This window comes from Zootoca vivipara, unplaced genomic scaffold (assembly GCF_963506605.1).
Source record: "Zootoca vivipara unplaced genomic scaffold, rZooViv1.1 SCAFFOLD_39, whole genome shotgun sequence".
In the NCBI taxonomy this organism is placed as follows: Eukaryota; Metazoa; Chordata; class Lepidosauria; order Squamata; family Lacertidae; genus Zootoca; species Zootoca vivipara.
The window spans coordinates 1-116,008 of NW_026801996.1; the positions used below are offsets into that span (position 1 = coordinate 1).

The 116,008-nt window shown below is 46.6% G+C and overlaps 1 protein-coding gene and 1 long non-coding RNA gene across 2 annotated transcripts; one reads left to right on the plus strand and one right to left on the minus strand.

Moving 5' to 3' along the window:
* Positions 1 to 6: 6 nt before the first annotated feature.
* LOC118077906 (LIM/homeobox protein LMX-1.2-like) lies at positions 7 to 104,990 on the minus strand. The gene is made up of 9 exons (XM_035101631.2): positions 104,948 to 104,990; positions 94,722 to 94,808; positions 87,998 to 88,184; positions 20,194 to 20,426; positions 17,411 to 17,568; positions 15,884 to 15,961; positions 7,464 to 7,590; positions 4,167 to 4,325; positions 7 to 2,027 (listed from the first exon to the last, which is right to left on the minus strand). The coding sequence occupies exons 2-9, from the start codon at positions 94,777 to 94,779 to the stop codon at positions 1,873 to 1,875; spliced, it is 1,155 nt and encodes a 384-aa protein (XP_034957522.2). The 5' UTR covers positions 94,780 to 94,808; positions 104,948 to 104,990; the 3' UTR covers positions 7 to 1,872.
* LOC132591561 (uncharacterized) lies at positions 30,585 to 36,912 on the plus strand. Its single transcript, XR_009557044.1, has 3 exons — positions 30,585 to 30,640; positions 34,121 to 34,221; positions 36,684 to 36,912. It is a non-coding gene; the product is annotated as an uncharacterized LOC132591561 (long non-coding RNA).
* Positions 104,991 to 116,008: the final 11,018 nt, after the last annotated feature.

Here is a 116,008-nt window from a genome sequence, read left to right on the forward strand (position 1 = left end):
CATCGAGCTGTTTATAAAGCAGCATTGATGTTGGTGGCCAGTCTAGAAGAGAGGTCTGGTTTTGTACTGGACATTTCTATACAAGATCATTTGCCTCCTGGCACATTCCAGATATTTGCTTTGCCCAGGCACATCTCAGATCATCAGCAACAAAAGGGACTTCACTCCATATAATGATTTTGTAACTTGTAATGGATCATCATGAATCACAGAGGAGATACACTGGGCATTTTCAAATATCTGAAGGACTGCCACATGGAAGAGAGTGCAATCTTGTTTTCTCCTGCTCTGGATTCAAGGTACAAGAAAGGAGACTTATACTAAACATTAGGAAGAACTTTCTGACAGTCAGAGCTGTTCAACAGTGGGACAGTCTCCCTGACTTTCCTTCCTTGGAGGTTTTTAAGCAGGACAAGAGGATCCAAATTGTTTGCTGCTATGGTGATGGAAGGAACTGTTCTGAGGTCTGCTGTGCTGCCTTGCAGGGGCGTCTTATCCATAGAGGCTAGTGGTGCGGGGCATCAGGGTGCCAAGTTCTGGAGGGTGCCAGGGAAGAGGCGGAGGCTGGACGTGGTGCCTCCCGGCATCAGCTTGCCACCCTCACCCGCCTCTGCCATGCCATGTCAAAGCAGCGTCGCGCCTGGAGCCTCCGTCTGCCATGGCGACCGCGGCACGAAGTGGCCAGCTGAGCCAGGAGGCACCACGTCCAGCCTCTGCCTCTTCCCCGCCGGAGGAGCCGCCCTCCAGCCCCTGCCTGCCTCCTCCAACCCCGCCGGCAGTGCCTTCCTCCCTAAAAATCTCTGGGAAATGGGGGTGGGGGTGCCGGAGGGAGCTTTGCACCACGGCGCCAGATATGCTTAAGATGGCCCTGCTGCCTTGGCTAATGAAACCATCCTGCAGGGACTATATTGTGTGAAATCTCCAGCAAGCATCAAGTGGCTGATTGAAAGTATTGGGGGCAAAGCTTAAAGAGAAGATGGAGGTGTTCAAGAGCAAGGGAGTCAAAGGATGAACAGAGAGCAAAACTGCCTTCCATCTACAGCAAGGATGGGGAACTAGTGGCTCTCTGGCAATTGCTGGATTCTGGCTGCCATCATTTGATCATTGGGCCATGCTGGTTAGAGCTGATGAGAATTGCCACTTAGCAGCCTCTGAAGGGCCACAGATTCCCCCCCCCCTGCTAGACCCTCTCTTTGAGATGCTTGGAACACTTTGAATCTAAGAGCATGTCTTCACTATAATCATATCTAGTTTAACACTCATTTCTCCTCTCTGGAGGGGGGTTTAAGTAGCTCTAGTGGGGAGCTCTCAGGACCTTCTGCAAACTACATTTCCCATAATTCTTTAGAGTGGCATAATAGTTAAAGTATAAAACTAACCTAATGTTTCTAAAGCACCTCTCAGACCCCCCATGTTCCTGAAAAGTAAGCTCTTAGTTGTGCTAAGGCTGCAGAGTATTAACAAGGAACAACAAGCTGGATGAAAAGCAGCCCCGTGGCCCTGAAAACCTTGTCCCCAGCATGAGCCAGGTCTCCGTCTCTGCTGGTGATGCATCAAATTAGCCTTAATGCCCTACACAGTTTAAGCACAAAAACACACTGCTAGAAATACAAGCTACACAATGTGAAATTGTCCATCTCTAGGACACTGGGTGAAGGGCAAGGGGAGAGGCAGTGCAGCAAAGTCCTCTGAGACTCAACTTCAGCACCTAAGGCTTCGCCTTCCAATGGCCGGCAGCCTTGCATGCCTCCTTCACTTTGCAGCGTCCAAAGAGTCCTTCCGAATGCAACGGGCTTGCTCCTCTGTGCCGTTCCACCCTTCTAAGCCCAGAGTGGCATAGATCAGGTGGAAGAGCCAGGAAGGTCCCCACGGTCAGGAGGTGAAATAGGAGCTTTGCATGGAGTAGAGCCGGTCAATGGGGTTGCCCACTCGGGTCTGCAGGAGGTTGGCTTCAGCCGCTGACAGCAGGCAGTCACCCAAATGGCCAATGGTGTCACTGTCCATGTCATGGAAGACGCCTTCTGAATCTAGGGTGCGGAAAGAGAAGGAAAGTTACTTACGAGCAGAATTCTCTGTGGAATGCCACGACTTTTTAAAGTGGCATGATACTGTTTTACATTTCTGGTGCAGATGTGGCCTTCGGAAGCAAGGAAGATGAGGAACAGCAACAGGCACAGCCAGGGCCATTTCTGTCTTCAGTCTTCCATTTTGAGGGCCACTGTAAAAATAATTATTTAACTTTCACAGGTCACATACACCCTGTGTCATGAACATCCTGTGGGATAACCAGCCTCATATAACCAACATGTTTAATGCATGAAAGGGTTAAGACTATAGAGTAAGCTGTCCTGACAGGCTTAGCTCACCTTAGGAGGAACTAAGTGTCAAGCCTTTGTTCCCTTCCATCTACTTAAGAAGCTCAATGTGCGACTCCTCGCACATTAATGCATGAGTCTGAGCTGGTTGCTGCAGCTCAGACCGCATGGCTCTTACAAGCCTCTCTTGAGTTCCTATACCCAATAATTTAGGAACTTTCACCACTGTAACTAAACTAAGTTTTACTGCCTGTGCAACTTTTTTTGAATGCTGTATGGAAAAGAACATGAATATGACCTTTGGAGAGTTTGTAAGTAAACCATTTTTTGCTTACCAAATGTGTGGTTTTTATCTATGCTAGGGGAAGAAGGAAGCTTTGGAACTTCTAAGGGCATACTGTATTTTAAAGGTCTAACAGTCTATATTTCCATGCTTTACTTTGCTGCATATTTTGTGATTTTGAATTTCTGCTGAGGTTCTCTCATCAAAGAGTACTTGCCCCAGACTTAGATCCTGGCATCCAGGGAATTCTCCTTTTATGCCTATTCTCTCCTTTCCACCAACATCCTGGTTACACCTGGCTTGAGAGCAGCACATGTGAAAAGGATCTAGGAGTCTTGGTAGACCACAAACTTGACATGAGTCAGCAGTGTGATGCAGCAGCTAAAAAAGCCAATGCAATTCTGGGCTGCATCAATAGGAGTATAGCATCTAGATCAAGGGAAGTAATAGTACCACTGTATTCTGCTCTGGTCAGACCTCACCTGGAGTACTGTGTCCAGTTCTGGGCACCACAGTTCAAGAAGGATACAGACAAGCTGGAATGTGTCCAGAGGAGGGCAACCAAAATGGTCAAAGGCCTGGAAACAATGCCTTATGAGGAACGGCTTAGGGAGCTGGGCATGTTTAGCCTGGAGAAGAGAAGGCTAAGGGGTGATATGATAGCCATGTTCAAATATATAAAAGGATGTCATATAGAGGAAGGAGAAATGTTGTTTTCTGCTGCTCCAGAGAAGCGGACACGGAGCAATGGATTCAAGCTACAAGAAAGAAGATTCCACCTGTAAGGGGGTGGGCTTACAGGGAACAGCCACCCCAGTGAGCGGAGCGGGGCCGGGCTCAGGCAGCATCCAAGTGCACTGCCTGCAGCCTGTGATACCAGCAAGGGAGGAGGGGCCAGCAGAGAGTTCTAGCGGGGAAACAGCAAAGGGGTGTTGTTTCAAATTCACCCTGGAACTGAGGTGATCAGCAGCTCGCAAACGCAGGGGTTCAGAGATTTGGGGTCCTCAAACTACTCCGCTGGGGGAGGAGCCGAAAAGCACTATTGGGAGAATCTGAGGATACTGAGCAGACATGTTTTCATGAAACTCTTGCACTGTAAATAATATTCACAATAAAAGTATTAAAGACAAGATGGTTTGGAGTATCGTTGCTCGAGGGTAGCCAGCAACCTCCCTGACACCACCTACACATTAGGAAGAACTTCCTGACAGTAAGAGCTGTTCGACAGTGGAACTTGCTGCCAGGGAGTGTGGTGGAGTCTCCTTCTTTGGAGGGCTTTAAGCGGAGGCTTGACAGCCATCTGTCTGGAATGCTTTGATGGTGTTTCCTGCTTGGCAGGAGGTTGGACTGGATGGCCCTTGTGGTCTCTTCCAACTCTATGAGTCTATGACCTGGTTGTGCCTTTCCTTTCTGACTCTGGAACATGCATGGAGGGAGATTTTTACCTCTGCTATGCACCCACTGGCAGAAAAAACTGTGCAGGAGCATTATGTCTCTGTAGGAAGAGTGTGACATAGGGGTAAGGCACACAGCACATGCTCATAGCAGATTCCTCTGGAGAAGCTCACCATAGGGGTGGAGATGGTCTCCTGGCAGCTGGGGTGGGGTGAGTCCTTGCCGGTACAAGTCTGTGCTGTAGCTGTTCTGATCCAGGGGAAGCAGCTGCTGTTGGGCAATCCTGGAGTATGGCACCATCAGACCCTCGATTCCGTGCACACTGGCACCATCTATTGAAGCAAAGAAGGGGGGAAGGCCTAGCAATAAACACTTTGGACTTAGTAATAACACTCTGTGTGTGTTTAAGTAACAACTAAGTTACTGAAACTACTCTGTCCTCTCAAAAGTTGTTTTATTCTTTGAAATACTTGGCTCTCACATCCTCTCTGAAACAGCACTTAAAACAGCCAAGCCTTGGGAAAAGACAGACATTGGGGAATGCAGGTTTGTTGCTATGATCAATAATTGCTATTCCAGACATAACTTTGTTGTGAATAGACAACTTGGAAGGCCATGTATAGCCATCTCCTGATAACCAGTATTTCATTTTAATTTATTTTAAAGCAAGTTTCTGTCCCTCACAGCTGCAGAGTGTGAGCAGAGACTGCTGATTCCCCAGAAGTCAAATGCAGCTTTTGACAGGACTCTGTCTGCCTGTCTACCCTTTACTTTCACTCCAGGGAATCTTGGGGATTGCGGGTCTCTCTAACATTGGGGTTAGAGAGGGTGGGGGTGGAACCACTGACCCTCGGGTGCTTTTGGACTCTAACTTCCACCAGCACCAGCCATGATGGGATGCAGCCAGGGATGCAGTCCACCAGCCATCTGAAGGGCCACAGATTCTCCAGAGGCACCTGTATCCTCACAATGCCATACCCACAATCCCAAGCATGCCTTGCAGGAAGAGAGGAAACCGGTGAGTTAAAGCCATTTTTATTTCGTGCACAGACTCCTACGCTTCTACAGTAACCCAATCCCTGTGTGTGTGTGTGTGTGATGGGGCCCCAGAGCTGTTTAATTACAATACACTATTCTGGTTACAGGTAGGTAGCCGTGTTGGTCTGGATCGAAGTAAAATAAAAAAAATTCCTTCAGTAGCACCTTAAAGACCAACTAAGTTTTTATTTTGGTATGAGCTTTCGTGTGCATGCACACTTCTTCAGATACAGTGAAATGGAAGTTTCCAGGCACTTATGTAGAGAAGGGGTGGGGAGGGGTGGGGATGGGGAGGGGGGATCACTCAGAAGGGTGGTGGAAATGGGTGATTGACTGACTGATAGCTGTTGATGACCGCAAACGACTGCAAATGGTTTTGCATGAAAAAGCAAGGGTTGAGATGGCTGAAGATCGCTTATCATGTATAATGAGATAAGAATCCGATATCTCTGTTCAAACCAGGTCCCTCCATGGTTTTGAGCTTGGTGATAAGTTGCAATTCAGCAACTTCTCTTTCCAGTCTATTTCTGAAATTCTTTTGTAGTAAGACAGCTACTTTGAGATCTTGTATAGAATGTCCTGGGAGATTGAAGTGTTCTCCTACTGGTTTTTCTGTCTTCTGGTTCCTGATGTCAGATTTATGTCCATTTATCCTTTGGCGTAGGGTTTGGCCTGTTTGTCCAATATAGAGAGCTGAAGGGCACTGTTGGCATTTGATGGCATACACAATGTTAGAAGATGAGCAATTAAATAGTCCTGAGATGGTATGTTGGATGTTGTTGGGGCCAGTAATGGTGTTGTCTGGGTGTATGTGGCAGCAAAGTTGGCATCTGGGTTTATTGCAGGCTCTGGTACCAGTGTCCATGTTAAGTCTGGTGGTTGTATTATTGTGGGTGAGGAGTTGTTTAAGATTGGGTGGCTGTCTGTAGGCAATGAAAGGTCTTCCTCCCAGAGCTTGATGGAACAATCCATCGTATACAGCCAGGCCTTACGTTACAACCGCATCTGTTCCAACTCTACAGACAGAGAATCTCACCTAAGAGATCTACAGCAAACCTTTTTAGAACTAAAATATCCACCTGATGAAGTTAAACAACAGATCAACAGAGCCAGACAGATACCTAGAGAGAACCTGCTGCAAGACAGACCCAAAAAAGAAAATAACAGAACACCACTAGTCATCACATACAGCTCCCAAGTTAAAACAGTACAACGCATCATCAGAGATCTACAGCCTCTCCTGGACAATGACAGCTCCCTTTCTCAAGCTCTGGGAGGAAGACCTTTCATTGCCTACAGACAGCCACCCAATCTTAAACAACTCCTCACCCACAATAATACAACCACCAGACTTAACATGGACACTGGTACCAGAGCCTGCAATAAACCCAGATGCCAACTTTGCTGCCACATACACCCAGACAACACCATTACTGGCCCCAACAACATCCAACATACCATCTCAGGACTATTTAATTGCTCATCTTCTAACATTGTGTATGCCATCAAATGCCAACAGTGCCCTTCAGCTCTCTATATTGGACAAACAGGCCAAACCCTACGCCAAAGGATAAATGGACATAAATCTGACATCAGGAACCAGAAGACAGAAAAACCAGTAGGAGAACACTTCAATCTCCCAGGACATTCTATACAAGATCTCAAAGTAGCTGTCTTACTACAAAAGAATTTCAGAAATAGACTGGAAAGAGAAGTTGCTGAATTGCAACTTATCACCAAGCTCAAAACCATGGAGGGACCTGGTTTGAACAGAGATATCGGATTCTTATCTCATTATACATGATAAGCGATCTTCAGCCATCTCAACCCTTGCTTTTTCATGCAAAACCATTTGCAGTCGTTTGCGGTCATCAACAGCTATCAGTCAGTCAATCACCCATTTCCACCACCCTTCTGAGTGATCCCCCCTCCCCATCCCCACCCCTCCCCACCCCTTCTCTACATAAGTGCCTGGAAACTTCCATTTCACTGTATCTGAAGAAGTGTGCATGCATACGAAAGCTCATACCAAAATAAAAACTTAGTTGGTCTTTAAGGTGCTACTGAAGGAATTTTTTTTATTTTAATACACTATTCTGATGGCATAAACCAGGGCCATGATCATGGTCTCATGGTGAGATGCACTGTAATTCTCTTTCCATTATAGTAATTACTAATGGAGCCTTTGGCTGTTGGGGAAGGAGCCTCAGAGAGTGGTGGGAAGGCAGGGACCTTCAGTCCTTGCACTGGCTTCTTTGGGGCAAGACCTGCTGGGAAGCGTTGCTGTGACCATTAGCCCTGAGATGTTTTGTTTCTTTGAGTTACCTTCACTGACATCGGCGCTTTATTGTTTTGTTGCTGACCTCTGCCTGACTCCAGCTCCTGACACCAAGGGACTCAGGTGCCCTTGAGTTTCTGCCAGAGATTCTCACCTTCGCTGTCTTCATTGCTTTGCCTGCTGCTCCTTCCAGTCCCCCTTCCCGTCCCCAGGCGTGGATTGCCAAGCTGCTCCTGCTCCTGCTGTTGCTGCTGCTGCTGCCTGCGGGCGATCTTCTTCATCTGCAAGGAGGAGGACGGATGCTCCTGGGCAGGGGTGCAACAAAAGGGGGAAGGGAGGACAGAATCCCCCTCCTAAATTGGGGCGAGGGGGTCTGTCCTCTTCCAAGGCCAGGGCCACACACCTGCCCCTGCCTTGTACAGTATAGGATGCTCTCCTCCCCCTGCTGCACCAACTAAGGTTGCCAGCTGACAAGAAGAAAAGGAAGGAAGGAAGGAAGGAAGGAAGGAAGGAAGGAAGGAAGGAAGGAAGGAAGGAAGGAAGGAAGGAAGGAAGGAAGGAAGGAAGGAAGGAAGGCAGACTGCCCCTTAAGATAGAGTACTCCTTAAGTTTTAACCCTGGTTTAAGCTGAGGAAGTCAGCAAACATGATGCTGCTCTGTAAAGTTGCTCAGAGAACTTTGGCTGAAGTGTAATGAATGAGTGCCATATTAAATAATAGCAAAATATGTACTTTTCCACAACAAGGAGATAAATATTGCTCTCCGGCTACTTCCTGCAGACCAGACACTACAGCTGAAGGCATTGCTGCTGGGCCGGTGAATAAAATTGGCACTGATTCATATTGCACTCACATTTAAAAGCAGCTCTAAAACACCTGAATCTGAGCAAGGGTTGCCACTTCTTTTTTGTTGGGTTTTTGTACAGTTCCTGTGCCCTTAGTAGCTTCATGACAGGCAGAAATTCAACAAGTGCAGTAGTATTCCCAGTTTGAAGAAAGAGGAATGCTGAGAGGAAGACCTGGTGAATTTCTACCTGGCACAGGAGCCCTGCCAAGGCAGTTCTGCTCTGGGAATGGAGAAAGCTCAGCTGCAATTGCCAAAAGTGTTGGGAGATTCATTCCCTGTCTGCAGTCATAGGTTTGTTGTCTGTCATATGACTGTATGTCTTTTCATTCCACAGAGTGGGAAGTGATGTAGACAGGATGTTTGTCTTACTGTGTTCCTAAGTGGGACTGTTGTTCCTTTGTTCTTTCTCTTTGCTGTGTGATGCTAGAGAGAGAGGGAGCCATGATGAAGAGCTCTGTGGGTGTTTATATGTAAATAAACGTTTTTAGCCAAGATGCTGTGCTACTGAGGTCTGTTACGCAACTGCGCAAACCTCTGCGTATCTGTGAAGTGTGCTGGTGTTCATCTGACACTAATCACTGTGATGTTCGGGCTGGAGAATGCTTATGAGCCTCCCTCTCCCAGGAGGGGGAGAACATGCCAGCTGGGCATGTGTCTCTGCCAGGGTCCTACTCGTAACTAGGCCGTTTCCTGACATAGGTCATGGGCCCAGGGATCGGGGCCACAGCCTCAGTGCCAGCAGAGGACTGGGGGCTAGAATTTGTTGGAGTCTCCTGAAATCAGCACCGTGAGCAACTCTTCAGAGACGGAGGAAAGAAGGAGACACACAGTGAGTTACGCTGGGTGCCTAAAAGTGAAAGTGGAATTAGGCAGACCAGTCTGTGTTTGTGCAGCTGCCAAATAGTGTGCATAGAGAAGCAGCAAAGATTTATGACTGCTTCTGAAGGATCCTGCTGCAGATAATCTCCGAAATAGATGCACAGGAATGGATTTGTTTCCCTGAGTTTGCACAGAGGGAACTGGGAAGAAGTTGATGTCCCTTCCCCGGAGTTTTAGAAACGGGGGAGGTGGTGTCCCAATGCCTGCGCAGCAGAAGCGAAAGCTGGGTTTTCATGCCAGCAAGGCTGTTTGCTGGACTGTAGCTGCTTGATCTAAAGCTACTGGGGGAGGGAGAGAATTCCCCCCTCCACGCTGCGTAAAGTAGCAGGCTTGAACTTTAAGAAGACAAGATTCTTCTGAGTTTGTTCCCTGAGTTTTGGGAATGTGTCGGAGCTGCGTTTATGTTCCAGAGAAGCTGCGAAGCAGTTTGTTTGCTGTGCCACAGAAAGGCCAACAGTCACAGAGAGTATGTTCTGCAGGAATTTGGAGCTGTGAAAAACTGGACATTCCAAGATAGCGAGAGGCTATCTAGAGGACGTCCACTTGCAGTGGGAGGCAATGTTTCCTGAAGCCAAAAGCCCCAGTTGTGTTTAAAGGCGTTTTGGCTGAAGATGGAACTGTTTCCTGTTCTGGGGGAGGACTCTTCAGAGCAGAAGGGAGTTGACTTGTGATGTCATCTCAATCATCACTGCAACCAGCAGGTGGCACTGCTGAGGACTGAGGCAGTGGAACTTTGTTTCCGTGAGGTTTGGACTGAGTCCAGAGGCAAAGACTTTTGGACAACTGTGACGTGTCAAGAAGAAACAGAGTTTCATCAAGGGGACTTTTGCTAAGAGCAAACCTCTTGGGGGTGCATAGCACCAGGGGCCGTGGAACTGAAAAACTGTTGTGATGCTTATTGTGTTTTTCATTCCAGGTCGGATTCGCAGCGTGCTGATGGATTTCCAGTTAACGCAGCATGTATGTTCTGTTTTCAGGTCATAAATAGAACGCACCATCCAGAAGAACAAAAGTGACATTGTGAATGGCTTGTTCTTGACCATGTTGTGATGTGATACATGGGGATGGTGGGAAGGTTGCAAAGACATGTGATGTTATGTCTGCTAACCATTTGTTTTCCATGCAGGTTGTAAGCATGAGGCTCCCAGATTGCAAATGTCTGCCACAATGGATGGCCAGGTGTACCAGTGGTCAGGAGAAATGCAAAAGGGGGAGAGGAGATAAGGGTATCTCACAGAGGTATCTCTTGGTAATGGAAATGGTGATGTTGACAGTGACAAAGTGTACCCCAAAAAAGTCTAGATGCCAGTGACAGGGTCTGACATGTGGGTTTCAAAGTCACACAGAGCAAAATGCTCAGCAAACATGGTTTGCAAAAGGTTTTCCCCTGAATTCAGACAAAGTTTCTGATGGGTACAGTGACAAACCCGGAAAATCCAAGATGCCATAAATGGGTCTGACATGTGGGTTGGGATGTCACGAAACAGGGAGCATAAATTCTTCCTATGGTATGGAGGCATGTACAGAGTACTAAAGCCTCATACCGAATTGATTTTGCTCACTAGGGATGTTGAGTGCAGTACAGAATGGGGAGGAATTCTATGTGTTTTCCTAGGCAACCCCATTGCTGGAGACTTACACAGTACAATCTGTTGCTGTTTTAAACAGGTGAGTTCCACTGATACAGTGGAGGAGGTGTGCCAGGTGCACAGCTCAGGAGGAGCTACAAAGGGTGAAAGGGCTCACCAGATATGCTCAGGAGTTTGCTAACACAGCTGTTGCAGATTTCGCTGTGGTTAGTGGCTTGACACAGGTCTTGAAACCCGGGGTCTAGAGAAGGGTACAGGGCTTGCCCACAAGGGACGGGAAACCAAGCCCAAAGGCTGTAAGGGTAGACACTGTTTCCTTGGAGAAGGAAGCTGGACCACGTCCAGAGGCCGTGTGTGCCAACACTGTTTCCTCAGAGAGGAAGATGGCTAGGGTTCGAGTCCCAACGAAGCCAAATGTGAAACTTCCTGATAGTCAGAAGGGCTATGATGCCAAGACTACTTGTGAGTGCAAGATGGTAAGGCCCAAGGCCAATCCAGTTGCAGGTAATGCCAAGGGTGGAACAGGTGATACAGAGGTATACTGTGTGTATGATCTAATTCTATATGGTTGTTGCAGTTACACTGATGGTGGTTGACTGCAGCACAGTGCATGAATCGGGGGAGGTTGTTGGGAGATTCATTCCCTGTCTGCAGTCATAGGTTTGTTGTCTGTCATATGACTGTATGTCTTTTCATTCCACAGAGTGGGAAGTGACGTAGACAGGATGTTTGTCTTACTGTGTTCCTAAGTGGGACTGTTGTCCCTTTGTTCTTTCTCTTTTCTGTGTGATGCAAGAGAGAGGGAGACATGATGAAGAGCTCCGAGTGTGTTTATATGTAAATGACGTAGATTAGCCAAGATGCTGTGCTACTGAGGTCTGTTGCGCAACTGCGCAAACCTCTGCGGATCCCTAAAGTGTGCTGGTGTCTTCTGGCACCAGTTGCTGTGATGTTTGGGCTGGAGAATGCTTATGATTGCCCAGGAGGGGGAGAACATGCCAGCCGTCTCTGCCAGGGTCCTTCTCGTAAGTAGGCCGTTTCCTGATGTGCTCTTGGTTTGTTTCAGCATTTGTTGTTGTCGTTTAGTCGTTTAGTCGTGTCCGACTCTCCGTGACCCCATGGACCATAGCACGCCAGGCACTCCTGTCTTGCACTGCCTCCCGCAGTTTGGTCAAACTCATGTTCGTAGCTTCGAGAACACTGTCCAACCATCTCGTCCTCTGTCGTCCCCTTCTCCTAGTGCCCTCAATCTTTCCCAACATCAGGGTCTTTTCCAGGGAGTCTTCTCTTCTCATGAGGTGCCCAAAGTATTGGAGCCTCAGCTTCACAATCTGTCCTTCCAGTGAGTATTCAGGGCTGATTTCCTTAAGAATGGATAGGTTTGATCTTCTTGCAGTCCATGGGACTCTCAAGAGTCTCCTCCAGCACCATAATTCAAAAGCATCAATTCTTCGGCGATCAGCCTTCTTTATGGTCCAGCTCTCACTTCCATACATCACTACTGGGAAAACCATAGCTTTAACTATACGGACCTTTGTCGGCAAGGTGATGTCTCTGCTTTTTAAGATGCTGTCTAGGTTTGTCATTGCTTTTCTCCCAAGAAGCAGGCGTCTTTTAATTTCGTGACTGCTGTCACCATCTGCAGTGATCAAGGAGCCCAAGAAAGTAAAATCTCTCACTGCCTCCATTTCTTCCCCTTCTATTTGCCAGGAGGTGATGGGACCAGTGGCCATGGTCTTGGTTTTTTTGATGTTGAGCTTCAGACCATATTTTGCGCTCTGCTCTTTCACCCTCATTAAAAGGTTCTTTAATTCCTCCTCGCTTTCTGCCATCAAGGTTGTGTCATCTGCATATCTGAGGTTGTTGATATTTCTTCCGACAATCTTAATTCTGGCTTGGGATTCATCTAGTCCAGCCTTTCGCATGATGAATTCTGCATATAAGTTAAATAAGCAGGGAGACAATGTACAACCTTGTCGTACTCCTTTCCCAATTTTGAACCAATCAGTTGTTCCATATCCAGTTCTAACTGTAGCTTCTTGTCCCACATAGAGATTTCTCAAGAGACAGATGAGGTGATCAGGCACTCCCATTTCTTTAAGAACTTGCCACAATTTGCTGTGGTTGACACAGTCAAAGGCTTTTGCATAGTCAATGAAGCAGAAGTAGACATTTTTCTGGAACTCTCTAGCTTTCTCCATAATCCAGCCCATGTTTGCTATTTGGTCTCTGGTTCCTCTGCCCCTTCGAAATCCAGCTTGCACTTCTGGGAGTTCTCGGTCCACATACTGCCTAAGCCTGCCTTGTAGAATTTTAAGCATAACCTTGCTAGCGTGTGAAATGAGGGCAATTGTGCGGTAGTTGGAGCATTCTTTGGCACTGCCCTTCTTTGGAGTTGGGATGTAGACTGATCTTCTCCAATCCTCTGGCCATTGCTGAGTTTTCCAAACTTTCTGGCATATTGAGTGTAGCACCTTAACAGCATCATCTTTTAAAATTTTAAATAGTTCAGCTGGAATATCATCACTTCCACTGGCCTTGTTATTAGCAGTGCTTTCTAAGGCCCATTTGACTTCACTCTCCAAGATGTCTGGCTCAAGGTCAGCAACCACACTACCTGGGGTGTACGAGACCTCCATATCTTTCTGGTATAATTCCTCTGTGTATTCTTGAAACCTCTTCTTGATGTCTTCTGCTTTTGTTAGGTCCTTACCACTTTTGTCCTTTATTATGGTAATCTTTGTACAAAATGTTCCTTTCATATCTCCAATTTTCTTGAACAGATCTCTGGTTTTCCCCATTCTATTGTTTTCCTCTACAGTGGTGCCTCGCTTAACGAATGCCGTACTTAACTAAATTTCCGCTTAACGAAAGGTTTTTTCTAGTGGAGGTTGCCTCGCTAGACGAATTCATTTTACGAAAAATTCGTCTAGCACATCGCGGTTTCCCATAGGAATGCATTGAAATTCAATTAATGCGTTCCTATGGGCAAAAAAAAAATCAGAAAAAATTCAATGCATTCCTATGGGATTCGCTAGACGAACTTTTCGTTATAAGAAAAGACCCGTGGAACGAATTAAATTCGTCTAGCGAGGCACCACTGTATTTCTTTGCATTGCTCATTTAAGAAGACCCTCTTGTTTCTCCTTGCTATTTTTTGGAAATCTGCATTCAGTTTCTTGTATCTTTCCTGATCTCCCTTGCATTTTGCTTGCCTCCTCTCCTCCGCTATTTGTAAGGCCTCGTTGGACAGCCATTTTGCTTTCTTGCATTTCCTTTTCCTTGGGATGGTTTTCGTTGCTGCATCCTGTATAATGTTACGAGCCTCCATCCATAGTTCTTCAGGCACTCTGTCCACCAAATCTAAATCCTTAAACCTGTTCCTCACTTCCACTGTGTATTCATAAGGGATTTGATTTAGATTGTATCTTACTGGCCCAGTGGTTTTTCCTACTTTCTTCAGTTTAAGCTGGAATTTTGCTATAAGAAGCTGATGATCTGAGTTACAGTCAGCTCCAGGTTTTGTTTTTGCTGACTGTATAGAGCTTCTCCATCTTTGGCTGCAGAGAATATAATCAATCTGATTTCAATGCTGCCCATTTGGTGATATCCATGTGTAGAGTCGTCTCTTGTGTTGTTGGAAAAGAGTGTTTGTGATGACCAGCTTGTTCTCTTGACAGAACTCTATTAGCCTTTGCCCTGCTTCATTTTGAACTCCAAGGCCAAACTTGCCAGTTGTTCCTTTTATCTCTTGATTCCCTACTTTAGCATTCCAATCCCCTGTAATGAGAAGAACATCCTTCTTTGGTGTCATTTCTAGAAGGTGTTGTAGGTCTTCATAGAATTGGTCAATTTCACTTTCTTCAGCACCAGTAGTTGGTGCATAAACTTGGATTACTGTGATGTTAAAAGGTCTGCCTTGGATTCGTATCGAGATCATTCTGTCATTTTTGAGATTGTATCCCATTACAGCTTTTGCCACTCTTTTGTTGACTATGAGGGCCACTCCATTTCTACTACAGGATTCTTGCCCACAGTAGTAGATATGATAGTCACCCGAACTGAATTCGCCCATTCCCTTCCATTTTAGTTCACTGATGCCCAGGATGTCGATATTTATTCTTGTCATCTCATTTTTGACCACATCCAGCTTACCTCCATTCATGGTTCTTACATTCCAGGTTCCTATGCAATATTTTTCTTTACAGCTGAAGAAGTGTGCATGCACACGAAAGCTCATACCAAAATAAAAACTTAGTTGGTCTTTAAGGTGCTACTGAAGGAATTTTTTATTATTATTTTTCTTTACAGCATCGGACTTTCCTTTCGCTTCCAGGCATATCCGCAACTGAGCGACCTTTCGGCTTTGGCCCAGCCGCTTCATCAGCTCTGAATCTACTTGTACTTGTCCTCCGCTCTTCCTCAGTAGCATGTTGGACGCCTTCCAACCTGAGGGGCTGATCTTCCAGCGTCATAACTTTTATATGCCTATTGTCTTTGTCCATGGAGTTTTCTTGGCAGGGATACTGGAGTGGCTTGCCAGTTCCTTCTCCAGGTGGATCACGTTTAGTCAAAACTCTCCACTATGACCTGTCCATCTTGGGTGGCCCTGCATGGCATAGCTCATAGCTTCTCTGAGTTATTCAAGCCCCTTCGCCACGACAAGGCATTGATCCATGAAGGGGATCAGCATTTATATCCCACCTTTCAAAAGGTTTAGGGGTCTATTGGGAATAAGAGCCAAAATTTGACAGCCAAAGGTGTTTCTCCTCTTAATAATGGTCAGCGATTGTGTGTTGCTCTGAGGCCTGAAAGTTCCAGCCTGACGGCCCTGGATAACTCTGACCAGCGGTGGAGCAAGCGGATCGGGTGCCTGGGGAGGGGTGCATGGCCTGCGCCCAGGGGCGGGGTGAGCTGGGGTAGGATGCTCTGTGGGGCCTGCCTCCTCCCACTCAGCCACCCCACAGCTGAGGGGGAGGTGCCATTGGACCATTTGGGGTAGTGCGGAGCCTGCGGGTGCCCAAGCCACTGTGTCACTCCCAGGAGAGATGCGTGGCTTGGGAGCGCTGCAGGCCACACAGTGAGTGCCGCCCGGCATTTTATCACACCCCCCTCAGTGGTGACACCCGGGGCGGACTGCTCCCATTGCACCCCCCTTCCTCCGCCCGACTCTGGCAGAGATAGATGCCCCTTCTCCTTCCTCCTGTTTAGTCAGAGATAGGTTGCCACCCAAATGTAAAGCTCTGAGGCCGTCACTCACCTTGGCCCTTTGATTCTGGAACCAAACTTGCACCACCCGAACAGTCAAGCCCGTTTCAGCTGCCAAGGTCTCCCTCACCTGCCCAGCGTGGAGAGTGGAAAAGCGTCTGGTTAAAAAGAGTCCCATCCCTTTCAGGTTGGGGCTGAGAGATGCTGTGCGCTGCCAAAGGATTTGCAGGTTCTCCTCTCCCCACACCTGATTGCAAAAAGAAAGCAATCTACCCACTCTCAACTCCTCACAGCTGAAAGTGGGGCTTGTTCTGCCTAAAAGAGGGGTCAGCAAACATTTTCAGCAGGGGCCGGTCCACTGTCCCTCAGAGCTTGTGGGGGGCCGGACTATATTTTGAAGGGGGGGAAATCAACGAATTCCTATGCCCTACAAATACCGGTAACCCAGAGATGCATTTTAAATAAAAGCACACATTCTTCTCATGTAAAAACACGCTGATTCCTGGACCGTCCACGGGCCAGATTTAGAAGGCGATTGGGCTGGATCCGCCCCCCCCGGGCCTTAGTTTGCCTACCCATGGGCTACAACATTGTCTGTGGGTAGGGATAGACAAAACTAATGTTGGTCTCTCACCCTTTATTTTTATCCTCCAGTCTTAAATTCAGTTCTCCACATTTCCACTTCAGCTTGTGGTTTGTTTAAAAATGCACAAAGTTCCCATGAAATTTTGTCAGAGTTTAGTGACATTTCTCCTAACAGACACATGTTGATAAACAATTCCCCCCTAACATTTGCAAACCTAAGCAGGGGCTGGTCTGGTTTCAAATGGGATGGGGAGGTGCTGCATGTTGAGGTGCCTGCATTGCAGGGGGTTGGAGTAGATGACCCTTGGGGGTCCCTTCCTGCTCTAAGATTCTATGATTCTGTGAACTGAGTGTGGACTTGTTATGGCTTGAGTTTTGCTTTAAGTGTTTTTTTTTTAAAACTATCTTATTGACTTGATTGGAGGTTTAGAAGGCAATTAATAAATTGATGGCAACAACAAATGCATTTTGAATGGTTGATGTTTTACTATGTTTTATATATGCTGTAAGCTGCCCAGAGTGGCTCAGGAAACCCAGCCAGATGGGTGGTATATAATCCTAATAATTGCACACTTCCTCCATATATATGTATATACAGTATGCATTTTTTGACACATTAGTTGGAGAACTGGTTCAGAGCTGAATGAATTTTGATGAATAGCTGCATTTCAGTTCATGTAATATTTTGCATTAAAATGAGGTTTGCATTAAAAGATAGGTCGATATCAAAATGTGAACTAAAATTAATCTCTCTCCCAATCCTACAGGAGGAATTCAGGATAATGCTAAGCCACTCTTCCTGCCAGTGCAAACATTACTGCTTGCCTAAGGCAAAAATCTGCCATCTTCTCTGCTGACCCCCCCCCGGATGTTCTGGGAGTTCTCCCACCCCCAACAGGCAATGTGCCGGGGGGGGGGGGATACAGGAGGAGAGGGTGGGAAAACTCTCTTATCCGCCCCCCCCCATGCAAAGGGATCTTCTGTGATACTGGACCTTCCGGCAGGGCTTGGAGGAGACTTCAAAGGAGGCCTTGAAGGCACGGCGCTGCTGGGTGGTGAGGATGGTCCGTGGCCGCTTGGAGCGCTTGTGGTCCTTGGCTTCCTCGCTGCCTTTGCCCTGCGGGTGGCTCCCATCCTCATCCTCACTCTTCACTATGAAGGGAAAAGGAAAACACTGGACTCAGGATACCCCCACATCGGGTGCCCAGCGGGAGAAAGCTTCTCTGTCCTGCCCCCTTCAAGACACACAGGCGTTCCTCATGGCCACTTCTCTCATGGGAGCACCTGCCACAGGGACCTGTGCTGTGGACGAGGAACCTGCAGCTCCCTAGTGGTTGCCAAAATATGTCTCCCCTTATCCTTGGGGGTTGGCCAGGCTGGGTGAGACTGAAGGGAGCTGGAGTCCAACAACATCTGGAAGCCCCCCCAGGGAAAATATAAATGAGCATTGCTAGCATGTATACTGGCTCGGTCTCCTGTTTCTTTCATCTTAATGAGCAGCCTTACAAATGAGAATTGAGGCGGCACCTTAAAGGCCACCAAGTCTTTGTGGATCACAGTCTATTCCATCAGATGCTGCGAGTGCTTATGGCATTACAAAACTGATTCAAGCCTTTCTGTTGCCAGGGCCGTCTTAAGCGCCCCTGGCGCCGTGGAGCGACGGTTCCCTCCGGCGCCCCCCGCCCCGTTTCCCAGCGCGGTGGGCAGGCGGGCAGGCACAGCGCAGTTGCCGTGGGCGCAGCTGTGCGGCGGACCGGCCGGCCAGCGGACGGGCACAGCTTGCGGCGCCCTCCTGGCGGGCCGGCGCCGTGGTGCCCTGCGCCAACCAGACTGGCCGTAGGGGCAGCCCTGTCTGTTGCTTTTGCTGCAACAAACAAACATGGCCTCTTTGGGGCACAAGCCTGGGCAGTGTGGATGGAGGTCTTGGACTGTCCAGATGACAAGACCCCCTCTTAGCCTTGCTGAGGTGGTCTAAAGGAAAGCAGAGCAATACATTTGGCACCAGCTTGGTGGCAGGAGTTGCCAGAAGGGACTCCACTCCAGATTGGTGTCAGGTTTACTGCTGAGCCTTCTCCTGAAGATGTCCTACAAGGTATGGATTGTTCCTCAGAGTTTACTCCTGAAGCCTTTATCAAGAATGCGTATAGCCACAAGGGAGCAGAGGTTGAGGGTGAGGATTACTGTGGCCCTAGAGCCCATCCAGGTTAAGGAGCCCCAGATGCCCCTAATTCCCTCAACAACACATGGACATTCTTGCTCAGAAATCAAGAAGGGCAAACATTTTCCTTGCATAGCTGTGAAGTGGAATTGGAGAAGAGCTCTTGCACGCAGGCCCTGCTTGGGTGCTTGCCACAGGCACCTGGCTGGCCACTGTGAAAACAGGATGCTGGCCGAGATGGGCCTCTGGACTGATCCTGCAGAGCTCCACTCTTAAGAAGGAGAAGAGAGCCTCAATGACAATATTACTGTGGGGGGGGGGAATGGCGGCAGTTGACATGGGGGGCACCTTTTTGGGATTCCCCCCCCCCTGCAGGGGTCGCACTATAAACTCCCAGAGTTTCTTCCTTGATTTAACTGTCTGTTCACAAATGCAAGCTGTGGGGGCTTGGTGGGATGGATAGGGTTGCCATATTTCAAAAAGTGAAAATCCGGACACTTCAAACTACAGTATTCTAGATATGTCTGAAAAATTCCAGGCATATGACACCCCTCGGGGTGGAGAAGAGAGGCAGCTGGGTCCTCCCAGCAGTCACAGCATCAGACCGAGGTGGCATTGAGCTCACAGAAGCGTTGGGTTGGCAGCCACAATGCCCAGAGCTCCCTTGAGCCAACTGCTGCCACCAGAGACTCAACGCTCCATTTTGCCACTTGCAGCCAAAGGGGAACATGCTGCCCCACTGCATTCCTGCCACTGGCCCTGCCCCATCCCACTCCCCCCCCCACGCCGAAGTCTGCCTTGCCTGGCAGCAATTGCAAAACAGCAGTGCCTGCTTCTGGTGAGAGCTCACAAAAATCTCATGATATCCCATGCTCTGCACAAGATCTCATGAGATTCCAGAGCACTCTTGTGAGATCTCAGCCAACCCCGCTGCCACTGTTGGTTCTGCTTCCCTGGAGGGTCTGTTTGTGCTGGGGGGACACTGCCTGGGGGGCTTCTGCTGCCTGAGGCTCATAGGAGGGTTCGCTGTGACAGCCACCTGGCCCAATCCTGAGGAGCTGAGCACTGCCTCCGCCTGGAGGATGCCATGGCCCCTGCCTCTCCTGGGAGCCAGTGCTGCATGCAAGGAGGCCTGGACCGAGTGCAAGTGGAGACACGGCATGCACACATTGGAGGAGGGCCCCCCACTCTAAGTAGGACTAGCTTTGGGTCCAACCCTCTGTCTTTTAAGGTTGCACCTGTTCATTCTAGCCCCTTCTCTAAGGTCAGCAGCTTCAAAGGAGGATGCCACAAAGCCTTGTTGTTCCTGGTTGAAACAGGAACTTGTGCATTGCATTCTTAAGCATGGCTATTTGGAAGTAAATCATCCTGAATTTGTTGGGTTTCCCCTGCCCTGCCCCACAGAAGTGTATTTTGGATTGCAGATGGGGGCTTTGTGGATGGCAAATTTGGAACTAGAATGGGAGGGCTTGGTATCCATTTTCCCACATAGGACTGTCCTTATGCGGCCTCAGATGTCTGAGAGCTGGTGATAGGACTCTGGAGTGGTGACTCTGCCCATGCTCAGAGACATTGGCCTCCCTCCCTACAAAGAAGGTCTTACTGCTCTTGCCTCTCACCTGACTCAGTGGGAGCAGGGCTGATTGCGCTCAGCATGTCTCTCTCCTTCTCATAGTCACTGCGGCAAAGCAGCTGCCCTTCTTTGAGTACAAACTCATCGCCACGCTGCAGCCGCCTCTCGCACTCACAGCAGGAGAAACAGTGGACGTGATAGACGTTTTCCAGCACCCGCATGATGAACTCTGAGGGAGCCACTGCTTTGAGGCAACCACTGCATTTAGTCTGGAAGAGCCTGAGAAAAAAAGGGGAGCCGGACACTGAGGCAGAGCAGATACGGCGGAAAGAGACCGTCCACAGACTATACGACAGCTAGGCTTGGTGTGCAGCTACATTTGCATACATTCCTGGGTGTCTTTATAAGGTGTGGCACATCAGTAGCCTGGAATCTGGAACTCTTTTCCAATTTATGAAGATTTCCCTACCTAAATGGCCTTAAAGCCCTAAATGGCCTCGGTCCAGTATACCTGAAGGAGCGTCTCCACCCCCATTGTTCTGCCCAGACACTGAGGTCCAGTACCGAGGGCCTTCTGACGGTTCCCTTGTTGCGAGAAGCCAAGTTGCATGGAACCAGGCAGAGGGCCTTCTCGGTGGTGGCGCCCGGCCTGTGGAACGCCCTCCCATCAGATGTCAAAGAGAAAAACAGCTACCAGATTTTTAGAAGACATCTGAAGGCAGCCCTGTTTAGGGAGGCTTTTAATGTTTAATTATTTTATTTCATTTTTCTGTTGTAAGCCGCCCAGAGTGGCTTGGGAAACCCAGCCAGATGGGCGGGGTATAAATAATAAATTATTATTATTATTACCTGATCACCCATGAGTATGTCTGACTTACCACAGGCCAGATGGACAGACTTGGCCATTTGTTAAGGAAGGATCTCGGGTGACGGATGCCAACTCAGCCTGGCCAACTGCCAGGAAGGCAAGAGGCAAAGCTAGTTCCTGCTCCCCCCCCCACTCTCCGCTGGGGTGGCTTTGCCCCCAGAGTCTGCAAACATACCATCCATTTTGTTTTCCTGGTCCATTCAGACGTGGCAGGTCTGTTCTCCTATGCAAGCCCTCAGCTAAAAAGAAATCCAAACCCCAAGCTAGGATTTACCTACCCTGCTCTTCATCTGAGAAGCTCAAAGCTGCTTCAATATATATTTCCCCCAGAGTGTTTCTCATCCATTGTGACCACAAGATGCTGGATTAGATCCCATAGGGCTCTTCGTACCACTTCCATGGGTTTGTAGGGAAGAATCAGCAAGAAAGAAATGGGCTGACCATCTTCCCTGCCAGCTGATTCTCTTGAGCAAATGCTTCATCCATACTCACATCTGTTATCTCAGCAAACACAGGTTTGGGAAAATACATTTGCCAAGGCAACTTCTTGTTCCATCTTTACTTACTGTAAGATGGCAAGGTCTATGGCTTTCCCTTTATTTCCCTTTTATTTATCTGTATGTTCTAGAAATAATAATTAGTTAACTGTTTATTGTTGGCTTTTGCCTTGATTTAGTCAACTCCAGATTGCTGGAAACATAATTTCCTTATTGAGGTTCCTAAACAGAAACAAGAACAAATCCTGATCGACGATTATGAGGGAGATGATAGGGCAAGTTATCTGCTTGGAACTCCTTGCAAGGGTTTAGCTCCTCTTGTTTAAAGGAAGTGTAATTAATGCCCTCCTTGAAATGATGGTGGCATGACTGACCAACAGGAGGGCAAGCCCTGGGCAGAGAAGGAAGAATGTTGAGGAGGGATGGGAACAGTTTGCCACTTGGATTTCTGGAGCTTGGGCTGCTGTTACAGGCACAGGAACAGAGCCTTTAGAAAAAGCTGGCAACCCTAGGTATCACTTACATCATCAGGCGGTGGCGGGGAGGTAATTTTTCTGTTTTTTGTCTGTATTGTTTTCTTGTATTTTTTGTTTTGTTTTTGTGTGTGTGCTTATATAGGTTTAATTTTGTTCTTAAGGGGAGGGCCAGGGCTGCCTGGGAGTGGGTCCCAGCCAACAAAATGGCTGGGGCAGGTTCCACAGGGGGGGATGCACTGGGACAACTGATCTCAGTGATCACGGGTAGGAGGAGTTACGCTAAGACCAGACCACGTCATTACCGAGGAGGCAGGCTTAGTCGTTGTTTGAAAACTATCCCTGCCTCTGGGTCTGGTCCTGACTGGATGGATACTGGAATCAGCAAGGGATACCCACATGACCTGAAGGTGCTGCTGTGCAATGCCAGGTCAATGATTCAGAAGACCACTGCCACCCATGACTTGTTCGTGGATGGAAGACTTGACTTGGCATGTGTAACAAAGACTTGGTTGGATGAAGCAGATGGGCCTGTTTTAGCTGCTACTTGTCCACCAGGTTTCTCTTATGCACAGCAACCCAGGCCTTGTGGGCGGGGAGGGGGGGTTGCAGTGATTTTTAGGAAGTCACTAGTTTGCACCAGGCGTCCTATTGGGAAGATCCAGTTCTCTGAGTGTATGTTCTGGAAGTTGGGCAATAGGGGCAGTACAGGATTCCTTCTGGTGTACCAACCTCCTCGCTGCACCAAGGATAACCTGCCCAAGCTGCCTCTGATCGTGGCAGATGTTCTCCTGGAGACACCTAGTTTGGTCGTCCTAGGGGATTTTAATATCCATGCCGACACGACCTTACAAGGGGCTGCTCGGGACTTCGTGGAAAGCATGGCCTCCATGGGGCTGCCCCTGAATAAGTTGGGCCCAACTCATAGCCACGGACATGCCTTGGACCTGGTGTTCACCTCTATGGATGTTGGTGATCTGACACTAAGTAAAAGCGAAACTAAAGAAGCGCCATGGTCAGATCACTACCTGATGCAACTGGACTTCTCCGCGACCCTTCCCCTCTGCAGGGAGGTGGGACCTATTCGGATGGTCCGCCCCCGCCACTTAATGGATCCAAATGGTTTCCAGAGAGTGGTGGGGGATGCTTTATCCCATGTTGATGGCCTATCAGCCGATTCCCTGGTGGCCCGCAGGAATGTGGAGTTAACCAGGGCTATTGACTGTTTGGCTCCGAAGCGCCCTCTCCGATTGCATGGAGCCCAGACAGCCCTGTGGTTTTCCACGGATCTGAGGGTGATGAAACAATCACTGAGATGGCTAGAGTGCTGGTGGCGGGTAACTCATTCTGAATCTGACCGGACACGGGTTAGAGCTCAATATAGAGCCTACCAAGTGTTGGTAGTGACGCTGAAGAAGACTTTCTTCACCGCCTCTATTGCATCTGCAGAAAAGAGCAGCAGGAGACTTTATCAGGTGGTTCGCAGTTTAGTGGAACCACCTGCTCCATCGGGGTTCAGTACGGGCCACATGATCTCCTGCAACGATTTTGCAAAAATTTTTGCAGGTAAAGTCACTCAGATTTGGGAAGAGGTAAACTCCACCGTGGGAGCAGGGCCAGGGCGGGGGAGTGCTAGAGGTCTGTCTAGTCAAGTTGCGTGGGATCAATTTCAATCTGTTACCTCTGAGGATGTGGACAGGCTGCTTGGACGAGTGAAACCAACCACCTGTCTCCTTGATCCTTGCCCATCCTGGCTTATAAAAGCTAGCCGGGAAGGGCTGGGCGATGGGCTGCGCGGGTTGGTGAATGCTTCTCTCTGGGAGGGAGCCTTCCCAGACCCGCTGAAAGAGGCGGTTATTAAACCGCTTCTTAAAAAACCATCTTTAGATGCAGCCAATATGGCCAACTATCGCCCAGTCCCAAATCTTCCATTCTTGGGCAAGGTGACTGAGCGAGTGGTTGCTGAACAACTCCAAGCACGCCTGGAAGAAGCGGACCATTTGGATCCCTTCCAGTCGGGATTCAGGCCTCATCATGGGACTGAAACTGCCTTAGTCGCACTGGTTGATGCAGGGGCGTTGCTAGCCCCTAGGACACCTGGGGTGGCGGCGCAGAGGCATCCCTGGGCCCAGCGCTGCCGCTGAGAAAAATGTTTTTTTTAAAAAAGCAAGCAAGCAGGCGCCAGCAGGCTGAGGGAGCAAGCAAACAAGTCAGCTAGTTCTTGGCCTGCCGGCTTTGGAGCTGTGATCGCGGGGGCGGGGCCCGGGGCCCCCCTCCAGGGTGTCACCCCCCCTCCAGGGTGGTACCTGGGGCAGCCCGCCCCCGCTCCCTCTTGCTCCGCCCCTGGGTTGATGATCTCCGGCGGGCTAGGAACAAAGGTGAGAGCTGCTTCCTAGTTCTGCTGGATCACTCAGCGGCTTTTGACACCATCAACCATAACATCCTCCTGGACCATCTAGAGGGGTTGGGAGCTGGGAGCACTGTCATACAGTGGTTCCGCTCCTTCCTCCTGGGCCGTGTTCAGAAAGTGGTGGTGGGGGATGAGTGTTCAGACCCCTGGGCGCTCACTTGTGGGGTGCCTCACGGTTCTGTCCTCTCCCCCATGCTTTTTAACATCTACATGCAGCCGCTGGGAGAGATCATCAGGGAGTTTGGGCTGGGTGTCCATCAGTATGCGGATGATACCCAGCTCTAACTCTCTTTCAAATCAGAACCAGTGAAAGGGGTGAAGGTCCTGTGTGAGTGCCTAGAGGCGGTTGGAGGATGGATGGCGGCTAACAGATTGAGGTTGAATCCTGACAAGACAGAAGTACAGTTTGTGGGGGACAGGAGGCGGGCAGGTGTGGAGGACTCCCTGGTCCTGAATGGGGTAGCTGTGCCCCTGAAGGACCAGGTGCGCAGCCTGGGAGTCATTTTGGACTCACAGCTGTCCATGGAGGCACATATCAATTCTGTGTCCAGGGCAGCTACCAGCTCCATCTGGTACGCAGGCTGAGACCCTACCTGCCTGCAGACTGTCTCGCCAGAGTGGTGCACCTGGTTATCTCTCGCTTGGATTACTGCAATGCGCTCTACATGAGGCTACCTTTGAAGGTGACCCGGAAACTACAACTAATCCAGAATGCGGCAGCTAGACTGGTGACTGGGAGCGGCCGCCGAGACCACATAACACCGGTCTTGAAAGATCTACATTGGCTCCCAGTTCGTTTCCGAGCACAATTCAAAGTGTTGCTGCTGATCTTTAAAGCCCTAAATGGCCTCGGTCCAGTATAGCTGAAGGAGCGTCTCCACCCCCATTGTTCTGCCCAGACACTGAGGTCCAGTACCAAGGGCCTTCTGGCGGTTCCCTCGTTGCGAGAAGCCAAGTTGCAGGGAACCAGGCAGAGGGCCTTCTCGGTGGTGGCGCCTGTCCTGTGGAACGCCCTCCCATCAGATGTCAAAGAGAAAAACAGCTACCAGATTTTTAGAAGACATCTGAAGGCAGCCCTGTTTAGGGAGGCTTTTAATGTTTAATTGTTTTATTTCATTTTTCTGTTGGAAGCCGCCCAGAGTGGCTTGGGAAACCCAGCCAGATGGGCGGGGTATAAATAATAAATGATGATGATGATGATGATGATGATGATGCTATACTGAAAGTTTCTGCCCTGCCAGACAACATCACTGTCCCCTAACAGTGAGAAGCAGGAGTTGGAGAACCACATACAATACACGAGAGAGCCAGTAAGGTGTCTCAAAACTGAGGAAATCCACATTCAAATCCTCACTCAGTCATGGTGACCTTATCCTACCTCACAGGATTGCTGTGAGAAGACAGGGGAGAACCAAGCATGTTGTGTTGAGCTCAGAAGGAAGGAATGCCAGGAGATTCATGTAATAAACCAGCCAAAATGATATTATCAAGAGGTGAGTGAAATGATTTAGCACAGGAAGAATGCCACAGAGAGGATGCCATTCTCAATGGAAGATCGGTGGACAATGCAATCTTGCATTTCACCTTCCAGTACAGCAGGATTTTCAAGGGATGCTAACGGAGACTGGGAAATGCCCCCCCCCCCCAGCCAACACCAGTGCAATGGCATGGCTTATGCTTAGAAGGATTGAGCCAGGAAGGCCTCACCCCCCTCCCCTCCGCCCCACTGTTCAGCCTTCTGCTGTGAGGCAAGATCATCCATCTATCAAGTGATACCGTGTTTCTCATATTATAAGTCATGTCTTATAATCTTTTTTTCTCAAGAAAATAAGCCTATGGCTTATTTTCGGGGGGTGTCTTATTATATTTTTAAAAAATTACAGTATGGTACCTCCCCTGTCCGGCGCCCGGAACTGGCTGCTGCTGCGCTGCTGGGCGCGTTGTCGGCGCTTCAGCAGGGCACGCTGCTGGGTCCCGCCGGGTCGGGGCTTCACGCGGCGCACGCTGAGGCTCTTGCCGGATCCCGGCTCGGAGCAGCGCGCGCTGCGGCTCTTGCTGCGTCCCGCAGCGCCAGCGCCAAGCGCCAACCCAGCAGCGGGACCGACGGGACCTGCAGCGCGCGCGACAGGAAGAGGAGGGACCAGCGAGTGGCAGCCGCGGCGGCCAATGAAGGCTCGGCCGGGTGTTTTTTGTCGTTGTAGCTGAGTCCCGCTGCGTCCCTCCTCTTCCTGTTGCGGCTCGGCGCCCGGAACTGGCTGCTGCTGTGCGCGTTGTCGGCGCTTCAGCAGGGCACGCTGCTGGGTCCCGCCAGGTCGGGGCTCCACGCGGCGCGCACTGAGGCTCTTGCCGGGTCTCGCCGCCGGGTCGGGGCTCGGAGCAGCGCGCGCTGCGGCTCTTGCCAGTCCCACCGCCGGGTCAGCGCTTGGCGTGGTGCATGCTGCTGGACATTTTGGAGGGGCAGCAGCAGCCGATTCCGGGCGCTGACAGGCATCTTCCTCTTCCATGGCGCCATCCAGACCTGCTCCCACCACTATGGCTTATTTTTGGGGTATGTCTTATATTTCTTCAACTCAGGAAAATCCTGTCATGGCTTATTTTGTAGGGATGACTTAAAATATGAGAAACACGGTATTATCCTGATCAGAGAGACCACAAACAGCAAGCAGAAGGAACGCAGAGAAAAAACATCCTCAAGGGCTTACAAAAAACTTGAACCAGTGTTGATTTACTCCTCCAAAGCCGTCAGGTTTGGTCACATGATCTGTTAACTGTTGGAATAAATCTGCACAAGTCTGCATGCGAGAAAAACACTTTCAAAGACAAAAAGAATACTTCCTTAGGTTTTAGCCAATACCTGCATCGTCTCAGAAGATGCATTTCTTTACCACTTGCACACAGGAAAAGAGACCCCTTTTATTCTGTATCCTGCAGCTTCATAAATTAGAATAATCTGATCAATTGGGGCTCGCATGCTGTATGTATTTATTAATCACCCTTAATTCTAGATCCCTAATCACTTGTTCTAACAGATTGAATAAATGTTGCAGCTTTAAGGAAGAATCAGCTTTGGAAAAAGTGGAGTAGAAATTTATAAAATAAAAATAATTTCAACGATTTGCAAGCATTACATACTGCAAATGCAGTTGGGGCTAAGGTCTCTTTCCAGATGTCAACACAAATAAACTGTAAATCTCCCATTGCATTCCCCCCCTTGCTGTGTCAGAGAAATCCTTCAGTTTTAGCATGATCTCCCTGAATTGTCCAGCTCTGTCTCTTCTAATTTTTAGTAGATCCCATTTTCTTTCCTACCTGTAGCATATCCTGCCAATTTGACAGCCACTCCTTCCACCGAGGATGCATTCCCTCCACACCCACCCCAAGGAACCCCTGGATTCATGACCCTCAGACTTCCTTTAACATCTTCTGCCCCCTGGAATGGAGAGGCGTTTGAAGGGAGGAATAAATAACCCCAGCAAAGGGGTTTGCATTGCAGCAGATGGTTCTGATGAAGTAATTTGGGAGCTAGGCAAACGTGTGTGGGGCGACTCACTGGGCTGACAGCTTCTCTTTAGCCACTTGACAAGAGAAAGTAATAAAATGAGGATTAATTAGGCTGTTGTTTAAACACACACGATCCTCCCAGCCAGCAGGGAAACTCATAAACCAGGATTGAGAACAAGACGTGGGTTAATCCTCCCAGCAAATTCTTGCCGAGCACAGGATGGAGAGGATTTACCAGGGAGGGCCGCTCATCCCTTCCGAATGCTCCCCTGCCTGGATTTGCACTTTTGCTTGAATGGGCTGGGGCTGTTCTGATTGCAGGGCAAGGCTGAGCAGGATTCCTGCCCACTTTTTTCTTTCTTGTGGGCTGAAAAAGAGGCAGGCATATAGATGTAGACAAACAGAAGCAGAGCCTGAGCGCCAGAGAGAAACAATGCAGGCAAGTATGTATGGAAAGCAAGTGGGGGGGGACTAGCGCTTGGGTAGGCAAGCTAAGGCCCAGGGGGGCTGGATCCAGCCCAATTGCCTTCTGAATCCGGACCATGGGCGATCTGGGAATCAGCGTGTTTTTACATGAGTAGAATGTGTGCTTTTATTTAAAATGCATCTCTGGGTTATTTGTGGGGCATAGGAATTCGTTGACCCCCCCCCCCAAAATATAGTTTGGCCCCCCACAAGGTCTGAGGGACAGTGGACCGGCCCCCTGCTGAAAAAGACTGCTGACCCCTGGAGTAGCGGGAAGATTGTGTTCGGCTGGAATCTGAGAGAACTGGGTTCAAATCCTCCATCAGGCCAGAAGCTCGCTGGGTGGCCTTGAGCCACTTAGCTTAACCTACTTGACAGGGTTGTTGTGCAAATAAAATGGAGGGGAGGGGGAGAGAACCATGTGCACCACTTTGAGTTCCTTGGGAGGATATAGATGTAACAGATAAATGAGGAGGAACAGACAGATAGTCCTGCGATGGAATTTCAAAACTGATCTCAAAACCTAACATTTAGAATTTAAAAATGTAGCATCAGAATTGTACAGTTTTGATGATGGGTGAAAAGAAGTTTGACCAGATCATATTGCAAGTGCTGGCAAGTGTTGGCTGCTTGTCAGATATGGATGGCCGCTGCAGAATATTTGGATCACTATGGCCCCTCATTTTGAGGGGGATCTGGGATGTTGAGAGGGAATTCCTTTAAACTCTGATAGACACATAGTTGTAGATTATTGCAAAGTGCTCAGTGTGGGCCTGGACATGAGGATCCAGCTGGTGCAAACGGCTGTGGCTGGACTGTCGATGGGGACAGACCACCAGCAGCTCATAGTTCTGGTGCTCAACAGCCTGCAATGGCTGCCCACCTGCTGACAGGCCAGGCTCAAGGTTCTTGTATGAATTTACAACTGGGGTACAGGATACCTGGGACCACTTGACTCTTTCTATTCCTGCCTGATCACTGAGGTCTTTGGGGGATCCATGGTTAGTGGCCCCCCATGGCTCAGATGCATGGCTCATCTCCAGCAGGGCCCAATTTTGGGGCATGCCCCTCTAGCGTAGGTCAAAGAGGCCCCCTCCCTACTGAACTTTCAGCGCCTACTAAAGACTTTTTAAAATTCCAGAAAGCATTTTAATTGAAATTTGATTTTATAGTTTTAACTGATATATTATTATTATTTGCACTGTATCCTTGCAAACTGCTTAGAGATGATTGTGGTGAAGCAGTATATAAACTTTTAAAATAAATATATGCATTGCATTTCTCATGAAAGGGCTATTTTAACAGGAGTGGCAAATTTTGTCCAAAAGTATGTTGTCCTGTCTGGCCCTTAATTGTATCAGCTGCTAAGGAGGCAAAGTTCCTCCAAGCTGCAGTCAGCTTCCAGGATCAGAATCTGTCATCCATTACTATGTCTAAGGCAAGGTCCACCCATGTCCTCCTGGGTACTGGGTACAAACCTCCCTTCCCCTGAGGATATTGGACCAGGTAAAGAAGTTAAACATCTAAAACAAGAATGATACTTGGACCTTCCACTGTGAAGAGGGATTGGTATAGTCCAGGGGCCACTGTCTCCAGCCTGGTGCCCTCCAGACATTGCCGGACTCCTACTTCCCGCATCTCTGATCACTGGCTGTGGCAGTTGGGAGTTTCTGTCTCACAACTTCCAGAGGGTGCTGGGTTGAGGAAGGCAAATCAGGGTTATTAGGTACGTTGTGGACATCTGAAGGCAGCCCTGTTTAGGGAAGTTTTTAATGACTGATGTTTTAATCTATTTTTAATCTTTTGTTGGAAGCCTCCCAGAGTGGCTGGGGAAACCCAGCCAGATGGGCGGGGTATAAATAATAAATTGTTATTACATTATTATTATTATTATTATTATTATTAAGGTGTGGCTGCTGCAATCCCAAGTTGTCACTCTTCAGGGAGACTGTTCCTGCTGCCCTGAGATGAGTCAGTGCAGAAGCCATTGTACAACCCCCCCTTCCCCGTTGTTCCTTTTCCGTCAGCAGTTGCAGGCAAGAATCACTTGCCTCCCATTGTCCCATCTCTCTCCAGCAATATTCAGCACCTAAATGTGCTTTGCTTTGTTAGGTAGCAAGCACAACTGCTCTTCCAGGCCTGCTGCCCTTAATAAGCCTCTGACCTAGCTAACATCTGGCTTTGCATTTACCAGGTTCAATTACTCCAAGGTGAAAACTATTCTTCCAACAACTTCTAACTTATTACATGATCCTTGATACACAGGCAACTTAGAAAAGGTAAGCCTGGATGTGTTTGTTCTCCTTCCTGGGTGGGATGATCAGAGCAGGCTTTGCGGTGGCACTTTCCTTTGGCGGGGTGAGGGATGGAGGGTTGCAGTATCTTTATGAAGATTATATGAAGATTATGCCTTGCATAAGAGGACATACATACCTGGAATCCCAGATGTTAAGAATATGTGGCCCACTGCTTCTGTCCAGACAGCCCTACTATGAGGCAAGGTGAAAGGGACCAACTCCAGAGCCAAACTAAGGTCTGGTCTATAGACAGGTTGTTGCAGAATGAGGTAGGGAAATGGACTGTGCCACTTCAGGCTGCAGCTGAAGGGTGTGCATGTATCACATTTTGGGGTGCTCCTGTGCATCAAAAACACCTTGCAAGTATTGGCACAGCAAAGAACCAGGATTGGAACTTGCATCCCCTGCTGTGCTTGTTTTCCATGGCAGGGAAGAAGCATTTAAAAGTGACCTCCACCCCTACAGCCTGCAGTGGTGCAGTCCACTCCACCACATTCCACACCCTCCAAGAGGTACGTAAATAGATGTACCGTATTATGATGACTGTGTCTGTATCTCCCCACACCATATCATTATATGCCACCACCTTTTCTACCCAGCCACCCAAACAGACCTCCATCATGAGGCATCAACCTGAAAGGAGAGGCTCAGCAGCCTGGTGTGACCATGACCAGCCAGAAGGGAGCTTTTCCTCTGGGTGGGTGGGAGAGCTGACAAGTTCACTCCTGCTGCCTCTTCCCCAGACTGGCTGTTGCACTTGGTCATCTCAACAGCAGGTGGGGGGGAGAGAAGCACCCCGCAAAAGCAACATGCTAATCCAAACAAAGGAGAGGAGCTGCCACACAACCCCCCCCCCCATGACACACACTTCCCTTGGAGAGAAGCGAGAGAAGCTCCTTCCCCTTAAGCAGAGTGCACCACCCATGGGGGTCCCCCACTCAGAAACACCCAGCCAACATGTGAAGAGTTCCAGCATCTCCACTCTGCCTCTTCTCTCCAGAGAAGAAGATACACACACACACACATTGGGGGGGGGGAGCTCAACAACTTTGCAGGTGCCAGGAATTTTACTTTTTGAAATAGGGCCACCCTAAGAATAACAACTTTGGGCAGGAGGTGAGAGGGCTCTGACAGGGCGAAGTGCGCTTTGGGAAGAAGCCCTCACACCACCTTCCCAATGCTGCTGCTGCTGCCGCCCCAGGAGCTGCTTCCATGGCCTCCATCTGCTGGCGGGAGGGGGGGGGATTTGGAACGTACCGTGACGGCTTCAGGAATTTCACGACTGTCCTGACAAAATTAGGGCACTTGGAGAGTATGACTTTTCCATCTCAGGCCTAAGATTTGACAATATCTGCATGTTTAAACATGGGTGTGCCATAGTCACGGAGAAAGCAGAGGGTGTGGGTTTAAGATGAAGAGCAAACTGGATGCTCAGATCAGAATCCCCTCCCAGGCCACCGCTCTCCTTCCTGTGGCAGAGGCAGTTTCAGGGTGGGGTGACTGGTTTCGCCGCACTGAGTGCCACACTACAAGGGGGTGGCACAACACGGGTGTAGAACGGAGCGAGAGAGGCAGGGGGAGGCACAAAATTTTAGCATCCTACAGGACACCACTGAAATTTGAGAGAAGAAAGTCCACCACTGCCTGTAGCCCCTTTGCTCAGATGCTGCTTTCTCCTCCAGCTGAGCTTGATTCCCGTATCCAAGCCCAGCTGCTGGGGGAAAAACTTCACAAGGCCAGTGATGCCACTGGTTCTACCAGAGGCAGGCAGGCAGGCAGGGAGGCTGCTGCAGCCGCACCAAACCAGCCCTTGCCACTGCTTCAAATCAGTCTGATTCGACTGTCCGATCCCAGCCTCACCAAGTGGCATGGAGGTGCTCAGGCAAAAAGTCTTCTCTTTAGTGGAAGTGGGTTTGTTATTGAAGTCATCTCCCAGCCAACTCTAATTACACAGCATGGATTTGCCAGTAGGTGGTTGAATCACCCACCCATCACCCACCTGAAAATATGGACAGTCTGGAAGTACCAAGGGAGAGGTTGTGGAAGGCTGGCTGATCAGGGTGGTGGTGGTGTCCGAAACGCCATTTGGCCCAGGGACTCAAGATTAAAGGGGACCTCAAGTTTAGACACTAGTTTAGTGTTTGGCATTTGATAAGTTTCACAACTTGTTTTTATGCACAGTGGAGCAAAAGGTTACACATTCTCTCATCTAGAAAAGGCTAGAAAAGCATTTGTGAAATACACACATGGATATTCAAATTCTAATTTTTGTGCTGTATTTTGTTTTGTGGGTGTTGTCATTTTAATTTTTAGAATGCCTAGGGGTCTCAAAGATGGCTAGAAGCAGCCAGGACATGGTGGGTGGTACACAGGAGAAGCCAGTTGTCTTTTGCCACCAATTTGTGTCTTCTCCTCATGTGCAGAGCTGCCTCCTCTCTTGTGAAGCGTTCCTTCAGCTCACAGTGGCAGCTCACACAGACGCAGACCATCCTATTGCTAGTCCTTAGGAGGAGGCTGTTATCTTCCAAGGTATAAAAATCACAGCATTTACCAGAAATCCCCCTTGAATTTACATCTTAGGGGATTGATGGCTACGCCAGGGTGACCTGCCTCCATCGGCTCCCCTCCTCACTCCATAACTCAATAATGCCTCCCGCTTAAGCCCCGAAAACAAATCCACGCCTCTCTGCACTAATTGAAGAAAACAGGCAGCGAGACCTCATAAACACGGTGTCAGCTCGCATTACGCAAAATTAAAATTCTCAGCACTAGGAATTCCTAAAGACGCTGCTTTTTTTAATATCGTCCGAATCCGTTTAAGCCTGGGTAATATTGTTTAGGTTGCCATGGGAACAGAAGGCAGCTCTGTTAGCCACCGGTGGATTGAAAACTAGTTTATTATTGGTGCCGGATTGACAGACACGGTAACTGGGGGAGTCTGTGCGATCCCTGGAAGAGGGGGCAGCTGCCATTTGGGCAGCATAAGTGGGGGGGGGGGGTTGCTTTCACACTGGGGCACTTCAGCGCTGCTCAGACATTATTTCCCTGCAATTAGCTGGCAGCAGGATTAAAACAGAGATTCCACACAAGCACTTAATGGAGCACCATATTATCCAGCAGTGCCCTTCCCCCCTGGTCTTATAATGTTTACTCACAAGTAAGTCCTGCTCACCAAAGGTTTCCAGCAATGTTACTCAAAGTGGGTTCAAGCTTGCTTTACTGATTCTTGATGAACATTGGTGGGGGGATTAAATATAAATGGTCCTTTGTCCTTAGAATAGCCACTCTGACTACCCCCAATGTCAGTTTTGGTTCCCACAAGGGGGGGGAGGATTTAACTACTGATTTCAGATCATTTTCTCCTTTCCATTTGTAATCATGAAATAGTGCTATTTCTCTATAAAAGGGGGGGGATATAAGAAAGTAGTTAAAGACAACAATTGTATTTTTCTTTCCCCATAGAAACAGAAACTGATACTGGAACAAAACAAGGACTTTTCAAGGGACACTCCATCACTCATCAGGATGAAACAAACCTGCAAACAGGAAATGTCTGATTAAAGGTACAGGAGCCCTGAGGTGCCTCAAAGGCTGGTGCTGCAGCTATGTTCTATTACAAAAAATAAATAAATACTGCAAGAAATAACGTCAGAAAAGAAAGGGAGGGCACACCACTGAAAACATTGAAATGGAAAGGGCTGATGCCATTCTCATCTGAAAGCTCTCTAATAAGCAAAGGGCAGTAAGTCCAGCGGAAATGGCTAGGGCAGAAGTAACCTAAATTCCCTGGAATTTTAAAAAGGCCAGTGTTTAAACAGGCAGATTCCACAGGGCCAAAGACTAGATTGCCATCCTCTCAGGGAGCCAGCTGCCCTCAGGTGAGGGGAGGGAGGTGCTGCCACACCCCAGGGTTTTTCAAGAGAGATTTGACTGCCAGTTCAGTGGGTTTTGGGCATTGAATGGGGAGGGGAGAGAAGCATCTTGTCTTTCATTTCAGACAGCAAAAGGTCTTAAGCCATTCTCATGCCTCAACGCCTTCGTCCTGAGCCCTACAGAAACTAGGCCTATGTGAAAGTAAAGGCATCTACAACTATTCTTCCCTGGTGGTCTGCCTTTCCTCACTCTGCTGTCTTGCCCCTGCCAATAGCTAGTCTGTACACTCCTCTGGGCAAGGAATGGGTGCTTGCTGCACTTCTAAGCACTCACTTGCTGTGCACCACTACACCCAAGCCCACTCCCATAAAAGACTTATGGTGTGCTGATGAATGGGAAGCTTGGGTGGGATCATGAAGTAGCAACCTTTTAGCTTTGCTTAGCAAGCAAAACTCAGCAAGGTGCAGAGGCGTGGCGAGGGGGCAGAGGTGCAACAGCCCCGGGCGCACCATTTTTAGGGGGCACAAACAAGGCATTCCCATGCAGGGGATCCCCCAGCCTGCTACCAGGGGTCTCTGGGTCCCTGAGTCTGGTCTTGCTGCCACATTCCTGGCCCCCTCACTGAATGGTTGCCTGGCCAGTGTCAGGGGTGGGGGTGGGGTTGCCTGCCAAGGACCATGTCTACTGGCCAGGCTCCTCCTCCCTGCATGGGCGGGTGGGGGCACAACGCAGCCCTGCTTGGCTCTGGTGGCCACGGCTGAGCTGTGCACAGGCTCCATGAACCATTTGTGCCCCATGCTTATGCGCCCAGTTGTGCTGGCGGCCAGAGTCCAAGGGATGCCATTTCCCTTGATAATGAAAGCAAAGAGGCAAGCCAGTGGTCCATCGTGACCTCTGGATGGGGGGAAGGGCACAGAAGGGGCAGTCTGCATTTGGGGACACACAAGAGCTTTGTCCCACAGGTTAGATTTCTGAATGAGAAATAACAGTACATTTCACATAACTTCCTTCTCAAAATCCTTCCTTTGAAATAAGGACAACCTTTTCTTGATAATGTTTCAAGTGAACATCCTTAACATTGCAGCCGTATTTTAATGCCCAGTATAAAAAGGGCCTTTCCTTTAAGTAACCACAAGGATCCAGAAATATGGGAGTTGAGGGGCAGCCCCCTTTCTGAGATGTGGGTGCTTGTTGCCTTCATTTCCCCTCCTCACTCCCCTGACTCCACCTCTGTCAATCACTACATGAAACTTTATCCAGACTAATTTTGCAAAAGGTTGCCTTTAATTTTTTTTTAAATGATACAATGTTTTATGCCAGAAAACTAGAGTTTGTGGCACACAGTCCAATTACTGAACCCCCTTCATGTATGTTGCGAACCACCCTGTGATCTTTGGGTGAGGGGCAGTATACAAATGTAATAAATAAAATAAAAAATAAATGTATGGCTAGTGACAACCAAAAATGTTTGCAAACACCCTCCCTTTCCCATTGAATTCTCTCACCATCCATCAACTTCTGGGCATTCCTGTACCCAGATATGATCCAATCAGGAGAGCTGAGCTGCATTCCCTGCATTTTGAATCAAAACTGGATCCAAGGAGCCTAAACGAGAAAATCTCCTCCTCAAGTGCCTGTAAGAGGCCTTGTGAAGTCCTGTGGCCTGTGGTAACAGCATGGAGAGCCCTGACCGGAGCCTGGGAAGGCTAATTTGGAGAATATAAAACTGTACCAGTGGGATTAAAAGGTGCTAATGAAGCAGGACTTGAGGCCACCTCAAAGGCGACTGGGTCCCCTGCTTCATGAAGCCGCTGTGTTTAGTTAGGGTTTAGTCAAAATGAAGCGGTCCCTGGCTTAAGAGCGGGTCTGTTTACTCAGCACTGAGCTCCAAAATCCATCCTTAGCTGCCTGAAATATTGAAGTGGAAGGTTTAACGCTGCTTTCCAGATTGCCAGGCCAGGGCCAGGAACAAGGGATGAAGGAACCCTGGAAATGCAACAATACTCCCCTTTCATTACTAGGAGTTTTGATTTGAGTCCTACTAACAATGGCAGCGTGATGAGCAAAGTTTGAAGAGGGAAATCTCTCTTTCTCTCTGCCTTTCCTCCCTCCTCCAACTTGGCCTTGTTTCCTTAATGCCACAGAGAAGCAGAGATTAAAAAGCTGCGTCTGAATCCTCCGTGGCTCCAGGTCTGATTCAGCAGGAGGTGAAAGGCAGGTGTCTTTGGGCCTCTCAGAACAGATGGGCATCTGAATGGGATGTCCAACACATCAACTTTGCCGGTGGAAGGGTCTTATGAAGGCTGACTGATCATTCAATTGGAAGTTACCTGGTGGCTTTGTCTGGTGTGTGTTGGTTGGATGGACAAGAAACGCTGACCTCCTGTCTCACAAATCAACTCTTGGATGCACTCAGAGATCATCTAGACCTCCTTTTTGTGCTGCATTTCTAGGCATAGATTTATGCTTTAAAGTTCCGTGTCCAGACACATTTCTGTTTGCCCTGGCACTTTTCCGGCAAAAACTCGTTCTGAATTGGAGCAAACGGCAATCCATGGAAACCCAAATTGCCTTTTGCTCAGGTTCTGCTGGGGAAAGTGGCGGGCCAACAAAGCCTGCTTAAACCTATGCCTGGAAAGCACGAGGCAAAAGGAAAGTGCAGATGAGCCCTTGGTTTGAGACCATGACCACTAGGATGCCAAGTGTACCCAATACATAATGTATACATACACAATACTGAGTAATTATACCACTGTGTTGTTCTTTCTTTTACTGTATTGTCCCTGGCTGTCCTGTTTTTCTTCTTGGAGTTTTAATTGTTCTATCTACTTCTGTAAAAGAAAACGAAATAAAGAAATATTTGATGCCACATCTCGTAGATAAGTTATTATACTATATTATTATGATGCCCTGTCCTTAGTGGGAGCTAAGTGCAAAATAGCAGCTTTAGAAAGAGGAGGGCATACAGAATTAAGAAAAAGAGCATTCCAGCCCAGTAATTTGTTTTCAGTAGCAGAACTTGAGTTCACAGTACCTTCACACCAAAAATAATTCTGGTCTCTCCCCCCTCTCTTCATTGGAGAGGCCAAACCGGGGGGGGGGGGAGTTGCTATTGTTTAAACAATTGGAGTCAGAAATCCTTAATGACCACTCCAGAAATCTACCAGTAGAGCCTTTTCTACCTTTTGGCTGTTACTGTTGTGAATTGATCCCTTTGGAGGTCAGGTTCTGGCACCCAGTAGGGCTTAATCTGTCACCCTTTAGCTCTGGAGTCAAGGAAGCCCTTGACCAGTTGGCCATAAGCAACCATCAGGCTAGGGAAGCAAGGGGCTGGTCTCAAATAAGAGATGGTGACAGGAAGCTGGTTACATTCAGAATCTACAGGACCAGGGAGAGCTCCCGAGGAGAGCAGGCGTTGTTACAATGCCATCTAAAGCCCAACTCAGGGCTCATCCACACTTCCTCTTGTTCCACTGCTTTCCCCTGGGGGGGGGGGCTCTACTGAGCACTCAGCGGGAGAGAATGACAATTTGGGGTTTCTCCGGATTGATGTTGGCTCCGATTTAGCACTAAAAATCAGGTTTTCCCTGGGAAAAGAGTGGGGCAAGGAAAAACCATTTGGAAAGTGTGGGTCAAGTGGAAAACCACTTGGACCCATGCTTTCTAGGCATTGGATAATCAGAAGTGTGAATGAGCCTAACCAAAGACCCAGTTACGTGGGGTCAGTGGATGAGGGGGATTAGGCTAGCCTCCTAAATGTTCCCTGTAAATGAAAGTATTAAAGAATTAAAGCCTGGTGCCTCCTTCCCAAAGTCTGGGAAGCTTCTGTGTGGCTTAGGGAGAAAATCACAATGCTCACACATGTGACATTAGGACGATGCAACCTCACACGCACAACGCACCCCCCGTTGTCCTCGTAAGCTGGCACCTTTGGCCGTAACTGTTCCCTTATGAAAAATTTCACCAAACGCCACTGCCAAGGACTGAGTTCCAACTTTGAAGTGACATTTCAAGGAGTTGGGCACTGTAATGTTGGGGCTTCAGATTGTCCACTCTGCCTTATTCCATCAAAGGTTTATGGAGGAGCAAACAAAATGGAATTGTAGGTAGCTGAGGCAATTCAGTTGAGGGTTATGTGTGAGCAACCAGTTCCCATTTCTAGATCTGGTTACATGTTCTCACATTTCACAGCCTCTTCCTGGGCAGAAATTCAGAGGGGTTACCATCAGATCACCCCTTGCCCTCGTCTTACTACTGCTGCTATTATCACCATCATAATAATTATTACTATCCTGCTGCTCTGCCAAGGATCTTCTAAGTAGCATTCATAGGGTTAACATCCCATCTCCCATCCAGGTAATGCCTGGCCCTTGGCAAATGGCTTTTTCAGACTTTCACCTCAGCCACTGTCCCTATGATCCACAAGATTTGTCTAATTTCCAAACTGGACTTTGTAATAGACTCCACTGCTAGCAGTGAGCAGCCAACCCCCTCAGACCTCGCTGAAGGAAAAAACCCACCCATCATTCTGGATCTGGACCATGGGGGCAATTCTATAGTTCAGATGGAAGCATCCAGCTGAAGTAAATCCAATGCACCAATGCTGGAAAAGGCTTTTGCTGCAAGACCACCTAACGTGGTCCAACATCAGGAGTTCCCCCCAGTTATGATTGGGTGAAATTTGAACTATGGAGTAGGACAATGACCTCTCCTTTCTCAGAGGCCCAGTCTTGGTTAGGTGAAGCTCTCTTTCACCATGGTTGGGGGGGGGGGGGAAGCCTGAGCAAGTCATCAACCTAAGACCCCAGAGATGTCCAGCAGAAAACCAGCCTGCAACACAACTGAGAGAAGAGCAAAAGACCAGGTCATGTGATGTGTCTGACCATCTGCACTGGATGCCAAGTGATGCCCTCCAGAGGTTGTTGGACAACAACTCCCACCAGCCCCAGTCAGCATGGCCAATGACTGAGGGCACTGGGAGGGCACCACATAGGTCACCCTTGCCTTACCCCATAGCACTAAGACCAAGGGAAACAGCAGGAGGCAATACTGGAAGAGCCTGATGAAGCCTGAGGAGGTTGGATTTGTAGGGCAAGAGGCAGGGAGGAGGAAGCAAATGTAGAGTAATGATTTCTGACTGGCCAGTTGTATGATTTTTGCAGCAGCAATTTTTTTACCCAAACTTTCCCAGGAAATACTACTAGTAGCTTGCATAGTCTGCACTGAAGCCCTTATCCTGTCCCAAACAGTGGTTGACTTCTGTGTTATCCTTTGCTGGAGTTAGTACTGTAAAAAACAGGTACTAACCTTATGGAGATATTCCTAAGTGCTGTGAATGACTTACACTCCCTTTTCCAGACATTGTCTAACTCGTAGTTTTGCTTGCGTCACCTAACCATCCTCATGACTTTTGACAGTTCATGCCTGTGAACTAGGGGATTCACCCTGTCTACCTGATCTCAGGCTATAGAACTGGGATTAGAACCGGAAGCCAAGGTGATGTGGTGGTTTTTATGGCATCTAACTAGGACCTGGAAGACCAGGATTCAAGTTCCCACTCAGCCATTGGGTGACCTTGGGCCAGTCGCTGCCTCTCAGCCTAGCCTACCTCACAGGGTTGTTGTGGGGATTAGGTGAGGAGGGGGAGAACCATGTACACCACCTTGAGCCTTTTGGAGGAAATGCAATAAACAAATTGGGACAATAAAATAATAATGTATTTTAGACAGATAATCACACACGTTAAATATGTGGGAAAGGTTTTGGAAATTAAGTACCATGACTCTCTGGCTGAGAGTTATTATCCTCCCCTGAAATGAGAGAGGTCAGGTGGAAGATTGAGTAACCCAAATATTTACAATGCAGCTAAGGAGCATTTTCAAACTGCCTTTGGCTCACCACAGACAGGAACCAGGGACCTGAGATTGGGGGGGGGGAGGGTCAAGGCCTCCAAGTCAGGAGGACTATGGCTTGCTTCGGGCAAAGTTTAGCCACAGTACTTCTGAAGGCCTGCCAAAAAAGGAGACAAGTTCTTGCAAACACCACCAGTGAGTGTCTGGGGTTTGAGTCTTTCCATCATCTCAGAGATAAAATTGACACTTGTGAAGAGGAAGAGGAAGAAGAAGGTGAAGAAGAAAAACTAAAAGAACCTTTCCCTCATGCACACAAACAAACTGCTGGTCTTGTGTTTCCAAAGCTGATGAGATTCATAAATATTAAAGCACCATGAGCTGAACGCTGGCGAAAGATTTAATACAGTGCCGCCATGCCGCCCCTCAAGGGGTTAAAGCGCCCCTGCTGCGTGGATATTATTGCCGGTGCGGTGGCACGGAGCCATCGCAGTATAATCTGATGAACTCTTTTATTAAATTTCACAGGCCTGTCTTCTTTATTAAAATCTCCCAGAATGCATAGGGTTCCTGTCATATCAAACACAGAAAACAGGGGTGGGAGAAAGTGGGTGTGCATTTCCTCCCTCTCTTTCTGGGTCTTGCAAGAGACGTGATCCATGTCAGGAAAAGTTGCCCAGACTGCAAGAAGGCAGAGGGGCTGGATTAGAATGTTTTTGGCCTGGGATTTCAAGCTGTAGTCCAGGGCCCAGTTTATTCTAAAAGGAGTAGGCACAATTGTCACACACCTAGGATTTGTTCACACGCCTGCTTGTCTCAGGCACAGAGAGCACAGCTCTGAGTGGTTGCCTGTTTGCCTCATGGCTTTCCCCAGGAAAACTCTCAGAGGAGACGTCAATCCATGGAAAATCTGATTGACATTTGCTCCAGTTCAGCAACAAATAGTGGCCTTTCCCAGGGAAAGTGGCAGGACAAGCAGAAGTTTTGATGAGCCTTTCAAGAACTTTCTCCTCCATCCCCATCTGCTCTGCGTTCTGAAAAATGGCTGCTCAGAATATTCTGGCCCACATCCCACTAGTGACAAACTGTGGAGAACTATGCTAGAGTTGGATGTTTTCACACCTTATGTGCATGTCCAAAAGGGCAGTGCCCAGAATTCTTTGAGGGGAAGAATGTGCTTTGAGTGTGCTTTAAAGGTATAGTGTTGACACAGCCCACAGATCTGTTTCCTGTTGCTTCATAGGAGGGATTGCTACAGACCGGGGATTTTTTTGGCGGGTGTATCCTGACACAACAGTACTGCATTAGTGTTGGACTTATACTGGGCCATCCAAACATCATTCCACATTATTAGTTGTTCTGCAAGGCTTCCCAAATATTTCTACACATTTGGAGGGATACTCGAGTACTTTGGTATAACAAAAAGAGGACAACAAAAACATCCCCTGCCCTCTGGTACATTTATGGTAGGAAAAATGACTGGAGTTCAACAGATACCTAGTCAGGGATTGTGCACCGATTGGAAATGAAGTGGCATGTCTGGCCCAGAACCTCTGCAGCTGCAAACAGCACTGAAGCAAGATTGCATCTAACTACCCTGATACCCACCTGCTTTTTGGGAGAAAAGTGATGACAAACCTAGACAGCATCTTAAAATGCAGAGACATCACCTTGCCGACAAAGGTTCGTATAGTTCAAGCTATGGTTTTCCCAGCAGTGATGTATGGAAGTGAGAGCTGGACCATAAAGAAGGCTGATGGTCGAAGAATTGATGCTTTTGAATTACGGTGCTGGAGGAGACCCTTGAGAGTCCCATGGACTGCTAGAAGATCAAACCTATCCATTCTGAAGGAAATCAGCCCTGAGTGCTCACTGGAAGGACAGATCGTGAAGCTGAGGCTCCAATACTTTGGCCACCTCATGAGAAGAGAAGAATCCTTGAAAAAGACCCTGATGTTGGGAAAGATGGAGGGCACAAGAAGAAGGGGACAACAGAGGACGAGATGGTTGGACAGTGTTCTCGAACATGAGTCTGACCAAACTGCGGGAGGCAGTGGAAGACAGGAGTGCCTGGTGTACTCTGGTCCCCATGATATTCTTGTAAAGAAGGGGGTAAAATGCGGGCTAGACAATGCTACCATTCAGTGGATTTGGAACTGGCTGGCTGACCGAATCCAAAGGGTGCTCATCAATGGCTCCTCTTCATCCTGGAGAGAAGTGACTAGTGGGGTGCCACAGGGTTCTGTCTTGGGCCCAGTCTTATTCAACATCTTTATCAATGACTTGGATGATGGGATTCAGGGCATCCTGAGCACGTTTGCAGATGACGCCAAATTGGGAGGGGTGGCTAATACCGAAGAGGATAGGATCACACTTCAAAATGTCCTTAACAGATTAGACAACTGGGCCAAAGCCCATTTTGGTTGCCCTCTTCTGGACACATTCCAGCTTGTCAGTATCCTTCTTGAACTGTGGTGCCCAGAACTGGACACAGTACTCCAGGTGAGGTCTGACCAGAGCAGAATACAGTGGTACTATTACTTCCCTTGATCTAGATGCTATACTCCTATTGATGCAGCCCAGAATTGCATTGGCTTTTTTAGCTGCTGCATCACACTGTTGTCTCATGTCAAGTCTGTGGTCTACCAAGACTCCTAGGTCCTTTTCACATGTACTGCTCTCAAGCCAGGTGTCTCCCATCCTGTATTTGTGCCTTTCATTTTTTTTTGCTCAAGTGTAGTACTTTACATTTCTCCCTGTTAAAATTCATCTTGTTTGCTTTGGCCCAGTTGTCTAATCTGTTAAGGTAATTTTGAAGTGCGATCCTGTCCTCTGGGGTATTAGCCACCCCACCCAATTTGGGGTCATCTGCAAACTTGATCAGAATGCCCTCAAGCCCATAATCCAAGTCGTTTATAAAATTGTTGAATAAGACTGGGCCCAAAACAGAATCCTGTGGCACCCCACTAGTCACTTCTCTCTAAGATGAAGAAGAGCCATTGATAAGCAAGCACCCTTTGGGTTCGGTCAGCCAGCCAGTTCCAAATCCACTGAATGGTAGCATTGTCTAGCCCGCATTTTAACAGCTTCTTTACAAGAATATCAAGGGGCACCTTGTCAAAGGCCTTGCTGAAATCAAGATAGGCTATATCCACAGCATTCCCTTCATTCTGTCAAAAAATGATATCAGATTGGTCTGACATGACCTATTTTTCAGAAACCCATGCTGACTTTTAGTGATCACAGCGTTTCGTTCTAGGTGCTCACAGACCGTTTGCTTAATGATCTGCTCTAGAATCTTTCCTGGTATTGATGTCAGGCTGACTGGGCGGTAATTGTTTGGGTCCTCTCTTTTCCCCTTTTTAAAAATAGGGACAACATTTGCCCTGCTCCAGTCTGCTGGGACTTCGCCTGTTCACCAGGAATTTTCAAAGATTATTGCCAGTGGTTCGGAAATCACCTCTGCCAGTTCTTTTAATCCTCTTGGATGTAGTTCACCTGGCCCTGGAGACTTGAAGACATCTAAACTAGCCAAGTATTATTGTACCAGCTCCTTACTTGTTCAGGGCTGTGTTTCCCCTGCTGAATCATCTGCTCCATATTCTTCAGGTCGGGCATTGTTTTCTTTTTTGGAGAAGACTGAGGCAAATAAGGCATTGAGGAGTTCTGCCCTTTCTCTGTCCCCTGTTCACATTTCACCATCTTCTCCTCTATGTGACCCCACCGTTTCCTTGTTCTTCCTTTTGCTGCGGACATACCCATAAAAGCTCCTTTTATTGCTTTTAACCTCTCTAGCAAGCCTGAGTTCATTCTGTGCTTTAACTTTTCTGACTTTGTCTCTACACGTGCTGGCTATTTGTTTGAATTCCTCTCTGGTGGTTTCCCCCTTTTTCCATTTTCGTACATATCCCTTTTAAATCTTAACTCAGTTAAAAGTTCTTTAGATAGCCACCCTGGCTTATTTAGGCACCTTCCATGTTTCCGTCTCATTGGTATTGCCTGAAGTTGTGCTTTTAATATCTCCCTTTTAACACACTCGCAACCATCATGAACTCCCTTCCCTTTTAGTATTTCTGTCCATGGGGTTTCACCCAGCATTTCCCTAAGTTTTCTGAAGTCGGCTTTCTTAAAGTCTAGAATTTGAGTCTTGGTACTCTCACCACAGCCAGACATTACAAAAAATGAAACCCGCCTCCAGGATAATCCTAAATCGCCACACCCAGTCACTGTTAAAACCCATCTCCACGAGAATAAGCCCCCCAAACCCCAAACATCATTTAGCAAGGAAGGAAATGATTTTATTCTAAAGAATGGGCAATGCCTGATGGCCAATCTAGAGCAACTTCAGCAGTCTCAGGATACACTGATCGATGAACTCTCGGCCCTAAGAAAACATATTTTCCTTCTAGCTCCTCCGGCCCCTTTGGATTATTATTACGCCAATCACAAAACAAAGCCCCTATCTAATGAGGAGTGGTTGGCATGTCAATACCTGACCCCGGAAGAAATGGGCCCCCCAACACTTCCTTCAACACCAAAATTGACAACACACCAAGTTGAACTGGTGCAGCCTAGGCCTGGAAATGGTTCAGTCTTTGTGGACAAACTTGGCACTTTAGAAACCATTCAGGCAGAAGACTGACACAGGAACCCAGGGGACGGGTGCCTTGATGGACAAACTGTGCACTTTAATTTAATCCGGGATGTGGCGGGAGGGGCTATACTTATACCTATTGGAGATGTCTGTCCATCCGCTTCTACATATCATCATTATATCCTTCCTATTCAAGAGACTGGGCCTAGGGCAGATCTGTTATTGAAGGGACATCACTCCTTTGGGGAGGACGCTGACACGGGGCTAGGGATCACCACTGTCGATGGGCGAGGGAGGTATGGTGGTGGGGGTAGATTTCACAGACGAAGGGTTTTGAGATGTGGTGATGCTCGAATCCCTTCCAATCTACGCCCCATCCCGAGGGACGAGGGTAGGGTGAGCAGGGATTATCCACCTCCGTCACTGGTGTTGTGCAATGCCAGGTCCATAGGCAATAAAACCGCCACTATGCGAGACTTTTTTATCTCACTGGGGGTTGACCTGGCTTGTGTGACGGAGACCTGGGTACGTGAAGGTGAAGTAGTTGCATTACATGAAATAACACCCCCTGGGTTCTCCGTCCTCCACCAGTCACGGACTGTGGGTCGGGGGGGAGGGGTGGCGTTGTTAATCCGGGAGGATTGCTCTTTCAGGGCTCTGCCATCACCATCAATCACCGGCATTGAATGTGTTGGCCTAGTGTGGGGCACCAAGGAGGGCTTGGCTGTCTGGCTGGTGTACCGACCACCCAGCGCACCAGCAGCCACCCTGTCGGACCTGTTGGAGGTGGTGGCCGGCTGGGCCTTGGAGTTCCCTAACTTATTGGTTTTGGGGGACTTCAACATCCATGCCGATGCCACCCCCTCCTCACGGGTTCCGGACCTGGTGTCTTCCATGGCGACATTAGGGCTCTCCCAGTTTGTTTTGGGTCCCACACACCAAGCAGGCCACACGCTGGATTTGATTTTTGGTGCAGGTATAGATGTGATCATGTCCCCAATTATGGAAGTGCCATGGTCTGATCACTACGCTCTGAAAGCCAGGATTGACTTACCGCCTCTGCCCCGCTTGGGTGGTGAGCCGATTTGGGCTCGTCCGCGAAGGCTGATGGATCCTGATAGATTCCGTCAGGCTTTACGGGACCCTGCTCCCCCTGGTGGCTCGTTAAATGAGCTGGTCGAGAACTGGAATAACCGGCTCTTGGCGGCCATTGATGAGATCGCACCTAAGCGCCCTCTGCAACCCCGCCGAAACCGGGCCCCTTGGTTCACCGAGGAACTTCGGAAAATGAAGCGGGACCTCAGACGGCTTGAGCGAGTATGGCGGCATACTCGCGACGGAGCCTCAAGAACATCTTATAGGTCGCTTATGAAAACCTACGAGATGGCGGTGAAAGCCACAAAGAAGTCTTACTTCTCAGCTTCCATCGCATCCGCTAGCTCTCGCCCGGCACAACTTTTTCGAACAATCAGGTCTCTAACAACCCTTGAGGATCAGTCAAATTTAGGCACTAATTCGACCCATAGCTGTGAGGCATTTGCGAGCTTTTTTGCGGAGAAAGTCTTGACACTTCGCCGTGACCTTTCTGCCAATTTTGATACAATAGCGGAACTAGAGGCCCCTCGACTGTCTTCGAGTTCAGTATTGGACCATTTCGACCACATACTCCCCGCTGATGTAGACAGATTCCTCCAGGCTGGGAGGCCCACCACTTGCTCCCTAGACCCCTGCCCGTCCTGGCTGATTAGAGCGTGTCCAGACGAGGTACGGGGCCCCCTGGTTGAGATTATCAACTTGTCTCTCAGTTCAGGGACTTTCCCAGAGGAGTTGAAGGAAGCAGTGGTGCGTCCGCTCTTAAAGAAAGCATCGTCAGATCCGCTAGATCTATCCAATTATCGCCCTGTTTCAAATCTTCCATACTTGGGTAAGATAATTGAAAGAGCGGTTGCCGAACAGCTCGGTAGGTTTCTGGATGAAACATTGGCTTTAGATCCATTCCAGTCCGGCTTTCGTCCCGGCCACGGGACCGAGACAGCACTGGTCGCCCTAACAGATGACCTCCATAAACAGCTGGATCAAGGCGGGTCGGGGCTGCTGATTCTTCTAGATCTGTCAGCCGCCTTCGACATGGTCGATTATGAGCTTTTAGACCACCGCCTTGCCGACGTGGGGATTCAGGGTACAGTCCAACAATGGCTGCGTTCCTTTATCTCAGGTCGGGGACAGAGGGTGGCGCTAGGGAGGGGGTTGTCACCGCGGCACTCCTTGGTGTGTGGAGTCCCGCAAGGTGCAATCTTTTCCCCAATGCTTTTTAATATCTTCATGCGCCCCCTTGCCCAGATTGTCCGGAGTTTTGGGCTGGGTTGTCATCAATATGCTGATGACACCCAGATTTATCTGTTGATGGATGACCGTCCTGCCTCGGCCCCGGACACATTGACCAAGTGCCTGGAAGCTGTTGCTGGATGGCTACGTGGGAGTCGGCTGAAGCTAAATCCTTCGAAGACAGAGGTCCTCTGGCTGGGTCGGGATGACATGGGGCGGGGGGGCCAACTTCCATCTTTCGCTGGGGCCCAATTAGTGTCAGCCCCTTCTGTCAAGAGCTTGGGGGTAACCTTGGATGCCTCCCTTTCCATGGAGGCACAGGTTGCAACCACAGCCAAGGTGGCATTTTTCCATCTCCGCCGCATTAAGCAGTTGGTCCCCTATCTCTCTCAACCTGATCTAGCCACAGTGATCCATGCGATGGTCACCTCTAGGCTTGATTATTGTAATTCGCTCTACGCGGGGCTGCCCTTGAAACTGACCCAGAAACTCCAGCGGGTGCAGAATGCCGCGGCGAGGCTCCTTACGGGGTCCCGGCTGCGGGATCATATTCATCCAGTGCTTTACCAACTGCACTGGCTCCCGGTGGAGTACAGGATCAGGTTCAAGGTGCTGGTTTTGACCTTTAAAGCCTTATGCGGCTTAGGACCCTCGTACCTACGGGACCGCCTCTCCCGGTATGACCCACAGAGGACATTACGGTCCACAAATAATAACATATTGGAGATCCCGAGTCACAAGGTGGCTAGGCTGGCCTCGACCAGGACCAGGGCCTTCTCAGTACTGGCCCCGACCTGGTGGAACGCTCTGTCCCAGGAGACTAGGGCCCTGCGGGATTTGTCATCTTTTCGTAGGGCCTGCAAGACAGAGCTGTTTCGTTTGGCCTTCGGACTGACGCAGTCTGACCCCACGGTTACCCTCCCCTAAGGTTTTATTTATAATGGTTTTATCTTATTCGTAGATTTTTAATTTTAAAATTGAATTTTAACATTGTATTATTCTGTTGTTTTAACTGAAATGTTTCTTTTATATTTGTGTTGATATTATTTGCTGTTAGCCGCCCTGAGCCCGGTCTTGACTGGGAAGGGCGGGGTATAAATAAAAATTATTATTATTATTATTATTATTAATATGGCTTTGAAGTTTTAAATCCTGTATCTCTTCACAGGTATACACATCCCTGACATATAACGCTACTCCTCCTCCTTTCCTGTTTGGTCTATTTCTCTGAAATAGATTGTATCCCTCTATTACTACATTCCAATCATGAGACTCATCCCACCAGGTTTCAGTGATGGCTGTACAGGGTGAGAGGGCTCCAGGTAGTGGGCATTCAAGACAACAGTGGTTCCCTTCACTTTAACAGCAAGAGACACTGGCATCACCACCAACCTCCCTAACTGTTCAGCAGTAAGAGAAAGACCACACTCACCCAGAGTCCAGTGAACTTTCTGGGAGAGGATGCCATCTGCTTGAAGGCGACTCTTCCTCCAGGCAGCTGCCACCTAACCCAGCAAAAGAGAGCTACTACTCTTCCCCTGAGTGTCAAGGGGGAGCAGCTGGGAGGATGGGTTAGAAGCCATTGGTCTGGGGCTTGCCTTGGCATCACCCCCCATGCCTGACCTTTTGAGCCCTAGTGCCAAGCAGGAGAGTGAAGATGGTGTGGAAAGGCTGAACTATGGTTCAGCTAGAAGAATGCAAACCCACTGTTAGTGTGGTCTATAAACCTTGAAGGCAAATTTCAGAATGGCTGTCAGAATACTTGCAGGGGATTTGGGTGGGGGGGCTTGATTCTGTTGTTGTTGTTTTGTTAAATGGCAGCAACTCTAGGGGAAAGGTGGTTGGAAGAAGCAGGGGGAGAGTTTTTGTGTGCGAGTGTTTTGGGCTCAGGTGCTTGGATCACTGTTGAGGCTGGGAATTTTTCAACATAATATTAAGCTGCAAAGTGCTCTACTGCCTTCATCTTCTTGCCCCCCTCCCCACCCACTTTGTGAGGAAGATCGCTACTGTTCCCATTTTACAGACATGGGGGAGAGAGAGGCCAATCAATGTTGTTCTGCCACCATCTCAGTCAATCCTGGCTGCGGAGCAGTGCACCTCTGTGACGCATGCATTTGCAAACAGGTGTTTGGTTGGTGTTACATTTACTCCTTACAACATTGTTAGAGGCACTTCTAAAAGCATAATGTGTGTGATAATGCGTTTGGTTGGCATGCATATTTATGGTACGATAAGGTCAAGGTTCATAGAGGTTTCAAAAATCATATAATTAGAAAAACTCTGTATAATGTGTGGAACAGGTATAAAGATTTGCTACGTAGAACCAAAAACACCCAGATGGATTTCACCGGCAGAAGCTAAAACTCAAAAAAGACTGAACATATCAACAAAATGGTTGAGATATAGGGATATCCTATTGGAAGACAGTGATCAGATAAAGCTAAAACCATATGAGGTGTTGAAGAGTAAAGTAAGCGACTGATTTCAATATTATCAAATCAATCAAATGTTTAAAATGGACAAAAAAGTTGGTTTTCAAATGCAAAAGTCTAAATTAGAAACAGAATTGTTAGATTCAAAAAGTAAAAATTTATCAAAAATGTATAATGTATTGTTGGAATGGCATACAAAGGATGAGCAAACAAAATGTGTGATGATAAAATGGGGAAATGATGTGGGGCACAACATCATGGTGGAGGATTGGGAAAGGTTATGGAAGCAAAATATGAAATTTACCGCGAGTACAGTCTTAAAAGAAAATTTAATGAAAATGATATATAGATGGTACCTGACTCCGGTAAGGTTAGCTAAGATTTATCATAAACAAGACAACAAATGCTGGAAATGTAGAAAACAAGAAGGTACTTTCTTCCACATGTGGTGGACATGCCCCCAAGTGAGAGACTTCTGGGAAAAGATTTATAATGAACTGAAAAAAGTGTTGAAAAGCACTTTCGTCAAGAAACCAGAGGCCTTCTTACTTGGGATAACGGGGGGTGATATTCCTAAGAAAGATGTTGTTTTCTTTTTGTATGCCACAGCAGCAGCAAGAATATTATTGGCAAAGAATTGGAAGAATGAAGAATTACCAACTGTGGATGAATGGCAGAAGAAGTTGATAGAATATATGGAACTGTCTGAGTTGACGGGGAGACTTCGGGATCGGAGTGAAGAAGCAGCGGAAGAAGATTGGAAGAAATTTAAAATTTATTTGAAAAATAAGCATGTAATAGATTGATTTAATGGTAGTGAGGGAGATACAAGGAGGTTGTAGATAATACAAGGGTTTGAAAATATGTATTGTTAGAAGATAAGGATATTTTAATTAAGAAGTAAGATATAGACTGAGTGTTTAAAGGATAAGATATAATAGATGTAGTAAAATGATAATATTGAAGCAAATTTAGAATTTATATAAGATTCAGAACTTACTAAATATGAAATGTAAAGAAGCGCAGCAGGAGGTGGGAGAGGAAGTCAATAGACAAGAAATAAGGTTTATAAGTAAGAATTTTTGTTTTTTGTATTTTTGGTGTTTTTTTGTATTTTTGTATTCTTTGTGTTTTGTGTGTTTTGTATCTTTGTATGTGTGAAAATCTTTAATAAATATACTTAAAAAAATAAAAATAAAAGCATAATATGTGAACAGGCCTTGAGGTAGGTCTTGAACCCAGGTCAAGAACGTCAACACTCTTGTCTGGAGCTTAGACCAAACTAGTAAAGGTAAAAGTAAAGGGGCCCCTGATCATCAGGTCCAGTCGTGTCCGACTCGGGTTGCGGCGCTCATCTCGCTCTATAGGCCGAGGGAGCCAGCGTTTGTCCGCAGACAACTTCCGGGTCATGTGGCCAGCATGACAAAGCTGCTTCTGGCGAACCAGAGCAGCGCACGGAAACGCTGTTTACCTTCCCGCCTTAGCGGTCCCTATTTATCTACTTGCACTTTGACGTGCTTTCGAACTGCTAGGTGGGCAGGAGCTGGGACCAAGCAACGGGAGCTCACCCCGTCGCAGGGATTCGAACTGCCGACCTTCTGATCGGCAAGCCCTAGGCTCTGTGGTTTAACCCACAGCGCCACCTGGGTCCCTCTAGACCAAACTAGAGATCTAATTAACAATAATAATTGTACCCGGAGCTTAGGGAGACATGTCTATTATTTTCCAACTACAAACTTCTTTCCTTCCTTGCTGTGCATCAAAAGAGAAACCAGTTTGCTATATGAGGACATAAGGAAGTCCTGTGGCTGGATCAGGCCAAAGGGGGCTCATCTAGCCCAGCATCCTATTGGTAAGACTGAGTTTTCTGAGTGCATGTTCTGGAAGTTGGGCAATAGGGGCAGTACAGGATTCCTTTTGGTGTACCGACCTCCCCGCTGCACCAAGGATTCCCTGCCCGAGCTGCTTCAGGTCATGTCGGATGTGCTCCTGGAGACACCTAGCTTGGTTGTCTTAGGGGATTTTAACATCCATGCCGACACGACCTTACAAGGAGCCGCTTGGGACTTTGTGGAAAGCATGGCCACCATGGGGCTGTCCCTGAATAAGTCTGGCCCAACTCATAGCCGCGGACATGCCTTAGACCTGGTGTTTACCTCTATGGATGTTGGTGATCTGACATTAAGTAAAAGCGAAACAAAAGAAGTGCCATGGTCAGATCACTTTCTGGTGCAACTGGACTTCTCCGCAACCCTTCCCCTCTGCAGGGAGGTGGGACCGATTCGGATGGTCCGCCCCCACTACTTAATGGATCCAATTGGCTTCCAGAGAGTGGTAGGGGATGTTTTATCCCATGTTGATGGCCTTTCAGCTGATTCCCTGGTGGCCCGCTGGAATGCGGAGTTAACCAGCGCTATTGACTGTCTGGCTCCGAAGCGCCCTCTCAGATTGCATGGAGCCCGGACAGCCCCGTGGTTTTCCCCGGCGCTGAGGGCGATGAAACAGTCGTTGAGACGGCTAGAGCGCCGGTGGCGGAAAACTCATTCTGAATCAGACCAAACACGGGCTAGAGCTCAACTTCGAGCCTACCAAGTGGCAATGGCGACGGCGAAGAGGACCTTCTTCACCGTCTCCATCGCATCTGCAGAAAACAGCAGCAGGAGACTCTTCCAGGTGGTTCGCAATTTAGCGGAACCACCTGCTCCAACGGGGCCCAGTACGGGCCACATGATCTCCTGCAATGATTTTGCAAAGTTTTTGCAGATAAAGTCGCTCAGATTCGGGAAGAGGTAGACTCCACCGTGGAAGCAGGGCCGGGGCGGGGGAGTGCTAGAGTCCTGTCTAGTCAAGTTTTGTGGGATCAATTTCAATCTGTTACCTCCGAGGATGTGGACAGGCTGCTTGGACGAGTGAAACCAACCACCTGTCTCCTTGATCCTTGCCCATCCTGGCTTATAAAAGCTAGCCGGGAAGGGCTGGGCGATGGGCTTCGCGGGTTGGTGAATGCTTCTCTCTGGGAGGGAGCCTTCCCAGACCCGCTGAAAGAGGCGGTTATTAAACCGCTTCTAAAAAAACCATCTTTAGATCCGGCCAATATGGCCAACTATCGCCCAGTCTCAAATCTTCCATTCTTGGGCAAGGTGATTGAGCGAGTGGTTGCTGAACAACTCCAGGCACGCCTGGAAGAAGCGGACCATTTGGATCCCTTCCAGTCAGGATTCAGGCCTCATCATGGGACTGAAACTGCCTTGGTCGCACTGGTCGATGATCTCCGGCGGGCTAGGGACAAAGGTAAGAGCTGTTTCCTTGTTCTGCTGGATCTCTCAGCGGCTTTTGACACCATCGACCATAACATCCTTCTGGACCGTCTAGAGGGCTTGGGAGCTGGGGGCACTGTTATACAGTGGTTCCACTCCTTCCTCCTGGGCCGTGTTCAGAAAGTGGTGGTGGGGGAGGAGTGTTCAGACCCCTGGCCTCTCACTTGTGGGGTGCCTCAGGGTTCTGTCCTCTCCCCCATGCTTTTTAACATCTATATGCAGCCGCTGGGAGAGATCATCAGGGGGTTTGGGCTGGGTGTCCATCAGTATGCTGACGATACCCAGCTCTACCTCTCTTTTAAATCAGAACCAGTGAAGGCGGTGAAGGTCCTGTGTGAGTGCTTGGAGGCGGTTGGAGGATGGATGGCGGCTAACAGATTGAGATTGAATCCTGACAAGACAGAAGTACTGTTTGTGGGGGACAGGAGGCGGGCGGGTGTGGAGGACTCCCTGGTCCTGAATGGGGTAACTGTGCCCCTGAAAGACCAGGTGCGCAGCCTGGGAGTCATTTTAGACTCACAGCTGTCCATGGAGGCACAGGTCAACTCTGTGTCCAAGGCAGCTGTTTATCAGCTCCATCTGGTACGCAGGCTGAGTCCCTACCTGCCCACTGACTGTCTCTCCAGAGTGGTGCATGCTCTAGTTATCTCTCGCTTGGACTACTGCTATGCGCTCTACGTGGGGCTACCTTTGAAGGTGACTCGGAAACTACAACTAATCCAGAATGCGGCAGCTAGACTGGTGACTGGGAGCGGCCGCCGAGACCACATAACACCGGTCCTGAAAGACCTACATTGGCTCCCAGTACGTTTCCGAGCACAATTCAAAGTGTTGGTGTTGACCTTTAAAGCCCTAAACGGCCTCGGTCCGGTATACCTGAAGGAGCGTCTCCACCCCCATCGTTCTGCCCGGACACTGAGGTCCAGCTCCGAGGGCCTTCTGGCGGTTCCCTCACTACGAGAAGCCAAGTTACAGGGAACCAGGCAGAGGGCCTTCTCGGTAGTGGCACCCACCCTGTGGAATGCCCTCCCACTAGAGGTCAAAGAGAACAACAATTACCAGACCTTTAGAAGGCATCTCAAGGCAGCCCTGTTTAGGGAAGCTTTTAATGTTTGATGGATTTCTGTATTTTAATGTTTGGTGGATTTCTGTATTTTAGAATTTCTGTTTGGTTGGAAGCCGCCCAGAGTGGCTGGGGGAACCCGGCCAGATGGGCGGGGTATAAATAATAAATTATTATTATTATTATTATTGCCAACAGATGTCCGGGGGTGGTGCTGCCTGCAAGCGGGACCTGAGTGCGACACACACTCCTCACTTGTGATTTCCAGCATACTGCCTCCCACGCTGGAGGTGTAACGAATACCCTTCATTGCAAACCATGATGGTTTTAAAGATCTGTTCCTTCTCAGGCAATGCTGTCCATCAGACTTCCCTCTCCAGTCAACAGGGTGGAGGGAAAAGAATTGATCTCACAGAGTGAAACCTCCAAGGCTGATTTTCTCCCCAACCCCCAGTTCTTGGCTATGGGGTCATCAGAGCCAGCCTAGGATTGTCCTCCAAGGTATGAGAATTTCTGTTTCAGTTAATCAATTCCTATTGATTTCTCTGCTGCTTTGTGCCAAGCCGCGGTGGGTTATATTAATATTCTCGGCATGGGGAAAAGACTCCTTCCCCCTAGTAGCTAGGGGTGATATTACTGATCCAGATAGTATTCAAACTCAATATCCTGTTTCTCTTTTTCTCATTTCCTGTTTGCGGGCCTGAATGCCAGCCGTTGTCAGAGAGAGGACAGTGTGAGAGGGGGAGATTATACAAAGAAAGGGGTGGCAAGACTCTGGCTTCTTCTTCTTTTTATATTACAGATTTAATAATGACAAAAGAACATCATTAAACATTCATTAGAATTATTTAATTAAATTTTGCTTTGGAAGGGGAGAAGAAGGGGGGAAATAGAGAGAGATTAGATATGATGCAAAAAAGCAATATTGATTGAGAAAAGAACAAGTGGGAGAAAAGGGGTTTAAATTAAACTCTATGCTCTTTTTTGTCTTCTCTTTTTGACAGTGATTTCCTTTTTAAATGCTGCAAAAGTGTCAGAAGGTAACTAGGGAGAGTAAAGCTTGCCAAGGATCCTGTGCAGGTGAAACTGGAGTGGCAGAAAGGCGGAGGGAACCAGGGATGTACAGCCTGCAAACCAGGAAGCAGAAGGAGCGGCAGAGCCCCAGAGCTCCTATGGGAAAGGTGGCCGCTTTGCTTCTCTTTGCTTTGGAGGAGAGCGCACTGCACAGAAGCCTCTACACACAGGGAACATGCTACCCTGCCGGACTCCAGCTCCCATCAGCCCAAGATAGCATGGCCATGGTCAGGAACGATGGGAGTTGGAGTCCAACAACACCCAAAGGGGAGATAATTAATGGTAGTTCCAAAGGCAGACTCAGGGCAGAGGCTAGGATTTTTAAGCAACTTAGGCTGCAATCTTATACCCTCTTACCAAGCAGCAAGTCCTACTGGACTCAACAGAGCTTACGTCTGATAGACATGTACAGAATTGCACTGCCAGGACACTAAGTGCCTCTGCCAAGTTCTTAGTTTTCAGCATCCAACAATACATGTATCAGTGCTCATTTCCCCCCCTCCATGATGCACTTCTGGAATTCTTGATATTTCTAATAAGCAATGCTTTAAAATTGCATGCCGTATAGGAGCAGAGCAAGGCTTTTTCTGGCAATAGCCCCCAAACCTTGGGTCTTTCTTCTTAAGCAAAATCTATGTTTATGTTAGGATTCAGAAAAGGCTGCCAAATGTTTATTTTTCAGCAGCCTTTTGGTTAATTTTCTTTTTGTTTTGTAAGCCTTCCAAAATTTTGTTTGGTTTTTATTTTTGTTATTATTTTAACCAAATTATCTATTTTGCTTTTGTTTTTCTTTTAGAATTATTCACAGACTTTGAATTCCCTAGAACAACCTCAGATTAATTACAAATAAAGAATGTTTATAAATCTTCAAATACAAACTAAAGCAATAATCCTTTAAAACTAGCGATGAGGCAAACCTGTGGATCCCCAGATTCCAACTCCCAATGGCCAGCACGGCCAGTGACCAGCGATGATGCAGGTGGCTCCCTCGCTTCCAAACAGGGAAGTGAATACAGTCACTGGCCTGGCTGGATACAGAGTGGGGTCTGGGATAAGGCAGCTTCTTACCAGCAGAGGACGGTCCATTGGGGCAAATGGGGCACAGCTGCACCAACCAGCTGGCCAGGCTCCTTACTTACAACCAGCCCATAAGATGGTCCTGGCTGCCAGCTTCCTCCTCCTCAATCTCAGTTTTGTTCTGGTCAAACTCAGCAGAAAGGAGGATGGGGGCAAAACCAGAATTAGTCCGTTCAGGCTGTCATTGGTTCTGGCTTCCCTGCCTTCCACCCTCCCAGTCCCAATGGCCACTAGCTGCTGCTGCTTGTTATGACATGAACTGGGTCAGAATAAAGGAGGGTGCAGCCATGGCTTCTATCTGCCCATCACCAAATGGGGGCTGTCCCAGCAGGCGGAAGAGGACGGTAGGCAATGGAACGGAAGCAGCTGTAGAGTTTATCTCTCATGGCTGTCAAAGAGGGAGGATGAGTCTCCCTGGGGTGCAGTGGGACAGCCTTATCAATAATTCCTTTCTTAATCCTTTTCTCTATTTACTGAATTGTTTGCCCACAACAATATTTTGCACAGCAGTCACAGTGAGCATGTCTTGTCATGAAGAGGGTAGGGATTCACCTGGAACAATGCAGGACACAGGCAATCCTTCGTTTGCATCACACGTCATTGGAGTGCCAGGGGCTGCTTTAAGATGAGCATCTCCCCCTCATAATAAGGGATATTTGGTAACCTTAATCCAAGAATTGAAAATCTCAAGGGTTAATACAGATTGCTCATCACAGATAGCATTTGCATTTGTGTGCTTCTTCAAAGTTATGGGGTGTGTGTGTGTGGGGGGGGGCATTAACAAATTTCTGCAAGTTACATGGTCTGCAGAGAATGCAAATGACTGCTACTAGATTCTCTTGACTGGAAAGACATAGCCCATTCATACATTTCTGATGGCTCCTCAGGTCATTCATATTTAATTTCCTTACAGGAGCATCTATGGCATGGCAGGCTGTGTGTTGATCCTGACATTTCAAATGTTACAGGAATTGTGTGCTTGCTTACACAGCTCTCAGAAAACAAAGGTTAACCCCATTGACTTCTTCATTTGGTGGGGGAACATCTGGGAGCACAGACCACATGTGCATCTTATTGGGATCTGCCTTTTCTCTTCTTTTGGTATCATCCAACATTTACAAGCTTTGATACACTACTTTGGGGGAAGGCGCATTGAAGTGTCCATAGTCTGTACTTCTGGAAAAGCACCATGCAAACTGATCAATGCTCTTAAATTTCCCAAGGGACTTCTGAATGATGAAAAACTGCCTCAAAGAGTTGAATGTGGAATTGGGTGCTGTGGGTTCAAATCCTTATTTCTCATGGGACTGATGGTAGCAGAAGGCAAATTCAGCTTCCAGTTCCCCCTTGATCTTTACAGGATTAAGAGAAGCAAGCAAGCATACAAACAAGCAAACTCTGCAAAGAAATTTGCATACCTAGTAGTAGAAATAACAATGATGCTCTAGAAACAATGATGGCTTAAAATACATATTCAGCAATAATAAATAAATAAATAAATTTTATTTGTACCCTGCCCTCCCTGGCCAGGGCCGGGCTCAGGGCAGCTAACACCAAATATGAATTACAATAAAATGCAGAAACAACAACAACAACAAAATAATTAATTAAAATACAGCTTAAAATATAGCTTGAAATACAGCCTCATTTTAGTAGTAGCCCATAAATCAAGACCATAAAGGGAGGAAACATCAGATATTCACCCGAGCCAGCTGGTCCTACATGGGCCAGCAAAAAAGCCAAGGGAAAATTTATATACCAAATCCCATATAAGGGGTCTGAGTGAGCCTAAGCCAAAGGCCAGGCGGAACAGCTCCGTCTTGCAGGCCCTGCGGAAAGATGTCAATAGTAGTCTCTTGTGACAGAACGTTCCACCATGTTGGGGCCAGTGGTGAAAAGGCCCTGGCCCTAATTGAAACCAATCTAACCTCCTTAACGCTTGGGACCTCCAAAGTGTTGTTATTTATGGACCTTAAGGTCCTCTGCAGGGCATACCAGGAGAGGCGGTCCCATAGGTACAAGGGTCCTAGGCTGCCTAGGGCTTTAAAGGTCAAAACCAGCACCTTAAACCTGACCCTGTACTCCACCGGGAGCCAGTGCAGCTGGTAAAGCAGTGGATGAATATGATCCTGGGGCAAGGACCCTGTAAGGAGCCTCGCCGCGGCATTCTGCACCCGCTGGAGTTTCTGGGTCAGGTTCAAGGGCAGCCCCACATAGAGCGAATTACAATAATCAAGCCTGGAGGTGACCATCGCATGGATCACTGTGGCCAGATCAGGGCGAGAAAGGTAAGGGACCAACTGCTTAATACGGCGGAGATGGAAAAATGTCACCTTTGCTGTGGCTTCAACCTGAGCCTCCATAGAAAGGGAGGCGTCAAAGGTTACACCCAAATTCTTGACAGAAGGTGCTGGCACTAATTGAGCCCCTGCAAGAGATGGGAGTTGGCTCCCCAACTCCATGTTGTCCTGACCCAGCCAGAGGACCTCTGTCTTCAAAGGATTTAACTTCAACGGGCTCCCACGCAGCCATCCAGCCACAGCTTCCAAGCATCTGGTCAGTGTGTTTGGGGCTGAGTCAGGGTGGCTGTCCATCAACAGAGAAAGCTGGGTGTCATCAGCATATTGATGACAACCCAGCCCAAAACTCTGGACAATCTGGGCAAGGGGGCACATAAAGATATTGAAAAGCATCAGGGAAAGGATTGTGCCCTGTGGGACTCCACACACCAAGGAGTGGAGCAATGACAACTCCTTCCCTAGCACCACCCTGTGTCCTTGACCTGAGATAAAGGAGTGCAGCCATTGGTACAGCACAAATTTGTATGCATAAGTTCCAGCTGCAGCAAAGCTAGACTTGCTTTGGTGTCAAGAGGAGAACCAGAGCCCTCATCCCAAGTACCTTGCAGGGAGCTCTGCACACATGAAATACCGTAGTACTCAACAAGGCTTGGAGGGGAACAGAGCTTGAGTGGCAGTCAGTTCCAGATAGCAGGACAGGGCCAGGCTCTTCAGTACCTTGGAAAGCTCCCAGGGAAAGTAGATATTGTTTCAACTGGACTCTTAAGACAAAGTTGGGGAACCTGCCCCCCCCTGAAGTTCTTGGGCTCCAGTTCCCATCTTTTCTGAACTTTAGGCCATGTTGGCTCCCACCCTCCAAACGCATCAATGAACAGAACATTGACCACCAACTACCACCGAAAAGAAGTTACACAAAAAGGGACTCCACATGGACCCCTCCTGATGGACGCAATACCACACTAGATCTGTACATCGAATGCTTCCGCCACAGAATCCAAACGGATGTGACCAGAAAACACCATCGCTTACAACAAAATCTAAACCATGCTGAAAGGAGAGCCATAGAAAATCTCAGGAACAACCCAGACATTATAATTAAAGAGGCAGACAAGGGTGGAGCTGTCGTCATCATGAACAAAACTGATTACATCCAAGAGGCCCACAGACAACTTTCCAATACTGCCTTTTACATGAAATTGGACTCAGACCCCACACAAGCATACAAAAAAGAACTGAACAAGATTATTAAGGAGCTACCCCTACACATCCAAGAACAGATCCTCACAAACACACCAGCGGAACCTCGGCCAGGAACTTTCTATCTTCTACCCAAAATACACAAACCAGGAAACCCAGGACGCCCCATCATCTCAGGTATTGGCACCATTACAGTGGGTGTTTCCGGCTATATGGACTCTGTTCTGAAACCATATGCTATCAGTGCTCCCAGCTACGTACGTGACACCACAGATTTTCTGAGGAAAATACAATATTTGAACAATCTTCCTAACAATACTATACTAGCCACTATGGATGTGGAATCTCTATATACCAACATCCCACACAATGATGGTTTACAAGCCATAAGGAACACCATTTCAGATAAAACCACAGCGGACTTTGCTACCAAACTCTGCCACTTTGTCCTTACCCACAACCACTTCAAATTTGGTGATGACCTGTTCCTCCAGATCAGCGGCACAGCCATGGGCACCCGCATGGCCCCACAGTATGCCAACATCTTCATGGCAGATTTAGAACAACGTTTCCTTAACTCCTACCCACTCAAACCTCTCCTGTACCTGCGATACATTGACGATATTTTTATTATCTGGACACATGGACAACAGACCCTGGAAACCTTCCACCAGACATTCAATGACTTTCACCCCACCATCAACCTAACAATGAACCAATCTATGCAAGAAATACATTTTTTGGACACTACTATAAAAATACAGGATGGACGTATAGACACCACCTTATACAGAAAACCAACTGACCGACAAACATATCTACATGCTTCTAGCTACCATCCCAAACATACCAAACAATCCATCGTATACAGCCAGGCCTTACGTTACAACCGCATCTGTTCCAACTCTACAGACAGAGAATCTCACCTAAGAGATCTACAGCAAACCTTTTTAGAACTAAAATATCCACCTGATGAAGTTAAACAACAGATCAACAGAGCCAGACAGATACCTAGAGAGAACCTGCTGCAAGACAGACCCAAAAAAGAAAATAACAGAACACCACTAGTCATCACATACAGCTCCCAAGCTAAAACAGTACAACGCATCATCAGAGATCTACAGCCTCTCCTGGACAATGACCGCTCCCTTTCTCAAGCTCTGGGAGGAAGACCTTTCATTGCCTACAGACAGCCACCCAATCTTAAACAACTCCTCACCCACAATAATACAACCACCAGACTTAACATGGACACTGGTACCAGAGCCTGCAATAAACCCAGATGCCAACTTTGCTGCCACATACACCCAGACAACACCATTACTGGCCCCAACAACATCCAACATACCATCTCAGGACTATTTAATTGCTCATCCTCTAACATTGTGTATGCCATCAAATGCCAACAGTGCCCTTCAGCTCTCTATATTGGACAAACAGGCCAAACCCTACGCCAAAGGATAAATGGACATAAATCTGACATCAGGAACCAGAAGACAGAAAAACCAGTAGGAGAACACTTCAATCTCCCAGGACATTCTATACAAGATCTCAAAGTAGCTGTCTTACTACAAAAGAATTTCAGAAATAGACTGGAAAGAGAAGTTGCTGAATTGCAACTTATCACCAAGCTCAAAACCATGGAGGGACCTGGTTTGAACAGAGATATCGGGTTCTTATCTCATTATACATGATAAGCGATCTTCAGCCATCTCAACCCTTGCTTTTTCATGCAAAACCATTTGCAGTCGTTTGCGGTCATCAACAGCTATCAGTCAGTCAATCACCCATTTCCACCACCCTTCTGAGTGATCCCCCCTCCCCATCCCCACCCCTCCCCACCCCTTCTCTACATAAGTGCCTGGAAACTTCCATTTCACTGTATCTGAAGAAGTGTGCATGCACACGAAAGCTCATACCAAAATAAAAACTTAGTTGGTCTTTAAGGTGCTACTGAAGGAATTTTTTTATTTTACTTCGATCCAGACCAACACGGCTACCTACCTGTAACCAGAACTCTTAATTGGTGTTCATTTTTAAGTTGGGTGGGGTAGGATGCATCCTCCTTATGTTAGAACAGCATGGACACTTTTAGTTAATAGGGTTTTATGTATATTAATAAAATCTGATGAGCTGTACTGTGCATGTATCATTTCCCAGTCCTTAGAAACCTTGCCGTGGTGATGACTCCAAGGCAAAGCTCCCCCTGCCCAGTTGTGGCTCAGTAATAGTGTGCTTCAAGGAGCTTGCATTCCCCAGATCCACCCATTGCCCCACTCTAAGGGGACACAATTCTGAAGGAGAAGACTTGAAACTGAACTTGGACCTTGAGGTCAGAATCTCATACTACTCATGTGAGGAATTTGAATCTGCTGCTCTGACATGTTGCTCACAACCCAAGGCTTCTTACTCCCACATCAGCTCCTGGGTGAGATGATATGCCAGGAGACTCCCTGGCAGTACCACCTTTCCATGGGGGATGATGACTCACGACTTCACAGATCATCAGGGGAGCATCATTGCAAAAAACAGGGTTGGGTAACCTGTGACCTTCCAGTTGTTGCATCAAGCCAAGCCAACATGGCCTAAAGTTCAGAAAAGATGGGAACTGGAGCCCAAGAACTTCAGGGGGGGGCAGGTTCCCCAACTTTGTCTTAAGAGTCCAGTTGAAACAATATCTACTTTCCCTGGGAGCTTTCCAAGGTACTGAAGAGCCTGGCCCTGTCCTGCTATCTGGAACTGACTGCCACTCAAGCTCTGTTCCCCTCCAAGCCTTGTTGAGTACTACGGTATTTCATGTGTGCAGAGCTCCCTGCAAGGTACTTGGGATGAGGGCTCTGGTTCTCCTCTTGACACCAAAGCAAGTCTAGCTTTGCTGCAGCTGGAACTTATGCATACAAATTTGTGCTGTACCAATGGCTGCACTCCTTTATCTCAGGTCAAGGACACAGGGTGGTGCTAGGGAAGGAGTTGTCATTGCTCCACTCCTTGGTGTGTGGAGTCCCACAGGGCACAATCCTTTCCCTGATGCTTTTCAATATCTTTATGTGCCCCCTTGCCCAGATTGTCCAGAGTTTTGGGCTGGGTTGTCATCAATATGCTGATGACACCCAGCTTTCTCTGTTGATGGACAGCCACCCTGACTCAGCCCCAAACACACTGACCAGATGCTTGGAAGCTGTGGCTGGATGGCTGCGTGGGAGCCCGTTGAAGTTAAATCCTTTGAAGACAGAGGTCCTCTGGCTGGGTCAGGACAACATGGAGTTGGGGAGCCAACTCCCATCTCTTGCAGGGGCTCAATTAGTGCCAGCACCTTCTGTCAAGAATTTGGGTGTAACCTTTGACGCCTCCCTTTCTATGGAGGCTCAGGTTGAAGCCACAGCAAAGGTGACATTTTTCCATCTCCGCCGTATTAAGCAGTTGGTCCCTTACCTTTCTCGCCCTGATCTGGCCACAGTGATCCATGCGATGGTCACCTCCAGGCTTGATTATTGTAATTCGCTCTATGTGGGGCTGCCCTTGAACCTGACCCAGAAACTCCAGCGGGTGCAGAATGCCGCGGCGAGGCTCCTTACAGGGTCCTTGCCCCAGGATCATATTCATCCACTGCTTTACCAGCTGCACTGGCTCCCGGTGGAGTACAGGGTCAGGTTTAAGGTGCTGGTTTTGACCTTTAAAGCCCTAGGCAGCCTAGGACCCTTGTACCTATGGGACCGCCTCTCCTGGTATGCCCTGCAGAGGACCTTAAGGTCCATAAATAACAACACTTTGGAGGTCCCAAGCGTTAAGGAGGTTAGATTGGTTTCAATTAGGGCCAGGGCCTTTTCACCACTGGCCCCAACATGGTGGAACGTTCTGTCACAAGAGACTACTATTGACATCTTTCCGCAGGGCCTGCAAGACGGAGCTGTTCCGCCTGGCCTTTGGCTTAGGCTCACTCAGACCCCTTATATGGGATTTGGTATATAAATTTTCCCTTGGCTTTTTTGCTGGCCCATGTAGGACCAGCTGGCTCGGGTGAATATCTGATGTTTCCTCCCTTTATGGTCTTGATTTATGGGCTACTACTAAAATGAGGCTGTATTTCAAGCTATATTTTAAGCTGTATTTTAATTAATTATTTTGTTGTTGTTGTTGTTTCTGCATTTTATTGTAATTCATATTTGGTGTTAGCTGCCCTGAGCCCGGCCCTGGCCAGGGAGGGCAGGGTACAAATAAAATTTATTTATTTATTTATTATTGCTGAATATGTATTTTAAGCCATCATTGTTTCTAGAGCATCATTGTTATTTCTACTACTAGGTATGCAAATTTCTTTGCAGAGTTTGCTTGTTTGTATGCTTGCTTGCTTCTCTTAATCCTGTAAAGATCAAGGGGGAACTGGAAGCTGAATTTGCCTTCTGCTACCATCAGTCCCATGAGAAATAAGGATTTGAACCCACAGCACCCAATTCCACATTCAACTCTTTGAGGCAGTTTTTCATCATTCAGAAGTCCCTTGGGAAATTTAAGAGCATTGATCAGTTTGCATGGTGCTTTTCCAGAAGTACAGACTATGGACACTTCAATGCGCCTTCCCCCAAAGTAGTGTATCAAAGCTTGTAAATGTTGGATGATACCAAAAGAAGAGAAAAGGCAGATCCCAATAAGATGCACATGTGGTCTGTGCTCCCAGATGTTCCCCCACCAAATGAAGAAGTCAATGGGGTTAACCTTTGTTTTCTGAGAGCTGTGTAAGCAAGCACACAATTCCTGTAACATTTGAAATGTCAGGATCAACACACAGCCTGCCATGCCATAGATGCTCCTGTAAGGAAATTAAATATGAATGACCTGAGGAGCCATCAGAAATGTATGAATGGGCTATGTCTTTCCAGTCAAGAGAATCTAGTAGCAGTCATTTGCATTCTCTGCAGACCATGTAACTTGCAGAAATTTGTTAATGCCCCCCCCCCCACACACACACCCCATAACTTTGAAGAAGCACACAAATGCAAATGCTATCTGTGATGAGCAATCTGTATTAACCCTTGAGATTTTCAATTCTTGGATTAAGGTTACCAAATATCCCTTATTATGAGGGGGAGATGCTCATCTTAAAGCAGCCCCTGGCACTCCAATGACGTGTGATGCAAACGAAGGATTGCCTGTGTCCTGCATTGTTCCAGGTGAATCCCTACCCTCTTCATGACAAGACATGCTCACTGTGACTGCTGTGCAAAATATTGTTGTGGGCAAACAATTCAGTAAATAGAGAAAAGGATTAAGAAAGGAATTATTGATAAGGCTGTCCCACTGCACCCCAGGGAGACTCATCCTCCCTCTTTGACAGCCATGAGAGATAAACTCTACAGCTGCTTCCGTTCCATTGCCTACCGTCCTCTTCCGCCTGCTGGGACAGCCCCCATTTGGTGATGGGCAGATAGAAGCCATGGCTGCACCCTCCTTTATTCTGACCCAGTTCATGTCATAACAAGCAGCAGCAGCTAGTGGCCATTGGGACTGGGAGGGTGGAAGGCAGGGAAGCCAGAACCAATGACAGCCTGAACGGACTAATTCTGGTTTTGCCCCCATCCTCCTTTCTGCTGAGTTTGACCAGAACAAAACTGAGATTGAGGAGGAGGAAGCTGGCAGCCAGGACCATCTTATGGGCTGGTTGTAAGTAAGGAGCCTGGCCAGCTGGTTGGTGCAGCTGTGCCCCATTTGCCCCAATGGACCGTCCTCTGCTGGTAAGAAGCTGCCTTATCCCAGACCCCACTCTGTATCCAGCCAGGCCAGTGACTGTATTCACTTCCCTGTTTGGAAGCGAGGGAGCCACCTGCATCATCGCTGGTCACTGGCCGTGCTGGCCATTGGGAGTTGGAATCTGGGGATCCACAGGTTTGCCTCATCGCTAGTTTTAAAGGATTATTGCTTTAGTTTGTATTTGAAGATTTATAAACATTCTTTATTTGTAATTAATCTGAGGTTGTTCTAGGGAATTCAAAGTCTGTGAATAATTCTAAAAGAAAAACAAAAGCAAAATAGATAATTTGGTTAAAATAATAACAAAAATAAAAACCAAACAAAATTTTGGAAGGCTTACAAAACAAAAAGAAAATTAACCAAAAGGCTGCTGAAAAATAAACATTTGGCAGCCTTTTCTGAATCCTAACATAAACATAGATTTTGCTTAAGAAGAAAGACCCAAGGTTTGGGGGCTATTGCCAGAAAAAGCCTTGCTCTGCTCCTATACGGCATGCAATTTTAAAGCATTGCTTATTAGAAATATCAAGAATTCCAGAAGTGCATCATGGAGGGGGGGAAATGAGCACTGATACATGTATTGTTGGATGCTGAAAACTAAGAACTTGGCAGAGGCACTTAGTGTCCTGGCAGTGCAATTCTGTACATGTCTATCAGACGTAAGCTCTGTTGAGTCCAGTAGGACTTGCTGCTTGGTAAGAGGGTATAAGATTGCAGCCTAAGTTGCTTAAAAATCCTAGCCTCTGCCCTGAGTCTGCCTTTGGAACTACCATTAATTATCTCCCCTTTGGGTGTTGTTGGACTCCAACTCCCATCGTTCCTGACCATGGCCATGCTATCTTGGGCTGATGGGAGCTGGAGTCCGGCAGGGTAGCATGTTCCCTGTGTGTAGAGGCTTCTGTGCAGTGCGCTCTCCTCCAAAGCAAAGAGAAGCAAAGCGGCCACCTTTCCCATAGGAGCTCTGGGGCTCTGCCGCTCCTTCTGCTTCCTGGTTTGCAGGCTGTACATCCCTGGTTCCCTCCGCCTTTCTGCCACTCCAGTTTCACCTGCACAGGATCCTTGGCAAGCTTTACTCTCCCTAGTTACCTTCTGACACTTTTGCAGCATTTAAAAAGGAAATCACCCTCCAAACGCATCAATGAACAGAACATTGACCACCAACTACCACCGAAAAGAAGTTACACAAAAAGGGACTCCACATGGACCCCTCCTGATGGACGCAATACCACACTAGATCTGTACATCGAATGCTTCCGCCACAGAATCCAAACGGATGTGACCAGAAAACACCATCGCTTACAACAAAATCTAAACCATGCTGAAAGGAGAGCCATAGAAAATCTCAGGAACAACCCAGACATTATAATTAAAGAGGCAGACAAGGGTGGAGCTGTCGTCATCATGAACAAAACTGATTACATCCAAGAGGCCCACAGACAACTTTCCAATACTGCCTTTTACATGAAATTGGACTCAGACCCCACACAAGCATACAAAAAAGAACTGAACAAGATTATTAAGGAGCTACCCCTACACATCCAAGAACAGATCCTCACAAACACACCAGCGGAACCTCGGCCAGGAACTTTCTATCTTCTACCCAAAATACACAAACCAGGAAACCCAGGACGCCCCATCATCTCAGGTATTGGCACCATTACAGTGGGTGTTTCCGGCTATATGGACTCTGTTCTGAAACCATATGCTATCAGTGCTCCCAGCTACGTACGTGACACCACAGATTTTCTGAGGAAAATACAATATTTGAACAATCTTCCTAACAATACTATACTAGCCACTATGGATGTGGAATCTCTATATACCAACATCCCACACAATGATGGTTTACAAGCCATAAGGAACACCATTTCAGATAAAACCACAGCGGACTTTGCTACCAAACTCTGCCACTTTGTCCTTACCCACAACCACTTCAAATTTGGTGATGACCTGTTCCTCCAGATCAGCGGCACAGCCATGGGCACCCGCATGGCCCCACAGTATGCCAACATCTTCATGGCAGATTTAGAACAACGTTTCCTTAACTCCTACCCACTCAAACCTCTCCTGTACCTGCGATACATTGACGATATTTTTATTATCTGGACACATGGACAACAGACCCTGGAAACCTTCCACCAGACATTCAATGACTTTCACCCCACCATCAACCTAACAATGAACCAATCTATGCAAGAAATACATTTTTTGGACACTACTATAAAAATACAGGATGGACGTATAGACACCACCTTATACAGAAAACCAACTGACCGACAAACATATCTACATGCTTCTAGCTACCATCCCAAACATACCAAACAATCCATCGTATACAGCCAGGCCTTACGTTACAACCGCATCTGTTCCAACTCTACAGACAGAGAATCTCACCTAAGAGATCTACAGCAAACCTTTTTAGAACTAAAATATCCACCTGATGAAGTTAAACAACAGATCAACAGAGCCAGACAGATACCTAGAGAGAACCTGCTGCAAGACAGACCCAAAAAAGAAAATAACAGAACACCACTAGTCATCACATACAGCTCCCAAGCTAAAACAGTACAACGCATCATCAGAGATCTACAGCCTCTCCTGGACAATGACCGCTCCCTTTCTCAAGCTCTGGGAGGAAGACCTTTCATTGCCTACAGACAGCCACCCAATCTTAAACAACTCCTCACCCACAATAATACAACCACCAGACTTAACATGGACACTGGTACCAGAGCCTGCAATAAACCCAGATGCCAACTTTGCTGCCACATACACCCAGACAACACCATTACTGGCCCCAACAACATCCAACATACCATCTCAGGACTATTTAATTGCTCATCCTCTAACATTGTGTATGCCATCAAATGCCAACAGTGCCCTTCAGCTCTCTATATTGGACAAACAGGCCAAACCCTACGCCAAAGGATAAATGGACATAAATCTGACATCAGGAACCAGAAGACAGAAAAACCAGTAGGAGAACACTTCAATCTCCCAGGACATTCTATACAAGATCTCAAAGTAGCTGTCTTACTACAAAAGAATTTCAGAAATAGACTGGAAAGAGAAGTTGCTGAATTGCAACTTATCACCAAGCTCAAAACCATGGAGGGACCTGGTTTGAACAGAGATATCGGGTTCTTATCTCATTATACATGATAAGCGATCTTCAGCCATCTCAACCCTTGCTTTTTCATGCAAAACCATTTGCAGTCGTTTGCGGTCATCAACAGCTATCAGTCAGTCAATCACCCATTTCCACCACCCTTCTGAGTGATCCCCCCTCCCCATCCCCACCCCTCCCCACCCCTTCTCTACATAAGTGCCTGGAAACTTCCATTTCACTGTATCTGAAGAAGTGTGCATGCACACGAAAGCTCATACCAAAATAAAAACTTAGTTGGTCTTTAAGGTGCTACTGAAGGAATTTTTTTACCAATTAAGAGTGAAATGCCTGAATGAATAGGAATGTATTGTGAATGGCTGAAATGTTCTCCCAATGTTTTATGGCTTTTGCCATTTCTGATGCCAAATATCTATGCCATGCATAATTGTTTCTTGTTAAGGGTTCCCTACAGGTGTTAATACTATTAGCCCAGCAATGCTGAGTAAATTATCACCAATCTGCTACTGTAAAAGGTGTGCCTGTTTACCGTAACACATATTTAAGCTCTACAATTGTTGACTATAATTTTTGCATCCTGTTGCCTTTCAACTCCCACCTGACACCTTTCTCCTTTTTGATACCTGCCAACTAAGTTTTCATTTCATACACTTGACAAAGTGGGCTTGATTCCATGAAAGCTTAGGACCACAATAAATAAATGTGTTAGTCTTTAAGATGCCACAAGACTCTTGTTTGTTTCTGAGATATACATGGGCCACAGATTTTGCATACCCCCCCCCCATTTGCAAACTTAAGCATATGTACGGTATATACTGCCAATTGGGACCTTGAATGTAAGTCCTTAATTAGAGGCCTGTTATTCAACTTCATGCAAAAATAAACTACCGTACATAATATACACATACAGTCTTTATGGTTGAGCTTTATTCTGAGTACAGTATTGGAATGTATATTTCTGATCTCCCTGGCATGTTAAAGTATTTCACTGGCTACTGATTATATTTCCTTGCATTTTCATACTTCTTTTGTAAGCTGCCATGAGCATTTTAACAAAAAGGTAGGGTAGAATATTTTAAAACAATAAATACATAAGCAAATGCTCTTGACATATTTTATATATTTATTTTAGGGACAGAGTATGAAAAACCCAGTCTGAAACTCCACCTCCCTAACACCTTTTATCAACCATACCTGACTATTATTACCATTATTGTGCAAAAGTTAAGTTTTTAGTTCCTGATCTGCAGATTGGAATTCCTCCACTCCAGTCTAGGGAAAACACTGATGAAAAGTGACTGCACAGAGCAAAGCAAACAAATGAGATAAAGAGCAGCTTCAACAAGGCAGTGACGGATAGGGAGTGCCTTCCTTCCACCTTGCCCAAAGCAGAACAGTGCAATCAGCATTGCAGCAGACAGGAGAAAAGAAGAAGCCTTGCATTTGATGGAAAACCCTTGGGTCTGAGCACAAGGTGGGTCCCATATTTGATAAGCACCAGTTTGGGGAGCAAACTGGGTTCAACGGTGCTGGTTATATTTATGTGGTTGCCTTGTGACTTCTCACTTTAAGGTGCAATCCTATACAGTTGAATTTCTGAACCTGGGAAGTTAAGAGATTGTATACCCCAGCCTTGAAATCAGAACCTGGAAGGAAGACCCACCGAACTCAACAAGTCTGATGGATATAGGATTGCATTCTTAGTGTCTCAGGGTGCCTCCAGACTGTCAGCATTTTGTGCGAGGGATTCATCTACTTACCAGAACTTTAGGTTTGTGTATTTTAAAGGGAACCGGGCAGAGGGTCTTCTCAGTAGTGGCGCCTGCCCTGTGGAATGGCCTCCCATCAGATGTCAAGGAAATAAATAACTATCTGACGTTTAGGTTACAGGTAGGTAGCCGTGTTGGTCTGGGTCGAAGTAAAATAAAAAAATTCCTTCAGTAGCACCTTAAAGACCAACTAAGTTTTTATTTTGGTATGAGCTTTCGTGCGCATGCACACGAAAGAAGAAGATCTGAAGAAGTGTGCATGCACACGAAAGCTCATACCAAAATAAAAACTTAGTTGGTCTTTAAGGTGCTACTGAAGGAATTTTTTTATTTATCTGACGTTTAGAAGACCTCTGAAGGCAGCCCTGTTTAGGGAAGCTTTTAATGTTTGATGCTTTATCGTGTTTTTAATATTTTGTTGGGAGCCTCCCAAAGTGGCTGGGGAAACCCAGCCAGATGGGTGGGGTAACAACAACAACAACAACAACAACAACAACAACAACAACAACAGGGCTCTGATGCCCCAGTGCAACAAATCAGCTCTGAAAAAGAACTGGACTTTTTATGGTTTGGAAAGTGATAGGCGATGCCTGGGAAAGTGTGGGATGAAGGAAAGGCCACCTGGAAGACTTGGAAACATTCTCCAAGCAGATCAGGGTGGATACTCATTGTCATGCAAGTGCCCCACAAACAAATCAGAAGAAACATTCAATAAAGACTGGATGTGATTGATCCTTCATGTAAGCTTTGTAAAAGCAAAACAGGATGAATGCTCAATAAACAAGTCATCTGGAGGAGCCCTCAGCATAGCTGCCAAGTTATCCCTTATTTTAAGGGATTTTCCCTTATGCTGAATAGGCTTCCTCGCGAGAAAAGGGAAAACTTGGCAGCTATGGCCCTCAGTTGTGGGATACAGCCAGAGGTTTTCTCTACCCAGGTTTTGGCCGAGATGCCCTCCTGGGCTCCAGACATTGCTACAAGTAGGGACAATCCTCCCAAAGTCTGATCTGCAAATGAACCCACAGCTCCTAGATTATATGAATTCTCTAAATCTCCATTGGGCATGTGCAAAATGAACCTCAGCTTCATAGCAGGCCTGATCTGGTTGTCTCTAGGCAATGCTGTGAATTAATAAAACAATGGTGTGTGTTTTTAATCTCACCCTTTCTCCCAACAGTTCAATGTGGCACATACAGTCTTCTCCTGTTTCCTCACAACATACTTGTGCTATAGTAAGGTAAAGGTAAAGGTACCCCTGAGCGTTAGGTCCAGTCGCGAATGACTCTGGGGTTGCGGTGATCTCGCTCTATAGGCCGAGGGAGCCAGTGTTTGTCCACAGACAGCTTCTGGGTCATGTGGCCAGCATGACTAAGCCGCTTCTGGCGAACCAGAGCAGCGCACGGAAACGCCGTTTACCTTCCCACCAGAGCCTATTTATCTACTTGCACTTTGACGTGCTTTCGAACTGTTAGGTTGGCAGGAGCAGGGACCGAGCAACGCGAGCTCACCCCGTCGTGGGGATTCGAACCACCGACCTTCCAATCAGAAAGCCCTAGGCTCTGTGGTTAGGTTAATAGATGAGCAAGGATTTGAACCTGGCCCACCCCATAAAAGGTGTACATTTCTGTCCCAGTAAGGAATAAACAGCCACCAGCTTTTCCGTAAATACCTGAATAGTATTCTGCCTTCTCTGATGCACACATGCTACTGCATTAATTTTACACATAAGCAAGGCATGCCAAGCCTTCTGAATCCAGCCCCTCAGCAAAGGGTTTTATCCCCTCCCTTCTTGGTCAATGCCTTTCCAGGAATACATTTGCTGCACAACAATATGTTTCTCAGTAACTCCCTGATCTCCTTTCCCCAAAATGCTGTCCCTATTGTCAGCTGTGAAATGATAGCACCAGTGGAGCCACTCATTGTAACATGCTGCACTGTGCAGTTCGGGGATCGAGTTGTACAGCTTGATTTGTGTGAGTGAGTGCATGTACGCAGTGGTGTATGCATGGCATGAGCACCTTGGGGGACAGAGGCTGGGCTGGGCTGCCTTTTGGGGATGACTTCTGAGGCTTTGAGTGACTTCTGTTTAGCCCCATACGGATTCTGGAGAACTTGAGACATTTGCTGCTTTGCTGCATTATCATGTGCAATTATTAGCTGACATGGAACATGGAACTTATGGCCCCTCAGTGCATGCACAGCTGATTTGAGCCAGGACTACCTTGCTATGCTCTGGACCGCAGTGGGAAAGTGTTATGATGCTACAGTACACTGACAATAAGGGACCAGTGGCTTCCCAGGGTGGGGGACTCCTTGGTTGTGGCTGCTGCTGCTGCTTTTAACTTTAACAAGGGACCCATTGAGCCAGTGAATCTGCTCCTATTGCCAACTCCCTTTACCAGATAATGATAATCCAGATCTTCTCATGTCTCAGACCGTCTTCCTTTCACATTGACACAAGAGGGGGGGGGAACATCTCCCCCACCCCTCCACCCAGCTTATGATTAATGATGTTAATTAGGCAAGCTTTATCACCTCTTTGTTCACACCATTCCCCAAACTGACACAGCCCAGAACATTAAAACACAAACTTCATAATCATGGCAAAAAATAAAAGAAAATAAACAGAATATTCAGATGGGCCCAGAGTACAATTTAAAAGCATGCTGTTGCCACAAAATGCCCCTCTGCTCCCATTTTGACTGAGCCAAGAGGCAAACAGTGCCTTGTGCTTGCTAACAAAGTGTATTGCTTCATGCTTCTCCATTCCCCGCCAAGCATTAGGAAACTGTGGTCAGCTTTTTGTGAGTACGGGAGTTGTATTGGTCCCAACACAGCACACAGTTAGGGGCAATTAACCCCAATAGTTCAATGGGCTTAAGTGTGCTTATCTTTCTGAATTGGACTGTGGTCACGTAAGGTTCCTAATGCCTGAGAGGCAGTGTGGTGCAGTGGTGAGAGAGTTGGACTGGGACTTGGGAGATTAGGGTTCAAATCCCCACTCAGCCGTGAAGCTCGCTAGGTGATCTTGGGCCAGGATTGCAGCCTAACCTACCTCACAGGATTGTTTTGAGGATGAAGTAGGAAGGAGAACAATGTGCAGTGCCTTCCGTTCCTTTGAGGAAAGAAGGAAGGGGAGGGAAGGGGGGAGTTGAGCAGGAGTTGAGCAGGCAGTGAAGCTCCTACAGAGAGGGAGAAACAGTCTTCAAATAGTCCCCAAACATGGCAGCAGGTAGGGATGGGGGAGAATTCAGTTAACCTCCAAAGGCAAACCTGCTTAATTTACAATTTCTGAAGCAGTAAGTGAACTGAAATACAGCTGGCTTTGGAAATCTGCACTTCTCTAAATTTTGCAGTGCTTTTCCAGCCGAGCCATGTGCACAAAATGCATATACTGCGATAAAGTGTACATAAGAATGCATACACTGGAGAAAATAACTTACCAAAATGCATAATATTGCATTGCAAAAATGTCTAAAGTAGGCAAAATTACAATGTGTACTTTAGGATAAATTTGCACTAAAACACTGGTGATTTTTTACAAGGAATTTTTTTAAAAAAGAAAATTTGCTTACTGATATGTAAATGAAGAGTAATGAACTGATGGCTGGAAAAATGAGACACTGAAAGAAACCAATGTGGACAGATTTGCCCTCTCCAGCAGCAGTTTCCCCAAGGCTGCTGCTTGGCAGGCAGCTCAAAACATTCAGAATTATTTTGCTTTGAATTCAAATTGCCTCTCTCTCCCCTCCCCACCCTCAGCTGGACAGACACACCTGCACCTGCAGCCATGACAGCGGCCCTTTCCATGGCTCTAGCAATGTCAGGTGCGAGTCAGTGCTTAGTAAACAAGCATCTTCAGCTCTTCGGGTAGAACAGGCACATCCAGCTCCCAAGAGATTGTTATCTACTCCCACTATAAAAAAAACTGCCAGTGATCTACCCATGATGGCGACTAGCTAACTACCCAGAGTTGTTGGGCTTTTTTGCAGGGGGGGGGGAGGCATAGTTGTTGAGCTTTTTGGGGGGCGGAGACCAGGGTGGTTGAGCTTTTTGGAGGGAGAGAGGCCACAAATTTTTCAATTTCTTGGGGGGAGGGAAGTGAACACTTTCTGTCATCCTGCAATCTACATGCGACACCCTGGTGATCTACCTAGGACAGCCCGGTGATCTACTAGTAGATCGCGATTTACCTGTTGGACATCCCTGAGGTAGAACAAAAGCCTAGGGAGATGGTCCTATCCTCACTTAGCATGGTTAGGTACATTTGACGTCTTTTGCGATAGATCTTTCCCAATGTAGGCAAGCACGCATAAGGAGATGGGTGGAAGAGGCTCCACTGTCTTCGCAGGAGTCCTTGTGCTGGCTTATGCTAATAGAACCACCAAGCTGAATCCAGACCATGGTCCCTATACAAGCTCAAGACTAATATCATCAAACTGTGTTATCTGTTTAGCTGTTTCACTCTGGAGTCTCCCTTTCACTGTTGGAGAAAGTTGCATCAATCTTTAATATTCTTCGTATGTAGTAGAAAGTTGTGTGCAATGTAGCTTATTGTGCTAGAGTAATATGTTTTTGAAAAATGAATTTGATGTATTTCCCACCCATATGAGAACACCAAGACAAGAGCCCTGTGCCAGGACACAGGAAGCTGCTTGGTGCTGAGTCAGACCATTTAGATCAGGTGTGGGGAGCCTTGGGCCTCTCAGATGCTGCTGGACCACATCTCTCATCATCCCTGGCCATTAGCCCTGCTTGCTGCCATAGTTCAGCAACATCTGCAAGGCCAAAGGTTCCTTGCACTGGATCTCGATGGCACTGGTGGAGAAGAGCTCCCCAGGGTTTTGGAGAAGGAGGGTGTCTTTGCCCCATACCTGGGGACTGAACTGGAGACTTCCTCTGTGAAAAGCCTGTGCTCTGTCATGGACCCACAGCTCTTCCCTAACCAGCCTCTCCTCATGAAAGGAGTGCAGCTCCACAAACCATTTGTTTTTTAAATGCTTTCTTTGCAAGGCGAGGGAAATGTTTTAGGGGGGAGAGATAAGCTGACAGCTGCAGCTGGTTGCGGGGGAAGGAGAAGCCTGTTGCTGCAGAGATGAAATGTTAAGAAAGAAGATGGATGTTGTTCTCCGGTCCTGCCTCTGACTCCCCCCCCCCCTGCCCCCTGCCTTCAAGTCCACCCAGCCTCCCTTCTCTGCTCACAACAATCCTGGCCACTGCCTCTGGGCACCTGCCCCGTAAATCCTGATTCAAAAGGGGAGGAAATGTGCTTGCCTGGCCCCATGATAAAGTGATTGCAGCTCCTCCATCCTGGACGCCCTGGCTTGCTTTGAAGTCTGTTTTCATGGCATGGCAGGCAGAGGCGGGGGAAGCTGAGAAGCTGTCAGGATGGACCTGAACAGCGGCCTCTGCTGCCAAGGAGCCTCCTCCCTTCCCGCCTGTCCCATGTGGAGATGATTTGCTCATCCAGGGTGAACTTGGCTCGAACCTGGTGCATCCTGGCTAGCGCATGAGCAGTGCAGGGAAACATCTTGTGGATGAATACATTTGTACACATCTTGTGGATGAATACATTTGTACACACACACACACACACACACAGACCCTGGTATCCAGGCCCATCTTACCCATTGAGGCTATTGGCGCAGGGCGCCAAGTTCTGGAGGGTGCCAGACGAGAGTCCGGGGAACACCAAATGAGCGCATTGAGTGAGCGAGGGTGCGTGCGCCGCTCCCACTGAGTGTTGGCTTGGTTTTTCCCCTTTTAGCCTGCAGGCACTGAAATCCAGAAGGCTAAAAGGGGAAAATCCGAGCCAACGTTTGGTGGGAGTGGCGCATGTGCCCTCGTTCACTGGGTGCAGGCCCGCTCGCTCTGTGTGCTGCCTGCCACGGCCACAGGCACAAAGCAGCCAGCTGAGGCAGGAGGCGCCGTGTCCAGCCTCTCTCTGCCTCTTTCCCGCTGGAGGAGCCGCCCTCCAGCCGCTGCCTGCCTCCTCCAGCCGGAGGGATCTTTGCACCACGGCGCTGGATATGCTTCAGACGGCCCTGCTGCTATCCAAGCCAAGAGCTGTGAGGGACTATAATAGCTCAGAGGTAGAGCACATGCTTTGAGTGCAGAAGAGCCCAGGCATATCTCTAGTTAGAAGGACCAGTGAGCAGATGAAGGAAAAAGGCATCTCTAGGCCTGAAAGCCCAGAGAGCAGCTTGCAAATGCAAGCATACAAGTTTTGCAATTCCACTTACCAAGCAAGAGGGAGAAAATAGTTATAGAATGACTGGATTTTCCACATCATGGAATCATTGTTTCCCCCCGTGGAGTAAAGCAGCACCCTACACAACATATTCTTCAGTTCACAATTTGTATCCAAATTCAAGTCAATCCACAAGAAATGCAACATAAGGCCATTCCCCCCAATAATCTCTAGGCATCACCCAATTGGTATGATATCTAGAATAAATTTGTATGAGAGACATATCTAGCAGTGCATAGCACATAAATGCTTTCTCCTGGAGCCCCAGCACCTGATCCTGCACATGTCTTGTCCCATAGCATACTCAGCTCTGGTCATTGGCATCACCACTAGGAATCTCTTCCAGGGGCAGAAGGAGGGAGCAGGTGCACCAAATCCCTCTTGCCCCCCCCCCCAAGCAGATGATCAGCATGATAAGTTGAGGAAAATGGCAAGTCATGGGAGGACGTGACGGAGGTCTGTACAATTCTAACACCAGCCGTCCAATGAAGCTGGATGGCAGCAAACCCAAGACAGACAAAGGGAAACATTTCTTCACAGAGGACATGTTTAAACCATGGAACGCACTGCCTCAAGATGTGATGATGACAGCAGTAGCAGCTGCTGGAGGGCCTCTGCCACCACACTCAGCACCTCCAACCTCCCTCTTGATAAGTGGCTGTGACCTTGGGGAGCTGGGACAGCAACAGAACCACACCAGTGCCTCCCACTGGCTGCTACTGGGTGACAGCCACCAATTTAGGTGGAGATGTCCAGGGCAGCTGTCTATCAGCTCCATCTGGTACGCAGGCTGAGACCCTACCTGCCTGCAGACTGTTCTGGTTATCTCTCGCTTGGACTACTGCAATGCGCTCTATGTGGGGCTACCTTTGAAGGTGACCCAGAAACTACAACTAATCCAGAATGCGGCAGCTAGACTGGTGACTGGGAGCGGCTGCCAAGACCACATAACACTGGTCTTGAAAGATCTACATTGGCTCCCAGTACGTTTCTGAGCACAAAAAAGTATTGGTGCTGACCTTTAAAGCCCTAAATGGCCTAGGTCCAGTATACCTGAAGGAGCGTCTCCACCCCCATCGTTCTGCCTGGACACTGAAGTCCAGTACCGAGGGCCTTCTGGCGGTTCCCTTGTTGCGAGAAGCCAAGTTGCAGGGAACCAGGCAGAGGGCCTTCTTGGTGGTGGTGCCCGGCCTGTGGAACGCCCTCCCATCAGATGTCAAAGAGAAAAACAGCTACCAGATTTTTGGAAGACATCTGAAGGCAACCCTGTTTAGGGAGGCTTTTAATGTTTAATATATTATTTTATTTTATTTTTCTGTTGGAAGCCACCCAGAGTGGCTGGGGAAACCCAGCCAGATGGGCGGGGTATAAATAATAAATTATTATTATTATTATTATTATTATTATTATTATTATTATTATTATTACCAATTCACTGAGGAGAGAGAGGGTTATTAGTCACGGTGCTGATATGCCACACACCTGCCAGGATTGGAGCCCCCTGGAAAGAGGGTTGTTGCCCTCCTGTCCTGTTGCGGGCTCCCCAGAGGCATCTGCTTGTACAAGACTTGGACGATGAAGGTGGCATCCAGTTCCCTGCAGCCCAAAGGGCCCCCAGGCAACACCAGAAAGGTGGCAGCGCCAAGGCAAGGCACAGATGGCTGGGAAGTGAAGCACTGAGCGATTTCATTTGGCTATAATATTTCCTCAGATAGTCCAAAAAGGATCTCCACTCTTCCACAAATATTTCATATTTTGGCCTCTTATTTTTGCTAGTTGAAAACTTTCTCCTCATAAACAAATTTTATGCAATTTTGTCTAAAACACACATTTTTGCAAAGAAATTCCCCCATAATGCATTTCTGTATATTATTTCTGCATTTCTATGCACACGTTCTCTCAGCATATGGATTTTTGTTCCCATTACTTTGCTTGAGAACTGCACTGCAATATTCAGAGAAGTGAGAATTTCTAAGGACTGGTGTATAATAATAATAATAATAATAATAATAATAATAATAATAATAATAATTTATTTATACCCCGCCCATCTGGCTGGGTTTCCCCAGCCACTCTGGGCGGCTTCCAACAGAATATTGTGGTTCTTGTCTTGTTTTAGAAAGTGCAAATTAGGGAGGTTCACCTTTAAACATGAATTGAATATAATTTCTTCTCCATCCCCAGCAGCCACTTATAATTTTCATTTCAGCAATTTCCTCAAAGTGAGTGCGGCAGAGACCCCCTTCACCAGCCACAGTCAAAATCCTTTGAAGCCCCAGCAACACTTTCTGTTTTCTGTGAATGAATGCTATTATTGTAGAATGTTTGCCATACAGTCATACCTCGGTCTAAGTTCACTTCAGGTTAAGTACACTTCAGGTTAAGTACGGACTTCCAGAACCAATTACACTCATACTTCAGGTTAAGTACGCTTCAGGTTGTACTCCGTGGACCCGTCTGGAATGGATTAATCCACTTTCCATTACTTTCAACGGGAAAGTTCGCTTCAGGTTAAGTATAGACTTCCGGATCCAATTGTGTACCTAAACCGAGGTACCACTGTACAAGTAATTGTACATTTAGGCTGCAATCCTATATCTCCACCTACCTTTAAGAGCAAGGGCTATAGCATTTAAACTGTCCCTAACACTGTTGCAGGCACATGCTAATACATTTGCACTGGGAAACTAAGGAAGTCTTCAAAAACCAAACCTACAAGTGAGCCAAATGTGGTGACCTAACAGCAAAATGCACTAAAGAGAAATGCAACCTTTAATACAGACAAAGAGCAGCATTCATAGGTGGAGGAGGAGGAGGGAAAATTGCACAAGCAGAAGTCTGTTGCATGAGTATAGGATAGAACCCACAGTCTGCGGGCCAGTTCACACAACTCCTTCTAACATAGAAGGCTCAAGGCAAATTGACTTTTGCTGTAGATTTTGGCACATCAAATTTGCTTGGTTGAATATGGTAAAGGAACCTTTGCCCAGTGCTTTTTTGGAGGGGAAAAGGGTGCCAGTACTCACCATGAAGTTGTTACCGTAAAAGTGCCACATTTGTAATATTTTTTTGGGGGGGGAGGTGCTGTTACTGCATATCCTTGAGTGCCCCCAGAAAAGAGGGAAAGCCTATGCTTCCTTAACCATGTCATCCCTGGACATTTTCCATAACATTTTTTTGTTAAAAATGCAATGAGCCACATTATAGTCACTTGCCATACCACTGAGAAATATCAGTTCAATAATCTGAATATTCCTAGAAACCCAACTTCAATTTAATGCAGTACATTTCTTTAAGGTTATTGTATGAATCAGTGGAGGGGACAAGAGAATCACGTATTAGCTTGGGAAGGACTACTGGTACCTATGAATCCTAGGGGGATCAGCAATGGCAAATCCGTACTGTACAAAGTTAATGTGCAAATCCAGGTCCAGGTTCCTTCAAAAGTCTCTCTTTAGCAGCCTAAAACTTGTTATCGCCTTTGTTGCTTCCACACCCAATCTGTCTACATCTTTCTTAAAGTGTGCAGCCCAAGACACTAGTCGGTCTGGAGCTTGAATGAAACACCCCCAGAACATCCCCTGCATTTTCTTTCATCAACATCACAGACTTGAATGCGATTTATGACCCATTACAACTCCCAACTCCTTTCCTTCAAAGGCTACTTTAAACAGGGAGGCAGCCCAAGCCCTGTTCATTGCTTGCTTATAGCTCACTCACTCTCTCCCTCTCCCTCTCCCTCTCCCTCTCCCTCTCCCTCTCCCTCTCCTTCTCCCTCTCTCTCTCTCTCTGGCAATGCATCACTAGGAAATGGGCAAATGCTGGTATTTTTATTACTCCCATCCAGCTCTGCTGACAAAGCTTTGCGTCAATGTCTGGGGAGGAGGTTGTTCTCTCTTTCTTCAGAAGAGAGAGATAAGATTTGGACCGTTAAGGGGAAACTTTTCAAGGAGACTGCCAAGACTCGGAAAGCTCTCCTGAATAATGTTGCATGATGTCTTCCCAAAAACTTCCCAAAAGTCTCGTGTGTACTATGTCTGCATTTCCATTCTCAGCAGGGCCTGCTGCCAAAGGGGGACCTCAGCTCTTCCCCTTTCAAAACAACTGTTATTGCCCCCTTCAAAAGGCTGTTTTGCACTTTTCAGCTTCAGTGGGCACATGTTATGGGTTGAATCCGTGGTCTTGTTGGAACTTCCCTGCAATGGAGTGTTCATATGTGAAACCAAGGCCAATTATGACTTTCCAAGGTCATTATGGCACAAAACACAGGCTGTGGAGCAGGGGGTAGGGAGCCTGTGGCCTTCCAGAAGTTCATAGAATTGTAGAGTTCGAAGGTACCCCAAGGGTCATCTAGTCTAACCCCCTGCAATGCAGGAATCTCAACTAAAGCATCCATGATAGATGACAATCCAACTGCTGCTTAAACACCTCCAATGAAGGAGAGTCCACCACATCCCAAGGGAATCCATTCCACTGTTGAACGACTGTTATGATCAGAAAATTATTCCTGATGTTTAGTCGGAATCTCCTTTCTTGTAACTTGAATCCATTGGTTCGGGTTCTACCCTCTGAAGCAGCAGAAAACAAGCTTGCTCCATCTTCCACATGGTAGCCCTTTAGATATTGGAAGATGGCTATCATATCTCCTCTCGGTCTCCTCTTATCCAGGCTAAACATACTCATCGCCCTCAACCATTCATAAGGCTTGGTTTCCAGACCTTGATCCTCTGCACACGTTCCAGCTTCTCAATATTCCAGGTGTGGTCTTACGGAGGCAGAATAGAGAGGTTCTGTCAGAGGCAGGTGCCAGGGTCAGGTAAGTAATAACTCACAAGTTAACTCCTTATTCAAAGAAACAAAACCGCTCCGGCCCATTGAGCCCAGTAACTCTTCACAGTAGGTCTCGCCCCAATGACACAAGTGTAAGGACTGAAGGTCTCCTCCTTCCCACGGTTCCCTAACTCTCCCCAGGTCCTTTGTCTTGTCTCTTTTTGCTCCATCCTCTTCATTCCACTTCATGTTCTGGGAGATCCGGGGGGGGGAGCTGGTTACAGCAGGAGGGGGATACCCCCTGGTTTCTTCAGCCTTAAACAGGTCAAGACCACAACCAAGGCTGTCCTTCCTATTCGGCTGACTGGCACGGTGTGCCAGGGTGCCTGCCCAGCAGGGGGCACATCAAGGAGGCACACGGAGCTGCCTCCGCCTCGCCCGCTCCGCTCCTTTCCCGGCAGCGGTGGCTGAAGTGAGGTGACAGCAGTGGCAGCAGAGCTGCCTCCACTGAGGGAAACCTGGACCTGGACCTGGACCACCTTCCGCCCACACTCCTTCAAGTCACAGCGAGCACAGACAGCACTGCCCCACAATGCTCCATGGCACCTCCTTTGCATGCATGTGCTGCGGAGCATTGTGGGGCAGCGCTGTCTGTGCTCGCTGTGACTTGAAGGAGTGTGGGCGGAAGGTTGCCCAGGTCCAGGTCCAGGTTTCCCTCAGTGGAGGCAGTTTCGCTGCTGCTGCTGCTGCCGTCTTGCTTCAGCCGAGCAGGCGGAGGTGGAGCACAGCTGGCAGCGTCCCTGCCTGTCGCGCTATGCCTCCAGCTGCCCGTCGCGCCTGGCCCTGCCCGGCGGAGCGCAAGGGGCGCCGGAGGGATCATCGCGCCATGGTCCCCAGTACACTTAAGACGGCCCTGACCTCAATACCTCAAGGCCTGAATCTCCCCATATGAACTGACCATTTGAGACTGTTCTTTGTGTGCCTCCTCCATGAGCGGTCCGGAAGGTAGCAAGATGAGAGCGGGTCTTAGCGCTGTGGCTCCCCACTTCTGGAATGGCTCCTTTGCTACGCATCTTTATATGCCAGGCAAAGACATTCCTCTTCTCAGGCCTTTGGCTAATAAAACAATCATGGCCTTTTAAACTGGGGGCGGAGCAGTGAGGGTCTTTGCAACTATGCTATGTATTTTTGTGTTTTTATATTGTAAACTGCCCTGTGATCCATGGATGAAGGGCACATTAAATAAATAAATACTCCTCCCAGTTTGGGATTAAAAGGTTTTCTCAGGACGGCTGTGTCCTGTTGGTGAAGTGGTGGTGAAAATGCTTGCGGGTGGGGATGGGACAAAAAATGGGAGGTCAAGGAGGGTCAGTTGTGTGGGGGAGAAATGTCTCTATTTTCATCTAAGGAATGTTGGAGGGCTGGCTTAATTAAGTGCTTGTATTGTTGACCCATGTGACCACGCCGCATTTGTGGCATCACCAGTAGCCATGGGGACAGGTGCTGACATCATCATAAAACAGCTGAAAGCGTCAGAGACATTCTCAGGTCCACGGGGGGGCAATCTGCCTGGGTAGCCTGCAGCATCCAGCACTCACCTAGAGTGTTCACCTTCTACAACTGCCCCACCCCTCCAAAACATCCCCCTTAGAAACTCCTCCCTTTGGCTTATGGGCCAGAGGTTCCTCACCCCTGCTCTACGCTGTAAAGGAGGTGAATTTCCCACACTTGCTGTGCTTTGGATGAGCTCCTGGGACATCAGGAGAAGATGGAAGAGGCATTCCTCGGAAGCAGGTGAGTAGCCCTTTCTCTACGACTGATAGTTATCCATTTGGGGCTGCCAGATGGAAATTCAGAGACTTTGCCTGTCAGCTCAAGAGGTCTTGTCAGACTCATTAAGCAACATACCAAGCACACCATGTACTGTAGTTTGCAGAATACTCCAGCCAGTCCTTATAGGATGATAGCTTGGCCTGATGGGATAGACGGCAGAGAGAAGGGGAAGGAGACCTAGGAGGCATCCAGCCTTGAGCAAAGGATTCATGAGGGTTGACCTGCTGGAACTCGAATATTTGCTCTTTAGTTTGTACATAATCAATGGATCGAAAAGAGGGAAAAAACTGCCACAGCTTCTTTGGATTAGTCTTGCCCCCATCTACTTTTAGTCTGCCTCCCCTGCCTACTGATTGTGAGGCTTCCCTGAAGTCACCCTTCTCACAGCAGCCAAAGGAGCTGTCAACAAAAGAGTGGATGGCGTAAATCAGCAGGAGAAGCTGTGGCTGCCAACCCCCACCCAGCAGAATTGGATTCCCAAATTTGTTTCAATGATACTCTATTGTTTCCCCCCTCCCTCCCTGGTCATGGCTGCATCTGGGAAATGACAAAGATGGGCTGCCAATTTCCTGTTAAATAATGTTAAGTATTCCTGTTAAATAATGAAAATAATAGTCTGGAAAGACCCTCAAACAAAGCTAACAAACATAAAAGGGTGTGTGCGCACAGCAATGTGTGAGTGTTTATCAGGCCTTTTCGGGGTCCTCGGTGCATTTCATGGCATTCCTGTCACACTTGATGCAAGCTACTATTTAACATTCTTCAATGTGCTTAATAGAGAGGTAAAGAGGTCAGCTCTCTCCAATGGCTGCTTGCATCTCTATCCGCATGAGCCTCCTCTCCCACTTTGGCCTGTAAATGTGCAGTTAATCAAGAAACTCTCCCTGTGATTTGTTTGTGCTGAAGATGGAATGATCTGTTGCTGTGTGCACAGGTCAGGCTATGCCCCCTCCCCCTCCATCATGTGTTGGGAATGGCAGGGATGGGCATGAGAGATCTGTCAACTGAGAGGAACAAGTATTGGCTGGGTAGGGAGTTTGGTTCTCCAGCCCAGGGATGTTTTAAAATAAATGGCAGAGAACGGCCATTGGGATGCATTGCTTTTAATATGTTCCTTTCAACCCGTATGAGTCTGGCACCCCTAAACCTAACCAGCATATCCAGCTCCGATTGATATGATTGGAAAATCCATTTATTCATTCCATTGACAAACAGGCACTGACACCCGGAAGCCCCCACCTCTCCCAAGTGCATTGGACCACTTCTGAAAGCTGTGTCTCAGGGAAAGACAACCCACTGAAAAGGAGGACTCAGGAAGGCACTCTAAGTATACTCACAATTCTTCCTGACTAGCAGCTTTGTGGCCCTGGCTTCAATTCAAGCTAGGACTGCAAGGGGCAACTCAGGAGCTAAGTGCACTCCTGATTCTTCTTTTGGCATTTCAGTCACCTGACATTACAGGGTGTCATGTGACTGTCAGGTGGACTGTTTTGGCCCCTTGCAAAAGTTGCCTGCTTCTGAATCTATCCCTTTGACCAGATCCAATCCCGCACTCCTGCACTCCTGCTTTAAGGTCCAGCTTTCTCCCCCCCCCCCCCAGTCTGCAGAAGATATCTGGAAAATTCTTTCTCTTAGTGGTATTCTTATTTATTATTATCATCCCTGATAAGATCATTGTTTGTTGTTGATTTTATTTAGATTTCATGCATCTATTTGTTTGATTTGGTCTGTTTTTAGCACTTTAGTGTTGGAACTTTATTTTGTACAGGAGTTTGGGATCCTTGGATGGGCAGCGGTCTATAAATGATTTCAGCTCACTGACGCTTAATATTACTCTCCTGTTCCATTCAGTTCTCATGGGTGCAGCTGCAGAGCAACGTAACTGAATAAGGGAAGGGCCTAAGCTCATTGGCAGAGACCAGGCGTTGCGCCCAAAACGTTCCAGGTTCAATGCTAGACATTTCCGGCTAGAGCTGGAGATTCGTTGCCATTAAACTAGGGAGATGGGATGATGGTCTGACTCGGTGTAAAGCATATTCCTATGTTCTAAAAGTCTGGTTTTGGTGGGAGAGTTCATGGCAAGTCTTGCTGAACAAGCTTTGGAGAACCTCTTGAAGCAGAAAGCCCAAAGTATGTACCCTCTCTGAGATACTCCTCTGTAATGGACAGGAGTGTGGAGCTCGGTGGACCAAGAAGGGTTTGTTTGATTTGGTTGCTTTCCGATTTCTGCAGCTGTGATCAAAGCTCTGGGTGTTGTTGGGAGATCTAATCCTCCCCCTCTAATCCTCCAGCCTTGTATGCTCAGGCCTGACACTTAATGGGTCTGGAGGGCTGGTTAATCATTCCAAAACATGCTAAGCGTGAGCAATCAGCACAGGCTTCCCCCAGCTTATCACTATTGCTAAAGTGTTGAAGGAAATGCAGTGGGTGCTCCCTGCTTCCCGTTAATTTTTGAAGTTGCTATCTAAAAGTCCTCCATTAGGAATCCATAAAAACAGAGTTTTTGCAAGGCCATTTGCAAAATGTGTTGGTTTTATTAACTGGTTGGCAAAGGGAAAATTAATATCAATAATCTTTAATGATTGTAAATGCTCATTGCACTTTACAGATAATGTGAAGGGGGGAGAAAACGAGAGGTCCTTTCTCCAAACAGCACTCAATCTAAACTCAGGGTGACGTGGGAGAAGGGATCATGTCCACACCATACACTGAAAGCACATTCCATGCATATTTAAACTACAAGAGTCCTGGGAGCTGTAGTTTGTTAAGGGTGCAATAGCTCTGTGGGGAGTGAACTACAACTCCTATAATGCTGGGGGGGGGGGAATAAGTACTTTAAATGTGCATTGAATGTGCTTTAAATGTATAGTGAGAATGGGGCCAGAAAATGGCAAGGCAAAGGGTCCTCCCTGTCCTCATCCAATCCCCACAACAACCCTTTGAGGTGGGTTTTAGTTATATATCCGTTGAGCCTGTACATCCTCCCCGCAGCACTAGCTTCCTCTGTACCTGAGATCAATGGTCCTGTTTATTACAGTGTTTTGCTGCTCCTACCCTGCTGCCAGTGCACAAGGAATTATGGGACTGGTAATTCTTGAGAGGAAATGTCATATAGGGAAGCACAAGTATTGCTTGTTCTCAAACGACACACCCTTTCTCAAATGTACAGGGTGTACAGCCTCAAACATTCCTCAGATGAAATAGGGACATTGCTCATTCCCCGCCAACTGGCCCTTCTGTACCCCCCCCCTTTTGGGTCTTCCCCTGCAGAATGTTTCCTATCAGAAGAAGGACAAGGGCCACCACCGTGGCACCAACAGGACACAGCACACATCATCATCATATAATTTATTATTTATACCCCACCCATCTGGCTGGGTTTCCCCAGTCATTCTGGGTGGCTTCCAACAGAATATAAAAAATACAATAACCGCCCACTGTCCTGAGACAACCCCTTAATCCTGATTATATTATATTTTATTCTTTGGTAGATTTACAAAAAGAAAAGACACACAGAGAGAAACATATATATAGGGGAAGAGCTGACACACAAAGCTAACAACAACAACAACAGCAACAACAACAACAACAGCAACAACAACAGCAACAACAACAACAACAACAACAACTCCTTGTGCTCTGCTGTGGTCCCCCTTCCTTCTCTCCCATAAAGGAAAAACAAACAACCCCAGGATTCCTGCGATGAATGAATCTTGCTCCAGCCAGGAGTCTGGGCACCTTAAGCTGTTGCACCGCAGCTGCTGCCTTTCTCTGAGTTGCAGTAGCATCACTCTGGTGCTGACTCATGTTCCAGCATTGTGTCCTGGCAATAATAATTCACCCTGCCTATGCAGTGCTACTGCTCAGCTAGCTATCATCCACCCTGTATATATTTAATGAATCCAAGGGTTTGCTGTGCCAACACAGACTCTGGTGTCTGACATGGAATCATACTACTTTATCATTTTCATTTGTGTTAATGAAAGGGGATGTTTCTGGCTCTCCTGGGCATGCAGTGAAGCTTGGGTGTGTCTCCTTGCCCTTCTGCTGTCCACATGCACATTATTCCCCTGTGTGCCAAACTGTTCCTTAAAAACCATGTTCAGGGCAGCAGAATAAATTATCCAAAAATAAGGTTAAAAGAAGCAATTATATTCAACATGCATGACTTATTTTCTGTTTGCAGAATTTAGATTTATTTTGCAGCTGAATACACAGTTGTTCTTTAATCCTGATTTCATAATGGATTTTAGCAACCTGTTCACAGTCTATTCACCTATCACATGGCAATAAGATCATGCCACTGGATAAGAAAAGATTACTGTATGTCTCTGAGCCTATGTGTGATACAAACTTTAACCATACCATAAAAGTGCTGTCAAAAGCTCTCCACAATAAATAAACTGATTTGCACCAACAATTCAACAAAACATATTACTTGGCTCTAGAATTCCAGTGCTGAGGTCTTTCACGTCCCCTTAGATGCCCAGCTCTGGACTGTTCTGACCTTCTGTGACATCACAGTAATATTCATGGCAGCCAATAGTGTTATACATATATATTAATAGGACGACAATGCCTGCCCAGTTCCACTATGGCAGTGGACATTTAACTAACTAGTGACTACAGAAATGACCGCCCAGGTAACAAAGTTATTTGGGCCCATCTTTCCCTTGACCATTATCTGCCCCAGCCTGCTCTGCCAAGCCACAGGGGTAGAAATCAAAAGGTGCCAGGCACTTACTTTTCATAGTCATGCTTGCAATACAGCTGCCGGTTGCGACAGTAGCAAGTGCCGGAGAGAGTTTGCAGGCAAGCGGCACACTTCAAGCAGCCTTCGTGCCACGAACGCTCATTCACCCTCAGCAGGAAGCGGTCGGAGATCGGGGTGTTGCAGCCAGCACAAACCTCTCGCATTTTGGACTCTGAGCCTTGATGGCAGGGAACAACAACAACAACAACAATGAATGGCAAAACTCAAAGGTCCTCCTTATCAATGAGAACAGCTTACAAAGAAACAGGGAGGCCTGGTCTGTGGCGTGATCTGCTTAGGGATGCTTTCGCAACAGAACACTCGGGTGGTTCATGTCCCAGGAACTCATTGCTGAAAAGAACCCACAATCTGTGTGCAAATGGTGCAACTTGTATAATTGTACTCCCCCCCCCATATTTTCAGCTTATATGTTGCAGTTTGGTTCATACTTGGATTCTGTGACTTAGAAGTCATTCCATTGTTTTGAACATTCAAAATCGCCCAATCCTGCCCCCCACCCCACTAATGCAGGGTCTTCTCAATAGCGGTAACCCGATTGTGGAGTGACCTTCATTGGGACGGTGGTCCAACTCCCTCATCATTAACTTAGAAAAAATCTTGAAATAATTCATTTTTACTGAGGCATTTGGAGGCTGAAGGATCTGTTCCTGGCAACTCTTAAATTATTAGCTGTGAGAGTAGGTGGTTTTTTTAAACAAACAAACAAACAGTTTTAAAGTGTCATTTTATAAGTTTTAATCTGTTTTTAGAATATTGTTTAAAAAAAGTTTTAGACATTTTAATTGTATTATGTTATTGACATGTTTGCCACCTTTGGGAGGAAGCAAGGAATATAAATTTAGCAGGCAAACAATATTTGGACATTTATGATTAATTTTTTTAACCTGTCTCACCCCAAAAGGACTCAACAGGTAACAGAGCATTTAAAGTATTTTATTCATATAATATGTGTTTTATACTGCTGTCATTACAATGGGAAATATTCCATAGTTCTACATGAAGTTTTTCATCTACAGTTCTTCTTTCTGTAAGATGGGTATAATAACAATTGGCCTCATAGCTCATTCCATTATTTATAGAATTTTACTTATATTAGTAATCAATCTGAATATTTTTTTGAATCCCAAATATCATTTTAAAGAAGTTTCCCCATATCCTGAAAACATACATCCCCACATAGTTTAGAAAACTTTTTAAAAAACCAATCCCAAGAATATAAATAAAAATGTCCTTCTGCTTCTTGAAGCTCAGAGAATTTCCTTGCAGATTCTCCACACTTCAATCTTTACCATGCTCTTGCTTGTGCAGAGTCACCACTGCACATCTTTGACCCTGCTTCATCCATTCAGTCAATTTCCAGCCCTCTCTACCATCCCGGATACTTTGGCTTAAGCAGGACATACCTCACTTCAAATAGGAGATAACTTTTTTTAATGTCTTGCTTGAGTTGATCAGGACTATCTGTGCATCAATCTATGGCAGCTGTTCAAAGACTTCCTAGCATGGACTGCAACAGATAAGGAAGTAAGTGCAGGTGGGTCATAAACACCCTCTCCAGTATGTTGGACGTGGCTTGGGGCTGAGGCAGTGAGGGAGTCTAAACTTCTGCCAAGTGCATGGCATCATCTTCAGTGCGAAGGTTGCTGGGTCTTGTTAGGCACACTCCCTTTCCTTTTGAGTTTCCCTGCTTGTACCGTGTTTTCCCGAAAATAAGACATACCCATAAAATAAGCCGTAGCAGGATTTCTAAGCATTTCTGCAATATAAGCCATACCCCGAAAATAAGGCATGGACGCAGCGCCTCCCGGCAACAGCTCACTGCCCTCTGCCATGCCGTGCTGTGCCCGGAACCTTCCCGCTGGAATAAGACCCCCCCCCCCGAAAATAAGCCATAGCGTGTCTTCTTGAGGAAAATAAATATAAGACAGTGTCTTATTTTTGGAGAAACACGGTATATGTGAGTGCATGTGTGCTTATTCGATTGATTATGTGTGCTGCCATCTCTGTGTTGGAGAGGAGCCATGGCTCTGCAGTAAGGCTTTGCACACAGGTGGCACCTGCTTCAGTGTCTGGCATCTCCTGGGAGGAAGGCTGGGAGAGAAGCCTGCCTGGAACCCCAGAGAGACTCTGCCTAACCTGCAGTTGCTGTTGTTACTATTATCATTAATTTCCTTATAACTGCAGTTCATCTGAAGACCACAGTATATGACATAATATAAAATGATACAGTAAAATTACAAAAAAAAGCGTAACAAAAAAATAACATTAAAATAAAATAAACTGACAGTGGAAAACAACCTCCAAGATGTTGATGTTTTTGATGTTTCCTTTCCACTGAAATGTATTGAAACTGATTGTGTAATTAATGATGATAGTTTTGGCCATAGTGGATAGCAAGACATATAACCGATTTCATTGGAATCTGAACTGCAGGGGAACAGAAGCAGCGCTGGTTGTGGTGAACATAGGACAGGATGGAAAGGGTTGCCTCCTTACATTCCTAGTCTCTTGTTCCACAATCGGATACCACATTGGGGAAGGTTTGTGTCCCTTGTCATCACCAGCTTGGCAATGCTGCTGCCAGCGCTACTAGCAGAGCCTCCATGGCTGATTTTCAAGGCCCAAAGCGGGATGTACTGGGAAAGATGCTCTTTCAAGCGTTTGGGTCCTGTGCTGTGTAAGGCTTTGTAGACCAAAATCAAAACCATAGCATATAGACAGCCAGGGCAATTCCCTAAGGGTTGCTGTAACATGGCCCCGCCCATAGAGCCACATTTTATACTAGCTGCAGCATCCTGACTGTCTTCAAGGGACAGAATGTTGCAATAATCTAGTTGGGTGGTTATTAGGGTGGAGATACGATGTAGTTTATGGAGGAAGTGAAGAGGGACCAGAACACACCAACAGCATAGGATCTGCTCCCTCCCTCCCTTCATAGAATCATAGAATTGTAGAGTTGGAAGGGACCCCCCGGGGTCATCTGGTCCAACCCCCTGCAATGCAGGAATCTCAAAGCATTCATGGCAGGTAGCCATCCAACTTCTGCTTTAAAACCTCCAACGAAGGAGAGACCACAACCTCCCAGGGGAGACCATTCCTCGGTCAAACAGCTCTTTCTGCCAGGAAGTTTTTCCAAATGTTTAACCTCCTTTCTTGTAACTTGAAGCCATTAGTTCAAGTTCTACCCTCCAGAGCAGGAGAAAACAAGCATTTTCCATCTCCCATGTCACACCCCTTAAGATATTTGAAGGTGGGTATCATATCTCCTCTAAGTCTCCTCTTTTCCAGGCTATAATTTAAATGTATCTTTAAAAATAATAATAAAATTAAGCCTTGATAAAAACCCATACCAGGTTAAAAAGAAGGGATTTCAAATTCAGATGAAAACTTCATGGTTATTTTATCTTGAAAAACAAACTTAACAATGTAATTCTACACATGTCTACTCAGACATTAGTTCCATCGAGCTGAATGGGACTTACTCTCAGGTAAGTGATTGTAGGATTGCAGTTTTGGTCTGCTTAAACACTGAGACATGCATATTTTCTACGAAGGGCACACTCAATATAGTGTGATTTGCTGAAATTTTGAAAGATGTTTAAGGGTTAACATATCACCAGAATACATAAAACATGACAAATAAGTTACTCTGAACATGTGATAGATTTATCCAAAGAATGGTGAATGTTATAATCACATGATTTTTTTGCAGTAAAAGGACAAAGTCCTGAATTGCAATGTTCAGCTTGATTTTTTTTTCCTGGTTTGATTGCAGTCTCTTGATAATCTCATTGCAGTGAGTGGTAGCACATTTCAAAATTCCCTCTTCTATGCAACTCTTAAAAGTGGGGGAGCACTGTTGTTGTTGTTGTTGTTTTTTTGCATTATATCCGTCCCTGTCTCCATTTCTAGACTTCTGATTTCTCCACACACATCAGTTTCATAAAACAATTCAAGTTGCAGTGAATAAAGAGCTTGGGATTCCAGCACAACCCAAGTATCGCCACCAGTTATACTAAAAAGGCCAGCCTTTACAATTCCTTGCAGGCTCACTTGGGCAGCACTTGCAACAGATCTCTCTTCCTTTGATTGGCATGCTGAACACACACACACACACACACACACACACACACACACAATCAGGGCAAGTAGGGGGTCAATATAATATCTGGGGGCAAGGACTTTTGTTCTCATTGTGATATGCCTTTACACCCACACCTTCCGCCTGCACATGCCTATAATCATACTGAAATTAAAAGTCATAAAGAAATGGAGCTGGTTTGAGCTCAGTGAAAACAATCCTCTCTTATGCACCATTATTCCAGTTTATTTAACGGCAAAATGCCAAGGTTTGCTGCTTTAGTGGAAACTCTCTGGCATAATTGTCCCAGAGATGCCATTTCAAAGGTCTCTGTACTCCCTTCCATGTATTATTTGCTTCAGTTTGTTTGTATGAAAGTTACTGAGAGGGCTATATTTTCCCCCAGACTTCATCAGTGCTTGCATAGACAAGCCAGGCTTGCAATATGAGCTGGAGTCCTATGCACACTTACTCAGGAGTAAGCCCCACTTCAGAGTAAGGATGCATAGGCTGCATGGGGGTAGTTGCCCTCTGCTGTATATTTTGCACATGAGAGTGGAAAGGTCAGCGTTCCTGTACTGTTAAGAATGGGGGATAATAAAGGATTAAGGAATTGCATTTTTCCCACAACTCCCCAACATTATAACAGACCTTGTTATCCAATATAGAACAGAAGCAGGATCTGGCAGGAGATGTGCTCTCCAGGCTAGGAGATCCTTCTTATTTAGCACAAGAAAGCAATCTAAATTGATATCAATGTAAATTGGAAAAGGAGTGTGACAAGGCTGTATATTGTCTCCCTGCTTAGTTAACTTTTATGCAGAATTCATCATGCGAAAGGCTGGACTGGAGGATTCCCAAGCTGGAATTAAGATTGCTGGAAGAAATATCAACAACCTCAGGTATGCTGATGACACAACCTTGATGGCAGAAAGCGAGGGGGAATTAAAGAACCTTTTAATGAGGATGAAAGAGGAGAGCGCAAAATATGGTCTGAAGCTCAACATCAAAAAACCAAGATCATGGCCACTGGTCCCATCACCTCCTGGCAAATAGAAGGGGAAGAAATGGAGGCAGTGAGAGATTTTACTTTCTTGGGTTCCATGATCACTGCAGATGGTGACAGCAGTCACGAAATTAAAAGACGCCTGCTTCTTGGGAGAAAAGCAATGACAAGCCTAGACAGCATCTTAAAAAGCAGAGACATCACCTTGCCGACAAAGGTCTGTATAGTTAAAGCTATGGTTTTCCCAGTAGTGTTGTATAAAAGTGAGAGCTGGACCATAAAGAAGGCTGATCGCCGAAGAATTGATGCTTTTGAATTATAGTGTAGGAGGAGACTCTTGAGAGTCCCATGGACTGCAAGAAGATCAAACCTATCCATTCTGAAGGAAATCAGCCCTGAGTGCTCACTGGAAGGACAGATCCTGAAGCTGAGGCTCCAATACTTTGGCCACCTCATGAGAAGAGAAGACTCTGATGCTGGGAAAGATTGAGGGCACAAGGAGAAGGGGGCGACAGAGGACGAGATGGTTGGACAGTGTTCTCGAAGCTACCAACATGAGTCTAACCAAACTGCAGGAGGCAGTGGAAGACAGGAGTGCCTGGTGTGCTCTGGTCCATGGGGTCACGAAGAGTCGGACACAACTAAACAACAACAACAACTCAATGTAAATGCATCACTTTTGTTTTCCAAAGGAATTAGAAGTGCTCCAAAAGTCCAGCTATGGTTTTGAGAATGCTGATGTTTCCCCATCTTCAGAATACTTTTAGCCATCATGATTATTGAGAAAAACATTGAAACATGTTGGTTGTGCCAGCAGAAATTTAGGAACCTGTGTAGGACTACGTCATTTGAAATAAGAAAACCCACCTATTGCCTTTAAAAAAATCCTGGCTTATGTAAACTTAGACATTAACGATCAGGTTATAGCAAGATGTCAGTGATAAACAGCCTGTGTTGTTGTTTTTAGTTATCCATTATAAACATAATTACAATCACGACCGGTATTTTATTGTCCTTATGGGTCTTAAATCACCATTAAGGTTACACATTTCATTTCTTGACATTCCTATTTTTGAATTTGTTATAGGCATTCTATTTTTACTCTGGTCATGTGTTTGCTGAGTATTAGTTATATAACAGTAGATTCTCTCTATGTAAGGTGCTATATTCCTCAAGGCAATGAATTTTTTTCATAAAAACAATTCAAAAGTGCAATAAAACAACACGTGTGTGTGTTTGCACAAAACAGTCAGCATAATACTGTACATCTAAGGAGAACCCTACATATACTCAAGTTCACTGTCCTGACGTTGCTTTTCAAAAATAACCTTTCTGCATTTTGCATCAGTGAGCTTTTATTCACATTAAGTAGCAGGTTTGCTTCTAGATTAGCAAAGGGCATCCTAGTCTGGGGTGTTGTTGTTCCCTTAACCAGAGTCTAGAGAACCAAGACCGATTTTCTGAAGCTGATGCTATACTAGGGCCTGTCTAGCACTTACTTGGAGCCTGAGTATCACTGCAGACATTCAGCCAAGACCACTGGATTGTGGGACATTTGCCCCACACCTGTGGAGCTGCACACATGCTTCCCTAGATCAGAAACTCACCATAGCCCAGGACGGGTGTGGCCTGCTGGAGACAAGAAGGAGCCTCTTCCGTCTTCATCCTCCAGGTCTGGCAAGCATAGGATGGACCTGCCACGGAGGAGGAGAGACTTGGTTAGTCATAAAAAAGAGATATAAGGGCAAGGGAGGCTGGCAGGCAGCAGCTGGACTCAAGCAGGATGAAGGAGAATGGGAGACTCTTGCTCTGCATAGATCCAACTTCTGCCTTCTCAAGTGCTTGCCAACAAAGTAACTCCAAAAAGGGCTAGGTACAGTACTCTCAATGTATTTTCTTGGATACTGTTCTGGATTTCGGAGTGGGGCTGCTATTTTTATTTTTTTCTGGCAGCGGGACATCTGTGCCTCTGATGACACACAAGTGTGTTTACAGCTCCCCATATATGCCATCTCACTGTTTCAGCTGCTGCTGCTTCTGTACTATCAGCCATCAATATTAACCGTAGGTAGTTTTAATCACTGTGCTCTGAAAACCATCACCTGCTGACTTCTGCACCTTAAAAGCACAAGAGCAGGCCAGCGATGCCCCCCCCCACTCCATCTGTTGGTAGATATGATCACACCCAGGCTTCCGTCATCTACATTGTCTTCCAGTTCTTTTCAGGGCCCTTCAGTGTTTAAACCAGGGGTCAGCAAACTTTTTCAGCAGGGGGCCAGTCCACTGTCTCTCAGACCTTGTGGGGGGCCGGGCTGTATTTTTTTTTTAAAAAAAAGAATGAATTCCTATGCCCCACAAATAACCCAGAGATGCATTTTAAATAAAAGGACACATTCTACTCATGTAAAAACAGCAGGCAGGCCCCACAAATAACCCAGAGATGCATTTTAAATAAAAGGACACATTCTATTCATGTAAAAACATGCTGATTCCCGGACGTTCCGCAGGCCGGATTGAGAAGGCGATTGGGCCTTAGTTTGGGGACCCCTGGTTTAAACTAAGCCCTAAACAGTTTGGAGCCAAGTTGAAGGATTATCTCCTCTTGCATATACATATGCAAGAGTTTCACCAGAGGCCCTCCTTGAGTTTACCCTGCCTGGTGGTGTGTGGGCATGGGGATAGGGCTTTTGGGGGGGTGTGGCACTGATGCACAAATTGATTGTTTTAGATGCTAGGCTTCATGGACTTCTGGGGTCCTCCTTTGTATTATTTAAGAACATAATTAACATTTATTGTTTTCTCTTCTCCCAGTTACCCCATGCTTTGCAACTGCTCCTATATTCCTGGTATAATAGACGACCCACCCCCACAAATGGTTTGCCAACCCTGACAAAAAAGGAATTCTCTCTGAGCGTATGCAGTTTCCCATTTTAAACTCACTTAACAGCACCTTCTTTTAAAGGAATAAATTAGAGTTGTGCATATTTACTTGGGAATATACATCATTTTATTGTAGAAAATGATATCCTTAATGGGGTGGGATAAAACAAGTATATGTAGTCATGTACATGCCTGGCCAGCCCCCCCCCCCCAAAATCTCTGGCTTACAAAAAAGAAAAAAAGATGCTATGGCACCCAAAATCAGTCTCCCTGGGCTCATGACAGCTCAGATGCTGGTTTTGTGCCTGTTTGCTGCTGCTCCCCCTGCCATCTGCCACCCTCTGGGATAAGGTGGCAGACATCCCCGTTTCCCGGGGACAGTCCCTGGATTTACAAATCAGTCCCCATACAAAATCCATTGAAGTTGAAAAGTGTCCCCGGATTCATTGGGGGGGGGGAAATCTGGTAAGCTTACTCTGGGGGCCTCTCTGGACTGTTGTCTGGATTTCAGCCCAGAGGTCCAGCTCCAGATGTACCACTGCATAGCAGTGTCCCAGTTATAGAATGTCTTCCCCCAAAAAGGTTCGCCCGGCAATATAGAGATAATGGTTTATTTTTTATTTGTAGTCTGTATTTTTAAAACTTATTTTTAATATTTTGTCAACCACCCAGAGGACTTAGTTGATGGGGAATATAGAAAGGTCAGAAATATACAAACAAACAAATAAAAATATGTCAATAGTCCTTGCAACTTTCCTGTGAATTCTTATCCCCATATTTTTTATTGTGACTGAGAGATAGTGAGTCAAGGAGATTGAGGATACCCACCTACAGAATAAAGTGGGCCTCTGAGTAGCTTTGCACATAAATATGCAAGTTTGTGAGTTTATGGCCAAGGTGAGATTTGAGCAATGTACTTCTCAGCTCATAGTTGCACTTGCCATACTGTTCCAGTTCTTCAGGATGAGAAGTTCCCCATTGCATCTCCACAAACATTTTCCAGAAAGACTAGTTACATGACTTGTGTGGGACCTGAGATCTGATTTTAGCTTCTTAAAACAGAGATGTGCTGTGGGTTCATACCTAGACATGGTTCCTGCTCATGCCAGGTGTGTGAATGCTAACTGTGATTCTTCATTCAGGAGAGAAAGTCACTCTGCACAAACTCAGAAACATTTCCTTCTTTAATAGATGGCCTAAAGCAAGGTACTTTCTCCTAGCCTGAGGCTAAGTTTGTAATATGTAATTGTAATATGAGGTTGTAATTACCGGTAGATTATTTGTCAACTTTTCAGGCAACCTTTAGAGGTGTGCCAACAGCAGCTTGATCAGCAGGAACTAGCTGGAGATGATTTTCAGAGCACAGAGAGACATATTACGTACCTGCTCATTTCCACAGACTGAGCTGCTATTAAAAACATGGCTGCAGGAGCTAGTTGAAAAGTTGGGAACCCTAATTATTATAATGGCCTACTTTGCAGCCTTGGGAATTTCTGAGAGTGGGATGCAAAAGCAAATGACAATCTGGTAGGTAAAAGAAACCAGGCTTTCTGAGGTAAAACCAAGGAAGTAAAACAGACCGAGCAAATGAATTTAGTGTTACACAAGATCTTCTTTATCCATCTTCTTGTTCTTCCCTTCCTAACATTACAGCCTCTTCAAAATGTCAGCCACAGCAAGGGGAATGGCACAGGAATAAGGGCTGCCAAAATGAAAATATTGTTATAGGTGGGAAGGGGGGCGCTAAACCCTAGAAATTAATAAATGCTAATTGGGGTGACACATAACAATATGAAGCTATTTTAAAAGTAGGATACTGCTGGGATTTCAGCCTGCCTGAAAGTCAATCCCCAACCCCAGGTGTGAAGGAGCTGAATTTAGTCAGCCATCAGCAGTAAGGGGAAGGTGACACTCTGCACATGCTCAGTGGCATCTTGCCAATTTTTCATGTTCTAAGGCATTCAAAGTAGATTCTATCTGAGGGTTAAGGTCTGGACATCCATGGCAACACCAAGGCCTCTAAGACAAAACTGCTTCTGTCTATGACAAATGATAGAAGGCTTGTGAAAATAAGCCAGGGTGAGCCATCAGGCTATAGGAGAAGTTGCCCAGTCAGGCTGGAGTTGTAGGGGAGCATTGTTGGTGTCTCCATTAGAAGCAGGACATGCACTATGTTGTGAGTGCCAAGCTGTGACTATGTGGATGGATGACTGGGGAAATAAGGGCACAACCATCTGATCTAGTCATAGGGCAAACCTTCCAAAGGGGGGGGGGTTCCTTTTCCTAGAACAGGTTCTCAAGCTTCTGAGAAATGAGGGACACCCCCTGGGTCTCTGTGCGGGGAATGATGGGATGTTCCAGTGTCACACCTGATGCAGGGAAAAGACAGGATTACTCACTGCCCAGCAGAGCCTAACTGTAAGAGCATGGCCAGAACAGTAAATCACACAGAAATACCATGTGGCAGCCTTCTTTGTGAGTGGAGCTGCTTACAGGAGTTTCTCCTAATTTGATTAGCTTATTCCTCACTGATGTTCTTAATTCTCATTACTCTCAGGAGTAGTTCATCCCAGCACTCAAGCTGCAAATTCCTGCTCCAAGACCAAGAGCGGGGCATGGGAAACATAGCAGGGTGGGGGCTCCAGATTCTCCCATTGTCATTCCTGGTTGCTGCCTAGTCCCTAGAAATCACTACCACAATTAAGCAGTGTGCAATGCATAGATATCATTAGCAGGGGGGGGGGGGCAATGGGAGAAAAGTTCGGGAGTGCAACTAGTAACTCTTAACACCCCAATTTAGAGAGATGCTAGAAGTAGGGAATTCCTTAATTGCAGCAGCCAACATGGGAACCTATAGCTGAGGGGTCAGGAGCCTGCGACCCTTTAGAACAGGCATCCCCAAACTGCGGCCCTCCAGATGTTTTGGCCTACAACTCCCATGATCCCTAGCTAACAGGACCAGTGGTCAGGGAAGATGGGAACTGTAGTCCAAAACATCTGGAGGGCCGAAGTTTGGGGATGCCTACTTTAGACGCTGTTGCCCCAGCAGGACTAAAGGTCAGTGATGATGGGTGCTGGAGTCAGAAACATCTGGCCAGCCACAGTTTCTCCATCCCTACTTTAAGTCTACTACATGGAGACAAGAACAAAAGGTCTCTCTTCATTTGCAGTCCTTAAAACAAAACAAAACCCCCTTCCTCCCCTTTTTATCAAATAGGTCTGGTTAGGATTGTGCCCTTATAATCCTCGGCGTGTTTACTTCTCAGTAAATATACTTATATCATCAGATTCTGTTGACCAGCTACTTCTACCTGTCATTCAGTACCTGGTAGGGTATGCTACTTTGCTCCTCCTCTGCTTTGGACAGGAAGAAGCAAGAGCTGTGGGGACCAATGTGTCTCAGAAACAAGGCAGAGGAGTTGGAACGGATTGGGACACAGGAACGGGGTGGGTGTCCGAGGCAGGTACCTTGGTTGTGATTAAAGAAACTCTGCTCTAGGGCCGCTCGCCTGTTGCTTCGACCTGTAGGACCCCCTCCTGTCCCCGCCCCCCTGTCCGGATCTTGTCTCCTTTTTTCATTTCGAGAGGGAGGAAGTTAGAAGGGGAGGCGGCCGGGGGGGGGCAGGGGGACGCCCAAGTAATTCCGCCGACTTGGCCGAGATGGCCCGGCGCCTGCCCGCCCCGGACCAAGCAGAAGGGAGTTCTTGCCCCGGGCTAGAAGCCGCGTTTCCACGAGCGTCTCTCCTCCGAGGCTGCGAGGATTCGAATTCCGAGATTGGCGGCGGCCGAGACGCTGCTACCCAGGTCTCGTCAACGCTCGACTTGGGGGCGCAATTTAATCTCCCCCTCTCTCTTTGGTCCGCCTGTTTTTAAAAGGTTATTTTATTTGGAAAGGGGCTTGATAAATTCCACCCTCCCAGCAAACCCAACCAACAATAATTGGAACAGCTCTGTGATCTATTCGCCCTCAAAAAGGACGGCTGGAGAAGAGAATGGATTCTGTTCCAATGCTTTTGCGCTAACAAGCGCTTGGACCAAAGGGAAGCGACGCGAGGTCTTTAACATTAATTGTTGCGTTTGTGAGTCTTTAGGAAAACGAGAAGCTTTGCTCTGTTTCCTCTCTTCTCTCCAGTTTTTCTGAGGCTGCGGTCATATATATACTTATATATACAGTACACGCTTACTTTAAAAGTAACTCCTCCTGAACTGAATGGGTCTTACTTCTGATCAGACGTTGACAGTAGACAGGTTGCGTCGTACTTTTCAATTAGATGGGCATTTTCTGTCATGAATAGGGGGAAATTGCCGCTAGGTTTCTTTTCATTTTGTATTAGTTATCCAGCCCGCTTTATACGTTGTGTTAAGCACCAACTTTTTGAATCCGATGTTTTTGTTTTTAAAAGTTAATTCTGTGCTTCGACGCGGGTTACACTTTGTAGGTTATTATTTTGAGATGCGGTATTTCAACATTTTTATGTATTTCCTCGAAAGGGCTGACTGTTCTCGTTTGTTTATTTTTAAAGAAACAGTTCGGATTCGACATCCTTAAGACATGCTGCAAAAAATATAATGCTTAAAGTGGCACCTTAAAAGACTAATACATTTGTGGGTCTGTCTACAATACATAAAGCACGTTGTTGTTTTTAAACTGTCCGTGCCCACAATGAACTTAAAGGAAAATACTGGTTTTTCTATCTCTTTGTATATATACATATTTTTCACATTCATAAAATCGCCTTTCAGCAAAAACTCCAGAGGTGGAGGAAGCAAAAATAAAATAGCTTAGTGCAATGGTTAGCGTGGTGCATTGAAGCGGGTGCGGTGTGTGTGTGTGTGTGTGTGTGTGTGTGTGTGTGTGTGTGATCTGGGTTCAAATCTCCATTGGGCCATGGAGCTCACCGGGTGACTTTGGGACAGTCTCAATCTCTCCCCCTAAACTATCTCACAGGATTGATGTGATCGCGTGAGGATAAAATGGAGGAGGAGAACCTTGAGTTTCTTGTAGGATACAAATAAGAACAACTAAATTTCACTTTACAAACATTTATATAGAACACAACAACAAGCAAAAGATAATAACAATAAATTAAAACTTCATGCAAAATACAAGAACAAGCAAATAAATAATAAAACAATAATAACAGTTTATTAAATTTATATACCGCTTTTCATTCAAAGATCACATTTAAAACGTTGACCTGTCGACTTTCCTAGCACTGGAGGCGGCTTGCCAAAATTAATTGACTCTAAAACCATTGTGTGTTTAAATCCCAGCGGAGTCAAAAGGCATAAATGGCGGCACTGCTTTAAGCTGCTAGACATCAGGTTGCTAAGTATATTTCGCACAAGGCCGGTGGATTTCAATTGCGTCTAGCACCGCGGTTATTAAGTTTTAATAAGTCCAACGAGCCGGTTCATTTACATTTAGTTGCAAGCAAATTCCATTTATCTCAATAGCCGCCTGATGACTTTAAGACTTCCAGAACTCAGATCACACAACAAAACGGTTAAGAGGATGAGCCTATGCATGTTTTACCAGATGTAAATCCCATTGGGTTCAGTGGGGTTTACTCGCAGGTAAGTACGTATCAGATCGCCCCGCAAGTCTTCAGACTTGTTATCCCCAGAGCAGACTCGCACAATGTATAGTTCTGGAACCTGCCTATAAGGGAGGGGCGGAGGCCGGAAAGAGTGGGTGGCTTTTAAAAAAATCATACTTGACTAGAATAAAAAAATTCCTTCAGTAGCACACGAAAGCTCATACCAAAATAAAAACTTAGTTGGTCTTTAAGGTGCTACTGAAGGAATTTTTTTATTTTACTTCGACCCAGACCAACACGGCTACCTACCTATACTTGACTAGAGTTTACTTACAATTAAAACAATGTGTTTAGAATTGAAATGTCTCTTGAAAATAAATTCCTTTTCGATTACAGGATCTTCCAGAGACAATATCGATGAGGCTTGAGACATAACATTCCCTATAGAATACTAGAACATCGTGGCAAACTTTTATCCACATATTGAAGCTACCCAATTTTTACGCGCGCCGAGCGTAGACTTCTCGCTGCAGAGAACCTTTCTTTTTGCATGTTGGGACGCTTTGAAAGCCCTTTGACGCGGACGCTGTGTGAACAATAAGTGATATATGTGAACACGCCTATGCTTCTTCAAATATGAAATCATAATAGCCAGGCCATTCTCAGTTATTTCAAGGAGAGCTTTAAAACGCCGGCGGGTCGTGCAGCTGGCTGTGCATAAGCCGAAAGAAGCACCGCCGAGTTCTCTGGGACTTACTCCGAGGCAAGTATGTTTAGGAGCAGACATAAATTTGGCTGGATTGTGCCCTGGTTTTGTTTTTACCAGCACTCTAGAAGATGCGTCATAAAGGTATAGCCGTATGTATTTTGCATGGTAGATAACTTACTAGGGTCCTATTTGGCAACGTAGCGAGGAAGTCGGAAGTCGAAGCGCACGCAGCGTCCGCAACCTCGAGGAGTTCAGGGTTTGTCTGAGCGATATAAATCCCTGAAGGAAAAGTCGAGAATCCATCTGAACTAAGTACACGAGGATGCGCAACTGATCCTCAACAGGCGCCTCAAATCTAAGCTACAAGAACTATAACCGACATTGCAGGACCCCTTTTGACAAAGAGTCTGGCGCGCTGCAACTTCCCTGTTTGTCCCGACGCACAGCCAGGGACCGACCAACCCAGGAAGCGAAGGAACGTGAAGAAGCGCCTTGCCATAGAAAATAGGGCACAGGTATGCAAACACACGTGCGCACGCTGCTATACGGTATTTTTCATCGTTTATAATATATCGGATTTCTCTCACACACGTTTGCTCCAGCAGAACACTTTGGATTGAAGGGTAGTAGCGCCAAGTCTCACCTTCTTTACCTAAAGACACGGGCAGCCTACAGGTAGTAGCGAGCCCGTAAGAACAGTAGCGACACGCAAGCAAATCACACAACAACAACAACAACAACAACAACAACAACAACACCACCACACACACACACACACAAACGGTATACCTATATATCGAAATGCTTGCGTTATTTGCGAGAATGACTTTAGGACAAATCAATGCATCCAGCGATATAAATAGAAGTCTGCGATTTGTGCCCCTGGAATAATATTTGTCCCGGTTGCAAACAGAAACTCACTGAAAGAGACTTCTGCAATGCACAGTTGCTCCTCTGACGGTAACAAACCGATCTTTGTTACAGATATGATATATCATATGTATACACCCCCCCCCAAGACAGCGCGGTTTTTGCTCTCGCAAGAAGCGTCTGGGAAGTGAGGAGGAGGAGGTCCTTCGCTAGGACTCTTTAAGCAGTGAAAAGCAAGTCCCATCTCTCTCTCTCCCTCTCGCTCTCGCTCTCGATTTTATTCCCCAAGTAGTCCCGACCTCATGCGGATGGTACTCAGGCCTCCTTCCCCGCAGCTTCTCACACAAATCATAATCGGCGTTTAGCAAACGCTCAGCAGGCTGAGTCCACTCGAGCCGACCCCTTTCCGTCCCAAACCAGGGGCACGATCCACCCGAACGGAAGCTTTTCCCACGTCCTCGTGCTTTGCCATACGAGAGGCTGAAGCGCTCTTCTCCCCGACCCGTTGAAACCGACGGGACTTGGAACGCCTCAAGCTATGGGGTAGATGGTGCCCCTTGCTTGGAAGTTGATGCCCACCTGATTGGAAGGCAAACTTATTTCCAAGAAAGTCTTCTCTTTAAAAATAAAGTGAAATCCCAATCAAGCCTAAGCGAGCCTAATTCGCTAAATGGACAGGTCGAGAAGGCTGCGTTCCTTGGCGCGCTTCCTCGAGAAAAAGTCCCACTGTAAGTGCAGGGTTTCCTTCCGAGGAAGCGTGCTTAGGATTGTGCTGCAAATCTCCCCTGTCCCCCACGCCCACCCTGCCAAACTCCCCCAAACTCCATAACTGCCGCACAGAAGAGGCGGTCCACTGGATGAGACCAAAGGTCCGTCTAGTGCAGCATCGCAGAGCCAAACCAGGAGTCTCTGGGCAGCTCACCGCGGGCAAGAGCCCAAGCGCAAAAGCCCCTTCCTGCTGTTGCCCCCCACTACCCCGCCTGCAACTCAGTGAGACGCGGCCTGTGATCCTACTAACAACCTATAAGCCATACTGAATAGCAGCCACGGAGACGCGACGCCTCATACTCCACGAATCAGTCCTCTAAAAGCCACCCGAGCTTGTGCGTGGCTGTCGCCGGACCTTGTGGCTGTGAGTCCCACAGCGGATTCTGCCGGCGCGCGCTCCTCTCCCTGGAGCCTCTCTCCAGTCAGCCGCTTTGGATCACCCCGAGATCCTGCGTTAGGAGAGGAGGCGCGCACGGATCAGCGGGATCCCCTTTAAACGAAAGCTGCAATCCAAAGGGCAGGGAAAGGTGGTCCTCTTCCTTCGGGAATCGGAAATCCACCGAGACGCTCCCTGCCGATTCCTTAAGAAAACTTCCCGTCGATCATTGAAGGGGTCCCTCTTGGAAGGTGGCGGGGAGAGACCCAAAGCCTGTGCTCAGTGCTCTTTTTGGGGTGGGTGAGGACTTAATCGTCCGTAGTTTAGGGGTGGAACTTGGAAGTCAGATCAATTTCTCTCTCTCTCTCTCTCTCTCTCTCTCTCTCTCTCTCTCTCTCTCTCTCTCTCTCTCTCTCTCTCTCTCTCTCTCTCTCCCCCCCCCCCTTCTAAATGACCAGGCCGGCGACGCGACTCGAACCCTCGTTCAGTTCTTAGGGAAGGATTTCCAAGGCTCTCTCGTAAGGTACCGCTCCAGTGGCAGGGGCGGGGGTGAAAGGGAAGCGAGGAACAGCCTGGAGGCGAAACCGCGGGAGATCCTCTCTCTTTCTGCCCCCCCCCGGCTTTCCATATTTCGGAGCCCCCACCCGGACACGAAGCTCTCAATCTCGGTCAAACGCGCGACCTACCTACCGGGTTCCGGCTCTGGTTTCCCTCTCTGCTCGTCCGCTCTTCCTTCGGCTGCGAAGGAGAGGAGGAGGAGAAGAAGAGGGAGGGGGAGGGGAGGGGGAAGATGATGGGGTGGGGGTCCCCCGCTATTGTCTAAAGCTTGCAAGGGGGTGGAACTGAAAGTGAATACTCCAGACACATCCAGGGGCGCGCCAGGAGGAATGTATTGGCGACCTCCACCCACTTGAACCTGCCCACCCCGCACCCCCCACCCCGCTACTTGTCATTCCTAGGAACCAGGAAGGGAGGGCAGTCCTTCAAAGCCGCTGCTTGCTGCTTAAGGCTGAAGAGCATTGGACGCTTACTTAGGAATAAGTCCCTTGGAGAGCAGGGATATATATTCCCTTTACAGCTGCCCGGTGTGTTTGGAATCAGCAGGCACATTTTCAGGACTGGACTTCCAACCTCCTCAGCTGGAACCGTTCCAAACAAGTAAAGACTGTTCTATTATTTTATTGTATTAATTGCATTTGTATCCCACCCTTTTCTCCAAGGAGCTCCAGGTGGCGCACATGGTTCTCTCCCTCCTCATTTAATCACCACAACAACCCTGCAAAGTAGGTTAGGCTGAGATGCAATGACTGGCCCAAGGTCACTCTGTGACAGATGGTGGTATTGTTTTTATGACCAGGAGGAAAACAATACTGTGGGAAATTCTGGTACCTGGAGCTGTGCCTCCTGATCACGCACAGAGTTATTTCCTTTCCTTTGTGGTGAAAGCATTGGACTAGGACTTGGAAGGCCAGGGTAGATCTATGAAACATGCTGAGTGACCTTGGGGAAGTCCTGCCTCTCAGCCTCACCTACCTCACAAAGTTGTTCTGAGGATAAAAATGAGGAGGATGAGATTCATGTACACTGATTTGAGTGCCTTGGAGGAAAGGTGGCGTATGACTGCAAGCAAGCAAGCAATAAAATAAAATAAAATACTCATTACTTTGGCAGACGATGCTTCCTGATACAATGTGTTGCTCTTAAAATAATCTCTTTGTAGGGAAAGAAGCCACATGCATGCACAACTGTCCTGCAATGTGCACAGCAATGACAATAGCTCTTCTTTCTGCTTAAAATTGTGGAACTTCTAGGCTGTGGCAGGAAGGAACACCCTCCCCATCATAGCTGCCAAGTTATCCCTTTTTTAAAGGGATTTTCTCTTATGCTGAATAGGCTTCCTCGCTAGAAAAGGGAAAGAGGCGCGTCCAGAAGATTTATTGTATCTTTTATCATATATGCTCAAGATGCACCTCTTTACCCTTGACAGTTAAAGTGTTTTGTTTTGTGGAAGACACCTTTATACTGAATCAATTCTGTTCTGTTTCAGTTGGAAGGTTTTACACTTTTTGGAATTGCAGCTGTTTGGTTTTCACTGTATGATTAATAATAATAATAGTACAGTAGTAGTAGTAGTAGTAATAAATTTATTATTTATACCCCACCCATCTGGCTGGGTTTCCCCAGCCACTCTGGGCGGCTTCCAACAGAAAAATGAAATAAAATAATCTATTAAACATTAAAAGCCTCCCTAAACAGGGCTGCCTTCAGATGTCTTCTAAAAATCTGGTAGCTGTTTTTCTCTTTGACATCTGATGGGAGGGTGTTCCACAGGTCAGGCGCCAGCACCGAGAAGGCCCTCTGCCTGGTTCCCTGCAACTTGGCTTCTCGCAACGAGGGAACTGCCAGAAGGCCCTCGGTGCTGGACCTCAGTGTCCGGGCAGAACGATGGGGGTGGAGACGCTCCTTCAGGTATACTGGACCTAGGCCATTTAGGGCTTTAAAGGTCAGCAGCAACACTTTTTTGTGCTCAGAAACGTACTGGGAGCCAATGTAGATCTTTCATCTGGTCTCGGCGGCCGCTTCCAGTCACCAGCTTTGCCTACCTGCCAGCCCCTTTGTTTTGCCTACCTGCCAACCCTTCCTCCACACCTGACTAACCCTACCTCCCCCCCCCCGATGACTAAGAGATCAATTTTGGATCAGGATGGCGGAAATTTCCCCAAAGGGAATATATGGGCCATGCCACCACATGTGCAATATGGACCCTGGTGAATTACACTCCCACCAGCAAATTATTGAAGTATTATGAATACTTTTGTTTAAATTGACTGGGCAAATAATACCAGTGGGTGTGCTAATTTTAAAGCATTTTCTCGGGTCTTAATTTAGAACCAAATGGCAAACTGTTCTTTCTGTAGCAGTTTTTGTGTGTGTGTGCAAGACATCCATGTTTGCCTCAGTGATGTTGTGTTTGTAAATCACAAACCATCTGAAATCCACATCTTTATGATTCGTCTCAATAAAGTGGGACGTAAGAGGGGCATTTAAAACTTTGTCAGAAATGCGGTTTTTATGTTCTAATATTCTGGACTAAGAACAGTCAAAACCAGAATATTAGAACATAAAAACCACATTTCACTGAGGCAAACATGGATGTCTTGCAAAAAAAAAAAACCTGCTACAGAAAGAAATGTATTGGATTTTTAAGTTTGGTTGTCTGGCCTGGCAGGCCTTAACTCTCATATGGATTTTAGTTCTTTTTTGTAATAATATGTACAAACACATTCTGCATTTATATATATATATCTCCTGTCCTAAAAAATGAATTTTTTTTTCTATTCTGCCCATGTTGTGAACATTATTCATATTTGCCACAAAATTTGGATTGATTTCAGTTTTAGAATTGTAACCCATAGATTTGTATTCAATCTCCCTCCCTTTTCCGCCTTGCCCAGGTTGAGTTATAATATGGCCTGCCCCTTTAAGAAGTCTTTTACCATTGACTATAAAAACCTGTGATTGAGATCGGCCTGCAGCAGTCTTTGGTCTTTGCCACACATTAGAACATGGAGCTCTCCAGCCCAGACTTTGAGTTTTTCGGAAAGCTATATGGTTTAATTAGAACCCCTTGTTTGCCTGCGTTTCAGGTCTTGAGAATGCTAAATCTGTGTTCTTACCCTTTATCTTGTAATGGTGTTGACATACGCCAGGCATTGTGTTTTTCAGAAAGCTAGATAGCTTATTTTGAATCCACCTTTTGCCTGCTTTTCAGGCCTTGGAAATGCTAAATTTGAGTTTTATTTCTCTTTATCTTGTAATGGGGTTGAGATCGCCCAGGCTTTGATTTTTTTCAGAAAGCTTGATAGCTTAATTTTGAGTTCACCTTTTTTGCTTGCGTTTTAGGCCTTGAATATGCAAAAATAGAGTTCCCTTTCTTCTGAATGTTGTTATTGAAAAAATATAGTGTTCTCATTTTCCTTCTGAAGAAACTGCTAATCACAGTGAAATGAGGCAGTAGCCGGCATCCCCTTAAGGCTTTGATTATTTTTGCTTATTATTTCTATATCAGCTGTTATCCTTAGCTCCTTAAATATTTTTGTTCCTCCGATTAGGTACCTCTCGTTTCTAGGAATTGCACGGTATATTTGTTGTAGTGATATTGGGTTCTAGTCACGCCTGTTTAATTCGAGTCATCTTTCTAATTGTTCAAAAGATTTCTGATTGCTCAGTCAAACTGCAGTGCTATAAAATCATTCAAAATTTTCACCTATGTGCTTGCACATCCCATTCTTCCCCAGGAATACTTGTCTAAATATTTACAGCAGGGGTTCCCAAACTAAGGCCCGGGGGCCGGATGCGGCCCAATCACCTTCTAAATCCAGCCCGCGGACGGTCCGGGAATCAGCATGTTTTTACATGAGGAGAATGTGTCCTTTTATTTAAAAAACATCTCTGGGTTATTTGTGGGGCCTGCCTGGTGTTTTTACATAAGTAGAATGTGTCCTTTTATTTAAAATGCATCTCTGGGTTATTTGTGGGGCCTACCTGGTGTTTTTACATGAGTAGAATGTGTCCTTTTATTTAAAAAACATCTCTGGGTTATATGTGGGGCATAGGAATTTGTTCATTCCCCCCCCCAATATAGTCCAGCCCCCCACAAGTTTTGAGGGACAGTGGACCAACCCGTTGCTGAAAAAGTTTGCTGACCCCTGATTTACAGCATCTGCTTACAGACAACCCACTGATAAGATTATAGACAATTTACTGTATGGGCAGTTGATACATATTAGGGTGGGATCGTGGGTGTAGCCAGGATTTTTGTTAGGGGGGATAGACCTTTTGTTTGGGGGGGCAGAACCTCAGTTTGCTATGTATTTTTATTGATTTTTATTGATTGGGGGTGCAGCTGCCCCCCCTGCCCCCTGGCTACGCCCAAGGATAGGATGGTGATAGCACAACCATCTCAGATTCTAATTCTGAGACAAAGTTTACTTTCAGTGGGTACCTAAGAACTATAGTGAGGGCTGTGCAAAGGATGAAGAAGGATTTAATGGCACTGAGAGACCAGATGAAAAGATCTAAGGAGATCAACACAGAGACATCCTTTTGATAATGTTAACAGTGCTGCGAAAATGACATATTTTGTAAGCATTCGCCCTCTGATTATTAGACATCCATGGCAGCCTATCAGAAAACTCAGAAATTAGGGCATTATGCCCCTTCTTTCAGACAAAATAAAAGCAAGTGGATGTATTGACTGGAGTAATTCCTCCCCAGGGCGAATTCTCATGTTGGAATTGTGTGTACTACTATCAATTAACCTGTAAAGCGACATCTTTACTAATCTTATAGCCAGCACAGGATAAAAATTTAGGCTGCAATCCGAAACACTTCTGCAAGTGAGTAAGCTCCATTAAGTATACAAGTATACAAGAGCTTAGTTCTGAGTGAACAGGCCTGCACTACCTGGCATTTTCCACCGGCCACTCAGCATGTGTAGTTTATTTCATGTGACCCCTGGTATGTAGGGGAAATAAGGAAGCAATAATGGGGAACATAAGAGTAAGATTAAAAACCAAGGACAGTGGCTCCAGACATCAGGAAAGCACTTTTTTTGAGGAATACCACCACAAGGTATTGAAGTTGCAATCTGACACATCCTTGTCTGGGAGTTTAGTCCAACCTCAGTGGGTCTCAGCAGACATGCACACACTTGTGACTTTACTATTTGAACATTAGAAAAGCTAAATAATGAAGGTGGGCAATTGTTATTCGAGAGATGAGCCTAGCAGGCCATTAGGTCTTTCTGCATGGTATCCAGAAGGTGTAAACAAAGAAATCATACATATTTTTTGTCTTTAGCTTTAGAAATAGACGTGTCCATTGCATCAATTTTGAATGAAACTGAGGACTCTATAAAGTAGTATTTGGGAGACTCTCATACTTTTAGACAGTGAGTTTTCTAGAAAAAGATGTACTGGAGCTCACCACGAACTTCTCCCTTGTTCTGTTAGAATGGCAATGGCCCCTACCTGAGGGGTGCCAGAGCTGAGCTCTAGTGAGCTCCAGCTGGAAAAAAGCCCTGCTTTTAGAAATCATTAGTTATGTAATTACTGTATTTGGGAGGGCATTAAGAGAAGGGAGTACATTAAAAAAGGGGGGGGGACTGGTGGCAATATTATACATGCTTCCCAAAATAGTTTTCCTGTTTATGTGCTGTGTCCTTTTAAAAAGTCATCTGGTTTTATTCTCTCTGCTGGAAAAGTTAGGTTAAAAGTTATTTTATGAAGTTGAATTTTACTATTTACTGTTTGTGTCTCACTCAGAGAACATTATCAGGCAGCCTGATACAAATATAGTAATTACACGCATAACACAAAGCTAAAAACATAGAAGCTGTTCAATTAGCATTTGACATGTGTGCTTGATTGACAAGGCGGAATGAATGGCAGGGCTTCTTTGAGAGAACCTAGAATGGCAGGACGAAAAGAGAGAAATGAACCTGAAACTCTGTGCTTGCTTGAAAGGATGCCAGCAGATAATCAAAGAAAAATATCATTTCATTGAGGACTGATAACACAAGCTGCAAAACAGCAGTTTTCTAGAATAGAAGGAGATAGCTATGATGAAGACTGGTTTTTTAAAATAATAAATAAAACATTTATTCATACATGATATTGGGTTAAGCATGTTTCACACCATAATTGTAAAGCACATTTGAACACATTATTTCCCTTAAATAATTATGGGAATTGTAGTTTGTTAAGGCATGCTGGGAACTATAACTTTGTGAGGGGTAAACTCAGAGTGCCCATATGAGTAAAATAATGTGCTTCAAATGTGCTTTAAAAGTATAGTGTGTACACAGCCTAAGTTTTGCACACAGCGCCTTGTGTAACGGGACTGCTTCTTCTCTCTGCATACCCCCGAGCTCACCCCTCACAATTGATCTGACATAACCCCTGGAGTTAAGGGTGAGCAATGAAGGAGCCAAGTTTGCTGATGATCCCAAATAGTTCAAGGTAGATGAGAACCAAAAACAGGATTTCAAAGAGCTCCCATTCAATGTAAGCAGGTGTAAAAGGGAATGCAATTTTTAAAAGAAATACTGTACTGTCGTTTAAATGTAAATACAAAGTATCTCACCACCCGGTGATTAGTGGGTCTGTTCCATCTGCAGTCCAGTTGCTGCTAACTTTGGTGGGCAAATTCTTGCTCTCCCTTCCTAGGATTATTTTTCCTTCCAGCAGACAGTTCTTTCTGACCGTTGTCTGACAGCCTTTCAAGGTAGAGGGCTGTCCTCTGTAAAGTGGGACACACAGGGCCACATTAACATGACCAGGAGTGAAGCATGACACATGGATGGTCTCAGATAATGGGTGACCACATGGCAAACATCACAATGCTTCACTACATGATGAGGGCACTCCGGGCACCTCAGACCAGTCATGTGAGAGAGAGGGCAGAGAGGCTGGGAGGCATGGTCAAGGCATAGGTTTGCATTTCCATCAGTACTGTAAAAAAACCCCACTTTTTCTGCTACTGAAAATACCAGTAACATACAATGAGGAGTTTTACAACCCTACAAAGAACATGCTGCTGCTGCTTTATTACTCTACTATGTATATGAGCTAATATTTCATGAAGTTTAAAGCACTGAAGAAAGGTGTAGAAAACTGCCTAAAATGGGCAATAGGGGATTATAGATTCAGATGTGGCCTCTTCTCACAAGACTGACGCAAAGCTAGCTCCCAAACCAGAAGAAGACTGTGTCCATCTATTCACAGAACTAGCAGACAGAGAATAATAGAACTGCGGAGTTGGAAGGGACCTTGAGGGTCACTAGCCCAACCCCCTGCAAGGCCGGGATCTCAACTAAAGCTTCCATAGCAGATGCATATCAAATATATTGAATGTTCTTGTAGCAGAGTGAGGCCAGACGTAAGTGGTGGGTGGCATGCACAGACTCCTGGATGAACAGCTGCAAAATGGCATTATGGGTGATTTGCAACAGAGAAACACTGCAGTGAATGGAAGGGGAATGTGTCGACAGCTTCCTTAATGTGTGACCCTGAAATTATGGATCCCCCATCACACAAACTGATGCCAAAGTTTAGTGCTAATTTACTGCTGTTTTGTGCCATGAACCCTGCATTTCATGCCACTCCCCCAACTGAGTAATTGACACAGTAAATCAAGGTCACAAGGTATTTCCAAACAATCCAAACTTGTCTGATTGACTCCAAACCAGTGCCAAAGTGGTGTGCTGGTTTTGTGTCATTTTAGGCTGCAAACCCTGACTTTTGCTGTGTCAATTACTCAGTTTGGGGATGGCACGAAACATGGGGTTCAAGGCACAAAACAGCACTAAAGTAGCATGAAATGTTGGCATCAGTTTGTGTGGTGGGGGATCTGGAATTTGGGGGTCACTTGTTAATGTTAACCCCAGGGTTGGGAACCCGAGGCTTCCTGATGTTGTTACTCCAGCTCCCATCAGGCCTGGCCAGCATGGGCACTGGTAAGGAATCATGGGTATTGTAGGCCTGCAAAATCTCAAGGACCAGATGACCTATCCGTGGCTTAATCTTTCCGCCTGCCCTGCTACTTTATCCACAAACTCCTGCCTTTGTCTGCTTTCCTACACAAGGCAGCAAACACAGGAAACCAAGATATGTGGGAAAATGTCAGCATCTGGGGCAAACCACAAAATGCCCCCCCCCCGGGTAGAATCATTGAATCATAGAATCATAGAGTTGGAAGAGACCATAAGGGCAATCCAGTCCAACCCCCTGCCAAGCAGGAAAAACCATCAAAGCATTCCTGACAGATGACTGTCAAGCCTCCGCTTAAAGCCCTCCAAAGAAGGAGACTCCACCACACTCCTTGGCAGCAAATTCCACTGTCGAACAGCTCTTACTGTCAGAAAGTTCTTCCTAATGTTTAGGTGGAATCTTCTTTCTTGTAGTTTGAAGCTGTTCGGCAGTAGAATTTGCTGCCAAGGAGTGTGGTGGAGTCTCCTTCTTTGGAGGGCTTTAAGCGGAGGCTTGACAGCCATCTGTCAGGAATGCTTTGATGGTGTTTCCTGCCTGGCAGGGTGTTGGACTGGATGGCCCTTGTGGTCTCTTCCAACTCTATGATTCTATGATTCTATATCCCCTGTGATAAAATCAATATCTTTCTATATGCATCAATGGTGGCGAGAGTAATAATTGCAAGAACTTGGAAAGGAAATACTATACCAACGAAAGGGGGAATGGATAGACAAGCTATGTGAATATCTACAGCTAGCTAAATTAACGGACTTAATACGGCAAAAACCAAAAGAAAAGATCAAGAAACAAAGGGACTGCCTAAATGAAACTTAAGGAATGAAACTTAAGGAAAAGAGGTCTGTATGGTGCATATACAGCCATAGTCATTTAAACCACTACTGGCCTTATTCTTTCTCTCCTTCCCTCCCCAGGTGTGGCAATTGGAACTACCGAACACACAGAGAGACATGTCTTGTGGCATACAGAAAAAACCTGGAAAGAGGAATTGGCCTTGACTCCAGCCTCCAGACATGATTCTGATTATAAAACTTTACTTAGAGTATAATATGGTTCTTATTAAATTGCTTAGAAACATAAACATTTTTATATAAAAATTCTGGTTACATTCAAGTTGTGCAGAGTCTTTGTCACTCTAAAGCAGATAGTTTGAAGCGGAGAAATGGCCTGCTCTTGCAGCCCTGTTCTTGCTAGTTGGTGCCTTTTTTCATGCGATATCTACTATTTTCCAACCATTTGCTCAGTAATATCTACTATTTTCTAACCATTTGCCCATAAAACACTGGGATTAAGTGATTTCCCCACCCCACCCTAAAATGGTAACGTCTTCCCTTATGGGAGAACCACTGCAGCTATTTGGCAGGGATCTCTCCCTCAGAAAGGAGGACAATGTCTGCAGATTTTATCAAGTTCTGCCCAGAAATTTAAGTTATGCACATTTCTGAGTCCCTGGATATATATGCCTGTACTTTAGCAGGGGGACTAGGCATGCCAATTTGGTAAGCTTCTGTCCAAAGCAAGTGGACCACTTAGATCCATCTTTGAGTCCCCCTAATAGTGAATTCAAATCTGGACTCTGTTACCACAAAGTGCTCCCAGATGAGAGAGAGTACTTCTGAATTGCCAAATCTGGATCTACATCTTGAGGCCAGTGCAAACCCCAAATATTTACCTGCTGTTCTGGGTGCCTTGGCTTCTCCCACCTCTGCCAGGTATACACGGTCTCCATCTTTCTCTTGCTCATAAACACCAAGTAGAACCATCTTGCTCTTGTTTTCATTTTTCTCCTCTTGATGGGTTATAATATGAGCCGCAAATTGAAGAACTTTATCATGAAATATAAAGATCTATTTCCTTCCCTCTCCTCCCCCTATTTCTTAGGAAGATCAGGGGAAATTCAGACACGTGTAATCCCCTTGTTTCAGGGAATAAATTCCCTTAAGAAGGAACATCAGTTTCTGACACCTCCTCTTCCCAGTCTCTTCCCTCTTCTCCCTCTGACCACTCATCATCCCACAAAAGCTGCAGCCATAAATAAAATACTTTTTAAGCCCCACACTTTGTTAATGTTTCTATGGTAACTTAGACACGTGTGTGTGTGTGTGCACGCACATGCGTGTATCTCAAAGAGATGGGGTACTCGTGTGCTAAAGCTGCTGTTGTAACATGATGCTGAGTCCATCATGCAAGCATGTCAATATCTTGGGCAATGGCTGCTGCCTGGGCAGGGGAGGGGGTGTTGAGCCCTGCAGCCCCCTCCCCAAAGTTTCAACCTGTGCCCCAACCATGCATCTTCTCCACTCTTCCCTTACAATGCCTGCATTGGAATCACATGTTCACTTCCCCATAACTGAAGCATGGAATTTTTTTTGGAAAGTGCTGACTCCAATAGATGTTCAATCTAAAACAAGCAAGAGCTCACTCAAGAACATCTTACTCATCCTTCCTTATAAAATGGTTTGTTCTCTTTGTCTTTTAAGGCCCTGCCCCAGTTTATCAAAACCACAAAGCTTTGATTAACTGAACATTGAAACCACTATAAATCGCCCCCCTGCATTTCAAAGAACTGCATTTCCTGCCTGCTACTGATGGCAGTTTGAATGACTTGAGGTCCCTCCATTTTGTGTGCTGCTCTTTCAGAAAGCACAGTGACTCCGGTGGAATGAAGTGGGCACAGAGCCAGGGGGTGAAATGACCCTCATTCCCTCACTGGATGTGCAGAGATGTCTGTTGCCTCTTTAGGATTGTTAGGGCTCAGGAATTGGCTCTAGTACTGAGGTTTGGGGATTCATTCTCTGGGTAGCAAGTTAAATCTCACTAGTCAGCTAGTCTCAAATCAGGACCTTTGAATCTTTGGATAAAAATCCTGCTTTAAAAGAAAGACCACTCAATGTATCATTAGGGATTTTACCTGCTCATCCTTTGTCTCCCAATAATATTTTATACATTTTAACAGCACTTTTACATTACATTCCAGCAGGTCTCTCTCCAGTTGTGATATTTATTCCCCAAATCCTCATATCCCATCTTTCTTAAATACTTCATTCAAATGATATTGTATCCATGTTGTTAATTTCCCTGATAATTCCTTAAATTCTTTTAATTTATACTCTCCTCCCTCTTGTTTTAATAAATTTCTATAAGTTGTCCATCATGTTCTATTTCTTTACTGCTGTCACAGATGGGTGTTGGCTACTCCCGA

Excerpts from the sequence above, each read along its gene's own strand:
- LOC118077906 (XM_035101631.2), bottom strand. The coding sequence starts at position 94,779 with ATGAAGACGGAAGAGGCTCCTTCTTGTCTCCAGCAGGCCACACCCGTC. Across the intron at positions 88,185-94,721 it reads CACACCCGTCCTGGGCTATG|GCTCAGAGTCCAAAATGCGA; the intron begins GTGAGTTTCTGA and ends CCTGCCATCAAG. Across the intron at positions 7,591-15,883 it reads TCCAGAATCAAAGGGCCAAG|ATGAAGAAGATCGCCCGCAG; the intron begins GTGAGTGACGGC and ends TCCTCCTTGCAG.